The sequence below is a fragment of the Pituophis catenifer genome, unplaced genomic scaffold (assembly GCF_029215685.1).
Source record: "Pituophis catenifer annectens isolate HBS135680 unplaced genomic scaffold, rPitCat1.0.hap2 SCAF_3, whole genome shotgun sequence".
Lineage (NCBI taxonomy): Eukaryota > Metazoa > Chordata > Lepidosauria > Squamata > Colubridae > Pituophis > Pituophis catenifer.
In genome coordinates, this window is record NW_027256883.1 from 67,998,867 (window position 1) to 68,120,762 (window position 121,896).

Below are 121,896 nucleotides of genomic sequence, written 5' to 3' on the forward strand. Positions count from 1 at the left end.
TTCCTCAAGATAGTATTAAACGATAATTCGCCTCCAATATCTTTTCACATATTCATTTATTTTTTTAAAATCCCTGGCTTCACTGTTGCTTGGTTTAGAAACTACTATTTCTACGAGATCTGTTTCTTTTCTTTTTCTTTTGCGGGTTGCATTTCCATCCAGATTTCCTTCCTACAAGTTGTGTATCAGCTGTTCGGTTGTCATTCTGCTTTGTAAATTGATCTTGTTGGTTTTGTTTTATTATCTCATATGTCTTTTCCATCACTTGTATATCAACTGATTGATTTGCGCACTTGTCTGTAAGTTGATAGTTCATCACATTAGAATCAGATGACACTGCTCTCAAATTTATAGACAGTCCAGCTGGGGTATCCAAGGAGTCCAAAGACAGTTTATCTACCACAGCCTCTGTAATTTGATGTTTTCCCTTTATTTCCAACTCCTTTTGCTTGTCCTGTGTTATGCCTAAAGATGTTAAATTTATTTTTAAAATTTTTTGATAAAATTCTTCCGCTTTTTCGACAGTATTCAGTTGGTATCTTACTCCTTGGTATCTCAATATTAAACCAACTGGGACGTCCCACCTAAATAGAATATTCCTTTTTTTTAACTCATTCACTAGAAAACCAAATTTCTTCCTCTCCATTAACATCTTGGGCGGGAGTTCCTTAAAAATCCAAATCTTTCTTCCACGAAATTGCAAAGCAGAATCATAAGAATTCTGGACAATATTATTTCTAATTTCTTTGTCTGTAAAAAAAATCACCACATCTCTAGGCAATTGCCTTTGTTTTGCCAACCAGGAGTTTATTCTATAAATTCTGTCAATCCTGCAAAACACTTCATCAGGTTGAACCTTTAAAATCCCAGCCAGAATTTCAGAAGATATCTTCCTTAAATCATCTCTGTCATCTTCCTGCAAACCTCTCAGTCTAATTGCATATTCTGTAAAATTGTATTGGATCATTAAAACTTCTCTTTCAATCCTCTGTTGTACATTTTCTTCATTAACAGTCTTTTGATCAGCCTCCATTTTAAGTTTGTCTTCTGAACTATTATCCTGAATGTTTGCCAAATCCTTTTTAATTTTTTGGATCTTGTCATCCAAATTCTCCTCAGTTTCTTTCATTTTAGAGTTAGTATTTGCTTCCAACTGAGTCATAAAGTCTGCTAAGCCATTAGCTACTTTTAAAATCTTTCGATCCAAAAAGCCAAACTTAGATTTCACCAATTCACCAATTTCTTTGATTTCCAACTTAAATTTTTCAAGTTGCTGATTCACAATCTCATCCCTTCTTACAATCTCCTCAAGAAGAAATTCTATTATATTAAAGTCAGGTTTCTGAGACTGGAGAGTTAAAACTTGTTGATGTAATTTATTAATGGGGGAATCCCCCCCCACTGCCTGTTTGTCTAGTTTTATAAGTCTCAGTGCCATTTTTCCACGCAGACAAAATTTACTGGAAAAGAGAGAAAAAAAAAACTTTTTTCCAACCAAGATCAATATCAGATCCTCAAAGAGAAGAAAAACAAAAAACAAAAAAAAAACAGAAGTGAGAGTGAGATTTTGCCTCAGTTACAGCCAAAAGTATTCATTCCGCTACTTTGTAATTGAAAACGGAAGGAGTTTCCCTTTCAGCCTCTCTTCAAGCCGCAGCAGCAATCGCCATTTTAAAAAAAACTTTTTTTCCCTTCACTTCACTTCTTAGGCAAAATAGAATAAAAAGAATACTTGCGCTTCAGGGTCAGAGGTCCAGCTCATATCTTCTTTAATTAATTTATTTGACAGATTTACAGGCTTGCTTTTGCCCCCTAGCTCTGCGTGTAGCAGAGATTTCCCAGAGCCCGGAGCATCGGCTGGGGATACGGGGAGTCTCTTCCGCTCCCTCCCAAAAGTAAATAAAAAACTTTTGGGATTAGGGAGAGGACTTTACCCACCCCAGCCGGCTCTATCTCCGTTTCCTAATGGAAACGGAGTTTTTTCGAGCCGCCATTCCGCTGAAAAAGGCGGCTCTTACAGGCAGTGGGTTCGACGATCCCGGAGAAGCGTCCAGCGGGGACAAGCAGCAAACCGGAAGTCCAAGATTGTTTTCTTTATGGCCCATCTGAAAGTGAGTAGAAAATCAGGTTTTCCTAGTGCTATCAGAGATATCTTAATTGGAAAAGATGAAAAATAAAATCAGGGAAATTTATATATAAACTTGTGCTATATGATGAGTGCTCATTGCTTAAAAATTATGGATATTATGCTTCATCTGTGTATGTGTGATCTTTGGGCCTAGCTACTCTTTGCATTCTTCCAATGTAACCAGTATCACAAATATATATAAATAGCACACATATGAATATTAATAATAATAATAATTTTATTGTCATTGTACAGTACATATATACACAGTATACCCATACAACAAAATTCACTTAACACCCAAAGACCAGGTCCAACAGACATAACAATCCCCAAACACACTCCCACCCATCACAATTCCCCACCCCTAAACCACCCAAACATCCACACAACAGATCAAGTAATGCTATCCAACAGCTCACTGATGATGGCCCTTTAGTTCATTGTTGAGTGCAATTATAGCTCTGGGATAAAAACTATTCAGAAAATGTGTGGTCCAAGTTTTAATTGTTCTGTATCTTCTGCCAGAAGGCAACAGTCCAAAAAGATTGTAAGCAGGATGGGAAGAGTCTCTGAGATTGTTATGCATCTTCCTCAAACAGCGAGATTCGAAGATGTCGTCCAGGGCTGGTAGCTGGAGCCCGATGATATTCTGGGCAGTTTTAATGATTCTCTGTAGAGCTTTTTATTAAAGCTCTAGATAAAGAATATCTTCTATCAATGGGACAGGCCGGTATTCAGTTGGCACTACTGTCCACCACACAACCTGCATACCAGATAGGGAATGTAAATCTCCCTGGCTGGTTTCTCTGTTGACCAAACCATCAATGTGTATCTTTTCTTTTAGTTCTTCCTTCCTCACCAGTTCCTGTGATTTTCCTTTGCTGCTTGCAAATATGGAAGCTTTCACACCCCTTTCCAATACTATCTCCTTTGAAACTATTGCAGATCTCCTCCTCACTCTTTTTCCTATTTTATTGAAGCATAGTTGCTCTAATCATGCTATAATAATCAAAGCCACAGAGGACCAGGTTGTTCTTTCATTTCTACTTTCCTCTGAAGGTCCAAGAAAAATTTGTATAAAGAAAAGAAGAACTGGTAGTTCTCTTTCAGAGAATACAGAATTACCAGTGCTTTCTTTCTACAGGGTTTTTAAAAAGGGAATGAAAGATTAGCAGTATTAATCTGCTAATTTAAAAGCAAGCAAGGGGAACTGGGGTAAATTACAAGTGGAAGTTGTGAAGTTTGAGTTTCTGGGGGTGGGGTGAGGATTTTTCACTTTGTCCGCTCTTTGGGCAGCCTTTTTATAAGCAAGCAAGATTATGAAGAATGTAGAGGACACAACAGACCAGGACAAAATGGCTGCCAAGGGCAATGACCTGCTGCCAAATTGGAACAAAGTGCTCAAGAGCTTCTACTCTTAAAGGCTTTATATGGCTCCAGTCAGAAAATAGCAGTTTTGAACTGAAGGTGGAAAACACAGATATGTGGAGCATTTGCAATGGGCTCAGAATGAGAAGAAAACAATGTCATTCATTCCTGCACTCAGGGACAATGACTGGCCCATGCAGGTCATGGGCCAGGCAGAAATTGTAGCTCTCTTTGGAGTATCATCAATGTCGGGTTGCAATGAGTAAGGATTCCTCTGTTCAATTCCATTCTCATATTGCACCATCTAACATTTTTACCAGCCTAGACTTGATGATTGCAAGATTGAAGCACAATAAATAGTGTCCAACAATATTTAATTATGAGTCTTTGATCCCTGTAACCACATTCTTGGGTCCCAGCTCCTTTCCAAAATAATAACAATAAAATTGATCATAGTGACCAGCGGTTTCTGACAACTGCCTGAATGCCTTTGCCTGTACCTAGTTGATTCTGCCGGGGACACCAACAGAATCAAGATTATTGTTACAATCATACAGTATAATCAATACATATAGAAAGGAGATATAGTTCTCCTTTTGATCTGATAGTTGTGACTGCCATCATGACTTTTCTTTTATCCCCTTGCATACTTCCCTGGGATCCTGCCCAAATAAGTAGGTATGTGCATGTTTCTGTGCAGATCCAGCAAACTAAAACCCAGATTGCCTAGCACTCTATTTCTTCTTTCTGGTTATCTGAAACTATAAATCAGAACGGGGAAAGCAAGGTGTGACAAGAGGCAAATAGAGGCATTTATTCAAGCTGTAAGAATCAAAAAGTTAGAGAACAAATCTGTTACTGTCTCGGGCTGCAGATCAGGAAACCCAGTTAAAATGCAGTCACTGTATGAATTAGTGAGCTCACCTAAAGCTCTTTCTTCTTCGACATAGTTCTATCTGCCCCTCCCCCTCAAAAATATGGAGATTAAAGCTATTAATTTAACTGTTCTCTTCTCAAGAACTGCACTTCAGGAGAGAGGCTAGAAATTTCATTCAAATACTGTTAAGTGAGTTGAGCCACATTCAGAAATTTTACAGGGTCATGTAGAAAGTAGATGGATTGATTTGAAAACATCCAACAAAATATCCAATGGTCTCATTGTGTTAAGGTTCAAGATTGTTGCTTGCTCCCTTAAAGTGATGTTGTAGGCATTAAAACAATGACATCTAATTGGGCATCTAAAGAAAGGACTTCAGGAACCCCATATTACAAGGGCCACACAAATTAAGATAGGCAGGAAGAGTAAGGTCTCTACCGGTATGTGCGTGTGTACATGGATGTGTTTGAAAGCATTGGAATCAATGTGTATGTAGTACTGTATATAAAAAGGCATTTGGGCATTTGTGGGATAGGCATGGGGGAGTATGAAAGCATTGAACTTTGACCCAAGTCAAAGTTCCTGCCAAACTACCGGTAGCCCTTGACTTATGACCACAATTGAATCCAAAATTTCCATCACTAAGCAAAGTTCTGGAGTGCGTTTTGCCCCATTTTACAACATTTCTTCCCACAGTTATTAAGTGAATCACTGCAGTTGTTAAGTTGGTCAATACGCTTATAAAGGGAACCTGGCTTCCCCGCTGACTTTGCTCATCAGAAGGTCAGAAGAGATGATCCCATGATCCTGGGGCAGTGCAATCACCATAAGTATGAACCAGTTGCCAAATGTTTGAATTTTTATCACGTGACCATGGGAATGCTGTAATGGCCGTAACTGGGAAAAACAGTTATAAGTCACTTTTTTCAGTGCTGTTGTAACTTTGAACAATCACTAAACAAAGGGTTATAAGTCGAGTACTACCTGTATATAACTCTCCAAATTTTATTTATTTATTTATTTATTTATTTATTTATTTATTTATTTATTTATTTATTTATTTAATTTATATACCGCCCTACTCTCGAAGGACTCAGGGTGGTGAACAGCCAAACAGTAAAAATACATAGATACAAAATTTAAAAACAAAGTAAATTTGAATTAAACAATTTTGCCCAAACAGATTAAAACCCCAATCATTTAAAAAAACGATTAAAATTTGCATAATTAAAAAGAGGGAAAAAATTAGGCCAGGCCCGCCTGGTGGAAAAAAAAGGTCTTAAGAGTGCGGCAGAAGGTGCGCAGATCCGGGATCCTCCGTATCTCCGGGGGGAGCTCGTTCCAGATAGTAGGTGCCCCCACAGAGAAGGCTCTCCCCCTAGGGGCCACCAGTCGACATTGTTTGGCCGACAGCACCCGGAGAACCCCCTCTCTATGAGAGCGTACCGGCCGGTGGGAGGCTATTGGTGGTAGTAGGCAGTCCCGTAGATAACCATGGAGCGCTCTAAAGTTGGTAACCAAAACCTTGAAGCGCATCCGGAAGACCACCGGGAGCCAGTGCAGCTCGCGCAGGAGAGGTGTTACATGGGAACGCCGTGTCGCTCCCATTACCATCCGCACGGCCGCACTCTGCGCCAGTTGGAGCCTCCGGGTGCTCCTCAAGGGGAGCCCCATGTAGAGAACATTACAATAGTCCAGGCGGGAGGTGACGAGGGCATGAGTGACTGTGCGTAGGGAGTCCCAATCCAGAAAAAGACGCAACTGGCGAATCAGGCGAACCTGATGAAAAATTCTCCGGTCACAGCCGTCAAATGCTCTTCTAAAGACAGCCGTGAATCCAGGAGGATGCCCAAGTTGCGAGCCCTCTCCATGGGGGCCAATGATTCGCCCCCAATAGTCAGTGATGGCGCCAACTGACTATATCGGGACGTCGGAAACCACAGCCACTCGGTCTTGGATGGGTTGAGCCTGATCCTATTCCTCCCCATCCAGATCCGCACGGCCTCCAGGCACCGGGACATCACTTCAAGGGCATCGTTGGGGTGGTCCGGGGTGGAGATGTACAGCTGGGTGTCATCAGCGTACTGGTTGTACTTCACCCGGATGATCTTGCCCAGCGGCTTCACATAAATGTTGAACAGGAGGGGCGAGAGGACCGACCCTTGCAGCACCCCACATACGAGGGGCCTTGGGGGCAACCTCTGCCCCCCTGTCAACACAGACTGCGACTGGTCAGAGAGAAAGGAGGAGAACCACCGCAACACAGTGCCTCCCACCCCTAACTCTTCCAACCGGTGCAGCACGATACCATGGCCGATGGTATTAAAAGCCGCTGAGAGATCTAACAGGACCAGGACAGAGGAGCACCCCCTGTCCCAACCCCTCCAGAGATCATCTACCAACGCGACCAATGCCGTTTCCGTGCTATACCCGGGTCTGAAGCCCAACTGGAACGGATCCAGATACGTTGGAGTAGCCCATGACTTTGGGCTACTCCAGCCTAGCATATAGGGTTGGTTGTGGGGAATAAAATTAAAGGGAGAATCTAAATCACTTTAAAGTCTTAGGAAAAAGCAGGATATAAATGCAAATAAATGAATAAATAAAGCAGTTATGCTATGCCTGTCACATGACATGCAGCAATCACCTCTCCAGGGTATGTGCTCTTTTTAGACAGTGCAAATATAGCAACCATATTATACACCACCTCAGGCACCATGATTGGCTCAGCCCAAATTATCCTGCATAAAATGCCACATTCATTCTTAAATTCATTGTGCTGGCAGAACAAATTGCTGGATGGAGGATTTGCATATGCATTTTTTTCCCCTAGAACTGCATTAGGTTAAACAAAATTCAGAGAAAGAATGAGTTGGATGACATTATGATGAAGTTCATTTCTAAAAGTGAGGATTAGCATATTCAGTTAAGAATGGGAAAACAAATCCCACATCACTCTGAAATTGGCTGCTAGACAGTATTTATCTGTCAGCCTAATTACCTTGTTGGATTGTTGCAAAGGTAAAATAAGTTTATTAAAATGACAAAATGTGGGTAAGACACATAAATAAATAAATGTTGCCTTGTTTATTACAGGATATAAATGTAACAAATAAATAATTCACTGTTTTATGAGAATAATAGTCACCTATATTTGGGGGTGTCACACACATTTCTAAATTACGATTTAGCAGCTGTTGGCATAAATCATCCGTACTAGATCAGTTCAGCTGTTTGGAACTCTATTAACGCAATGTTGAGTAAATATTTTAGAAATAAATATTATTAATCAGCAAAATGAAAGAGCAAAATCAAATTAAATTATGATCTTCCCAAAGTATCATTCATTCACATACAAATCCATATATCCCCATACTTATTTTGAGAACAGGATGTTACATATTTGAATTGAAATAAGTCCATGCATAAAGAAACAATAGTCATCCATTCAGTGTCTCTTGGAGCAGTATACTGTATGTAGCGCAAGAAAAAAAACACAGTAGCATATTATACACTCATATATAGTAATTGAAATATAAAGGGGGGGGGAACTATGATGACGTATGTGGATAGAAATATAAATGAAACAGCCCAGTGGCTTTTGCACATGCTCTAAGCTCCTTTGAAGCCATATAATTCTAAAAGTTTCATTGAAATGACAAATGGGAAAATGCCTGAAGATTGTTTTGAGCTCCACCCACTCTCCATTTTGTACTCTAAAAGAAGGTATGATTTATTCTTTGAATGTCAGAACACAATCACTTCTTTTAAGCATCTTGTAACACTGTGGGCCATCCCATTTGTTTCCTTTAAGTGCTACTTCAAGAGGCCAACATGCTGGGAAGACTGAAGTCAAGTAGGATCAAGATGAAACTGCAGGAAAGCTTCATTAGGACTCTGTGAAAATTATGGAGGGTGGGGGGGAATCACAAAAGCAAATTTTTCCTTCCTAAAATGACAAATCTGTAAAATAAAATCATAGAATATTACTTGTGTGGAGCAATGATAAATGTGTTTGGTTCAATTTATACTCTCTTCCCAAGTTGGCCCAACGTTGGGACCGGTTGAACTTTAACCCTAAGTGGAAGATTTCATCTACACAGAAGATTGAAGTAATATAGAAAAGTGGGAAAGATTTAAGTGGAAAGCGACTAACTTGGAGAGAGAAAGATAAAACTGGATAAGCCAACAAACAGAATCTTACACAGGAATTGTCACAAGTAAATGCCTTGCCTCTGACCCAGAGTTGGGAGCAGGGGGGCTGGACAAGCCAGCCCCCAAGGTCCACCCTAGCCCAATAACCCCTCCTTACCTTAGCCACGCCCCGGGGGTACTTAAGGGTCAGCCATGCGGTCCTGCTGCAGTTCCAGACTTGTACCTGTAACGATAAGATGTATGATCAATAAACAATAATTGATTTACTAAGAACTTGTCTATGGAGTTATTGGGCACGATCCTCGAATACAATTAACAATATGGTAGCAGAGGATGGTTTGATAGCCCAATCCTGATACTCCACAGCATGCAAGGGACCACGACAGACAGGGTGAATACCAGAGCATTCACCAAGAAGATGGCAGAACGACCTGCTCAACCCGAAACCACGCAAGGAGAGGCACCCGAGACGAGCGGCCTACTCCACCACCCATCCACCCCGGCCAGGAGCAACGAGGGGTGGACGAAGCACGAAACCTCAAAGGAAGAGATACACGACCTAAAAGGAAAACTCCTCGAGCTGATAGATTCGTCGCAAAGCAACAACGACCTCATCGCGGAACTCCGAAGCCTGATCGAAGGCTGCGAAGCAGCGAGTGAGGAAGATGAGGATGAATCCGATTACAGCGAAGGAGACCCGGTAAGGGAAAATTTCCCCCACCAAAAACCTACCGCAAAGGCCGAAGGAGACTTCGCGCCCTTATCACGGCGGCCATCTTGGAAGACGGCGTCATCAAAAATGGCCGACCACCCACCAATAGACTCCCGAGATTTAAATTCCATGGCGGGAATCGGGGCCTACTCAAAAACTACCGACCAAAAATATCACAAAAAACACAAAAGCCCAAAACCCAAACCTACAGACTCGCCTACCGAGCCCGAGGTCAATAAAGCCATCGAACTAATCGCCGCGGCCCTAGGGGACAAGGTGAAAATACCAACCATACACCCCGGTGCCAGGCCGAAAAGCAAAAGGGACCCCAGCGCGACGTGGGCCGGCGCCGACGCCCACCCCGGGAAGGCAGCCACCATTGCGTGGACCCAGGACCACCCAGAGCCCCTAAGGGACCCACCCGCAAAAACGGGACACCAAGGGCGATGGGGCTACTCACCGGACCGACGACCGACCGGGACCAGATCCGTGGACCGCGAGGCCATCCGCTGGCAGGGGACGTCCATCGGCGGGCAGGGGGCTCGGCCCGACACCCACAGGCGGCATCCGCACGAGACTGGGCCACCCGGGACCATCCGCGGCCCCAACGGGACTCCCAGCGCCCACCGGCGATCCTCACCGCTTCCCGAGACTCCAGGCGACGATCCGCGACGATCCCGAGCAAACAAGGCCGACCGGAGAAGAACTGAAGGCCCATCCGGAAGATTGGGGCCTTCACCCGGGAGCAGCATGGACGAGCTCCTCACTCCACGGCGACTGGGGAGAAATGAACCTCACGCATGCGCAACACGCCCCAGTAGAAGAAACGGAACAGGACATAGAGCTACACCGACGCAGACACATAGAGACAAGTCAGTTCAGACTTGCCACAGTCGTCCCTCTGCCTTATTGCGAGTATTCTTACGTGAGAAACCATGGACAGCGACATAATGTGAGTAATTTAACTTACAATTCAGGGACTTTGCCCAGTGACTTTCCCAAACTGAGGCTAGATGGGGAGAATTTCCTGGACTGGAACCAACAACTCCAGGCCACCCTGCTTAAGGAAGACCTATTATCTATGGTTACAGACCCCCCAGAAAAACCCTGGACTTTTGAGTTAGATTGCATCCATCACAAAGCTTACTGTATTGTAATTGCAAGCATTACCCCCAGCATTTACCCCAGTATTAGGCACCACCTGACTGCGTTAGAAATAATACAAAGAATGCACAAATTGTTTTACTGCCAAAGCGTTGCCAGCACCACCAGGCTCTCCAGGGAATTTTATGCCACCAAACTCAAGGCAGGGACACCCATGAGCGAGCATTTACTATCCCTAAATAATACTAGGGCCCAGTTGACACAAAGGGGGGAGGTCATAAGCGAGAGGACCATGATAAGTATCATAGTGAATTCCCTAGACCCCAGTTGGGACACCTTCATCACGCAGTTAGACAACCTAGGGACAGGGAGGCTCTCACTGGACTTGCTAACCAGCAAACTAATATCAGAGGACTGCATCAGAAAGGACCGCTCCCTAAGCCGCAGGGAGCAAAGACCCAGCAGAAAGGTTGAACCACAGGGCAGGAGCCACAGCAACACAGAGTGTTATATATGTGGGTCAAGAAACCATTACAAAAGGGACTGCCCTAAAAATACAGGAGACAGAATACATAGAAGAGATAGGCCAGAGCAAAGGGCAAGACACACTAGCGGACGCTCACCAGAGGCCAGACACAGGCGTAGGGATTCCCCTAGCCCTAGAGACAGGAGAGACCACAGGGACAGTTCCAGGGAGAGCCACACTGGATCACTGTATGGCATAGGGGACCAAGTGCGACACATAGGCCAAGACAAGGAGGAAGGCACATGGCTACTAGACTCAGGAGCCACAAACCACACCACACATGATCGCAATCTACTAACCTCCTTTACAGGAGAAAGCTTCGTAGTGAAAGTGGCTAACCAGAATAACGTACAAGTAACCGGTAAAGGTAACGCGTACGTGCCAGGAATAGGTGAGGTACAGGGAGTACTCCTAGTGCCAAACATACCATATAATATCCTTGCCACCCTAAAACTGAGCAAGGATAACAATGTAGAGGTGACTTTCAAAGAAGGAAAGGCACAGGTAACCAGAGGGGGTAAAAGGATAGGGAAAGTAGTAGTCAGTGGGGAACTACCATTCTTCCACCCAACCAAGGACAAACAGCCAGAAGTAAACAATCACCGAGGGGTTAGATTCAGTAGCACTGACAACGCAAGTAAGGAAATAGAGGGGGTTAAGCACACACACACCACCGATGAACCCAGTGAACAGGGGGCACCCAGGAAGGAGAAACCAGCAATAGGAAAACCGATGCATGACAACTGTGCCCACCTATTACACAGAAAACTAGGACACATTAGTTTTCCCGTAGTGCAGAAAATGTTGGAATGCTCTGAAGGTGTAAAAATAAAGGATTGTGAGAACTATCTCGAGTGTTCTATTTGTAAGGGCTCCAAATTAAAAACCAAACCAAGACCCAAGAAATCAGTACGCACAACTAATTCGATTTTTCAACTTGTACATATGGACCTAGTGGGGCCACTAAGGCCCTCCATCAAGTATAGGAAAAGGTACTTCCTGACCATAGTGGATGACTTCAGCCGCTATGGCTTCGTGTACACCCTGAAACACAAAAATGAGGTATTCCAAAAATTTAAGGAATTCTATGCGAGGGTGGAGACACAGCACAACACCAAAATCAGGCAAATAATGACAGACCGGGGGTCTGAGTTCTTATCAAGCGACTTCTCGCGATGGCTGAAAGCACGCGGGATGGTCCATTACACAACTTCTCCATTTTCCGCCTTTCAAAATGGCGTGGCAGAACGAAAAAACGGAACGCTACAGACCATGATGAGGTGCGCACTGGATGATGCCGGCCTAGGGCAGCATTTCTGGTCCGAAGCACTCATTTATTCGAATTATACCCTAAATAGACTATGGTCCAGCGTACCGAATAAAACTCCATACGAGTTAATGTACCAAAGGAAACCACAGGTGTCACACTTACACATATTCGGGGTCACAGCAGATGTGCACATCCCCAAGCAACTCAGGCGTAAGGGGGACAGGGTATCCAGGAGGCTGAGGTTCATGGGCTATGAGCCGGGGACGAAGGGATACAGGTTTATAGATAACAGCAACAATTTCGTAATATCACGAACAGCTGTTTTTCACGAAAACGCCAACTGGTCCAAAATACACCTCAACGAGGTGTCCCTTAACAAGGACGGACCAGGGGATGATCAAAGGGAGATAAAACACCAAGTAGGAAGGGACACTGAACAGGTAAAGAACAAACCCAAGGGGCAGGAAATACCAGTGAAGGGATGGAAGGAAAACCACCCGCACATCAAAGTGGACTCACTCACTGAGAAAGAAGCTAGGTACATGCACGACACAGAGACACCTCCTGACAGACCAGTCAGGGCAAACAGGGGCAAAAGGCCAGAAAGGTTAGGGGACTACATACTATCCCTACACACTAACCAACTAACCCCCAACACATATGAGGACGTACTGGGGTTACCGGATGAGGAGAGAGAGAAATGGGAACAAGCCATGGAAAGGGAAATGGACAGCCTGAGGGAACTAAACGTATACACTCCCTCTAAAGTCCCAACAGGAAAGACAACCATAGGCACTAGGTGGGTCTACAAAGTCAAGACACTAGAGGGAAACAAAGCGCTCTACAAAGCGAGACTGGTGGCACAGGGGTTCGCCCAGAAATACCCTGATGACTACACGGAAACGTACTCCCCCACAGTCAGGGCCGAGAGCGTGAAGTGTGCACTCGTAATCGCATCACTGCTAGGGCTAGAAGTGCACCAGTTCGACGTGCAAACCGCTTACCTGCACGCTGAACTCGACAAAGAGATATACGTGAGAGCGCCACCCAGCCAAAGCACCAAAAAAGGAGAAACCTGGATTTTAAACCGAAGCTTGTATGGACTCAAACAATCAGGGAAACGTTGGTATGAGTGCCTATCCAAGACATTAAAATCCATGGGGTTCTCAGCCACTTCAGCCGACAACTGCTTCTTCACCAAGAAGTCAGACAACTCCCTCGAATATGTTTTGATATACGTAGACGATATACTGTATATCGGTGACCAAGCCAGCAAATGTAATAACTTCGCCAATGAGCTAGGAAAACATTTTACACTAAAAGTATTGGGCAAGGTAGACAAATACTTGGGGGTGCAGATCACGAAAACAAGCAAGGGCTTTCAACTGTCACAGAAGGATAAAATTTTGGAACTAGTACATAAATGCAACATGGCAAGCGCCAAGGAGTGTGAAACGCCAATGCAACCAGATTTCTTAAAGGACATGTATAATGAGGCTGAGGCGTTCAAGGACAACACATTATACAGATCCACCATAGGCTCCCTACTATACATTGCAAACTGGACCAGGCCAGACATCGCCCTGCCAGTTAACTTGCTGTCAAGACATGTGGGTAAGCCCACTGTGTACCACTGGGAGGCCATCAAAAGGGTATTAAGGTATCTAAAGCAAACCTCCGAGGCTTGCCTGTCATTAGAGCCCGAGAACACCACAACACCCACACTCACGTGTTACGCTGACGCTGACTGGGCTGGGGACGTAAAGTGCAGAAGGAGCACCTCGGGTTACATATTTTTTCTAAACAACAGCCCAGTTCATTGGTATACAGGCAAGCAAGACTTGGTAGCCACATCCACCACGGAGGCCGAATATATCTGCTTGTCCAAAGCCGCCAACAACCTGGTCTGGTTTGATGACCTGCTCGCTGACATATGGGCCGAGCCAAGCTACCCCATCATCATGCACGAGGACAACAAAGCTGCCATGGAAATATCTAAGGCTGAAGCGGTGGGTCAAAGGTCGAGGCATATCGACATAAAGTACAAGCACGTTAGGCAGTTCGCGAACATAGGATTTGTGAAGGTTATACACTGTGACACGGAAGAGCAAACAGCAGACATTCTAACAAAGCCATTGCAAAATAAACAGCACACGTATCTCACGTCAAAATTAGGCGTCCTACTGAAAAGGACACCTCAGGTACACACCATGCAAAGACATCTCGGCCAGGCATTTAGAGGGGGTTTTGTCACAAGTAAATGCCTTGCCTCTGACCCAGAGTTGGGAGCAGGGGGGCTGGACAAGCCAGCCCCCAAGGTCCACCCTAGCCCAATAACCCCTCCTTACCTTAGCCACGCCCCGGGGGTACTTAAGGGTCAGCCATGCGGTCCTGCTGCAGTTCCAGACTTGTACCTGTAACGATAAGATGTATGATCAATAAACAATAATTGATTTACTAAGAACTTGTCTATGGAGTTATTGGGCACGATCCTCGAATACAATTAACAGGAATATGCCTGGTTGGCTGGCATTTTAAACGGGGACTTTCCATACCAGGTCATCTTATTGTAGAACCATTTGCAGCCCAGAATATGCTCTCCCTCCCTCCCTCCCTCCCTCCCTCCCTCTCTCTCTCTCTCTCTCTCTCTCTCTTTCTCTCTCTCTGTGTGTGTGTGTGTGTGTGTGTGTGTGTTTGTGTTTCCTTAGGAATTCATTTATTTTCAATCCATGTCTTTAATCTGGTCTTCCTGGATTAAGAAAAACTGATTGAAGAAGTAGAAAGACATCTCTCTCTCTCAGTTAAGATGATAGAAATTACATAATTCCCATTGTGAGAAGAACAGTAAAAACTGCAGTTTTAAATCAGGGACTGATTCTGAGACAGACACAGTAAATGCTGAATGGATTTGAGGATGGGCTCTAAAATAACAGGAAAAGAGACATGTGTTTTGTTTTAATGGAGGTCTCTGTAGAGAGTGAATTGGCTGGCTGGCAAAGAGGTCAAGCAGTGCATTTCTGCTCAACATCTGAACATCACAAAATTCTATGCAAACTCCAGTGAGCTTCTGACAAGGAAAACCAAAGGAAGATAACTAGCATCCCTTTAAAACAGTTTACAGCTTGATAAGGGAGGATAGTGTAAGAGTCTTCCTTAGCTTGATGGTTGGAAACTGAACAGAAGCACTTCTGCTTAGTGTTGTGCTGCTGGTTTTAGCTGCCTAAATATTTCCCAGGAAAACATTGGCTGCAGAGTGAATCTTCACATGAGGTATTTTTCCTGACACAAAGATTAATCCTGGTTGTTAGAAAAGCAATATTTCCTACTGTGAAACATTGTGGTGTTTTAATTTTTTTTTTTAAACTGGAGTAGAAAAATATTTTATATCATTTACAGTATGTAAATGGTAAAATATTTTACCACTAGATATAAAGAATAAACAGCCTAACAAGGTTTTAGATGGAACTTCATTCTTATAAAGGAAACAATATGCATATATCTAGGTGTTATGTATGTACTATAATTATTTTAAACATTTTTATCCACAAAAGCAAAAGGATCTCAGGATGGCATGTATGAATTTAAAATAAATTTCAGTAATATGAATAATTTATTAAGTATTGTATATTAAATTCAGAAACAACCAAAAGTGTTAGCCAGGAAAAACAAACAAAAACAATGATTTTTAAAATACCCAGGCAGATTAAAATTGCAAAATCACTTTAGTTGTAGAACTCCCTCAAACTGGGAGACCACTGCAAAAGAGGCTCTGTCTTTTGTAAAAACACAATATACTTCTGTTGAATCCTGGAGAAGATCTTCCTGAATGCATAGGTAGGATGGTAGCGAAGATGATGCTAATTTGGGCAAGAAATGTGTGTTTGCGGTGACAGATGATTAAACCTATGTGCCTCTAGACAAAGGGAGAACATAAGTTTAGCCACCTTATATACTCACTCCCCTATTGCCTGCCCTAGCTTTTTTGAGTAGGCAAAGAGGGACAGATTTAACACATAGCTAAATCTTTGCTCCCCATTTGAAGAGCCATACTTTCTGGGACTTTTTTTTTTTTTCTGAATTGACCAAGACACCAGGTCTGGAATGCAAAACTAGGACCGTTCTAGTCAACTTGGGATATACTCCCCCCCCCAAAAAAAAAGTGGATAAAAAAGTATGTGTCTTATAGAGCGAATGTTGCCTAAGCCCCCACCCTTTAGCCTCTGCCTCCCAGCAATTTGCCTCCTTGCAGCAAACAGCCTGGACAGCTTCAGCACAGCCTGATTTAGCATGAGCAGCTGATTGGCGGTTGGATCTGCCTCCCAGAATAGCGCCTATCAGTTGTTCCAGGCTGTGGGAATCGCCACTGCCCATCAATGCCATCACCGCCAATCGCCTCTGCTGCCCATTGTTGCCTCTGCATGCCCCATTTTCGGCCTCCACACACCCCATTTTCGGCCCGTTCCAGGCAGCGGGGATAGGCGGCGGCAATCCCTGCTGCCTGGAATGGGCCTGAAAACAGGACACATGGAGACCGAAAATGGGGCATGCGGAGGCCGAAAATGGGGCGCACGGAGCAGGGATGGGTTCTACTTACCTTTACTACCGGTTTGCAACGGGATCGCACATGGTTTTTTTTTTTCTTGTTTTCTTCCCCAAAAGCTAGGTGCATTTTATAGTCCAGAGCATCTTATAGTCTGAAAAATACCGTATATGGTATGTCTGGGTTTAGAGATTTCAAGAGAACTCTCCAGATCTTAAACTGAGTTTGGTAGGAGGTCAAGTTCAATGTAATTCCTTTGGAATTATGGCTCCATAAATACAAGTCTAACCAAATTCTGCAGTGGTTAAGGCCTCCAACATCTTTCAAGGGGGGCACACACACTTACATTACACTAATGCAACCTTTTTAGATTCATTTGGCATTTTGCACAGAACAGCTAAATTATAACCTTTCTGGACAGAAACCATTGGAACTAATGGAAGTAAATGTTTGATCATTGCACTACATTAGGAAATAGCTTCCAGGGACGAATTTTCTCTTGGTTCAAGCGATTACCACATCTCTGGTGTAATTATGACAGCAGGGCCCTGCTTGAATGCTTTTGGCAGTGTTTTTAGACCATTAACCAACTACAGCTTTGTACCTGAAAGAAGCAGACATGTCTTACATGTGAAGTATTTTATTTGGCAGACGAGATACAGCTCCCACAATCCACACATATCTATTCTGTGTTAATTCCAAAATGTGAGCTTCTAGCTTGCCTTAAAATAGAATTTACAAGAATGCTTGAAATGGCCTGCATCTGTCAACAAGTGATAAATAACATTGTGGGTGTTAAAGCTCACCCAGAATACTGGCCTAGAAGAAACACATCAGGTTACCATTTGGTCAGCAATTTAGAGAGCATTCACAACTTTCTGAAAAAGAACTTCACCCTATATTTTTAAATATATATTTACTGGTATAATATTCATTATCAATGGAACTACGTTCATATTATTGAACTGGTACATATAAACCTCACGCATTATATGGCACATAATTACTTAAAGGACAAAAAAAATCCCAGCAATTATTTTTATTTTAGGTGAGAATTTTATCTGAAGTATTTTGCAAATTCTAGAATTATTGGGGGGGGGGGGGGAGAAATTAGAGATTCCTTAAGTATAATAAATAAAAATTATTAAAATTTAATTTATTATATTTATAATAAATATTATATTTATAATAAATAAAATGCATTACATTCCATTAGGCCCAGTTTCATGAAGTGGTTAAGGCATCGGGTAGAAAGCTGTAGATCTTAAGTTCTACTCTTGGCTTGACCAGAAAGCCAGCTGGGTGACTTTGGGCCAGTCGCTTTGTCTCAGCCCTAAGAAGGAGGCAATACCAAAGCATTTCTGAAAAATCTTGCCAAGAAAACTGCAAGGGATTGTCCAGTCTCCAAGAATCATGCAGGATTGAACAGATGGGAAAAAAGTACAGTACAGTATATTGACATATCTTTTTTTTTTTTAAAAAAGTTTTATTTTAGATTAAAATATATGTCAGTATATTGACATATCTTGATGCCAATCGTTTTCATCTAGATGTATTAGGATCAGTCTTCAAAATTTCCAGCTGGCCTGGATATTCCAACATAACTTGCAAAATTATAAGTTGGGAAGTTTGAGTTAAGGAAAGAGGAACAGATGTTGTTATATCTCACGATCTGCATCCAATCACCGATAAGCAAAAGTTTCACCTACTGTATGCTATATTCATGAATAAAATAATATATCATTTCTTTTAATTGAGCCAACTTGTACAGACAGACTGACAGAATTGTTCTGGACTTTGCTCCCTGCTTTGCGTGTACAAGTCCATTGGCAGTTATGATATTCCCCTGATATATTGATTCAATATCTAAAATTATAAATACATATCCTTTTTCTTGCCAAATCTATTCCCAATGAAATCATTAGTTTTCTGCATAGTAAGGCACATTATCATTTTAAGGGGATTGTGGTTCAGCATTGTTTAAAACCTCTAGCCTAAAGGTTATTCCAATTTTCCAGAGAATGTTTAATCAGGGGTAGAATATAAACATTGCTACAAAACTTTTTTAAAAATTCAGAACATTCTCTGAATTTCTCCTGTAAAAAAGCTGTTTAGTCTCATGGAATGGAAAATACAATTTACTAAAGAACAAGTCTGGGACAAAAAAAAAATCACTTATGTACTTAGCTAGAAATTCTTTTCTTCAGAAAGGACCTAGTGGGAAAGTTTTGCAATTATGAAACTCGTTTAAGAAAGTGCAATTTGACTCTTTATTGTATTAAGCCATGTTGTTACTTTAAAACTGCTTGTAATGAAGATCAGGTTGTACAAAATAGGTTGAAACACATATCCTTGAACACCAGCATCCAACTCTGAAAAAGGGAAAGGAGAAACTTGTTGTTACAGCATTTTCCATCTGCCATAAGAATCTACCCTCCACCAGACAACAGCAGAATTGTACAATGCTTCTGATAGGAAAAGGATCAAGAGATGAAGCTTTCCTATGCTAGAAGAAGCATAGCATAGTCCATTTCTTGCCATAGTATGCTTGCCCAATGCTGTAATAGGCCAAGAAAAGGAAATGAGAATCTGGGTCACAATGCTGCAATTTAAGTTTGCATACTTGCATCAAACAGACGGACAAAAGGACAGAATTGGTATCATAAATTATCATGGTTTTTTTACATCATCGGTTTGTATCGCACATTTATGTAATCACCTATCTGATCCAGGGAAGTTGTGCCCAACATGTTCTGGCAGGATTCCATTCCTCCAAGAAGAGTCAAGTTTCCAGTCCAGAAGTTTGATAAATACAAATTGGTTACCAGAGTTTTAAGTGGTATCTATAGCCAAAGTTCCCTTCGGTAACTAGAGAGAGGTCTGTTATGTGAATTCTCCTGGACAGACACTATTATCTCTGACTGGGAACATTGTTTGTCATTTCAAAAAGTGCCCTATGTTAGACTTCCTTTGAAAGATTCTTAGAGATTGGCCAATGTTCTTCAACAATGTCAGTTCATTTCTAAATACTTTCCAAAGAGTTGAGGCTAACTTTTACAGTATCTTTTAACTTTGTATATGAAGAGCTATAAATCTGTTCAGGAGGTCACCCCCAAGAAACTGATCTGGTAATGCCTCCATATTCTGACATGAGGAAAGGCTGTACAGCAACCAAAGACAGAATTTAATTATAATTTTCAAACATATTCAACAAACACATTTAGCTCCTGTGCTATTGTAATTGTACTGTCTTCAGATGATTTTCAATTGATTCTCTTAACAACTCTTTGAATTTGGGAATATCGACATTCTAAACACATGCCTCCAATATATTAATATGTCATAAACCTAGTCTAGCCTCTTTAATAATTGCATCGATCAAAAGTAGATCAGTAGAAAATGGCTGGTGAACTCGTGATGGAGTCATTAGAGTTCCACCACTGCTTCATATGCTATTTTAGAAGACTCTCCAACTGTCTGGAAAGAGGTTATGAGACCACAGGGGTCATACAAACATTGCCTCACCCCAAGCAGAGTGTCTCATGAGCAGGGACTGTTTATGAGATCTCTGGATTCAGTCCTGCCACTAACTTGGCATCAATGATATTTTTGAGTGCTCAAAGTACATTACGTACCCTATCATACTCAATAACAATCTTGATAACAAAATATTATTCTGAATAGACTGGTGGGAAGGAGACTGCATCCCACTCCCCATGCAGATCTTACTTATTGAGTCTGCTGATGGAATCTCTGACTATAATTTAATGAGTCTTCTGTTCAGTTTACAGCTGAACTGAGGTTTGAAGTCTAGTCTGTAAAACAACAGCACTGCCATTGCCCTTGTCTTCTACAACAGTGCTCTAGTCTAGAACAATTAATCAGTGGAACGACTTGCCTCCAGAAGTTGTGGGTGCTCCATCACTGGAAGTTTTTAAGAAGAGATTGGACAACCATTTGTCTGAAATGGGTTTTCTGCCTGATCAGGGAGTTGGACTAGAAGACCTCCAAGGTCCCTTCCAGATCTGTTATTCTGTTCTGTTATTCCCATTGTCCATCATTCTAGCCAGTGGTGGGATTCAGCCAGTTCGCACCACTTCGGGAGAACCAGTTGTTAACTTTCTGAGTAGTTTGGCAAACTGGTTGTTGGAAGAAATCATTAGGGCAGAAAACCAGTTGTTAAATTACTTGAATCTCACCACTGATTCTAGCATTCTATTTGAGTTAGAATTCCAATTCATTTTTCCTAATATCAAACGTTAAATTTCCCCCTTGCTTTCTTATTTCAAATTTGTCTTTCAATATATTGGAAATTGCTGCAGGCAGAGTAGTAAATCATAACTTCAATTATCAGTAAAATACAAGTAGTACACTTGAGGGCTAAAGAGAATCCGGTTCCTCCCCCCATTTTTGCATTCACAAAGAACTCATCCATTAGTAAACCCACCTTGTATAGAGTTACCTCTGTTAAGCTTATTCCTGTTCATTTATTCAGGGGGTGTTATCTGATTTCAATACTCAGTTTCACAAATGAAACTGTAGAATAAAAGAATGCAATGCAACAAGACAAGAGATGTGCCTTGCACTCCCAGACAAGTGCACAGAAAGATAGCCAAACAATCCTTTTCTTATCTGGAAATAATTCTGATTAACTTTCATAGATAAGATAGGGCTGTGTGTCTGAAAACCAAAATTCAGGGCACATCCATACCTAGGCTACTCATTAGGGATGCTATATACAAGAATAGATAAAAACTTTATTACAGCCTCAACCAACAAAAGAAACATATACAACACCCCCCCCCCCAATGTTTATATAGTTGGAAATTGATCTTTAAGAAGCACTAGACCACTCGTGCCCCAATGGGTCATTGTTTCAGAGATATTTCCTTACCTAAACAGAAAAACAGAATGACCAAAGGTGGAAAAAAGCTGTGGGAGAGGAATGACTTCTAATTTCCTGCTGGCTTCCCCATTGAGTTTCTTTGTGGGAATCTAGCAAGGAGCATCTTCCTTCCTTCCTTCCTTCCTTCCTTCCTTCCTTCCTTCCTTCCTTCCTTCCTTCCTTCCTTCCTTCCTTCCTTCCCCTTCCCCTTCCCCTTCCCCTTCCCCTTCCCCACAGGAAGGTAAGTGGCTGCTGCTGGGTGGGGAGGGAGGGAGTGATTGTGAGACTGGCTGGGAAATTGTCACAATGAGGACAAATGAGGATCATGTGACTAAATCAGCAGTACAGCAGCAGCCAGTAACAATGAAACAGCCATATCATCTCCAAATTTCTTTCCGTTAGGAGTCCTAGATTTTGGACACATTCTGTACTAAGTTAGCCCATTTGAGCTCCCTTGGTTCAAAAATTGTTACCCACTCAAAAAGTCATAAAAATGAGAGATTTAGTATATCTAGATTTTCTTTCTTGGAACAAAGTAGCAACATCTAGTGGCATTGCAGCTGTCCTGAAAGTTTTTGTTAATTAATAGAAAAACTAGGTGATAATGATTTGATTGCTATAAGATTGTTGGTAGAAAAGGAAAAAAAAAATCAAATTTTGACTAAATCCGAATGAAAAATTCAGGGAAGCAGCACATGTGTGATACTTTCAACTTTCTCCATACCACAAGAGAACAGGCAGCAAGTGAGAGGAATGTTACTTGCCATATATGTGTCTGAGATAACCTCCCAAACGAATTTGCCTTTACATAGATCATCAATTTTAAAACTGCTCACTTATTAACAGGTGCCTGTGAGAGACACCCCTTCCATTTTCTGCCTTGATAGCATATCCTCCTCTGGGGTGACTTTCAAGTTGGGCACTGTCTTTATTTTTGTCATGTAAAATGCCAAGCAGAACATCTGTGCATTATCATGTTACGCTTGCTATCTCAATTGTAGCTGTGCCAGATAGAGAGGATCTGTTTTCCTGAGGCCTAACGGGACCTTTCTTAGAATAAAACCAGAGTCTTGGATGATATTGAAGTATCCTTATAAAGCACGCCATGTATTTTCTGAAGCACTTCACTCCTAGCATAGCCAAGACTAAGAAATCTCACCAAAAAGGGAGACAAGCACATTCCACAATCAGCAAAGTATGATAAGCAATGTGATAAGGGGTGTGTCTAAACCACAACAGTTACCCGCTTCTTGAAAATGTTGTGACATGGAGCAGACAGTTTATTACAACTGGTACAACTCCCAAGGGTTTGCCAATTTCTCAGGGATAACAAATCCTAAGAGGCAGTACTTTCTACAAACAGCAAAACCTATGATTATTTATTTATATGCATCACAAGCTAATGAAATATTTTATTAATGAAATTTATGGAAGAGCTGAGAAGCAAGTGGTAAAATGCAAGGAAGTATTCCTTATGAGGAAGTAGTGAAATGAATGAAATTATATATTGTATATAACTCAAAATACAGCCCACAATATTATGCAATTTTGCATCCTATATAGGAGATCATCATAGCTTTTACTAAATACCTACACATGGTATGTTTCAGTTGATCAGAGTTTATTTTAAAGAAAAAAACCAAGTAATCAATTTAAAAATTAAACAACAGAATTTAAATTATTTCTCACCAAATAAATTATTTTTAGTATAAATAAAAACTGCTCTTTGATTTTATTTATTGATCCTGCCATTTTCTTAGGGCAAATAATTACAATATTATGACACTCATCCGCAAGGAAAACAGAGCTTTTTTCACAAATACTTCACTTTAAAATGGAGAGTTGTTATAGATTCCCTGAGAATATAATGATACAGGCAGACATTTTTTTTTTGATTGATGATGTTATCTAGTCTGGTAACGAAATGTTCAAGAAACTAAATTAAAACAAGCTTGGTGAGCAAACCACTGCCAAAATTTAAAGCGTGAGCTACAAGTATTTTCTATTATTTCAAGACAATTTTTTCTCTCTATCTATTTGCTGACAATATCAGTGATACCTTTTTGCATGTCCCTACATTCAAGAGAAAGTCTATAATATTATTATTAAATTGAGGATGGAGTCCAACAATAGAGAAAACAAAAACCAACCAAGTTATGACTGAGAGGAGAGGTTTGTGTTGGGACCCGCCCCAGGAGAGCCAGCAACTTGGAGGTTTGGGTTATAATCCAATTTTTCGGTAGTGTTGATCAGGCTTCCATAAGCAAAACAGAAACACTGTCAAAACCCACTTTGGGCCTGATTAAAATGTAATGATTAAAGGTAAGGGGAACATATTTCTTGCTCAGACTTAACTGTAAATTTATTGCTAGGCTGTCCATACAAATTTCTGTACCTGCCATATTCATTGTTTTGAATCTATGAACACTTTCACACAAATCGTAAACTGGCATCAAATTTGCAGAAAGATGTGGTGTGCAACTTTACCATGTAGAAGTTGTGTGAGCTTTTTTTACATAAAAATTCATTGAGACATATAGTGTTTACTCTTGTATGTAACTATTTACTGAAAACTTATTTATATATACATATTTTATTGGTGAAGATTTGTTTTAAATTATAAGTTCAAAGCCTTTGTGGAACTATATGAAATTTAACATTCATGAGTTAAAAATATGTCTACAGACCAAATATGTCTACAACCTATTTAATGGATTTGTTTTTATAACCACATCTAAAAGAGTGCATGATTTCTGTTTCAAATATCACATGAAACCTCAGTTTAGGCTGCAATTTTATACATATGTACCTGACAGTAAATCCACTGGAACTCAGTGGAGTTTATTTCTGACTAGATATGTACAGTATTATATTGCATGATTAGGTCATAATGCCCTATTTGAAATGTCTTGTGTCATTATATGGTGCAGTAGACCATTGGTAGGAATAAATAGAGTGCAATATAATCAGAGGCTCTTTGTTGTCTTCACCAGCCTCCTGAATGATTACATAGCATTGTTTTCTCTTCACTATGACAGGCATCTGGTGTGTATAAATAAATAAAAAGCTTGACAATAGACTTAATGTTAATACCTTTGAATTAGTAGCAATTGGTAAACCTGTAAACTGTCTGTTCATAGCTGCTCTGACAGAAGGTTATATAGAAGTATATCAGTTAAAACCATTCATTGTAAGTGATAGCTTCTGGGTGAGGCCATCTTAACATATCCTCCAAAGACACATTAGATAGTTTAATTCTGCATGAGATAAACCATACATGGGAGTATCTGGAGCAAAGGCTGATATCATAATGACAATGGATTAAATTATTCAGGTGATCTACGGCATTACGGTATATGTGCATGGCACTCCAGGAGGACATAATTTAGCTTAACATTTCCCTCTGCAGAATTGGCTCTTTTATTTTAATTCTGACTATGAGTAGCTAATGTTTCTTTTTTACAAGCCTATTCTAACTTCTCCATGTGACCCAGTGGTGTGTGGTGGTTAAAGACAACTGGATAGAAACCAAGAGACAATGAATCCTAGTCCTGCCTTAGGTAGAAAGTCATCCGGCTGACTTTGGGCCAGTCACACACTCTCTTTTCTTCTCACACTTCTTTTCTATGAGGAAGGCAATGGGAAACCATTTCTAAAAATCTTGTTTTCTTAATGTAGTTAAGAAAATGTAGTTTTCTTAACTACAGGCACTAGTCTATCAGTAGTGGATTTCAAACCCCATTACTACTGGTTTGCTTGTGGGCATGCATGCACTCCACATACATAGAGACGTCTGGGCGGGTGGGCAGGGCCTCCCACCGCCGCCACCAGTTCACCTGATCCGCAGCAAACTGGTAGCAACCCACCATTGTAGTCTATGTAGTTACCAAGAGTCAAGACTTACTCAAAGGAACACACATGTACCCCCTTCCTTCTACCCACTCCCCCAAATCTTCACTCAATCTGTGCCCTCCACAATCAGGGATATCCATAGACCAACATCTGCAAGATAGAGAGGATGATATCATGATCAAAGACCACGTAGTCTGAGATTTTCACACATACACACACACACAAACACACACACACTACATCTGCCTCCAGTTGTTGTGGTCCGCTGCGGAGCTGGCAGCAGAGTCGGACAGTGAGGAGGTTGGGGAGGAACATGGGCCAGTCCTGGAGTCTGGGGAAGGCTCAGACGAGGGCTCTGAGTCGGAGGCAGAGAAAGGGCCATCTGGGAGGTACATGCTGCTTCTGGAGCCTCCAGATTCGGACCTCAGTGAGGCAGAGGAACAAGGGGAGCCTGTTCCCAGTGCGCACATGCAGAGCTGCCAGAAGGCAAGAACAGTTAAAACAAAAGGGACGACTCAGGAGTAGGTCTTGGAGATGATTGGCCCCTCCCATAAGACTTAAAAGAGGAGCAAAGGCACGTGGGCCTTTACAGGAAGCAACATTGTTAATTCTTTTCAGTTTGAAGTCTGAAGCTCTGTTTGATTCTGGACTCCATGTGGCTTTGCCAATTAGGTCTTTGGCAGTTTATCAAGGGAGATAAAGGTGGGTGATTATCAGCCTTATCCCGAAGGACTCTTTACAACTATTTAGGATTCATCTGTGAATGAACAGAATTCATAGCTGTTGCAATAAAAGAATTTTTTGGGATTACTCGTGTGTTTTACTGACTCAGGAAGCCTAGGTAAGAACACCAGTTGTGTTTCACTTTAGGTAGTAATGCTGGCTAGGACTAAGAGAAGTTACATCCAAAGGATCCTCAGTTTCAGATCTAAATTGTCTAAATCTACTACAACTTCTGTCAGATAACAAATGTAGTTATTGCTTCATGCTGTATTTTTAAACAACAGTTTATTCTTAGACTTAGAATAAACTTTATTGTCACTTTGAATGTACACTAATCGACATACATTAAAATGAAATTTTGTTGCATACAGCTCTCAAAGGGTCTCCACCTCCAATTCATTTCTCGAGATATAAAAGTTTATTATATCTAAGTATGGCATTTTATATGTCATCTTGCAAACGGTAATAGTGTAATAATAAAAAGAGTTACAAATAGAAACATTTCTTCTTGATAAATATTTTAAACATGGCCTGGCTTTATGCTTGTGACGGTTTCAAAATTGTGAGGCTGAGCATTAATAAATAGATTTTTTAAAGTTTCTGCAAAATATAAAAATAGTACCATTTCTAAAATCTTCCTTTTGAAACATGTGACATTTTGAAACATATGACATTCTGTCTGCTTTCTATTGGATTACTGGCCAACACTTCACATAGAAACATAATCTAGAAAAATCATATTAGTCCTATGGAAATTCTGCTATTGAAACATTCTAATGAGAGACACGAGAAATACCATCACCTAGATATATTTAGAATGGGATTATTTTAAACATAATTCAGATAAATGGGTTTATGTGCGTTTGTACATAGGGGCATTTGCAGAGGGAACAAAAAAAAGTCAAAATGGTAGTCACAAATGCACAATTGAACCCCTGATCTTACCTGAAAAGATGTATGTTGATAATAAAAGTAATTTACCTATTTCATTTTCACTATAGATAGCAGCTTTTATGGAACGAATTCAAGTTAAACACTTTGCATAGAAGTAGTTTTTGTATATCTTTCAACTTACAGTTGCCTTGAAAAAAGGGCATTTTTTGTCATCAGAGAAGTTTGCTTGCCTTGTCATATCTAATTTTAACCGTCTGGTTAATTTTTAACTCTTAGGAAGGACTCCTAAGAGTCCTTTTTTCATACAAGATTCTTGGGAGGTGGACAAGCCAGCAAGTGGCCCCCATATTAAGGAATGTATTATTTTGACTAGGAAGTTCAGAAATAACTTTTCCTTACTGTATTCAATAAGAGGGTGGAAACCTCTCTTTTTAAACAATATTTGGGCTTCAACTGATTGGTGCATTCCTCTAGATCAGGGATGTCAAACTCAATTTCATTGAGGGCCACATCAGGGCTGTGGCTGACCTGGGGGGGCTGGGGGGGCATGGCCAGCTGGGTGGGCGTAGCCAGCTTGACACCATTCCCCAAACTGCTGGCCCACTGTTTCCTCTTCACATTGGGTAGATCAGGCTGAAGCCACATTGGGTAGACCGAGCCGAAGCAATGCAGGCCCGCCCCTTAAATTTTCCAGGTCGGCCCTGCAGGCCAGATCCAACCACATTGCGGTATGACACCCTTGCTCTAGTTGTATATTATTGTTACATTTCTAATAAGTGATTATGTTATTTTTTGTTTCTTTGTTGTTCACCACCCACAGTTGTAAGATTGGAGTGGTTAAACAATAAAATAAACACATAGATATATTATCTATAATTTGGCAATATTATTTGGCAACATATTAATAACACATATGCTATAGCAGCGATCCCTAACCTTTCTGGCTCCATGGACCAGTGGCGGGGAGTGGCTATATGATTTTGTGTACGTGCCTGCCACTTGTGCAAATGGAGTTTCACGTACTCATACACTGCCTGCGCAGACCAGTTCCCAACAGGCCATGAATCAATACCAGTCTGCTGACTGAGCATTGGGGACCCCTGCACTATATATTCAATGTTTATAAAAACTAGCTTTTTGACATTGAAACTTCTAATTTTTAATATTAAATCAATTTGGGTTACAACAGTAATGTAAATGGAGAGCTATTTGTCTTATATATTTATTTTAAATATTTAAATTATGTATCTGTTTGTGTGTACAAACTTCAGTGTACTTGCCATCTTTTCATCTTTGTGTTTTATGCCTTATTGGTTTTGTTGTAATTTCTTTGATTGTTGTAAACCGCCCCAGAGTCACTGACGGAGTCAGTTAGGTGGCATACAAGTTTAATAAATTATTATGATGTACTCTTACTACTTATATATCATGTAAACATAGAATTTTACACGTGAGCACAGTGCCAGTTAATAATTCTGTTTTGTTCTGCCTTGCCCTGCCCTACCCTATTCTGTCATTTCATTTTCCCCTACAAGTAATCAAAGCTACCTTTTATAGTCTGAACCAGTGGTGGAATTCAATTTTTTTTACTACCGGTTCTGTGGGTGTAGCTTGGTGGGCATGGTGTGGCTTGGTGGGCGTGGCAGGGGAAGGATACTCCAAAATCTCCATTTCCACCCCACTCCAGGGGAAGGATACTGCAAAATCCCCATTCCCTCCCCACTCCTGGGGGAAGGATATTGCAAAATCTCCATTCCCACCCTACTCTGAGGCCAGCCAGAGGTGGTATTTGCCAGTTCTCTGAACTACTCAAAATTTCCGCTACTGGTTCTCCAGTACCTGTTAGAACCTGCTGAATTTCACCACTGGTCTGAACACTTCCAGAGAATCCCTGAGTTAAACATTCAAGTAAAGATAATACTTGCCAGTTCTGTAAGTTTTCCAGTTCAGCTCACTTGATTCACTTCTGTAACTCTCTTTTTACTCCTGGCCATCATCTCCACTCAACATAAAAGACAATGATTCCTATGATTCTCTTTTCACAATCATAATAATAGTATCCTTATTTTGGACCCATAAGAAATATTTTAGTATGTCTACTATCCCTAACATAAACAGATGCAGCATAGAAGAAAGGCTTTAGGTGATATTTGGTTTCTCATTCCTAGAAACACAGAAGATCTAAGGAAAAAGAAAAATCTTGCAACATATTTGCAAGATATATCTCCAAGTTTAGAAATAAGATGTTGCAAGTAGGGTGGAGGAAATATCCCTATTCTGAGCACCGGGATGGAACACAATTAAATACAGGTATTTCATGACTTACAACCAAAATTGAGCCCCAAATTTATGTTGCTAAGCAAGACAATTGTTAAGTGAATTTTGCTCCTTTTTAAAAAAAAAATATTTATTTATTTATTTATTTATTTATTTATTTTTCATATTTTATGCCACCCACTCTCCGAGGACTCTGGGCGGCTTACAACAATCGACAGTATACTAAATAGCATATTGCCCCCAACAATCTGGGTCCTCATTTTACCCATCTCGGAAGGATGGAAGGCTGAGTCAACCTTGAACCGGTGAGATTTGATCTGCTGATCTGCTGAACTAGCAGTCAGCTGAAGTAACTGCAGTACAGCACTCTAACCACTGCGCCACCTCAGCTCTTTATACAACCTTTCTTGCCACAGCTGTTAAATGAATCACTGCAATTGCTAAGTTAGTAACATGGATGTTAAGTAAATTTGGCTTTCCCATTGACTTTGCATGTCAGGTCACCAAAGGTGATCACACTGCAGCCATCACAAACACGAACCAGTTGCCAGGCATTCAAATTTTGATCACCTGACCCTGGGGATGCTGCAAAGATCATCACTGTGAAAAGCAGCTGTGTCACTTTTTTCAGTGCCACTGTAAATTTGAACAGTCACTAAACAAATGGTTCTAAGTCAAGGACTGCCTGTATATTCCAACAGAAACTAGATTACAGTTGAACATGAATCTGCAAGATCTGACAGACTGATGAATCCCGAAGGATCATTTTATACTTCATTTACTGTATTGTAAAATAGAAATAATATCACAATTAAAAAAAAAAAACAATGTAGGCAAGAAAAATAAAACAAGACACTTGCTTTATTGAATGTTCTAAACATAACTGAGAAGAGAATTGTCAATAATTTTCAAGTTTTATGTTTGGTTGATATTGCTTGGAGTTTTGCGTCCGTAGATCGCTGGCAGTTCAGGACCTATTTTGGAACAAAAGCTACACTGGACATTTTGAGCTTTCTTATTAAAGTGAGTGGGTTCCTATGGATTTTCAGGCTTGGGGAATTTATCAGCCTCCATAACTGCTGGATCAAGAATTCCCAGCAGCAACTCCCACTTTTGTCCAAGCTAATAGGAGCTACTAAGTTTGATATTAAAACCATCTACAGAAGTCAATACATTTCCAACCATTTATTACTAACTCAACCATGAGTGGTGTCAGGCTGGAGGCTGAATTGCACATTTGTGTGTCTTCTCCTTCCTGGAAGATATTCCCAGAGAAACAATTATTTTGCAACTAGCTCTCATTTTAAACACTGGCTAGGTAAGAAGTGAAAATGGTGATGCATGAAACACTGAGTGAAATGTGGGCACTGTGGATAAATTCATACCTGACCTGGGATGTAATTCTGCTTACACTGAATAGAGCAGCACTTCCCCTAAAGCATCAGGTTCAGCATCAGAGAGGCAGGCAATTCCTTGATAGAGATGCTTTTAGACAATCTGCTGGTTGAAGCTTGCATGCAAATCCCAAAACTTTGGGTGTGGCCTACATGTTATAAAATTGCTGTGGACTGTGATTTTTCTTTGTGACAAAGAAAAAGATATGGGAATAACTGATATTGTGTTTACATATTTTTTAATTAAACTTTAATATTTTGTCCTTGTCCACTTTTTCATTTAGGTCCCTGACATTCCACTTACTTACTTACTTACTTACTTACTTACTTACTTACTTACTTACTTATTTATTTATTTATTTAATTTATTTATTTATTTTTCAGATTTCTATACCGTCCTTCTCCTTTCGGACTCAGGGCGGTGAACAGCCAAAGTAAAACACTTTATACACAAAAGTTAAAATAGATTTAAAATAATTATATAAATTTGGCCCATAATTTAAAACATTTCAATTTAAAACCAATTTCAAATTTTAAAAACCCATCATAAAATCAGGACAGCCCAGCTAACTGAAAGAAGTAGGTTTTAAGGGCCCGACGAAAAGTCCGGAGGTCTGGGATCACTCGTATCTCTGGGGGTAGATTGTTCCAGAGGGTAGGTGCCACCACAGAGAAGGCTCTCCCCCTGGGGGTCGCCAGCCGACATTGTCTGGCTGACGGCACCCTGAGGAGGCCCTCTCTGTGGGAGCGAACTGGCCGGTGGGAGGCAATTGGTGGCAGAAGATGGTCCCGTAAGTACCCCGGCCCTAAGCCATGGAGCGCTTTAAAGGTGATCACCAACACCTTGAAGCGCACCCGGAAGTCCACCGGAAGCCAATGCAGTTCGCGCAGGAGAGGAGTCACGTGGGAGCGCCCTGTTGCTCCCATAATCCCCCGCGCGGCCGCATTCTGCACCAGTTGGAGCCTCCGGGTGCACCCCAAGGGGAGCCCCATGTAGAGAGCGTTACAATAGTCCAGACAAGAAGTGACGAGTGCTTGAGTGACCATTCGTAGGGAGTCCCAATCCAGAAAGGGGCGCAACTGGCGTATCAGGCGAACCTGATAGAAAGCCCCCTTGGCCACTGGCCACTTATATCAAGAGCTTGTTCTGAAAAAAAGTGCACCCATCTAGTTAAAAAGTTCCACTGGTTGTTTGCCCTTCTTGCCCTCTATCTCTTTTTGGAAAACTCTTGCTTACTTTACACATTGTGCTTCCCTACTGAAATGTATCTTACATGGGTTGCACTTGGAAAGCAAGCAGCTTCAAAGGGCTGGTTGGGTCAGGATCATTGGTGGGATTCAAATAATTTAAAAACCAGTTCTCTGCCCTAATGATTTCTTCCAACAATCAGTTCACCAAACTGTTCAGAAAATTAACAACCGGTTCTCCCGAAGTGGTGCGAACTGGCTGAATCCCACCACTGGTCAGGATCATATCATGCCTGGAGCACACTCTGATCTGCAGTTTTCCAGAAAGCTGATCTACAGTTTGGGAGCTACGCTGAGTTCTCTGAACTGCCCAGACCACAGGATGAGTTTGGGCACGTAAGAGGAACAAGTCCCAAAGGTGCTTCTTCAAGAGGCAAAGCATATTGCTTCTCATCCAAAGAAGCCTCTTCAGCCTGAATGGATGAAAAGCAAGATGTCTTCAAAGAAAAGCCAGAAAGTCCAGTTGCCTCTTGAAGAAGCACCTTTGGGACAAGCATGACCTGGATGACTGAGAATCTCCATAGACGTTAAGAGAAACTAGCTTCCCTCTTCCCTCTCTGTCTTTAGCTCATCTAATGGGCTGGGACAAGGGCTGGACAAGGGCTGAAACTGATGTTTCCCATTGGGAAATGCCATTGCAGGTTGCCTCACTTTTTCACTTGGTGGCTGTGTCCATTTCCCTTTCCTCTTTGACAGGCGTGACAGGACAGAGCAAGAAGTGTCTCCTTAGATTAGGACGTGCAAGGGGGGAAACAGCTACGGATTCTGCTTGGTTCTTGCGTCATTCTTGCCATTGCGTCGTTGCGTTGACTGCACAGCCTTCCCTGCTCTCCTTCCCTGTGAGAGAGAGGGCAAGATAGCAGGAAAACAAGACTCTTTAACCCAAACAGCCACCTCTTGCCCACTCAACACTCCAAGGAGCGCCCCGGGGAAGCCAGCTCTCTCTGTCGGTCAAGGCTGAGGACTTCGCAGGCCTTCGGAGGGGCCCCGTTGGAAGAGACTTCCAGGCCAAGGCCGCCCCAGGCAACCAACCAATGGGGAAATTGGGAGCCCAACGCGCCTGGTGGGCACCAGATAGGGGAAGGGTGGCCCTAGGCACGGCACCAGACGGCGCAATCCCCGCCTCCTCCCTCAGGGCTGCCCGAGGTCGAACTTCTGCGCCCCGCCGTGCGCCTCTTCGCGCTCGCTCTTAAGGGAACCGGGGAGGGGGGGGAAGCCTGAGGGCTCCGCAACGGACGCCCAAAGAAGGCTACGTCGTGTGAGCTTTACAGGGAAGGCGGAGAGAAGGCGAGGCAGAGCTCCCGTTTGGCAGCGCCGTCAGCCAAGAAACGGGAACGACCGCTTTTCCCACAGGGCGCCGCTCAGCGCGCAGGTGGCGAGGCCGGCCGGCCGCTTCCTCGCCTCTCTCTCTCTCTCTCTCTCTCTTTTTCCCCGACGCCACGCGCTAAATCCACGCAACCGGGGTTTTATAACCCTGCCGGCTTCTCTCCCAGGAAGAGACCAATAACCGGAGGGGACTCCGCCTTGGCTACCCGCCCCTCCGAGCGGGGCGGGGAAGCGGGAGGGGGGGAGTGTGCGTGTGGAGAGGGGCGGCAGCGGAACGGGGAGCTCGCGCGTGTGTGACATTTGGGGACAAACCTTCGCCGGCGGAAGACTTCCCTGCACTTTCCTCGCCCCCCGCACCGTCTACCTCAAGAGCATCATCCGACGAGGCTTCCTGTTTGCCCTCGGAGCCCAGCTCAGAACCGCTCGGCGCGGGAGAAGGAAGGTTTCCTGTTCGGCGAAGAGAGTTGCTGCTGCTGCTGTTGCTGCTGTTGCGTGGCTGGGGAAAGCGGACTCCGGACGGTGAGAGAGAAGTTGCTTGGAAGCGGGCAGTTGGCGCCTTTAGCAGCCGGAGAGAAGAGGCTTCCCCCTCCCTCCCTCCGTCCCTCCCTCCCCTGACTTTCTTTTCCTTCCTTTTGTTGTTGGTCTTGTAGCAGGGGAGAGATTCTCTCGCTCGCTCGTGGGGGGGAAAGATGCACACGACCCAGAAGGATACCACGTACACCAAGATCTTCGTCGGGGGTCTGCCCTACCACACCACCGACTCCAGCCTCCGGAAGTATTTCGAGGTCTTCGGCGAGATCGAAGAAGCCGTGGTCATCACCGACCGGCAGACGGGCAAATCCCGGGGATACGGATTTGTAAGTCAAAAGGGACCGCCGGGGGTGGGGGTGGGGGCATGGGGTGGTGGTGGTCGCTGAAACAAGGGCGGGAGGGAAGGCAGAGCCGGGAAGGGGGGGACAGTAATCCCGCAACCTCGGTCTCTTCCCCCCCACTCCAAAAAAAGGGGGCTTGAAAAGATTGCGATCATTTGGTTGAAAGGTATAGAAGGCAGACAAAAAGGGTACATTTTCCCCAAACTTAAGCAACGTGTAAAACAAGGCACTGGAAAAGCAGCCTATCAACTGAGGGGGTCCCACAATTAGTATACGACCGACTATAGTGTTGTGGGGATATTTGTGGGGGGTGGCAATACTTTCTTCTTTGAAGACTATGTTGTGGGTGCTCCCTGCTATGGATATTTGCTTCATGCCTGTATAGGAAAACTTGCTAATAAAGTTTTGGCATTGGATAAAGCCAGCTGGCTGCAGACTGATAGGACATGTTCATATTTTTATCTACACTGGCACATGCTACTGTGTCACTGGCTTGGAATCCTGCAAACTTTCTGTGCCTCTGTTTAGGGAAACAGAGAATGCTTCGAATAGAGCTGGATTTTTTAAAGTGTTTATTGTATTAATTTCACACACACACACACAAACACACACACAGTCTCCAAAATTCCGACACTGAAAGATACTGCCTAGTTGTATTTTCATTTGGATGAGAGGAGTTTGTTTATTTGTTTATTTAACAGGCCACCCAAACACCTGTGGGCAGCTTACAACTAAACAATATATAAAAGAGTGCAACCAACTGTAAAGCAAAATACCGAAACAAAACAAGAAAACAAAAAGGGAATTCCCTGATCATTCTAATTTGAAAGAGTCCATCAGAAAGAGTATTGTTTTACGATATCTGGAAGGTTGTTTTGAGGGTCACACTTTTGATACCTTTGCTGTTTATTATCAAGGTGACAATGGCTGATCGAGCTGCTGCTGAAAGGGCCTGCAAAGATCCTAATCCAATCATTGATGGCAGAAAAGCTAATGTGAATCTTGCATATCTGGGAGCAAAACCAAGAATTATGCAGCCAGGTAATAACTGTGATTATTATCTTCTAATTTTAGAATGAGTGGTTTGCAAATGAACAGCCAAAAGTTCCCAAAGAACATAGTTCTGAAGCATTTTATCATCACTCAATTCTGTGATTTTAATAATGGCCAATTCATGTTGAGGATACTTTGTGTCAACGCAATACAAAACTTAGGTATTACTGGTTCAAATGTAAGAATTATGTCTAAGAGCCATAATGTCATGTGATTTGCGGCATGTGGGGCAGAGCTTCCTACAGCTGACATAAGACATTTGGAGCAGAAGATGAAAGGGGAATAAGTTACTTCTTCCCAGGTATATGTACCTGCTCTATGTAGAAAATATGGACAACAAAACAGCCCTTCTTTTTAAAAAAATGACTGTCCCTTTGCCTTGCTATGGAAACCCTCTCTGTGTGCACTAAAAGTGTAGTTCTAGTTGTCTAAAGAAGTTCTTGCACAGTCCTTTTCTAAATACTTGATTGATAGAAGTCCAGGAGACAGAAGGTGGAAATTTAGAAAGCGCTAACTTGAGAATGTAGAAAATAACATCACCGCCTTGTGCAAAACCTAGTGATTTCTGTAGATTATGCCCTTAAATAATGCACATAGGATTATGGTCTCTCTCTATATTTTGTGTGTATATATAGGGAGAGATTGATGTATATAGGAGTTCTTTCAAATATTCAACTTTCTTCTTTTTGATGAGTCAGTTACATGTGATGTCCCCTTTAATTGAAGAGTCTAATTAATTAATTGGACTAATTATTCAATTGATCAGAGAGTCTAATTAAATGGAGAATCATTCTGTTGTATGTGACTCAGAATATAAATTTTCTTTTAATATCAGAGTTAATATTTTTAGTACAATATTTGGTAGCATCGGCAGTCAACTTTTGATTTCTAAGAATCATCAAAACAAAGTGCTTCAAAATGAAACCTGAAATAGCTTCCAGTTTCTTTGTGAAACCAATCTTATTTTGCATTTACAATAATAGTCAGGAACCTGTTCTGGCACCTAGGCATCTCAAAAACAAACCAAATTTTGTAAAATCAATAATTTGCATAATTGAAATAACTTTTGATTAATAAGTTTACATTAATTTGCAGAACAACAGGCATCATTGGTGTGTGTCTTTTCTGTCTTGCCAAACGCTAACTTCCTGAGTTATTTCAGTTGTTTATTTATTTGATATTTCTTTTTTTATCAACGTTGTATTCCTGAAGTACTATGCTCTTTTTTTTTCAGCCAGGCTAGCTTCAACTTATTTATGGAAGTTTTTTTTTCATTACTAAAATCAGCCTCCAAACAAGATCAACATGTTTTCTGTTCATCACTGAGGTAACTAGGAATAACCATGGTCAACCTCTACCCCACATGTATACATTTAAACTCAAGATAAACAATTTGAAATTAAATAGTGGAGTTTAGGGATTTTTCAGGAAAATGAATAAATTATCACTAAAATTTAGTGGGTATAGACTTTTAAATAAAAAGTCACATGTATTTTCTCTTTAACTCATCAAACCTGTTACTGAGGACTTCTCCTACTGAAAGCACAAAGTCATCCCACTTACTTAGAAAATTACATGTTTAACCTTAATTCTTTTGCATCAATTAATCCTTTCGGTCATTCACTATAAATATATTACGGAATTGTTTAGAAATCACTTTGGATGAATGCATTCACAAGATGGCCACCCAGTTGCATTCTGCTTTCTAACTTACCTTATTTCTGCTAATTTTAATATATATAATGTTTTAATACTTTCTATTTTTGCTTTTTTTGTGCTGTAAGTAATTCAGAGTTGCTTGACAGTGAAATGGGCTTCATGTAAATTTAATAAATAAATAAAACAAGAATGCAAAATTAAAGATTTTTATTATGAACACTAAAACTAAATGAAAGCTAAAAATAAATAGTCAGTTATTTTGTCTTTATATTTAAGTTGTCTTTATATTTAAGTTCTAAATTAGGAAGTGCCTTCAACTATTATGGGAATATATAATATTGTATGTGTATCAGCTTTTAGCATTGATTCAATTCAGACTCATACCAATCCTCTGTTCATTTTTTTGCTGTACTGGTATGTTGTTCATTCTATACAACAGTTATCAATTTGGAGTAATTGATTCCATGAATTGCTAAATCAGAATTAGAACCCATTCGTTTGATACACATTTACAAGCCATGGTTTGTGCAAACTATGATTTGGCATGGTGAATTACCAAATAATTTTTATGGAACAAAATTACCTAAATTGAGGGAATACTAAACTGTAGTGTATTATATTTAAATAAATGCAAATGACATTAATTTAAATTTGCTTTTTATCCTGACAACACACAAGTCTGGAGCATTCAAAAACAGCATTAGCTTGAAAAAAAGTTGTTTACTTCTGGTTTAGTTAATAGTTTATTGAAACAAACTAGGATCAAACCAGTTTGGTACTGGTAAAAGTTCCCAATCTTCCAGCCTCAGCTAAGAGATTGGGAACATGAACATCCCTTTTTTTTTTTTTGTTGTCCTTCTGTCATTGGTTTTAACTATGATGTGGCATTGCCTCTTCACAGTCAAGAACTAACCAGATTAACACATAATAATATAATTCAGGTTCAATCAGTTATTTTGCAAAACTTCCTCTAGTTATAAAAAGATGACATAGATCACACCAGTGCAACTCCCAATTACACAGGAGTCATGCACAACAGCCCAAAACAGCATCGATGCACCCATATCAAGAAATTCTGCATTCCGGCAGAAGATTGTGAGATTTCACACATGGCTGCTGCAAGCTAATGAAATTTCAGTAAAAATGGTTTGAAAGAAAAGTTTTGGGGAAGGTAGGCCAATGTACAAGAGTTCCCAGGGCTGCCAGACACCTGACAAAATTGTCAACTTATTCCCTTTACCATATTTAAAGCAATCCCTAAAAGGGCAACAGAAACTTATACAAAAACATCTGTACAAAAAAAATTGTACAAAAACAAAAAAAATATCAAATACAGCGACCAGGTTTAGGAGACTGTGAACATTACGTCTGCCCCAAATTGTAATGATCTATGAGAAATAACAACTCTCTATCTTGAGGTATAATATTATTAATATTGCTGAAAGGAAAGATTACTATTAAGGCTGTGAACGCTTCAAAAATGATTCAGAGGAATTGCAGTACATTTCTGATATTTGGTAAAGCAGCCTGATTTTTTCACAGGTTTTTTATATGTGTGTGTGGGGGAAGTCGGTGTGGTTGCCTCCGTGGTTAAAATGCTGAGCTTGTCAGCTAAAACACTGGCAGCCCAGGTTTGAGACCTGAGCACTACATGATAGGGTGAGCTCCCATCCTTGCCCCAGCTTCTGCCAACCTAGCAGTTAGAAAACATGCAAATGTGAGTAGATAAATAGGTTCCCCTTCAGTGGGAAGGTAACAGCACTCTGTGATGTCATGCTGGCCACATGACCATGGAAATGTCTTCAGACAGCACTGGCTCAATGGCCTTGAAATGAGCACTGCCCCCTATAGTCGGCAACAACTAGCGGAGTAAAATCTGCAGGGACTCCTATTTTTTATATATGTGAGCTTCCAAAAAAATGGTGGTTGTTGTAAGAGTGTATTAACTTTAATGAGCTGACTAGTTAAACTTGCAGCCTTTATTTCACACATGAAAAAAGGTTCGTGTTTCAGTGAATTATTATTAAATTTATTTGCTGCCCATCTTGCGGTTTGAGGCGACTCTAAGCAGCAAATAAAAGTGAGGCTCTACTTACACAAGCTGAGAAGTAGTTCTTCCAAATTATTTTCAAATTGTGCAAAGGCTCAATAAAGGAGAATATTTTTAACTCAGGTTTGAAAGGAGGGGTCCTTGGTGCTTTCTGATGATGATGTCCTGATTAGCACTGATAATGTTGCCTAGTTTGGGTAATGAAACTTCTGCAAGAAAACAACCAAGTTCAGAGAGCACCAAGGAGCCTTTATGCAAAGTCTTATTTTACACTCTGTTGTATATACCAGCCATATTAATAATTTTTGGACCATGTTCAATCATGTATTTTTAATACTGGAAACAGCTAAATAACATAGAATTATTATCTGGCCTCCGTGCCTTGAAAACCAGGATTATTTATTAATTAAATGAAACAAAATGCATTCAAGTATCAAACATTTTCATGAAAGGTAAGTGACATTTTACCTGCTTTTCGTTAAAAATGATCCCAGGATAGCATTTATTAGAGTATAAATCTGCAACGCTTTGGTTATTGATGTGGAAGTCCCATTTAATTTCATAGACTTTAATACTCCATAGAGAGGTAAAAGATTGCCAACACAAAGTAACAATGCAACAGAAGGAGTACCAGTATACAGAATGTGCTTTGTTTTGTTGTTAGGTTTTGCCTTTGGGGTTCAACAGCTCCATCCAGCCTTAATCCAGAGACCCTTTGGGTAAGTCTCCTCTAAACCTGCTTTTTTTTTTGCAGTGGGAAACAGATAGCGTATACATATTAATGTCCTGTAATGTGACTGCTGGCAATAAAATTATTACTTTCTTTTTTCAAATATGCAGATTTAAAATGCCCTTGCTTCCTTAATGGTTTTCCAATAAGCGTTAAAGCTGGGGGGATGATGCCCAGTATCCTTCACTGAAGCAGTCCTGTGCTGATAAAATAATGTGGGGAAACCAGGTCTGCCTGTAATCAGCACTCCAGTGTACCCCCAACAATATATTTTTCTTTCTTAAGCTAAACTCAATGTTATTTATCTCTTTCTAATCTGACAGGGATCGTTTACAGTTAAGATAACTGATGAGAAGGATATGAGGTGGAATAGTTCTGTTTGGAATTAAACTCTGTAACCAGTAGACTCAAAACACACAAACAAGCTAAAATGGTGATTAACGATGCATGTATGTTTTCTTTCTATAGTCCATAGATATCAGTGTGGTTTTTTTATTTATTTATTTATTGATTACAGTAATGAAGTGGTGTTGATAGCTAAACTGTGTGCTTTTGTTTAATTGAAAGAGCTGTAGTGAAAGTTTTTGGTGGCTTTTCCATTTTGGTTTTTGTTGAGGAGTGTTGACTTTGCGAAGGAGCAAAAAACCCTCTCTTTTTTTCCCCTCTTGCTTTCAAGCTGTAGCCTGCGACTTATTTATCTTCTTTTTAACCACATTTTGTAGTGATTGCTAAATTTGTGTGATACCGTTTTATTTTCTTTTTTTAAAAAAAAGAAAGCTCAACATTGCTTGCATGTTACATTTTTTTTGTTTTGTACTTTGGGAAGGATGTGGAGCTTTGTGTTATTAACAATATGCGTCCACTTGCACTTTCCCATTAATGATTTTGTTTTCATCAGCTTTAACTTACAGTATTCTTTAAATATGTGCTACTTTTAATAGAACTTTGGTTGTTTTTTTTTAATTCAACATGAAACTAGAAAAGGAATCTGCTTGAACTCTCTTTGCGCTCTTTTCTCCTTGCTAATCCTTGCTAAGTAAAACTCATGGTGAAACTGGAGAATAGTTTTGAAATACTATAACTTATTACCATGAAACATTAGCAGCAATAATTGTATTTAGCCAGCTGAAGACTGAAAAAGACAATACCCGGATTTACATATTACTGTGTTCGCACAACACGTTGAGCTATAAACTAGCCAACCACTTTTTAGTCAAAGTCATAAAATGTAGTTTACAAACTATAATTACTGAGTTTATTTATAATGAACGACATTATGATTTGGTGTGATGTGTAAATCCAACCTGTGAGTTGATGCCCTATAGTGGAACTCTGATGATAGGGGCCTGGACTATAATGGAGAACGGAGAGAGAGAGAACTAGAGAAGTGCAAAATGTTGTGCCTTTTCAGATAGCAATTTTCACCAATTTGGTGTCCCCAGATAAATTGACATATTTACAGGTTTGGGGGCTGGAACAACAGAGACTGTTGGGAAAGGTAAATTTGCTAGCCTTTCATCCATAGGATCATAATTTCTGGAGTTTCACTTGATGCAACACTGGATCCAGTTCATTGCCTGCGATTATATGTAATTTTCTTGATAATTTTTAAATGCCTTAATTTCCCCAACTATTTGTCAACTTAAGGGAAGTAAAGATGTAGAAATGTTAAATCTGTCTGCCATTAACAGAAAAGCTAACTGCATACATAGGAGAAACAAGGGAGTAGACAAGTAAGATAAAGGCTTCAAGATACAAAGTTAAATAGACTTATAACCATACAAACTCTTATACTAAATCTTCAGCCCATTTTTCTTCTTGAATACCAATAAGCAACCATACAAATCTGTTAAGAATACATAAGGTTTTGCTTCCAAAATTGTGATATTTTAAAAACTTCATACTGTAACCACCATGTCTTAAATTGGCTTTTTCATTTCTCTTAAAAACAAAATTTTTAACATGTTTTAGCTATTCATCAAAATAAACACCTACCTACTTCCTTAAGAGGTGTTACTGTTCTAAATCAAATATTTATACAGTACAATTCACCAAAGCAACTAATTTTATCTAAATAAAGAAGAAAATTATTTTCTATCATTCTGACAAGGGTCACAAGACTCTTTATTTTCTCTTTGCAACTAGAGAAGTGTGCAAAAAAGAGGATTTTTTTTCTCCCACATTGGTTCTCCTGACACTTGCTATTTTGTGAAATTGCAGCTTCAGGAGGACCATTCATGCTGGGATCATAGTATGGGAGGAAAGATTAATTTCTCTTCCCTGCAATGTGGTTTGGCATTTAGCCAGCCTATTGAGAAGGATAACCGTATGCAAAATGCCAGTGTTTTGTAAAAGAGGGAAATTCAACAAGTATAGTTTGGCATACAGCCATGGAGATGAAAAGCCAAAAACTACTTAGTTAAAGAAACTACTTTAAGTAACACAGTTGCATACTTCTGTATCAAAAGTTAAGTCCTCTAAATTTAATAGAAATTGCTCCTTAGTAAATAAGTAAGTAAATAAATACTTTAAATATCTCAAATTGATATTTTAGCTATGTTGCAGTCCATCAACTTATGTACAATAAGGCAAGGTCTTCTGTTTTGTCCATTTGTACACTATTCTACGGTTCATCTATATTATGTAGATATTATAGATGCTTACATTGATTTAGTGGCATAAATAGTGGTGTCATAGTCAGCATTCTTGAATATCTATTGTATGTTCATCAAGTAAAGAGAATAAAAAAGTGCCAGCTATAGAGTATATGATTTCATATTTCCAGAACCATTTCTCCATTGAACTGAATGGCATGGCGATATTTGGCCTCAGAATTTTTTTGCATACCAACTAATGTTGCTGTGCTCCAAAATAACTGTCAGATCAGAAACATTACAGTATAATAATAAAGAAAATTTTTTTAAAAAAATTTGTAGGATAGGGTTAACCTCAATAAAGATTTTATGATATAATGAGTAGTTCAGAGACTATTTTTAAGATAAATTTCAAAACATCTGCTGACTAGGTGATATTATAGTATGCAGAGATAATGATGGATCTTGATACAATACCTTTTTCTGATAAGATGAAGGATCTGGGTTGCAAATATACAGATGTCTATTAGATGACAGCAAAGAAATATCAAAAACGCAAAATCTTTGTTGTCACTCAACAGTCACCAACATCACTGCAGATGGATATCGTAGCCCTATTTTCTCCCATGTTCTCCAATCCATTGTTCTTGACATAATGGTTGGTGCTAGTTATATATTTATAAAATCTTTATTTATCCAGTTTTATCTTACTGTTTCATCACTAAAAAATAATCCTATTTTATTCTAGGAACTTTTAAATATATAAAACTTTATTTGCTCAGAATTTTAATATTTCTTGGAATACATGTGCAAAATTGTAATTGCTCCACATGATGGCCTGTTAGATTTATTTGAATATAGTACGAGTTGTTCAAACAGCCTCCCTCATCCCTTCTGGGTGTGCCCAGAAATGTTAATAATAAAAAACAATAATAAAGTTTAGCTACTATATTTTAGGGTTACTTTATTTTGAAAAACAATATATCCTTTACCTGGGTCTTAAACTGATTTTTTAAAATAACTTTACTAGGAACAGTGAAATATTTTTAAAATTAAAAATGATTTTTTTTTATCCAGTGATTTTTTTTTCTTTCTGATTTCTTCATTTAATGCCTACATTTGTATGTTACAGAAATATGTGGTACCTTGTGACAAAAATAATACTTTAAACTATATGAATCTGTGCTAACATTAACTTCATGGAAGTAAGCCAATATCTTGGGTCACCATTTTCCCCATCCCAAATCGTAACTACATGACGGTTTGGCTATATCTTCATACCATAAAGTTGGCTGCATTACCTCAGTAACCACTAAACGATGTTTACAAGCAATAAGAAAATTATGTACTGTGGTCACCTAAGGTTATATAGCCAATGATGATATAAACAGTTTGCATTTTTTTTCTTCCATCACCAGTAATTCTCCTAGTTACCTTTCCAGAGGTTGCTCAGCTCTGGATATATATTTTTTTTACACTTTTGTAAAAACATAAACCCCAAATGCAGACATCCTGTACCCTGAATGGAATCAGAAGTGCTGAAAGCAGGATGGGAGAAGTGTAATTCTTCCCCCGTGTTCTTTGTTTCCCAAAATAACTTCCTGCCAGCCCTGAAGGGATAGAAAACAAACCAGAGCAACAGAGATAAAACTGAAGCAACAATTTGGGGCTACTCCTGCAGCCTTGCTACTTTTTCAGTGGTTGTTAAATCTAAAGCAGTACAGTGGCATGATTGTGAATAGGTGATTGAGTTCAACAGATTTGATAAGGCTTTCTGCTTTGTTGAGTTTCAAATATTGACACAGGTTTCCTTTCATATATGGACAAAGCAGGGGAGGGGTGTTGACTGGTACGATGGGCTCATATCATGAGTGTTGTCTATAAGAGTGCCAGGGAGATTCCTGCTCTGTTTTTTGTGTCTCACACATTGCTAGAATCGAGATAGGTTCATTTGGAAGAAGACACAGAGATAGAATGACTCAGATTTATTCACTGAATGAGTCAGTTTATGTGTAGACTTTATTTATTTGACATTATTTATATGTTGGGCCCACATTGAAAGATTCTCGGTAGCACACAGCAAATAAAAACATCATGTTAATGGTCCCCAAAATAAAATAATAAAATCAGAGGTAATCATCTCTAATTCTGAAACGCTGCGGACTTCATAATCTCCCAGTGCAACTTACAGAATTGGGCATTCAAGCAGGCTCCAAGCCGATGAAATTCAGTGATTTGATGCTTAATTGGATTAATTAAATTTGACTCATATGAAAACAGGTTGGAACCTACATCTAGTTCTTCTGCAAATAATACATTCAAAAGTAAAAGTAAAGTGCAAACTTATTTTTAGTTAGGTTTATACAGTGTAATGAGTAACAATTAATTAAAAGAATAATAGAAGTAAATGTTTCCAAAATTTTCCTTATGCCCTGTTAAATTCAAAAGGCAAAATCCAAAATTCTGGAAAGAGGCTAGGTCATTCTTATCATAATAAATCTTAGCTTTACTGTGATGTTGGTGCTTTTATACATGACTGTCTATACTCTACCGGAAATCTGTTACCACTTAAATATTCTGATTCCACTGCAGTTATTGTGGAAATGCTAAATGCTTTAAAGGAAGTTCTCAATTTACAACCACAACTGAACCTCGAAACTTTTGTTGCTAAGCGAAATAGTGAGTTTTGCCCCATGTTATGACTTTTCTTGCCACAGTTATTAAATGAATCACTGCAGTTGTTATATTAGTAACACTGTTGTAAAGTGAATCTGGCATCCCTATTAACTTTGCTTGTCAGAAGGTCACAATAGGTGATCACATGATCCCAGGATACGACAACTGTCATAAATATGAACCAATTTCTAAACATCCAGATTTTGAACATGTGACAGGCAGGATGCTAGAACAGTCATAAGTGTGAAAAATTGTCATAAGTAACTTTTTTCAGTGCCATTGTAACTATGAATGATCACTAAACAAGCAGTTGCAAGTTGAAGATTACTTGTATTAGCCTGTTGTAAGTTAGCCCAAAGTATTAACTTTGTGATAGTATTCACACACGCACAAATATTTAGATCAATATTATTAATCATTGAATTCAGTAGGGGTTGAATTCTGAATAAAAATGCAGAAGATATAGTTATATAACAAGTTCAACACTCACATAAAAGTGAGTTCTTTCGAAAGGAATGAATCCAGATTTTACAGTGATATATTGTAATATGCATGTTTTCTCAAAAGTGAAACCCATTTAGATTTTTTCAAATGGCTGACTTAAAAGCACTACTTACCAGTCCTTGAGCCAGAAAAAAAAATACTGGCATAAAATATGATGTCCCCACTGACAGAGCTTGTCCTGACATAGACACAAAACTGGAAAATGATTCTATCCATATTTATGGTACAGAGATTATGTTAAGGGTTGGAAGTCCCTCCAGCTTTGTTTCCCCCACCTCCTAATACACAGTCCACCATGTCACCAATAGGCATGAAAGTGGCCATCAGTTACTCTCCTTACTGTACTTTGGGATAGGAAAGAACCTGGGTAGGCAGCAAGTTTTGACAATGGCTGGATAGATACCTTTCGCAATCCATCAAAACTCAACTCTGTTTTTGCCTTTCTGCTCTACAAGTGAATTCAAAATGAGCCTGAAAATTGTCTGCTAGAGTCCTTCTGTAGTTTAGCATTCTTACAGAATAGTACTATTCCAGAATACTTCTAAACCCATAAAGGGCTCCAGACTCCTAGACATGGTTTCAGAACTGCTCCAAAGAACATGAAACCCATATTTAAAAGCAGCCTGAACTACAGCTAACAGGTGTGGGGAAAAAAACAGAAAGACAGCTCTCTCTGGCCACCACGCAGCTGCTCCACCACTACTGTCGGTCAGCTGTTATTCAGACTAATCCAGGACTCTGATCCGGGGAGACCCCCGTTTGAAAAAAAAATGGGGTAGCCTATTTCCTAGAAAAATTGGCCCTAGAAGACAGAATGGTCTGCCCATACCAGCTTCAATTGCTGATACATGGTGAGTTTACCCTACTCTCTTGGATCACCTTGGATAGTAAAATGCCTGCAGCTGTATCTGTGATAGGTCTTTTTAGGGTATGAGGGAAAATACGGTTTTAATTCCAGTACAGCTAAAGATGAATTAAGGCCTCCTCAGGTATTTGTTGGGGATCAAATACAATGTAATGCCATGAGGACCCAGCACAATATATACAATCTAAATCAAAAATCTTATTTTTGTTATTGCTTGATAGAAGTAAGGAAACACTCTGTTCAGTAGGGTTACTGGCATGTAAGTGTGCATTTATAGTAATCTTGAAGGAAAACCGATGAGTTTCAGTGCCTATTTCTAATGTACCAAAGAAAACTACCTTTGAAAAATCTGGAAAAAGGTGCAGAATCCAGTGTTTCTCCCAAAAGTAAGTTCAGAAGAACATTTTTCAATCTATTGTACAAAGATGCCTGAACAACCTAATGAGAAGCTGCTCTTTAACCTTTTGACCTTGAAGAACATAAAAGGAGCTAGCATTTTAGTATCATGACAATCTCTGCATGCTGGCGTTTCCAACAGATGGACGTTTACTTTGGCCTTATAAAGCCATTTTACTCAGCTGGAAGCTCTTGTCGCATGACAGATGATCAAAAATAGACCCACTGCAGCTTGTGCTGTCAATCATGTGAGATATGCCATAACAGTGGGCGCCTGAACAGAGTGCATGCATATTGTAGGCTACAAAGTTCTAAAGGGGTAAAGTTTCATAATTCTCCCACCTGTTAGTTTCTTGACTTAATTGAAACAAATTACAAGAGCTTGAATACATATATTCATCATGATATTCTAACAAGGAAACAAATTTAAAATCCATGCTGATGATGCTTCTGTCAGAACAGAGCTATGACTTAACTATTATAAAGTGATCTGCATGTGTCTTTTAAAGATCATCTTAAGTATGATAGAAATGATCCTTGGCAATTGATCTGTTTTTAAATTAGCATTATGATCAAATTACTATATGTATGGTTTATATCTATTTAAAACCATATAAAAACAAAGCTATTATTGACTTTAATACCACATATTTCTTTACAGAATACTCAATATAAGAGATGAATAGTTTTTGCTGTATTTTTAAACAATTCTTAAGTGACAGTCATTATTCTGTTCAACAACCTCTTCTTATATGCGTCCCTAATGTGTTGCTTTTTCCCTATCCAGGACAGTAGGAAACTAACGATGCATTTTTGTTACCGTAGTTAAATCTTTAATATTGAGTTGTAGGCATTGAAGGGGGAGTGATTAGTTTCAAAGCAAAGCTGTATGGATTTTAAGTCCAAAAAACTACTTTCCAATGCAGAAGTACTATATAATTAAAAACAATTTTTGCTTGGCAACATCATATGAACATTGGAAATAATTTTTATTTCAACGCAGCTGTATTAATTTGGTTATAATAGGATGATCAAGCGGATGTAATCTGTGCAATAGAGAGAAAGGAAACTTACAACATTGCATGAGAAGCTGAAAGCTTTAATTCTGCATCTGAAGCTTTGTGTGTGTGCGCGCGCGTTCCCTGGATCTTATAAGAATTATGCAGGAGAAAAAGTTTGATTTCCTGATAAAGTTTTAGCTGCAAGTTAAAACTTTGAAGAAGATTCTGTTTATTCCAAAGGTTGGATACATAAGATACAAGAGTAATAGGTTGGATAGATAAGATACAAGGGAGCAATCCATATACATATAGATGGGGAATTAGCAACTTGTCTAGCTGTAGCAACAAGCAGAGCTTATTTTAAGCCATGCAAATTTATTTAGAGATTTTTCGGCAAACCATTATTTTTCAGCTTCACCCTTCTATGCATAATTACCATGGTCTCCATTACCAAGCCATTTGTAAGTAATCCTGAGATAATACATGAAGCTTTTGGGTGTTGAAAGCACCGCAGAAGTATTGTTATCTATACATATGAGAGCTTTATTACAAATATCAACAGTGGCCTGCTTGTGCTTCTAACGGTATTTTTTTTTTAAAAAAAAGGTAATGTTTAATCGTAAGGAGAATATTGAAGTATGTATGTAATAACAGCAAGGTTGTTCCTCAAAATATGTTTCTCCTTTTTTTTTTTTATTAAACACTAGATCTACCTGAACATAATTCTACCCCAGCTCTCCCTATTTCCTTCCAAAGCTATGCCTTATATAGAAATAAGGAAGCTGGCACAGGATTCCGTGGCCTGATATGTCATAACAGGTTTGACTTTCATGGCCTTACAACCTCTTCAGAAGTGTGATGCACATCTACCCACATCTACCCAGAGGTCACTGTCATGTATTTTAATGGCATCTATGTAGCTTCCCCTCAATAGCCTTTTGTGACGGAGTGAATTGCACTATAGTTCGTTTGACAAGTGTGATTCTTGCTGTGTTTACCACACCTGTGAACTTCTATTTAAACTCCTTTTGTCGCCTGTGGTTTTTTTTTATTTATTGTTTTTTAATAAGGATGACTGAAGTTGCAGAGGAATTAATGTGTGCATAGCAATTCAAGTAGGATTGCCACAATACAAAACATTTATTACCCTACATCAAATACATTTGAATAATGTGGGTAATGCAATGAAACAAGAAGTCCTGTCAGTATTGGACCATGGAACTAAACATGTAGGTTACCAAAATATATATTCTAAGGAAAGAGTCATATAAACTCTCAGTATATTACAATTCGTAGGGGGAAAACTAGTCACTTCTCTGTGGCTATGCACCCCATGTCTTACAGCCCTAAACCAGGATCCTTTAATTTTTCTTTCAACAAATGTACATTTTAAGATTATCAGTATTTTAAAATTAGTAGTGTGCTTTTATAGCAATTCTGATCAGTGTTGTTATGTTGGCATTAACACTGTGACGCTATTTTTTTTTAAAAAAATACATTTTCATCAGTGTGTCTCCTTTTTAGCTTGTAAGATGATCGCTGAAATTAGTTATTGTGGCAACCCTATGCATATAACAACAACTAAATTTGAGTTTGGTTTTTAGTTCTGAACCGGGGAGTGAGGTTTCCCAGTGGTCTAACTTTATCTTCTGTTTTTCAACAGGATCCCTGCTCATTACGTATATCCGCAGGCGTTTGTGCAACCTGGAGTGGTTATTCCACATGTCCAACCTACAGCTGCTGCTTCCACCTCACCCTACCTTGACTACACGGGAGCTGCATACGCTCAGTATTCTGCGGCAGCGGCTGCTGCAGCAGCTGCAGCCTATGACCAGTATCCCTATGCAGCTTCACCAGCTGCTGCAGGATATGTCACTGCTGGGGGATATGGCTATGCAGTCCAGCAACCTATCACTGCAGCAGCGCCTGGAACAGCTGCAGCTGCAGCAGCTGCTTTCAGCCAATACCAGCCACAGCAACTGCAAACAGATCGTATGCAATAGCAGATGGACATGGCAAGAAAGCATCCTTTGTTATTATTCCTATCAATTTACCTTCAAGCCTTCCAGTAGAAATAATTAACTTTTAAGTTATCCAGCTTTAAAAAACAACAACGCTACAATGCAATAGAATAGTATAAGAACAAATACCACTGTCTTTTAAAGCATTATGCCTCCCATAGAATGAATAATATTGTGGGATAAGGTATTGTAAGAATTTCTAAGCATCATCTTATCATGAAAGCATAGCTAAAGTAACCAAAAAAAAAAAGAAAGAAAGAAAAGAAAAGCTGATTTTTTAAAAATAAGGTGCATTTTACAGTATCCAGGGTAAAAAGTTCAGGTGAGCAATACATAACTATCAAGTGGAATATTACTTAAATATTGAAAGTGCTGGCTGTCATTACAACTTTTCAGTATGGCCTATTTTGTGTGAATGAGTAGAAAAATATTTTTTTGACGAATCTCATATTGGGCATCGAACAAACTAAGGAAGATAGCCCTTGGGAGGTGGGGGAAGGGTAGATAGCATCAAAGTTATTTTCTCATCTGTCCTCCCTATGAATGGGACTATGGAGCAAGTGGTGTGGAATTAAAGGGTGTAACAGCTGTACAGACAATCAATGACACAGCCCGTTCTGGAAAGAACACATCACTTGTTCTCATTTGATGAGGTTGTCACATTCTAATCCCTCTCCCCATCCTGTTTCACTTTTAGGGAAATTTTGACTGCTAGAGTCAGCTATTCTGATTCTAAAACAGGATCAGCTCTCTCCTACAACAGCTTTCTCCTTTTATTTACTGTATCTATTCATGGCTTGTGAATAAAGGCAGTAAGAAATTTGCTGAATTTAAATATTTAAGAACTGTACTAGGGAATGCTTTTTGAAATGAATTGTATACAAGTTAATTCCTATTTAAATATTTATTTGCAAAACATAGGCCTCTTCCATGCGGCTACTTGTTGAGACTGCAATTCTTCAAAGGTTAATTCTATGTGAGCTATATTGTGCCTTAATTGTAATGCTATTTAAAGATATATTTATTTTGAAAGTTGTACGATGCTGCATTCTAAAGAAACCCACTTTAGATGTGAAACTGTAAAATATTGTATTCATCTCATAGTGTAAGTTATTTAGCAGGTTTAGGAGTAGAATATAAAAAAATAATCTAAGCAATTAAAGATGCTGACATAGGTTTATTGTCTTCAATAAACATACCTTTGTAAGGGTATTTTAAAACTTTTGGAAAGATTTTGATCTTTAAAATGCTAGTTTCATGATTTTCCCACTGTTTCACTGACTGAATACCTGTTTTCTTGGATGAAAACTTTACTGGTTTTCAGTAAAGCTTACTTACTCTGAAAGATGTTAAAATACTACACATACCAATTGAGGAGTAAGACTCAATTTAAAAATTACCGTGGTGTATAATAGGAGCTATATTTATATCATTGGTCACACACATAATAACGTCTGCATAGGGCTGAATTGGCTGAACAATATGGGGAAAGCATGGTATTTGTCCAACCAGTCAATTTCCTGTAAAGACACTTTTGATTGCCCATGTGATGACTGAGTTGCAAATAAATAGCTCCAGTACCATAACAGTAATCCAGAGTTGAATTTTAAATCCCACTGATCTTGATGAGACTTTTTCCTCAACCAGGTATATTAATGATAAAGTCTGAAGCCCCAATCTTAAACACAGTATGTGCAAACACCTTAAAGGAATACCCATCATGTCTTTAGAGTGGGTTATTGGTGTTTTCTGCTATGAAAAGGGGTCATTTTTCAGTTTCATCTCTATATAGATCAACTATTATTCCTTAGCTAGGAAATGCTGCTTTCATTTGTCCTGTGAAACTGCAATAATTTGTAATTTTTATTCTTGACCTAAAAAGAAATTTAATATTTTAGACTGTATTGGAATCTTTTTATACTTGAACAATTTCATAAAAGGGAAGACAGGATAGCATTTTTATGGATTTCTCCAATGTCACTGGATTTATTTTGAATACTAGCCAGTGTTATATAAGATATATAACATGACTACTGTGCATGTTATTTATTATGTATATTGCTTTATAATGTTTCAGATCTTCTAATCTATACACTTGTATTAAAATAATAAAAATGTCATTGAATCCAAACTTTTTACAGTTGTACACAAAATAAGTTTCTTAATGCACCAAGACATCTTAAAATGCATTTCAGAATTCCTCTATTGAATAAACAGCTGGTTTTAAAAAGGTTGATGGAGACAAATGAAATGTTACTTGCTTTGCCTTTATTTATGCAGTGCTGTCAAATTAAATTTTAAACAAGTGCTATTACATGCAATGCATAATTAAGTTATGGAACATCAGCATGCCATTCCTCTAAAAATTGGAATCGGGCCTATAAATCCATAAAAAAACACTGTTCTTGTTCAGAAAGAAAATAGATTTGTTTTATCTTTGCATTTTCAAAAGCACCACCACTGAAATAATATGCACACTATTCTGAGTGTCTTATTGGGGCAGACAGAAATTAAATATTTTCTAAATCAGGGATCCCCAACCACTGGCCCATGCTGGGCTGCAGCCCATTCGGAACCAGCTGCGGAAGTGGTGGGCGAGCCTGTGTGATGCTGCATTTCTCAAAGTGGCATGCCCATGTGAAACCATCCCCTATTCCCTCCCTCCCGCTGCTACCGGTTGGAGATTGGAGATCACTGTTCTAAATAAATGGTCACAGATCTGTGTGTATCCATTTGATCCCACATTCCAAGATTACCTCCGTTGTGCTACAGTACCAAAAGAGGTAAAAAATGCTATGTATATCTAGGTGTAATTTTTTTATTATGCAGAGTTTCATCACATAAAAAATCACCTCAATGTAATTATGCATCATAGTTATTATCTATCCTTCACTGAAACTTGAAGGCTTTTCAGAGTTGAGATGGAACTTAGGAAACTGAGGGGGAAAACACTGGGAGCTGATTTGCTAAAAGTATTCTTAAGAGTTGTTTGAAATATGTTTCATTTTTCTTTAATTATATATTTAGGGATTTAAAATAATGTCTCCGTTCATGATTATTACTGTATAATAAGGTGTGCTGTTATTTTATTTTCATACTGCAAGCACACTGTACTTGCTGCTTCTCCCAGAAAAGCTAAAAGTGATTTTACAACTGAATAATAAAACTCCAAAATTTAAATAAAACTAATAATTCTTAAAATTCCAAAGTTAAAAATGTTCATGGGGGGGGGGAGAAAACCCAGAGAACGTTGAAATTTCAAACCACACCCTCCATGATCTCATAATGTCAATTACCCAATCATTGTGGCTTACAGCAGCCAAAAAAAAAAAAAAGAAGAGAGAGAGAGGACAGGCCCAGAATCCAAAGCCTGACTGACAATTGTTTTTACCTCTTTTGAAACCTTTTCTAATTGTATTTATACTCATTGACTGACCCTTACAAAAATAGAAAGCAATAATTAAATGACATGAATGTAACCTTACCCTTAAAGGATTTGTTGGATCACACCAAGTTTTCCCAAAGTTCCAGAGTGTGTATTACTAACCTTGAATGATCTTAAAGCTAAGCAGGGTCAAACCTTGCTAATACTTGGATGGGAGACTAGCAAAAAAATATCAGAACAGAAGTATAAACTGGGAAGAAAAAAAAAAATCCTGGAGGAAGGAAATAGGATTTCCATATTGCTTCCAAGAAACTATATGGACATGTACTTAAAAGTACCCAAAATGAATTGAATTGAACATTCCCTTCATAATGAACACCAGGTTGACAATTGCTTTTTATGTATAATTGTGTTAATAAAGCAAAACCGCATACCTTCTACATGAACTTGCAGTGTTGTGTAACTATCAAGTGCTACATGCAGGATTCTATTAATAAGAAATGTCATGTGGAAAACTAAGTCAGCCATGTTTAAAGAAACAAAATACTATGACATAGCACCTTATATTTTAAAATGAGATCATCTAGTATATTTGACACAGAAATTATAACACAATTTAGCTATCTGATTGAAGGGCAGATACACTTCAGGAATGTATTTTCCTAGATTGGAGGACTCATAGAAAGCTTGTATTATTTAAATGCTACAAAATGTGTACTCTATCTGTAGGAAATGCAGGAAAACTGCCTAGAAAGAATGCAGGGGAAACAACAATTAGTAGGCTTCCTATTCATTTTGCAGTGTTTCTAGCATGGTAACATGGCACCCTCACACTGAAGTTAGATTTGAAGGCAGACAAGGGGCAGTATTGGGGTTCAGAAGGATTAGCAGAGGTCGCCTTCCATTGGAAAAAATTAGTCCAGTCCCTTTTATCCATAAATAAATGTAGCCTTCAGCCTACTGAAGGAAAACGTGAAATCATAGAAATCACACACAAAAAATCCGTAGAAGGGATGTTGTAGCTAGATAGTGACAATCGAATATAATGCTACAGGTGGTCCTCAATTTATCCTACAACTGGGACTGGAAACTGGCAAAAATGTCACAAATTGTGGTCATGTGTTCATAGGATGCCACAACTGGTCCTACATGTGAGCAGATTACTAAGTACTAAAATGTAGTAATATGACCGCAGAGAGGAGTATGATATTTTACAACGGCTGGAAGTGTTTTATGGGCCAGAAAGTTAAAGGACCATAAAACACACTTTCTGAGGTCATTGTAACTTCTAACAATCATTAAATGATCCGTCGTAAATTGAGGTCTACTGTACCTGTATTAATTTCAAGAGCAATCTAATTTCATCCCCAGAAAACTATTCAGGTAGTTCTCAACTTAAGATCATAATTGAGGCCAAAATTTATGTTGCTAAGTGAGAAATTTGTTAAGTGAGATTTGCCCCATTTTATGACTTTTATTGCCATTATTTGTTAAGTGACTCACTGCAATTCTTAAATTAGTAACACAGTTGTTAAGTGAATCTGGTTTCCCCATTGACTTCACTCGTCAGAAGGTCACCAAAAGGGATAACATGACTCCGGGACACCGCATCCGCCATAAATGTAAATTAGTTGTCAAACATCCAAATCAGTGGTGAGTTGCCCCTGGTTCGGACCGGTTCTATAGAACCTGTAGTAAAACTGGAGGGAGTCTCCGCCGACCAACCCTGACATCATCAGAACGCTTCTGCACATGCGCGGAAGAGCACATGCGTAAGCGAAGTGACCGAACACGCGGCCCCATTGTGAACGAGTAGTAAAGGTAAGTAGAACTCACCTCTGATCCAAATGTAAATCAGATGACCATGGGGATACTGCAACAGTCATAAATGTGAAAATATGGTCGTAAGTAACTTTTTCAGTGCCATTTTAACTTTGAATGTTCATTAAATGAACTGTTGAACATCGAGGACCACCTGTAACTGAGTGATATATCCTCTGAAAAGAGTAACACAAAAGAGCATCCAGTGGATTTCATAAGAAAAGGCAGTCTTAAAATGTATGGCTTGGTGGCAGCGCTTTATCAAGCTTAGCTGATCCTGGAAAATTAAGCAGTACTGGAAGTGGTTAACTCCTGGATAGGAGACCATTAAGAAATACCCAGTATTGCTGAAAAGTAAAAAATAAAACTGTTTCAAATCTGCCCCTCCCCCACATGTCCTAAACCCATGTATGTGTCCATGACATTATTACAAATCAAGCATTATTCAAAAGAGACTTTGCACTGAAATAATATGTTTAATTTTCATTCAACTGATAAAAATTTATAACAAATCATCAATATAATTAGAATAATTTAGCAGGAAACCTAACATATTTTCACTGATTCCAGTGCTTATGGGTATCATTTTTAATGTTGCATCATGAAAATGTTGTATCATTTTCAATACAAATAATTATTAACATTAAAATAACCATCCCTCCTTCCAAAGCAATGCACCCCGTAGAGGCAGTTTGGAAGGCTGCCAATAGTTTTCTCTTTAAAGCTTACACTTGACTATCTGAAAGACTGCCTATGTTAATAGGAACATGTTTGGGATCTAAGGTCAATAGAAAAGACCTTCTTAGTGATCAGCCAATTCCAGAAGCTTATTTGTCAGGCATGAGAGAGAGAGTAACTTCTTACACTGATCCCAAACTTACATATTCTACTCTCTTGAGGACAGGTGTTCTTTAAACATACCCAAACCAGGCACTGAGCTACGGAAACCTTACAGCAATGATAAGGTATCATTAAGAGAGTAGTCCACAACTTCTGGATCATTTGGGGTGGTTCTGGGATACTAAGATGAGCCTTAAGGATGAGAATAGTAGCATTTCACATCCCAGAGGCCTATGATCATCTTTATTTTACAATTTTTATCTGAACTGAAAAACATCCCTGAAAAAAGGCAATGACAAATCATTTCTTCATCATTACCAAGCAATTTGCACGGTTTCAGGAAGCTGTGATTCAGAAGTAGGAAAGGTCTTGAAACTTATTTTGCAGGGCAAGCTTTGTAAGGTCAAAAGACCACTCTTAGTTTTTGTGGTGGTTGTTACAGTGGCTGGAGTGCTGATGCAAATTGCGTGGAGCCAAACATCTCATACACACAGGTAGACATACAGGTAGTCCTCCACTTATAAGCAATTGCTTAGTGACAGTTTGAAGTTACAACGGTACAGAAAAAAAGTTACTTATGACCAGTTTTCACACTTACCACTCTGGTAGCATCCCCATGGTCTCGTGATCATAATGCAGGAACTTGACAACTGGAATGTATTTATGACAGCTGCAATGTCCCAGGATCATATGATCACTATCTGTAACTTTCCCAGCTGGTTTCCAGCATACAAAGTCAATGGAGGAAGCCAGATTTCCTTAATGACTGCATGATTCACTTAATAACTGCATGGATTCGCTTAACAACTGTGGCAAAAAGGTTGTAAAATGGGATGCAACTCACAACAACCACCTGCAGTATTATCTTTTTAAATATATTTTCATGGAGAATATGCAGGGTTATTTATTTTTAAGTCTATTTTAAAATTGGTTCTGTACTTGTATTTCTTGTAACCACATTTTATGGTTTTAATTAATCTGAAGTAAAGAGGGGAATGAATTAGGATTAGGAGAAATTCTAATTACACCCCACACACCCACACCCACACCCCACTTTAGAATTCTTTTGACTGAAAGGAAAAGAACCTACCGTAATATTTTAAAACATAGTTCCACAATTTGGCACCTTCCAGATACAATTGTGGGCACACCCTCGATGTAGGGGATAAGCAGGCTGAGGCTGAGGGAGGTGTCAAACGCATCATTTTAATTTTTGGGGTTTTAAATCGGCCAAATCTATTTAATTATTTTAATTTTTAATTATTGTTGTGTCTTGTGTTTTTAAATTGGCTGTACACCGCCCTGAGTCCTTCGGGAGAAGGGCGGTATAGAAATAAAATTATTATTATTATTATTATTATTATTATTATTATTATTATTATTATTATTATTATTATTATCATCATCATCATCATCATCATCATCATCATCAGTAATGAGTCTCTTTGGGCCCACAAGAGATCTAAATCTAGCTCAGCTTGAATTCTTTCTATTCTTATCTCCTGCTAATTCCCCATGGCCTGTTAGTAGTTCAGATTCTTGTAGAGAGCTTAAACCTGCAATAAATCTTGTGAACTGTCTGGATCCTGGTGCTTGACACTTACCAATGAACACAGTGAGAAACTGCATTTCATTTTGGAGCAATGGAAAGTTTCAGGGAATCCAGTTTTTATTGGATTTCTAGTTCCTTGGAAGGAAGTTATTGAAATTATGCCTCTATAATATAAAATTTATTTACTTGTTATGCAGGGTGAATATACAGATCCCTGCTCTTACCAATATTCTTGGTCAGCATAAGCACCATAGAGTTTCTTCCACAGCCAAAGCCTCCCCTTTCCAGTACCAGCTCAGACTACTTAAAGGAGAGCAGATCATGTTGCTCATATCATCATCTCGGGTGTAATGTTGCAAAAGAATGAGTAGTTCTGTACAGTTGATTCTTTGGAGTTCTTTAGCCAAGATTTTCTCATTTTTTCCTAAATTAAGACTATCAATTAAGACTATCAATTAAATTAAAGACTATCAATTCTCCCTCTGTAAGTTTTTAAAGGGCATTGTTCAGATTGTCTATTCCAGGGGTCAGCAAACTACAAACCTGTGGACCAAATCCAGCCCATCTGTTATTATACAGCCCACAAGGTAAGAATGGACAAATTGCCAGGCTGGAGTCTCAGCTGAAGTCCCAGGACAGGATTGGGCTGGGGCTGAGGATCCTGGGCCATAGCAGCAGTATATCTACAGCCTCCTTGCTGGAGAGTTGGTGCTATCTAATGCCTGCCAGACTGTTTGGCCTGCAGTCCTGCCAGCAGCACAGAAAGAGGCAAGAAAGGGAAGGATCCGGCCCTTTACAAAAAGAATTTGTCAACTTTTGTTCTAGACTAATAGTAGAACCCACAAAAATCTTGAATTCTAAAAACAAATACAGAAATTGAGATGAACTTTCAGATATGGTTCAAACTAGCTCCCAAACCACAGCAACATCTTGGCATTATATAGATATATTAAGGTCAGAAAATTCACACCATGAACCCTCCCTCTCGATGTCCCCTCCCTCACCCCTTTGACTCTCTAAGTCATCCATACAATGGTGAAATGTTAATGCTTCGCTCAGATTCATTGTCAGTTTCCAATTCAGGTAGCTTCAAATTTCAGTCTTCAACTGAGTTGAGTGTTGGTATTAAGATTTCGAGATATTTGTGGTGGGATGAAAGACAGGAATATACTTTTTTCACACTTCAGCAAGTGTGTGGTACCGCAGAAATAACAAGTCAACCTACTTGTAAAGAAATCTTTGATCACACACACATGCAGGAATGTATTTGCTCCACTGTAGGGACATTCCTTAGGCTTTTAACTGTACCGTCTTCATTTGGGGGGATTAAACAGAATAACTGAATTGGAAGGGACCTTGGAGATCTTCTAATGATCCAACCCCCTGCTCAAGTAGGAAACCCTATATCAGTTCAGATAAATAGTTGTACAATCTCTTCTTAAAAATCTCCAGTGTTGGAGCACCCACAACTTCTGGAGGCAAGTCGTTCCACTGATTAATTGTTCTAGTTGTCTATATTACTATTAGTAGATTATCATTCCTCTTTAAGATGAATTAGTACCAGTACAGTGGTGCAATATAGTCACCATCTGTAGCAATCCTGCATTTAGTGCCATTTCATAGTTTGCAGATTTCTGGAACTGAGACATTTTGTGCTCTGGTATTCCAGATTTAGATACATTCCATAACTCTCCCTCCCACAGTGGGAACTACTTTTATAGATGCAGCTTAGCTGTCAAAGGCTCTTTTCTAAGGGAACAGAAATTCCACCTGAGCTATAAACAGTGTTTGAAGCAAGGGAATGCTTTTTTATTTATTGAAAAACACTAACTGCTGTGAGTATCTCTTCTGAGAAAGGAAGTGAAGGATATAATTATCCTAAATAAATAAGTAAGAGTAAAGTAGATGTGACACTGTGTGAACACAATTAACATTCAATGTTTTCTATTTTTAAGTCTCTCTTAGGGCATCCTCACATTGCATGTATTTATAAATATATGTTATGTTTCTTCTAGCAGGCCTGCCCTAGGTTTTATGCTTCTAATCTGAAATTATTTTAAAATTTGCTTTCATTAAAAATAGGAAGTATAATATAGACACATTATTTTCTATCAATGTGCCTACTTTCCAGTTAACATGTGTGTCTAATCTGTCATTATAGTATGTGCTTTTAACCCTTTCCTTTAAATGTTAATATTGACCTGTCATTCGTTAAGAGTGATGGATTCAGAAAAAAGGAACTGATTGATAAAAACCCTGTGCAAGTTTCAAGGAAACTGTGATGCACATCCCTTATGGCCACGGATAACACCACAGCAGCCTTCCCAATGCTGGCGCTCTCCAGATGTGGAGTGCAGTAGTCCCCCATTTCTAACCAGCATAGTTTCCATGAAAGTCGCACCCATCACATTCTTATTTATAAGTTCACTTGGAAAGGCTGCTCCAAGGCCGTCTCCTAAAGAATGACTGAGTATAACAGCTTTAATTGCACAAGGCAGCCCGCCACCTTCCCCTTTGTGGCACTTTTAATCTGGCATTGCCTGGGAATAGGGAGGCGGTCAGCAGGTCCAATGGGACCTCACAGAGCAAGAAGACAGAGACTGGAAGGAAGGGTGGCAAACTTCTTCCCCTCCTTTCATGAAGCCACCATGACTTCCCCAGCACCTGCTCTCCCTTACCAGTTCAGACTCTTCCCTGACGAGGCCTTTCCCTGAGGCCTTGGCCTAAGGGGCTTCCTCCCTCCCACCCAGTTCCTTTTAGTGTCTTAGAAAAGCCGCCGCCGCCGGGAAACCTGTCACGCACACGCCTCCCGCTCGGTGCATTTCCACACACCCCACCTCCTCGTGCTTTTTTCCCCTCCCTCCTCCTCCGCCGCCGCCACCCTCTTCGCGCTCTCCCGCTGGACTTGGCTTTATTTGGCACTGCCGGGAACTCCCCGGGCTGTAACAAACCCCCCCCCCCACGCCCTCCCCCGTTTTGGGCTTCTTTTTTTGTGAGTGGCACCGCTTCATACTGAGGAGGGGGAGGAGGGAAGCGCCTACGGATTTTCGTTGTGTGGAAAGAGGAGAAAGACGCGCCGCGGCTCATCAAAACAGGTAATGCAAGAGCAGCCGGCGGCGGGACGGGCGAAGCAGCTCGAGCCTTTGGGGCAGGGCAAGGCCGGGCATTGGGGTGGTGGGTGGGTGGTTGGAAGGATGCATTATGGCCAGGCGGTAGATGTAAGAGGGGGGCTTGGCAACGGGCGACAACTGTGCTGAGGGGCCTTTCCCGGAGAGGCGAGCGCGGCTCTGTGCGCGCGCGAGTTTGAGTGTGAATGTGTGTGTGTGCGCGCGCGCGCCTCTGCATGAGGTGCTGGAGACCCGGCTGCGCTTGGCTAGGATGGACTGGACTGTAGACTTGCGGCGTCTGTGGTCTAGAAAAGCAATCTGGGTCGCCCTTCCTGCTGCTGCATTCCCTGCCTGCCTGCCTCTCCCCGCCCATTTGAGGCAGGGGCCGCCTGCGCCAAGAGCGGGCAGGTCTGCTGCAGGTGTCTGGGCGGAGGTCCCCTTTCCGGAATGGGATTTGGGGGAGGGGGTGAAAATTCGGTGCGGGCTCTGCCACGGCACCAATGCGGCACAGCGCCCGCTGTGTGACATGCTGAACCGGCAGCCTCTATCTACCTGCAAGGAAGATACTTTTCACCTGCTGGGATGTCATCTCCTTTTGAGTTGGCGGCATCGCGAGAAGCCCCCTGTTTAGAGAACGCAACCATGGGTGAAAACTGATCCCCCCCCCCCCCCGTCATCAGGAGAAAAAGAAAGGAGGCCTAATCATTTTGTTATGATTAGTGCTTTCATGAACAATTCTTTTTGTTTTTTTAAATGCTTGTTTCCAGATGAACTATGTGTGTCTCTATATATATACATTTTGTATGACCAGCACCTGCCTATTCCTGCTTTTGTGATCTCTCTCTTTTTAAGAACAACAACCTAAGACTTTTGGTATGCTATGAATCACTCCAAAAGGATGCATATATAAAAAAAGAGCCCTTGGGATTCAGAGTCATAAAATTGAGAGGGGATGCTTCCATAGAATTTCGCCTGATGTGGGTTAGCGTTAAATGTTTAGAAAGTAGCTCATTCCAGAATGAAAAAGCAGCCCAGTCCTATGAGTATATATTGAGATGTAAAACTAGGTCAGCAATTTGCAATGACAATTAGTTCCAAATAAGGATAAACTAGTTTGCATCTGGACTGTGTGCTGTATTTGAGAGCTAATATAATAAAACAGCTTTCCTGGGGAGGAAAGCTATGGGAAATCTAGACAGTGTACTAAAAAGCAGAGACATCACCCTGCCAACAAAATTGTGTGACATTAATCCTGCCAACAGTTAAGGCTATGGTTTTCCCAGTTGCAATGTATGGCTGTGAAAGTTGGACCATAAGGAATGGCTGAGTGCCAAAGAATTGAGGCCTTTGAACTATGGTGCTGGAGAAGACTCCTGCGAGTCCCTTGGACTGCAAGGCGAACAAACAAGTCAATCCTAGAGGAAATCAATCCTGACTGCTCTTTAGAAGGTCAGATCCTGAAGATGAAACTCAAATACTTTGGCCACCTAATGAGAAGGAAGGACTCACTGGAAAAGAGCCTAATGCTGGGAAAGATTGAGGGCAAAAGAAGAAGGGGACAGCAGAGAATGAGGTGGCTGGATGGAGTCACTGAAGCAGTCGGCATGAGCTTAAATGGATTCCAGGGGATGGTAGAGGACAGGAAGGCCTGGAGGAACGTCATCCATGGGGTCGCGATGGGTCAGACACGACTTCACGACTAACAATAACAAATAATAATAAAACAGTACCATTCTGTGCTTCAATAATTTTAATAGAGTTCAATTTCCAAAGATAAAAAGTAGGATTGTGCCATTATTAAGAAAAGTGCATGAGTGTATCTGTGGAGTTTCACTTGCCTCAAGAACTGCTTTATCTCTCTTACTAGTATGTAGAATAGAATCATTTTTTTTTTCAATGAAATTATCTGTGTAGAGTCCTTGGTGTTCTCTGAGCTTGGCTTTTGCTTGCAGATAACATCATTGTTATCTGCATGATTTTATTAAAAACCTAATTCTTCTTCTCTATATAGGTAATCCTCGATTTAGAACAGTTCAAAGTTACATGTGACTTATGACAGTTTTTCACAGTTACGACCTTTGCAGCATCCCTATAATCATGTGATGAAAATTCAGATGCTTGGCAGCTGGTTCATATTTATGATCGTTGCTGTGTGCCAAGGTCATGTGATCCCCTTTTGTGACCTTCTGACAAGCAAAGTCAATGGGCAAGCCAGGTTCATTTAACACCAGGGTTACTCATTTATCAACTGCAGTGATTCACTTAACAACTGTGGCAAGAAAAATTGTAAAATCGGGCAAAACTCACTTAACAAATGTCTCGCTTAACAACAGCAATTTTGGGCTCAATTGTGATTGTAAGTCTCAATTGCCGTGTTAACCAAACCCTTCTGGTACATTGTGAAACATAGAAAGCTTTTTTTATTTAAAATTCTGGCCATTGACAAGTAGCTTACATAACTTTGTATATATGCTACTAGATTTTTCAGGGCACAGACTGAATCATTCCTCCTTCTCCTTATTTTCCTTTTTATTTACTTCAAGCCAAGCAAGCTTTACCTAAATCAGATTTCCCTGTAAATATTAAGAAATTGTGAAATAGGGAGCATTTAAGCAAAATATTTTAGTCTGCTTGTATGCAGGATGAAAAGGACTATACTATGAATTGCAGAATTATTTGCTGTTCCTTTGAAGCTAATCATTTTAAGATGTTTGAAATATACCCGTAATTTTCATCAGAAAATTTGTCTGGTTGAAACACGGAAATGTGAACAATGCATATTTTTAAACAATAATGTTTATCCTATTTTTTTCTGTTCATGATTTGAAATGAGTTAATTATGACTTGGAATAAGTACTGGTAAGAAGTTTTTCTATTAACTTTCAAAATAGTCTTGCACATACATTTTTACATTTATTTGAATTCTGAATGGAATAGTAGACATTATGGACTTGCCATTCCTTCTTCTTTGATTCATTAAATTCTATAAACTATGATATCAGTCTCCTAGAGTTGTCAAGAGTCAGGTGGCATACAAATTTCATGAATGAATGAATGATACACTGGAATACATGCTGTTATTGGATATTAACAACTTTTGTTTCCTTCCAGTAATTGGATTTGTGGCATTAATTAATTGGATTTCAAGCACTTTAAAATATTTGATTAGGCTTATCTTAGTGCATGGCAAAAGAGATCCTCTGTACTTTACATAACTATTGATAGAGGGAAAACTTAAAATGTTACATTTTATTGGCGGCAAAGAGAAAATAAAACAAAAAAATAAGCATCTGTGCATGATGATTCAAAAAAGCAGCACTAAATGTTATATGGATATTTAGAAGAACACTTGCCTTAGTAACTTTAAATCAGTTATTTTTTCAAAAATACTCTGGTTGTTACGGCATCAAAAGTTATGTGAAAAAATCTTCCTTCCTTCCTTCTTTCCTCATATGAATATATGTACCCAATATTTGGTATTCTGAAGCAGGAATATCCAGATTTTAATCTTAAGACTTTTTAACAGGAAGAAACTCCCATCCCATCCAAATTGTGAGATATATTATGGGCTTTAGACATTTCTTTAAAAATATCCTTGGGTTTCTAGCATTTGATGAAATTATAAGAAAAGGTTATAGGGGAAAATGGATTTGCGTAACAACTGCTGCATTCACTTAATGACCATTGATAATGATTACTTACCTTGACTTATGACTGCAACCATTTATTACCATAATTCCAGTCTCAATTCCTGTTGTTGAGTCTGGATTTACTTATCATTTTAAATAATATCTAAAACATTTTACAGCCAAAAGGAACACTTTTGAGGTGTCTCCAGCTTTCAGTGCATATTTGGGGACACTTCCTTCTATTTTTCTTTGAAAACAAATTGTAAACAGTGAAATCACAAGAAAAGAAAACGCAGAAATTACACGTTGCGATAATTACCTTATTTACAGTAGTTATTAGCTAAATTGTTGGGAGATCACACAGACCTTGTTGCATTCACGAGATGGTTAACACATGTGATTTTAAAAACAGTTTAATCGAGGTGAAAACTTAAGTTGTAGATTTTAGCCAAGGCTGGATATTTTCTCTATATGTTCTACTTCTAAGACTCTAACCGAAGTGAAATGTTAATTTAAAAAGAAAAAAGATACAATTTGGCAACATTTATTCACTTCCATGTGCAGGGCTGTCTGTAGTGATGGTCACTGGTTTCAGAATGGGGGCGTGGCTGGGTGATTTAGCCCCACCCCCTTTTAACGTATACAATGCATGCAGTGCACTTTTAAATTTTAATGCCACTTTAGAAAACCCTAGTAAGACCACACCTGGAATACTGCAACCAATTTTGGTCACCATACTACAAAAAAGATGTTGAGACTTTGGAAAAAGTTCAGAGAAGAGCAACCAAGATGATCCAAGGCCTGGAGACTAAACCATATGAAGAACGGCTGCAGATTTTGGGTCTGGCTAGTCTAAAGAAAAGAAGAATTAGAGGTGACATGATAGCAGTATTTGAGGGGCTGCCACAAAGAAGAGGGGGTCAAATTATTCTCGAAAGCACCAAAGGGCAGGACAAGAAATAATGGTTGGAAACTGATCAAAGAGAGAAGCAACCTGGAATTAAGGAGAAACTTCCTAATAGTGAGGACAATTAACCAGTGGAACAGCTTGACTTCAGAAATCATGGGCGCTCCATCACTGGAGGATTTTAAGAAGAGACTGGACAGTCACTTGTCTGAGATTGTATAGATTCTCCTGCTTGAGCAAGGGACTGGACTAGAAGACCTCAAAGGTCCCTTCCAGGTTCCTATTCTATTCTATTCTATTCTATTCTATTCTATTCTATTCTATTCTATTCTATTCTATTCTATTCTATTCTATTCTATTCTATACAAAGTTCTGATTGCCTCATCATGTATGAAATTTTGAAGCCAGTGATTGGCACTACAGTGTTTGGAAGACGTATTCGCATCCAGAAAATTAACTAAGTTTGGTCTAGTAGCTAAGGCACCAGGCTAGAAAGCAAGAGACTTTGAGTTCAAGTCCTGCCTTAGCCATGAAAGCTGGCATAGTGACCTTGGTCCCATCACTCTCTCAACTTGCCTCACAGCATTGTTATTGTGGGGAAAATAGGAGGTAGGTGTATTGAATGTGTTCACCATCTTGAGTTACCTGTAAAAGTAATGAGTTGTGTATGTGTGTAAAAATATAATTAAATGGTTCTCTAAAATCCCCACGTCATACAACAGCTAGGATTATGTGTATCTCTTTATTTTTTCAGAATGGCAGAGGTGGTTTTGATAGAAAGATTGGAAAAAGCTGTAATTAGGCTTGAATCATTGTTATCAGAATCACATAGAACTTCTGGAACCATCAATGGAGTCAATGAAGGTATGATTTTATTGTTTCAGAAACGTATTTGGTAGGTTGAAAAGTGAACAACTAAATGTCATGTGGTGGTAAAATTTTTCTCGAAGAAAGCTAAAAGATAACCATTTTCATCATATTTTTAAATTACCTATGAGGAATATTAATATTTCATTTTAATCATAATTTTATGTTCCGCAGAAAAGATTTGTAATTCATCTATTATTCACATTATTTATGTTTTAATTTTTTTTCCATATTTCAACGTTAGTGATTCAATTGCTACAAATAATTTACTGTCCAGTAAAACAAAAAATAGCAGAAAAGATTTGCGTTGCAAAAACAAAAATACCTATTTTCTACAAGATTATTTTTCAATTTACTAAGTTTTGATATTGGATTAAAAATGTGCTTGGGTCACTAAAAGTAGTTTAAGGGTTATTTGTATTTCATTTTTTTTGCATACTGTTTTCCATTGGGTTTCTTTCCATTGCATTTCTATAGTGCATCTCAAGAAGCACATCATAGCTATATGATAATTTAGGGGAAAAAGAACACAACTAAACTACTGATCCAGTGATCCTGATCCTGCAAGTGATAGATTACAGTACAATGCAATCAGCTCTTTTAGCTTTACAGTACTGTAATACTTCATAACAAATATTCATGCTTTGGTGCCTCGATTTGTGGGTCGTAGAAATTAAAAATAAAGCTTTTCATAGTGTCAGCAGTAAGGTGCTTTCCTCCCATCTCTGATTTAGGAGAAAAGTATATCAGTGGACAAAGTGCTGCATCAGCTGATTACCTCTGCCTTGCCTTAGCCTCGGGGCAATTACTGTTGTTGCCCGCACACAGTCAGTGTGGCATTGCTTCAGGGTAACAGTTGCTAGTTGACTTGCCATCCCTTCTCCTCCAACCTAGTGTCATCTATAGGCATGAAAACCAACCACCAGTCATGTGCTGGGGCAGTACCGAGTGTCCAGGTATTGTTTTTGTTAGTTATGTTTATTAGACTTTCATTGTGGATACTGTCAGGTTCCGGAATGGCACTGTGAAATAAGACTCCAGGCAACTGGGTTCCTAGTTGTAGAGATCTTTATCGGGCCCTCCAGCATGTTCCAACAGTCACCAATTTTTTAAGTGAATATCATCAGCGCTTTTGCGCAGTGCTCCCCACCACCGTTTTAAAGGCTCCCGCACGCCACCCTTGACTCCACCCCTTGGCCCCGCCCCCATGTCGCAGTGGGGCTGACAGATACTTTCTTGGACTTCATTTTTGCTGAAAATAGGCGCTTCTGCTTCCGGCCTTATAGCTTCTATACCTAAGGCCAATTTGTCACATCTTTTTCTGCTAAGGCTAAGGAAGGTAAAAGCAGGACTGCATATGGAGAATTTCCTCCACCCACTGCAACTGCAAACTGCTGCTTGGATGGCCATTTCTCTTTATCAAGAGCTGCCAATCACATACTTTAAAAAGAATATATATGTAGTTTCAAGCTGCCATCCAAGTCCTCCAGAAATTTCCTATCGTATTATTTCCACATTGGGATTTTCAAAGGTTAGAAGGATAACGGAAGAAGAGACCCTGAAAGACTCAGAAAAGGAATCTCACTACTAGTGATGATCTGCAGGAGATTTCTCCCATGACTAATTCAGGGCAGCCCCAAAGATCCACATTTTGCTTGCATTAGGCATCAGGACAGTCCTTCCAATTCCATTTCTTGCTAATGATCAAAGGTCCTAGCCTGATAATAGGAAACCTTAAGAAGCAATGGTTCATATTCCTGACACTTGCCTCTGGATCAGGGGTGGGTTCTACTTACCTTTACTACTGGTTCACAATGGGGCCATGTGTGTGAGTGAAGCAAGCGCGCACGCACGCTCTTCTGTGCGTGCGCAAAAGCTTCCTGATGATGTCCAGTTAGTGGGCGGAGCCTCCCACCGGTTTTACTACCAATTCGTCCGAACCGGGGGCAACCCACCACTGCTCTGGATCTCCATAATGTCCCAGCTTTGCTTTCTCTTCATCTCTGGGATGGGAACCTTCACACTTTGATGCATATAGAGTTCACTTGAAGGAACTCTTCCTTTGGTCCTTTGCTTCAAGATAGCAGTGCATTTAAGTCACTGACTCTGATGCTGGACAGGATATCAGCTATGACTCAGGGCATGTTACCCCACTCAGATGCTGCTTCTGTGACCAGCCAGGATAGTCAGTTCAGCCAATTCCAAAGAATTCACGGTGTTAGCCACCAGATTTGCTACTGCATACTCTCTCCATGACTTTGAATGTTACAGTTTATACAGTTGGCTCCTCCCTCCTTCAAATGCCAGTCCTTTTAAAGAGCCAATCACTTACTAATTGTCTGCATTTCTTTAAAAAAACCCTGCATATTTGTAGCATGTACAAGAGGTTGAGGGTAGAACTAGAGAACTGCTCATTTCTCATTCCAAACGCAGAAGGACTTCTAGAACAATTTACTTGGATTCCACCTCTAGATATGGTGATTATTAGAACATGGACACTTCTCCCTTAACATTTTATACATTTACTTTATCAAGTGTATCATACATAGATATATTGAAACATGTTGAATTATAGTACAAGAGAATAGTTCTCAAATAACTCTTCTGTTTTACATAAGAAAAAAAATGGTTTTAAATGCAAACAATTTCTATTCTCTTTTTCAGTCAGATTTATAGCTATCAGTAGATATTGTTTACAGGGGAATCTTTGGAACTAGATGTAGGTTAATCAACTAAACCGAATATGTTTTATTACTTGCTTTAATTATTTTATTACTTAAAAAGTAGATAGGGTTTAAATCAGTGGTGGGTTCCTCCTGGTTCGGTCCGGTTCTATAGAACCGGTAGTAAAACCGGCGGGAGGCTCCACCCATCCACCACATCATCATGGGTGATCTGCGCACGCGCAGAAGCGTGCACATGTGAGCAAAGCAAGTGAGCGCATGCGGTCCTGTTGCAAACCGGTAGTAAAGATAAGTAGAACCCACCCCTGGCTTAAATATATGGGTTCCAGAAAAGGAATTGTATTATTCTTATTCTTGTATTAGAAAGAATAAAGATTGGAAGCAGCTCATCTTAAATCTATTTTACAAAATTTCCTAATCGTAGCTTTTCCATACTATGTAGCAAGTATTGTTACTCTGTATGAAAAAAGATGCCACAGGCCAGGGCCAAAAATCCATGTAAGAATAATCTGGACATTCTATAGATTGGCTATGTTTGCTTCTGCAGCAATTGTGTTTGCAAACTGCTTTCCAGTTGTATGAGATTTTCATTTTAGAATGTGAAATAAAGACCATGAATGAAAAATTTTGGCCAGTTCTTTCAGTTCAGCGTTTTTCCCGCAGAGCTAGCACCATATGTTGAAGCTTTCGACAGACTCATGAATGAGAGTGTAGCTGAGTTTATAAAGAATAGCAAGATCCTTGATGGCGATATAAAGACTCACGTAAGTATTTATTTCTATTTTAATTTTTAATTAAGGAGGTTTAATTTTCACAAAAAGTCTTCCACTGACTCCCTCTAGACTCCCAAAGGCCTAGTACTTGCTGAAATTTCAAGAGGTGAAGTAATAGCTATCAAACCAAATTCAAAAAGGAGTTCAATTCAGAACTTCCATATTTTAGCCAAAAACTGAGTTAAATGTATAGAAAGTTAAATCCACCTTTCCCAATAGACTACTATAATTTACTTAATGTAAATATATAACAAAAGCTTCCCAGAGAAAGTGATTCAATTATAAATGTTTTTGAAGGAATATAAATGGAAAGACCATTTACAATATAATACATTCTCAGACTAAAATTCAGTTTACCTAAACTTATATTTATTCCAAATATTCAGTTCTAGATCACTTGAAAATCTTTTAGGAAAGATTTCAACAGTCTCATGAATGAGAGTGTAGCTGAATCAACGCCAACCCCAATCACATCAAAATTATTACCAATAATAATTACTACTATTACTACCAAAATACCAGGTAGTAAGTATCAAGTCTGATTTTGTAACATAATTAGACATGGTATCATATAGTAGTGCAGTGACATTAAGAATCATTCTGCATAGCGTATTTATATCATTATTTTTCTTTAGCTCTGCAACACATTTTCTGAAAGTTTACTGACTTAAGCTGCATTGTAAAATAGAGACCCCGGTGGCTCTCAATGAACTTGATCCAGCATCTGTGCTTTACCTTAGCAAGTCAAAGAAGGAATGCTTTTCTTCTACATATCTTATAGGCCACATGTCCCATGTATTATGTGTACAGCTGCTGCTGCTTTCATATCAGGAGTTGAAAAGAAAGTTGTATTTGGTTTCAGAAAACACCTGTTGTTCAGAAAACTGTCAGATACCTCACTAACTAGAGGAAACATTATATTATGTCATGGAATATGTTTAGAGTATTTTTAAACATAATCTTATGCATAATTACTGGGGGAGAAACCCAGTGAATTGAATGGAACTTTTAAAGTTAAACATATGTAAGGTTTCACTAACATGTTCAACTTTGTGAATTTAATTTACCCAATGTGATCTATTTAATTATACTAGTTGAATTAGGAATTTAATTGATATTGTTATTTAATAGGTACAATATATTTTGGTTGTTTATTTATCTGTAGTTTTAAAAATTCTGTCTAGAAATGTTAACAAGTTAACTTGAAAACTTCAAGCAATAGGAGAGCAAGGCATAAAGTGTTTTAATTAAAATATCTTTAATTTACTAGACCCTATACTGAAGGGAAAACCAACTTTTTTGGATCAAAAAATCATACTAGCTCACATGGAACATTTTTGGGGCCAAAAGAATTGACAGGGCGGGTGGCCACCCACCCACACACATATATGTTCAAAAACACACATTTTAAGCATATGCTGACTTTCTACATACATAGAAAATACATATTAGGTTGGGGGAAGGTTTTTTTATTCTTAAATGGTTCCCTCCACCTTGAATAATAGTTTTTTTAAAAAAATTATTTACTGTATTTTTCGGAGTATTCGACATCTTTTTCTCCCAAAAAAGAGGGTGAAAGTCTTGGTGTGTCTTATTTATTTATTTATTTATTAATGGGATTTATATGCCGCCCTATCTCCAGCGGACTCAGGGTGGCTCACAACAGTTAAGAAACATCTAATAAAAAGTTAAAAAATTAAATCCAAATCTCATAATTTAACAGTTAAAAGTACAATTAAGACTAATAAGTTAAAATTAAAATAGAATTAAAACCCCATCAGTCTTATACTCCGAATGTAGCCCCGCCCAGCTTCTCAAACGGAGGTTTCAGAAGCTAGAAAAAGCATCAGAAATGAAGCTTCAGAAAAGAAGCCCCCAAACAGAGCTTCAGAAAAAAAGCCCCCAAACAGAGCTTCAGAAAAGAAGCCCCCAAATAGAGCTTCAGAGGCTTTTTCTCTGAAGCTCTGTTTCGGAGGCTTTCAGAGGCAGGAATTTTTTTTTTTTTTCTGAAATGGAGTTTCTGAAGTTTCAGAGGCAGAAAAAAAAGCAAAAAAATCAAGGTACAGGGCTCACAACCAAGGAACCCGTTGCTAAAATTCACCTCTGGGAACAGCTGATTGGGGATATTCCGGGAGGCCAATCCACCTGCCAGTCGGCTTTTTTCTTATTTTCCTCCCCAAAAACTAAGGTGCGTCTTATATTCCGGTGCATCTTATACTCCAAAAAATACGATAACTTGTTGAATCCAGCCATTGTGGAAACTTTGAGCTCTGGCTTGGCACAAACTATGAAAAACTACAGCCTATGTTGCATATAGCACACGCCAGCAAGTTTATTTCAGCCACAGATCCCTCAACGAAGTTAGTCCCCCAAAATTGAGCTATAGAGGAATTTGGGATTTTCTTTTAAGAGGTGAAATGGGTGCCAACCATCTCACCTTTTAAAAATTTCCAAAACACCCTTAAAATCAAAGTTACTTGAGGTTCTGTCCATGTCTATTTTTGAAGCACAGTACAGCTTTCATTATGCATGCAAAATCTATTCCAGTTGTTGGATCACCAAAAGTTTGTTTCTTTATTTCCTTGTCAGACAAAACCATAAGGGTGTAATACTTCTTTTATTCAATATCTTGTTTCTAATCTGACCTCAAAGCTGTGATAAATAAATTTGAATTTTGATCTTTTCCCCGCTTATTCGGCCTTCTTAAAGGTTTATGGACCATGCAAAAAGCAGCCAAGGTCTGCATAAGCTTGTACCTCATCTTATATGCTGTATTTGAAAAGAAAAAACCCAGAATGGATGACTATTTTTAATTATATTTGCTGATAGCAAAAGTATCATTCTAAATTACTTGATTAGTAGGTAAGTGTTCTGAAAGATCACAATTCAATTAATGATTTTGGGAATTAGATTTATAATAAGCGTTACAAAGCTTAAAACATAACTCATTATAGCTAGCTAAGGTGAATAAGCTGCAGCCATTAGTTCAATGTATAGCTTCCAAAAGGTCAGGGTTTCATTCTGAACCACTTCTTGAACTGGTGATTTGATAGATGTGTGGGTAATAAGCATCGGTGCCAAGTTTGGCTAAAGGAGGAATGATAGCCACAGTTGTCAAGGGAACATTTGCAATAGTAAGTGCGAGTGGAACAAGTGACAATTTCTCTGTTGGATGTGCTCATGTGTAAAAACAAATAAAAGTTTGGCTATTGTAGTACAGGTGATCCTCAACTTAACAATAGTTCATTTAGTTACAATGGTACTGAAAAAAGTGACTTATGACCATTTTTACATTTATGACAGTTGCAGCATCCCTGTGGTCATGTGATTTACATTTGGATGCTTGACAGCTGATTCATAGTTATGATGGCTGCAGTGTCGCTGGGTCATGTAATCCTCTTTGCTTCTGACAAGCAAAGTCAAAGGAGAAGCCAGATTCATTTAACAACTGTTCGACTAACTTAACAAGTCAGTTGTGTATGGAGATTCTCCATCATCCAAATCATGGTTGTCCCAAAGGTGCTTTTTCAGGAGGCAACTGGACTTCCTTATTTTTTCTTTGAAGACGTTTTGCTTCTCATCCAAGAAGCTTCTTCAGCTCTCAAGTCTTGAAAAAATACCTTTGGGTTAACAAGTTAGTTCACTTAACAAATGTGGCAAGAAAATTCGTAAAATGGAGCAAAACTCACTTAACAAATTTCTCACTTAGCAGCATAAATTTTGGGCTCAGTTGTGGCTGTAAGTTGAGTACTACCTGTATAACAGGTCTGACTTTAGAATTACAGACAATGAGAGGCCACTCTAAGCAGCAGATTCTGAAAAGGAGAGAGCTGCGGGGCTCCATGTGCTGATGACGCAGGACTTGCACCTGATGTTATCATGGATTGTTTAGTGAGGATTAAATAGAATAGACACAGCTCAAACCAATGAACTGGGTTAGGGTTTAGCATGATATATGAAGCAAGTCATATATGAAGCTAGCCATCGTCTTGTACTCTCAAGCCATGAAGCTGCAATGGAGAAGACTGTCCCGTCACTGTTGAGTAATCAAAAATTCAGCCATCTATTCAGCTCAGAAAACCAGGAGGCTGAGCAGGTGTACACATGTGTAGGCATCATATTGCCTCTCCTCTCAGGCAACAACATATCTTGGGGTGATGATTTCTTTTTGTTTTGCTTTATCCCATCCCTCTGATTCTTTTTAGAGAAATGCGAGTCAGTCTAGATTTGGATGAATGGGCACACTCAGTATGCTATCATTCTAATCAAGAACAATTCTGTCTTGTCTGGGTTTAGTTTCAGTTGATTACCCTTCATTCAGGGAATCAGGATATATGATGGTTCAGTCTCCTTTGACATAGATTTGCCCGGTGTTTTTCTAAAGCCACTGCAGAGCCATTTATACAGAGGTTCATTGAAATGATTTACACTTTGAGCTTTTTTCACAATGCTATTGTGATACAATTGTTCATGTTTATTTTGGAATGAAAAGTTTCTATGGCTCCCATTAAATGTGCTTATCAACAGTTTGAATTGATATTGAATGACATGAAGGTTGAAGTGATGATGGCATACAAAAAGATAATAGAGGAAAACAAATTACAAATAAATTACGCAGGATGTGCAAAATGGTTCCCTTTGGTTGTAATTTCTTGGAAGAATCTAAGATCTAATATTGTGAGACAGGAAATACATTTCTCTATCCTTGATATACAATTTATAATGCATGAAATTACAAACAAGTTTTCCCTTTTCTTCTTCTTTTCTCTTAAATTAAAAATTGACAACATTTTTAACTTACGTTTTATTGACTCTCTTAAATGAGATTGAAAAAATAAACTCATCTGTTGGTTTTACCTAGTGATGTCTCTTTTTTCTGTAAGCTATATATATATATTTACATTATTGCAAATAAAACATTAAAAATTGTGCTCGTATATACAGCTAGCCCTCGACTTTCAACAGTTTAGTGACTGTTCAAAGTTACAATAGCAACTGAAAAATGTGAAAAATGTGACGACAATTTTTCACATCTACGACCATTGCAGCATCCCTAGATTCACATGAACAAAATTCAGATGATCGGCAACTGGTTCCTATTTATGACCGTTGCTGTGTCCCAAAGTCATTTTGCGATGTTCTTACAAGCAAATCAATGGGAAAGCCAGATTTGCTTAACAACCAGATTTTTAACTTATCAATTGTAGTGATTCACTTAACAATTGTGGCAAGAAAGGTCATAAAATGGGGCAAAACTCACTTAACAAATGTCTCACTTAACAACATAAATTTTGGGCTGAATTGTGGTCGTACGTCAAGGACTACCTGTATTAAGCTTACCCACAAATTGCAGCACAAGGAAAGAGATCACAGGTGAAAAGAAATGGATGAAAGCAGAAATGGTTTCTGTCAGGAATGTATAAAAAATGGATGAACTTGATGAATGGATGAAAAGTTAAATGTTACCTTTACTTCTATATTACGAAGTGCGCTGCTCTGCTAGCAGGTACCGGTACTAGAAACCATGATGTAGCTTGATGAGAGTACATGGGTTTAGATAAATAGAATTTGCCGATCAAAGAGATTTGGATAGCTTTATTCAAGGGATCATAACAGTCTCAGGTAGAGAAAGGCCTCTTAAAAGTGTTTGTTTTTAATACTTTCAACTCACAGCTTATTCCCTTGCTTATTCCTTTTTCATAGGCAGAAATGATTCAGGCCGCTTTCCAAGCTCAAAGGGCATTTCTTTGGTTGACCTCACGTTATCAAGAACCTCAGGAGGTAAGACATCTTGTGGTCACTTGAACTGTTCAAAGTTTTGTTGGTTGGTTTCTAAAAACGGGAAGTTGGCAAAAACAAAATCAGACTTTGGCTTCATTTTATTTTTAAAAGAAAAGTCTGGGTGCCTATACTTATTTAAAAAATAAAAATGATTGGCTCCTGGAGTGGTTTAGTTGGATGTATGCCCAGAACAAAAGACCATACCCTGGAGAATGGCAGATGAATTTCTGCAGGAGGATGTAGGAGTCCTATAAATAAAGTTAAGACTTTTCCAATCTTGGTTAAATATCGGGAAATATCTCAAAATTTCTTTTAGTTCTCTAGATAATAGTTCTGATAAAGTTGTGAAGTAAGAAATTTTCATCAAATGACAACTTAATTGCATATAAAAATTCTCACACACACACACACACACACACACACACACACACACCTGATTCATACTTTGCAAGATAACCACTATGTGATTTGTTTTGGGTTGACTGGATATTGTGCAAACTTTATTGAGATTTCAGACCATAATTATAATGGTTTGGTTTGGGTTTTAGTATGATCTAGAGATTAAGGCGCCAGTCTAGAAACCAGGAGACTGAGTTCTAGTCCCACCTTAGGCATGAAAGCCAGCTGGGAGATTTGGGGCTAGTCACTCTCACAACAAATTACCTCATAGGTTTGTTGTGGAGAAAATAGGAGGAAGAAGGAGTATGTATGTGTTATTTGTTAAAATAATAAAGGAGGGATATAAATAAATAAGTAAGTAAACACAGCCAGTTATATCATATTAAGATATGACTGACATCTGCTTTGATGAAAACAAACCATGATTTAGTATGATGTTACAAGTTAATCATAAGGGACTGTCTTAAATTACTTAAACAAATTTAGCATTCCTTATACTGAGATATATGGCATCTAATCTGATGTTGGAGAAAATCCTGCTAAATGCAAAGTGAGTGTAATTTTTTTTCTTTCAAAACCCAAGGTAGCGGATTGATTCCAATATGGGGCTTAAATAATTTACCCATCTTTATTACAATTTAATTCCTTTTCATTCAAGTAAGGAAAGGGAAAAAGAAATGTCAATCCTTTAAAATAATACTGTGCTACAGAAATAATAATCCAAGTACAGCAATGGAAGCAATAAAAGTCCAAAAGAAAAAAAAAACAGTTTATACGGGAGCAGCTATGAAACTATTGAAAGATGGTCCTTTCCTCCTAAAAACCCAGTAATCTTTTCTAAGATATTGACAGACTTCAATATCTCAATTTATGAAGATAAATTGAGGTTAATTTTAATTTTCAGTACAAGTAGTCCTCGACTTATGACCACAATTGAGCCCAAAATTTTGGTTGTTAAGTGAGACATTTGCTAAGTGAGTTTTCCCCATTTTAGAACCTTTTTAGCCACAGTTGTTAAGTGAATCATTGCAGTTGTTAAGTTACTAACACGGTTGTTAAATGAATCTGACTTCCCCTTTGATTTTGTTTGTGGGGTCACAGAAGGCGATCACATGACTCCAGGTCACTGCAACTGTCATAAATATGAGTCAGTTGCCAAGCATCCGAATTTTGATCACATCACCAAGGGATCATAAGTGTGAAAAATGATCATAAGTCACTTTTTTCAGTGCCATTGTAACTTTGAAAGGTCACTAAACAAACTGTTGTTGAGTGAGGACTACCTACTGGTATATGTATTTTCTTTCTAAACATACTAGTTGTTTTTTTCTGAATTTTTCCACGGACAAATTGTCCATTGACATAGGCTGTTGTGTTGCTACATTGTGGTGGGCAAATGTTGCTGGAAGACATTACTGAAAAATGCTGAAATGTTTACTAAGACTATATATTCCTAGCAAGGTCATCCAAGCATGAAAGTCATACCAGCTGCCCAGCTAAAGCAAGCCGGCACCAGCGATATAGGAAGATGCTGAGGGTAGATGATCATTTTAATGACAATGGCAAAGGCATCAATTGACATCGCGCAGGAGAAGGCGATGGTAAACCACTCCTATGTTTTATTAACAAAACCGCATGGATAAAAAATATAAAGTGATTGGCAACACAAATACTGAATAATGGATGGATAACACTCAACATGCCACTAGAGGAAGAGCTGAAGACCTTTTAGAGTGCTACTTTTGATATGGCTAGCTTAAAGCCTTTGGGGTGTTCAGTTGCCATGCAGGAAAAGAAAATCCAAAGCTACAAAGGTTTCATTGCAATGGGAAAATGGCATGTAAGAAGCATGAACACGGGAAAACTCAACCCAGAGAAAGATAAAATGAAAGGACTACAAGCTGACATCTTAGGCATCAATGAATTGAGAAGAATTGAATCATTCGGTCAGAAGATAAAGCCGTTTATTACTCACAGTATGAAAAACAAAAATAGGGATTAGTTGCTTTTATAATTAAAAAGGGTATAGCGTGAACAGTGACTATAATCGATTAGACTTTATGGACATCCCTTTAATATCATGACTGTCCATGTATGCTCCAACCACTAATGCAGAAGAGGAGGTGGATGAGTTTTGTTATCAAGTTCAATTTGAAATTGACAGAACATGCAAAAGCAAGGTGTGCTGCTTGTGATTGGAGACTGGAATGCCAAAGTTGGAAATGTTAAGGAGGAAAATGGAGTTGGATTGTAAGATTTAGGAAACCAAAATGAAGTAGGAGAGCAACTTAACAATGACTTTAAATCTTCAAACAACACCGCTATATATGGTCATCACCAGACTAGGGCATAGAAATTAAATTGATTATAGTACTGCTAAAAAGTGGAATGGATATAATGAAGTACTATAACTGTATAGTAGGGATGCATCATCCAAGATACTGTAGAAAATGTTCTATAATTACCGGTACATTCATCTATAGTACTCGAAAATGAAGTTACATTAGCACTCTAGTTATAACCAAGTCAGAAAGCTGTAGGAATTAATAGAACACCCTCACAGAAAATGGCAACAACAGAAGCTGAATCATTAAAGGTTGTAATTAAGTTATATCAGCAAATCTGGAGAAAAACAGATCGGAAGAGGCCAATCTACATTCCAGTATCAAAAAGGAGACTTAACAACATGTATGAGCTGCCAAGCTATCATTACAATATTCATAATTTCACATGCTGGCAAAATAATGTTTAGGATCATCCAACACCAATCTGGAAAAGAGATGCCAGATATTCAAGCTAGCTTTTGAAAAATCCAAAAAACACAAGATGTTATCACTGATACAGGCTGGATAATTGAGAAAGCCAAAGAATGCCCTAAAGAAGTCACTGTCTGCTCCATAGAGTATAGAAACGCCCTCAATTATACAGTCATATCAAGCTATGGAAACTATCTAGAAAAATAAGAATCCTAGAACCTTTCATTGTCCTGTGTAACACCTATATACAGCTCAGAAAGCTACAGTATAGGCAGAACAAGGCAAAAGAGAGTGACTTCAGGTTGGCCACAGAGTGTGAGAAGGCTTTATACTTTCCCCTTATTTATTCAGTTTATATGCTGAATATATTGTATATTAAGGAAAGATGAATTAAAAAAAGATGAGCGTGGTTTTAAAATTGGAAGAAGAAAATTCAGTCACCTACGCTATGCTGATGACACCATGGTGGCGCAGTGGTTAGAATGCAGTACTGCAGGCTAACTCTGATGGGTGCTGACTGTCAGCAGTTCAGCAGTTCGATTGTTACCGGCTCAAGGTTGACTCAGCATTCCATCCTTCCGATGTCACTAAAATGAGGACCCAGATTGTTGGGGCAATATGCTGACTCTAAACCGCTTAGAGAGGGCTGTAAAGCACTGAAGCAATATATACTGTAAGTCTTATTGCTAGTATGATACCTGACAATGCAAAGCATCTGCAAACTCTGGTAATAAAAATAAAAAGTACCCTGAAAAAATGGGACTCAAATTATATATAAAGAAGACAAAACTGATTACAGCAGATACAACAGCCAGCCATAGACTAGCACTTAGTAGAGCAGTTATGAAGGCCCTGGGAAGATATTCAGGTGTTGTGATGTGTCTGTACCTACAAAGATCAGAATAATACAAGCAATGGCATTCTATGTGACACCCTATGGAAGCATAAGTTGGACTTTGAAAAAGCAGGTTAGGAAGATGTTTTTGAACCTTGGTGTTGGAAAAGACTCTTGGGAATACCTTAGCCAGCCAAGAAAACAAAGAAATGACTCATTGAACAAATCAACCTTGAGTTTTTGCTCAAGGCACAAATAACCAGGTTCAAATTATCTATCTGGTAAGGCTTCACACCAACTTGATGGCACATTATCAAACAATTTGGTATCCTCCAGATTTTATTTTTTTTTAATTTGATTTATATGCCGCCCTTCTCCGGAGACTCAGGGCGGCTTACAATGTGCTAAGCAATTTTGTGCCTCCCACAATTCCTTATGGTCCCCAAGTTAGCTATTACTAATTTAGAATTTCTAGCAACATTGATTAATATATAGGATATGGTGAGTCCTCCTAAGTAAAAGAAAAACATTTTTTTTGCTGTCATTATGATAAGCTGAAATATATCATAGTGTAAAATTAACACAGCTGTATGTGTGTAAAACACAGCTGTCATGCAAAATAAATATTCTGTAACAAGCGTTCATCTGTTTCAGTAGCATTTTCTACTGCAAGTGATATAATAGTTTCATCTTGTCGAAAGCAAGAAATATGTGTTGTAGGTTTCCAAATAGTGCATTACAGTATGAACAAAACCTGATATGAACAGACAGAAAATATTTTGTTAATGTGACATCATCTATTTCTGTTTGTACTTTAAGCTAAAATCACAAATTTAAGCAAAACCCAGACAGGTAGAAGAAGCATTAATTTTCATCAGAATTCCCAGGGAATAGAAAAGCATATTAAGATGACAGCAACTCTTGAAAAAGCAAGCAGTTGTGTGTCCTTGAGCTTTTCATACAGTTTGTGAACTGGTAGATGAATAAGCTGTTGCTGATCTTGTCTTCACAGCTTTGCAAATATTCAGAAGCAATGTTTGGGTGGGTGGAGGGAGGAGGAATTGCACAATTTATCCTAAAGTAATAACAGAAAACAAAACCATTAGCATTCTGAAGCATCTAGGATTCCTTAGTTCAAATGTAGCATCGATGCCCAGCAAGTCACAAAGAAATGTTTGTTCATTGTGATTTTTCTGATATATGTTTCTGCTAGAGTGCTTACATTTTGTTCCATCTTGAAGAGCTCCTCATTTCCCTGCATATGCAAAAATAGCAAGAGCCAAGAAGATAATTCCAGCTGGCATGTCAATCCTGTAACAACTACAATAAATTACTTAGCAGAGTGAATGCTTTGTTCCTTTTTATGGTCATGTTCTATATTTGTATGTGAAGTGGAAATGGTCGCATGAGAAAACCATCATCTGATACTACAGTTTACGTATACTAGCTGGCTAATAGCTACTGCCTGAAAATTACTCTTCGGAAAGCTGCGATTTAAACTTTTCTACTTATTTGGAATTTATTTCAAATGCTTCAATTTAAGCAATACGTTAAAAACAACTGTAAATTATTGTTTAAGTAAACAAGAAGTGGGAAGTTATTTTAAAAACACTTTGGACCAGGAATAAACTAAAAGTAATTATGTATTAAGAATTCCCACTAAAATACAATTTCCCTCATTTTATGTGATATCTATTTATGTGATTTTCTATTATGCAATTGATCATTTCCATTCAAGAAATCACTTTATGCAGGGAAAAATAGTGCTATTATGTGATTTATGCCAGTATATTCCATTTGTTATTAAGAGCCAATGTGACGTACTATTTAAGGCATCAGGCTAGAAACAAGGAGACAATGAGTTCTACTCCCATCTTAGGCACAAAGCCAGCTGGGTGATCTTGAGCCAGTCACTATCTCTCAACCTCAAGAAAGAGACAATGGCAAACTACTTTTGAAATCTTGCCAAGAAAATAACTTCAGGGACTAATCCAGGCAGTCAAAACTGACTTGAAAGTACAAAATAAAAAAGTTCATTTGCACCAATGGTCTAGAAACATATCAAGACTTCTTCCCGCCAAAACTGCTTGTATTTTCCTAGCCAAACCCCTTTCTATCCTCCCTTATGCATTCATCATTGGATTGTGCTGTTGTTCTAGTGGTACATGTTTAGTGCAATAGCACTTAGACTTATATACCCCTTCACAGTGCTGTACAACCCTCTCTAAGCGGTTTACAGAATCAGTATACTGCCCCCAACAATCTGGGTCCTCATTTTACCGACATCGGAAGGATGGAAAGCTGAGTCAAACTTGAGCCAGTAAGAATCGAACTGCTGGCAGTCAGCAGAATTAGCCTGCAATAGTGCATCTTAACCACTGCGCCACCACAGCTCTTCCTACCAATTGTACTATGGGATCAAAACAGCTGTTAAATATCTTGCCAAACTTCCTTACCCAAAGGGACCTCTCCAGCACTAGAAACAAAGGTGAAACTATTAATTTGTGCTAAAGCTGGTGGAGAATCCTTGCCCTAGGATAAGCTTTTAAAACCTGAGTGAATCTACTCTGCACAAAAATTTAAGAATGCTAATTAAATTTCACAGTGGTATGATGCGTTCCACCTCTTTAGCTGCCATGAGAACGATGCAAATTAGAAAAAAAAGCTTTAAAAAGGTTGAGAAAATGGTTTCTTTGTACATAAAATATGAGACAAAGGGGGAAAAGTGTTCGTGTAATGTAGTGCTTAAAAATAAGGCTCTAAAAATGGTATCAAGGTAGATAGATACAGAATTAGCCATCCAGAAATGTAAGATCTAACCTATGTAATTTAGGATAATTCCTATTAAACATACTACAGCAAGGTTATTTGGGGGTTTTTTGCTCTGAGCTTTTTTCAATTTCCTATATGGCTCTAGACATTTTTATGGCTTTAGGAATGAGATAACTTTTGAATCATAGACATTTAATATTACTTAAAATGACTGTCTTTCCTTATTAAATATGGATGATTATTTTCCTAAAAAGGATACATTTTTACAAGCACTTATCCTCAACATTTGTTTTTCTGGGTCTTTGATATCTTCTGGACTATTCTTAATACTAGTGCTATCAGGGCAGAACTTTAGAAAAGAAATATTTATGTATCCTCTGGGTAGAATGAACAGGAAGGCTCCCAGATATATAACAACTGAAACACATTTTACTTCACAAGACAATTCATCACGTAAGAACCTTAAAATGCCCAGGAAGTTTATTTTTTAGTTCAGAGTCTATCTACATTTCATCATTTGATATTACCCCCAAATATTTCAAAACACGTCATGTCATCATCACATTAGACAAATAACTTCTCTGATAGCGGAAGTGTTCTTAGAGCTGGGTAACTTTAACACACTGAACAAATTTTGCGATCTCCGTTTCAATAATGACAAGAAAATTAATTTGTATATGCATGTGTGCACATAGGCAGGGCCGGATTTAGATGAAAAGAGGCCCTAGGCTATTCCACTTATGAGGCCCTTTCACCAGTGGTGGGATTCAGTTTTTTTAACAACAGGTTCTGTGGGCGTGGCTTAGTTGGGGGTGTGGCTTGGCAATCATGTGACTGGGTGGGCATGGCTAGCTGGTCACGTGACTGTGTAGGCGTGGGTAGCTCATCATGTGACCGGGTGGGCGTGGCTATGTGCATAGACTTTTTTCAGAGGGCTGAAAAAAGTCATTTCTGACTGGTCCTCACACTTATGACCATCCTCACATTTATGCCCATGCAGCTTTCTTAACAACTATGTCACTCATTTCACAACTGCTTCTCTTCACCATGGTGACAAGATAGGGCAAAAACGTAAAATGTGAGGACAGTCGTAAGTTCGAGGACTGGTCAAAAGTGCGAGGACCAGTCAAAAATAACTTTTTCAGCCCTCTGAGTAGTCCATATGCACAAAAGGACTACCCAGAGGGCTGAAAAAAGTGATTTCTAACTGGGCCTCGCACTTTTGACTGGTCCTCACACTTATGACCATCCTCACATTTATGCCCATGCAGCTTTCTTAACAACCATGTCACTCATTTCACAACTGCTTCTCTTCACCATGGTGACAAGATAGGGCAAAAACGTAAAATGTGAGGACAGTCATAAGTTCGAGGACTGGTCAAAAGTGCGAGGACCAGTCAGAAATAACTTTTTCAGCCCTCTGAGTAGTCCATATGCATAAAAGGATACAGCAATAGAGAGGGATGAAGGAAGGGAAGGGAAATTAGAGTAGGAGGGAGGGTAAGAGAGGGAGGAAGAGAGGAGGAGAAGGAGGAAGGAAGAGGAAGTAGGGAGGAGAAGAAGAGGGGGAGGAAAGTAAAGAGAGAGGTGGTAGGTTTGAGGAGAAAGATTGCTGTACAATAAAAAAGATGAAAGGGAAGAAAGCCAACCCCAAACAAATATAAAGATATTAAGATAAAGAATGAATTGTTAAACTTTAAAGAATAAAAGAGAACAAATATGAATAAATAACAATAATTAGAAACACACATACAAACATACAATGTATTTTCTTTGAACAGAGTATTTGGCCGGTTCACAAATTTAAACAGTGTTTAGTCATTTCAATTAAATGTACAATTTCTATATTTCCTTTTTGCCATATTTATTCCTCATCTATTTTTGTAAAAAACCAATATTACCCTTCATCCTCATCTCTAATCTTAATCAAATTCAATTTTTCCCTTCTATTCTATATTATACCCCTTCCCATTGTCATCTATTTTTATATCCATCCTCACATTGGTTAATTATATAATATTAGTTGTTTAATATAAATTCAACATTTTAATATAAATCAATTAGTTATATAACTACCTTTTTTGTATATTAATCAATATGAACATGAATATTCCAATTATTTCCATGCAATCCAATTTCTTACAAATCAATTATATTTACCAATAATAATAAACCAAATAATTTCCCCCATATATTCCTCCAAACCACAACTTAACCATTTCTGCTTTCAGAAATATACAATTAATAGTATCTCAATTATTACAATTCCCTAGTTAAATAGAGCTTTTTTTCTTTTGTGTTTTAAAATCTTTCCCTAAATTTCCCATTGTTTGCACCTACCTTTTTTGGTGAGGAAAAAGAAAAGAATTCTGCCTGCCTAATTTTCCAACCTTGCAGCAACAGCAAAGCAATTTCACTTTCGTTTCTCAGCATAGCTAGGGGAAAAAAAATCAGCACTCTTTGCAAGGAAGCAGAAGAGCCCTGAGCAAAACAGCTAAGACAAATCAGCTGAGAGCCGGGAGGCCAATTAGCCTATGCTGAAGCTCCGGGGGCCAATAAAATTACAAAAAAAACACCAAACCCTTTGTTAAATTGCTGGCTCCCCCGTCCCTCGCCCACCACTATTGATTGGCAATAAATAGTGGTGCGGAGGGGTGGGGCAAGCCAGCAATTTAACAAAGGGTTCGGCTGCACCACTGGCTCTTGGGCGGCCCTTTGAAGCCCCACGGCAAGAATTTGAAGTTTTTTTTTCCTCTAGCCATTGGAGGCAGCAATAGATGGGGAGTGGGCGGGGTAAGCGAACGGCAGGCGATCCAACAGAGCAGAGAGTGAGGGTGAGTGAAGGCATGGAAGCTGCTTTCTCCATCCTGCTCTCTTGCGTCCGGAGCCGGTGGGGAACCACGTGGCAGCCCACGTGGATCCCAGACAGTGGAACTCAGGCTAGGGAAGGGGTGGGCAATTGTGGCTCTTTTACAACCTGTGGCCTTCAACTCCCAGAATTCCTGAGACAGCCAAGCTGCATCAGGAATTCTGGAAGTTGAAGTCCACAGGTTGTAAAAGAGCCACAATTGCCTACCCCTGGCTACGGTAGGCTGGCGCTGCGCGGGTGGGAGGCGAGGGGCAGGCGGGCCAGCAATTTAACAAAGGGTTCGGCCGAACCCCCTAGAACCCCCAGAATCCCACCACTGTGTAGGCCCCTCTTGATCTTGAGGCCCTAGGCTGAAGCCTAGTTAGCCTATAGGAAAATCCGGCCCTGCACACAGGCATGCACGTACACATAAAAAAAACCCCATTTCTGTTCTACTGATTTCTTCATTTTATTTATATTGCAGAATGAAGTTGCCATTCTTCTAAAACCAATATCAGAAAAGATTCAGGAGATTCAGACGTTCAGAGAGAGAAATCGTGGAAGCAATATGTTTAATCATCTGTCTGCTGTCAGCGAAAGTATTCCAGCTCTTGGATGGGTAACAATTGTAAGTCCTGAATTTTAGAAGTGGACATTTTCGAAACAAAACCAGTTTTTTCACCCTTATCTACCATGCAACCTTGGGTTGGTTTGACTCTGGTTCAGACCTCATTGCTTGCAGATGGTACTATCATACCATCACCTCACTTTTAAAGATTTTCTCTTTAAAAAGCTCACTTTGTTGAATGGGACTTCATCCCTCAATAGTGGGATTGGTGCGTGGAAACATTTAGTTGACTTGACCAATGGAAAAGCTATTGGATCTGTTTAGTACATGGCTAGGAGATCACTACCAGGCCTGTACTAAACTGTGAAGTCATGAAAGCATTCCTGAATAAGGCGGTGGCAAATATTCCAGACTGCTTCCATATTGCTGCCAAGGAAATTGCAAGCATAGTCCTAAATAGTCACTTGGTATCATGAAGTGACTTTACTTTTCTTAGAGAACAAGGTCAGCAAAACAGACTTCCACAAGCTCTGAGACATCATAGGTTTCTTTGAAATAGCTATCAGTTAAAATAGGAAGGAGGGGTTTTTTCCCCCTATGATTATATTTACCTTTTCTCTGTCTCTTAAAAATGGATTCCTGTGATTTTATACAATGCTCCTGTGTTCTCTTTTAGTCTGCTAAGCCAGGGCCTTATGTAAAGGAGATGAACGATGCTGCTACATTTTATACTAATAGGGTGTTAAAAGACTACAAGCATAGGTAAGTTAATATTCTCCAACACCACCTCCATCAACCAATTTAATTACTTTACTTGGCTGGTGTGTCTGAATCATTTTTATTACATTCTAAAGCAGGGGTGTTCAACCTTGGCAACTTTAAGACTTACAGATTTCAACTCCCAAAATTCTGGGAATTAAAGTCTACAAATCTTAAAATTTAACACACATACGCTGTTTCCCTCAAAATAAGACATCCCCCGATAATAAGCCCAATCAGGCTTTTGAGCGCATGGCAATAAGACCAAGCGCTTATTTCAGGGTTCAAAAAAATATAAGACAGGGTCTTATTTTCATGGAAACACGGTAGCATTACACACCCACACTAATCAACACAGCACCTCATTCACCACCTCACACATGCACCCAAACCCTCTGTTGCAGCCTCAGATACCCCATACTGCACATCTCATGTACACCCCCTCACCCCCTCCTGGCAACAGCCACTTACCTGCCTGCAGGCCTGAGAGTTCAAACTTCCTGCTGGATTCTCTACTGCATGGGTGTCAAAATTGCTGTGTCACATGACATTTCGTGATGTTTTCGCGGAGCTGGGATGGGTTTGGCCTGCACGTGATGCATCCGTCCACAGGCCGTCAATTTGACAACCCTGCTGTACTAACTTTCGTTGTGGGAAACCAGCAAGAAATGTCTCATCTAACGACTGTGGATTCAGTTAATGATGACAACTGGGATGCAGGGATTGCCATCATTAATCAGTAGAGACTCACTTTATAACCCAGCACGCAGGTGACATAATTTTCTGTCATAATTGCTGCCATAAGTCAAGGACTACCTGTATTGAATTTCAGTAGGTAGCTTTTTAAATACGATTCAAGAGATTACAAATTACCATCAGTGGCAATTCCCTCCTTGACTTGAAGGTCAGAAGGGATCCTAAAGAACATGTACAAGTAGCTTTTATTGTGTTACAGTGATTTGCGTCACGTTGATTGGGTGAAATCATTCCTGAATATTTGGACAGAGCTTCAAGCATACATAAAAGAATATCACACTACTGGGCTCATTTGGAGTAAAACTGTAAGTGCTCTATTCCTTACCTTCCACTGTGAAAAAAGATAATTAATACATTAGTGTACAGTAGGGTTCCCAGCTTAGTGTTGGAGAGGGTTAAAATTATTCTTGAACTAAGAAGGAAAAAAACCAAAAATATCGTTTTGGTTCCCAGCAATGGTATATTTCCAGGACAAAGAACTTTATGAAATAAATGAGTTAGGAGAAGGTTTTAAATGTTCCATCTCTTAGCATCTTTGATTCCATAATTGACAGTTTCCAAGAAAATTAGGAAAATTATATACAGGTAGTCTTCAGATTGTGATGGGAGTGGGACCAGGAATTCTGATGCTAAGTCACAGTTGTAAAATGGAACTTCATGTGACCACACCACTTAGCGAAGGCAATTACGTCATTTAAACAAAGACCATGCATGTTGTTAAGCGAGGACCTCAGGGACCTTGGAGTCCTAGTGGACAATCAATTAAATATGAGCCAGCAGTGCGTGGCAGCAACCAAAAAAGCCAATGTAATCCTAAATTGCATTAACAGAGGGATTGAATCAAGATCACATGAGGTACCAGTACCACTCTATAAAGCCATAGTAAGGCCACACCTAGAATACTCCATCCAGTTTTGCTCACCATACTATAAAAAAGACGTGGAAAAAGAGTGCAGAGAAGAGCAGCAAAGATGATTAGGAGCCTGGAGGCTAAAATGTATGAAGAATGGTTGCAAGAACTGAGCATGACTAGTGTAGTGAAGAGAAGGACCAGGGGTGATAGCTATGTTCTAATATTGAGGGGCTGCCACAGAGAGGAGGTGGTGAACCTATTTTCCAAAGCATCAAAGGCCAGACCAGGAATAATGGATGGAAACTGAACAAGGAGAGATTCATCCTAGAAATAAGGAGAAACTTTACATCAGTGAGAACAATCAACCAATGGAACAGCTTGCCTTCAGAAGTTGTGGGTGCTTCATCATTGGAGGCTTTCAAGAAGAGACTGGGCAGTCACTTGTCAAAAATGTTATAGGGTTTCCTGCTTGAGGAGGGAGTTGGATTAGATGACCTACAAGGTCCCTTCCAACTCTGTAATTCAGTATTCTGATCACATCTCCTGACTTCCTGCTGGCTTCCCTATTGACTTTGCTCTCCAGCAGGGATCATTAGAAACTGAAGTCATGTCACTGTGACTCACTGTGATGTCATAATTGTGAGCTGGGTGCCAAGCACCCTGATCTCAATCATGTGACTGTGGGGTTGTTGCAATGGCCAGAACTCCAAGGAACCATGGTAAGGCCCCTTGTTGAGAATTGTTGTAACTTTGAACCCATTGCTGAATGAATGGTTGTAACCCAAGGACTATCTGTATACTTGGACCTACATTTTAAACATTTAATCATACAAAGAACAACATGTACCAGCCACGCTAATAACATTGGTTGATATCCATTTTGTTCATGCATTCTTTTGCAGCTTTACCTAACTTGGTTTTTAAAATTACTTAAATCACCTTTTCTGTGTATTTTAATGCACAGAGTTCAGTTTATGGCTTCTGTAAACTCATAATTCCCCAGGCATGTTACAGGTTCTCAAGAGTTGACCTTGCCTTCATGCAGCAGGTGTTTGCTATTGCTAGCAATTCATTAGATTAAATCTGAGCAGATGTTTTAACAATAAATCTTTATAAACAGCTTATAAAAACTATTTAGCACAAATGTTTACAATGTCTGTCTCCTAGGTTTATGTCAGCTGCCTCCTTGGGGGACAGCTGTTCTCCTTTGTTATTGTCCATTATTTCAAATGGTTAGGCAATGTATGACAATATATAATAATACTTCTGCCAAAATATTTATTGGAGGTTGCTACATATTATTTTCACATTAATTTTCAGGGAAACAGTTATGTCAAATGGATGAATATCAGGTTTTAAATGGAAGTTATAGTAATAATACAATCTTAGTGTTTCATGAATGACAGCAGGAACCAAAAAGCTTGTCCCTGGAATTCACTTGGAACTTGTAAATGGAGAAGAGATGAGATTGTTGGCCGCCTTAATTTTGTTCTTCTCTCACTAAAAATCACATTTAAAAACTGAGGATAGAAGTACAATTTGCAAAGATACTGATTAATCACCCTCACACAGTGACTGAGTGGCTATGCTATTAAGCTATAATGAGGCATGTTTGGTTTTGGCTGAGCCATTGCATTTTTAATTACAGCTTCCAGTTTTAGCATGTTTCACAGATGGTTGTTGATATGTAAAGGTAACATTTTTTTCAAGCAGAAGTTGTGAGCAATCAGGTATTTGTCAATTTTCATACATAGCACATAGCATAATACCCAATTTCTTTGGGTCATTAATACTGAACTGGCAAAGGTGCTATATTGCTTAACATATATTCTAGACAACATGGGAGGCACTCAGATCAAACAATCAATCATAAAAGTCACTAGGTAATTTGTTATGCCTTTTGCAGTAAGGCATGACTTCCTTTGATTGTGGTTTTTGAACAAGACAGAGTGGCTCGATATACATATAACACAAAGCCATAAACTATGTTTTAAATTGTCTTGGGCTCAAATATTTAATTTGGTTTTAATTCTGCTCTTAACTTTTGTATCTATGTGTTTTATTTTGTGCCTGTTCACCGCCCTGAGTCCTTCGGGAGTAGGGCGGTATACAAATTTGATCAAATAAATAAATAAATAAATATGCTTAATAAATCTCATGGCTTTGTTCATGTATTGTTTTGTTATTGCTTAGCATAACCCTTGAGGAGCGTGGTGGCACACGTGGTTAGAACGCTGGGTTGATAAACAGCAGGCCCGCGTTCGAGACTCAAGTGCTACTATGTGATGGGATGCGTTCCTGTCATTTGCTCCAGCTCCTGCCCACCTTGCAGTTCGAAAGCGTGCAAACGTGAATACATAAATAGGTACCACTTCAGTGGGCGCATTAATAGGGACATGAAAGGAGCCTGCAACCAGGTGTCCCCAAGGCAACAGTGATGTCACTGGATAATCTTTTCAACCTGGAAGCGCCTTGGTGCTTGAATTTGAAGCACAACACTTTTGTTTCTCTTGGAGCTTCCTCTCCTCAGGCTAGAGGTGGAAACTGACAGCAGTTTCCTGCCTTTTTGAGGTAGGAAACATGAAAATGACAGTATAAGCTCTAAATAGGCACACCAGAGTCCAAAAATAAAAGAAATCCACCAAATGTTTGAGCTTTTGTGAACTATGTGTACCTTGCCTACCTCTCAGTATTTTTACAAACCCTAACTCTCTCTTGGTCAGATATGTATATGTATTTCTTAAGGATATTAATTCTGCCTGCCTTAAATCAGATTAATTTGTAGTAAACAATAACAGGAACAGAGTTGGAAGGAACCTTGAAGGTCATGTTTATTCCAAGTTTTCTAAGTTTGTGTTTAATGTACTTGTTCAGGAATATATATCTTATCAACATCTGAAAAATGTTTATGTTTTAACTGAACATCCACTCAACATCAACTAGTTAGTAAAATCCTGAAAGAATAAAATTGCATTCTGTCGGTGAAAAGGCGCTAACCCTACAAAGTTTTGTATGCTTCATATAATTACAGAGTCCTATATTGTTCTGTTCATACATATACCCAGACATAAAAAAGAGACTCTGAAGCTCAGAAGATCATATAACAACCTAGTAGAACAGGTGGACTGTGGCCCAGAGACATAGATCTTTTGTCAAGGTGTTTCTTCTGTAAATGTATACTAGTATAAAGCACAAATTTTACACCACCTGTTTTCAAGCATCCTTGCTGCAATGAAAGTCTAGTTACCAGGTGAAATAGCTGATGGGCAAAGGCAATCCTCAATTTACGACCACAATTGAGCCCAAAATTTCTGTTTTAAGTGAGGCATTTGTTAAGTGAAATTTGCCCCATTTTACGACCTTTATTGTCACAGTTGTTAAGTGAATCACTGTAATTGTTAAGTTAGTGACATGGCTATGAAGTGAATCTGGCCTCCCCATTGACTTTGCTTGTCAGAAGGTCACAAAAAGGGATCCCATGACTCTGCGACACTGCAACCGTCATAAATATGAGTCAACTTCCGAGCATTTGATCATAGGATCATGGGGATGCTGCAACAGCTGTAAATGTGAAAAATGGTCACAACTCACTTTTTTCAGTGATGATGTAACTTTGAATAGTCACTAAATGAACTGTTGCAAGTCAAGGACTACCTGTATGGCTGTTATAGAGAAATATCTCCTCTTTTTTTGTCTATTAGCTGAATTGTTCATTTGGTTGTTTTACGTTCACAACATTGGAGTAAAATTGCACTTTACAGAAACTCCATCTGTTTACTTTTAAAAAATATAATTAGGGTCCAGTAGCATCAGCAGCATCAAGTTTGCCTGCTCTAGGGAACAAACAAGGTCTCCCTCCACCACCACCGCCACCTCCGCCACCAGGACCTCCTCCTGCCATCGATACAGAAAATGCAAAAGATGATGCAACTGCATCTCGTTCAGCCTTATTTGCGCAATTGAACCAGGGAGAGACAATTACTAAAGGTATGAAGCCTACCATAACTTAGCATCTCTTCAAGCCATTATGCTTTATGTTTTCTCATAAAAGTTAAAAACACTTGCTTTCATGAATGCAAACATCTTTATGCTAAAAATGCTTAACTTGGAAATCTGACACTGCAGACACTTCTGGTGAAGTAATGGTGAGCTGAACATCCCTGAAGCAGTGGGGACTGCATTTATGATGGAGATTGGCAGCCAGATGCTGGATCATGGCTGGCGAAACCTTCCGGAGAAAGTTGAGATTATGAGATTGCCCATATGTACTCCAGACAGCTCCTTCTTGTGAGTAGGCTGCAGGAACCCAAGTTTTAGCGGTTGGCTTAAGTGAGCAGCTGGGAGTCAAGGGATTCCATCTAAGCTCACAGTCTAATGTAGCCTGTGTGGACACAAAGCTCAACCAAACCTCATTTCTTAATCACTGTTTGGGTTTGTTTGTTTTTACTGCATGGCAAATATTAAGAATGTTTGGAACAGCAAGTTTTTATTGCATCCCTTGAGTGAGTCTCCTCCTTATTAAAAGAAGTTTTAAGTTTGAGTTTAAGAAAAAATATTTTTTGGAATAAACAGCAAAAAAGGTGTTTGGAGTATTGATTTTGGAAAGTTACAAACAGACTAAGGGTCCAGATGGATTTGAAATGGACTTTGAAATTGATTATAGGAATCCTTCCCATGGGAAAATACTTTTTGTTTTGAATTCTTTTTAGAAAAAAATGATAGGATGGGATTTGAAGGTTGGACACCAGTAGGAATAGAAGGAACTGATGATTACAGGTAAAAGAGAAGAACCATTAAATTTGACTTAATACAGAATGGAATAATTTTTTAAAAACATTCGACATATTCTTGAACAATGGACCCAGAAGTTAATTTTAATGGTGTCTGCCATTACAGTTAGTCCTCAACTTACAGCCACAATTAAGCCTGGAGTGATGATTGTACATTGCAGTGCTCATTAAGCAAAGCACACATGTGATTGCCTCATTTAACAACCACAATTCCTGCTCTCTGTGTAATGTTCATTAAGCAAATGTGTTGGTTGTTCTGTGGAACACAGGTTGCTAGTGGAGAACTGTGTGCCAAAATCAACATTCTAATTACCCCTTTTGCTGTTTATTTCAAAAGAAAAATAAAATAAAATTCAAACTTGTTGAATCAAATATACCTAATAGTGAAAAGCAGTTAACAAGCAATTTCTGAAAGTGATTAGAAAAGAAAGTATGTGAACCTAGTACCCTTAAAGGCACCGCCACTCCCTTGTCTCCCAGAGTTTAAGCCTGCTGGAGACTGCTGTCTTGCAATCTTCTCATGAGGAGCAAGTGTTTGGAGCACTTGTGGGCAATCTCAAATCCTTTCCTTGTCCAGAGAGGAATTACAATTAGCCAATCTGGTTAAAGAACTCACTGGTTCTTTATTCTACTGGATCTTTATTCTCTACTTTTAGTTGAGCTTAATTCTCTTCTTTTAGTTGAGCCTTCTTCAGTTGACCATTTTTTCCTTAGAAGTCCACATTCATGTTTTATTTTTGGTGCATAATGCAGGCCCATTTTTGAATCTGTTGTCCTATTTTAATTACTAAAACCACATTTATGGTTGTATGGACATGGGTCCAGCTATACATCATCTACAACCTATATTAGGGATTTACTGAAATATAAATACCCACATTTGTACTGGAGAACACTCCGATCAATAAAGGCATTAATTGGCCCAGAGTTGATTAAAATATAGGCAGCTATATAATTTCAACAAACAAATAAATAAATATGGCAATGATCTGGAGGACACTCAGGTTAATAAGAGCACCGAAAATAAATACCTTCAGTTAGGACAAAGAAGCTATGATCCTCCCATTGTTAGTGTTAGCAACTTCCAACAGCTTTTGGCAATAACATGAAAGGTGATGGGAGATGCCAACATCTGGAGAGCTGGTCTCATGATTCTGATTTAGATAACATTTAAAGGCTGAGAGTACCTCTTGGAATATGAATTATCCCAGGAGACTTAAGGTTACTCCTTACTTTCTGAGAAACCTTAAGCTCTACCATATTTTTAAATTTGACAATTAAATTGAATGTTCTACAAATAGATGTATTCCAATATATGTCAATTTACCAAATATAGTACATGAATAATACTTCGAATATCATATATTAACAAAGCAAAGCTTATAAGTTTTTTAAAAAACTTTTTAAAATTTCTACTACTGCTTGTGATTTTTATAGGGCTTAGGCATGTCTCTGATGACCAGAAGACCCATAAAAATCCCAGTCTGCGTGCTCAAGGAGTACCAATGCAATCTCCTACCAAAACCTATGCTGCTGAGTCTCCCAAAATACCTCCTCAAAAGAGTTACTCTCCTGTGTTAGAACTTGAAGGCAAGAAATGGAGAGTGGTAAGTTCAACTCACTTGTAGGTAACCTGGAAATTATCTTACAGTTGATTGTAAGTGACTTTTCCATTGAACTGTTACCTAAGAACTGTGTGCTTGAATTTTTTTGTAATAGGATTAATAGTTTTACTTCCTAAGAATTTTAAATAACCAAATGAAACATATATTGGATCCACCAGGTAGCAACATCTAGCTAGCCTTTCTGGGCTGAGAAGCTAAGCAGGGCTGGGACTGATTAATACCTGGATGAGCAATCACCAAGAAGTAGCAGGGCTGTAATTTAGATTGGAAATCATAGAGTAACTATATCATATAGTAACTCTACTTTACATTTAGTGTGAGACTTTGGTTAAATTGTTACCAGGTAAGAAATAAGACATTTCCATATTTACAGAGATTGCATTCTGGCTGAATGAAGAATGAAAATGATTCCTTATGCATTTGCTAATAAAGGAAAAACAATGAATAGTTACAACTCATTCTATTCTTCCTTATCAATCTTATAATAATAACAACATTATAGTCATGCCTAGAGATCCTAGTCTCTTCCCTGATGAAGGCTGAGACCTTCATCAGCTTCCCTTAGGATAAGCCTACAGAATCAATCTCATCCGGTGGGAGAGACAGCCCTGTAAAATACCGGTACTCAGTCTTTTTGGCTTTTATGGGTTGCCAAAACGCTGGTATGATGCCGTATTTCTCAACTACTATAATTTCCACATTCTTTTGAAGAGCAGGATCCTATTTCTTATCCTAAGAAATTGACAGAAAGGAGAACAAAAAGAATGATGCTGGATTTATAAAGTTCAGCCCAAAATTCAATATTTGCTCATATCATAAGGAAAAAAGTGGTGACATTAACTTATTGTTGACTAAATTTCATTTCCAATATAAGTTGCTTCTTTACCTAAGACCAGATGTTCAAGATTGAACGCTCTCTAAAAAAATGACAAATCATTTTGTGGCTAGACAGTATAATTTAGTTATTTTGCTCTCAAGGACTGCTAAGGGTTAGGGTTGGTTATTGGCCCCGTATTTGAAAGTGAGAACAACCATAGGATGGAAACATGTTACTGAATTGAAATTTTGCTGCCAAATTTTAGCTGTGTGTCCTGGGAGTATATTTTAGGATCTGTAATATGCATGTTACAGGGAGCATATTCAGCAAATAAGTAATTGGTTCCTCCTTCTGTACTTTATTTTACATACAAATATTTAACGTACTGTATTGATTTCCATTTTGAACCATATTTCTTTTTAAATACATGTTATGTATTGCTGTTGATATATTTTTTCATTTCACCTCTTTATATGTACAGTAACTCAAGGCTAATATAAGATCAATTAAACTTTTTGTTTCAAAAAATGCAGGAGTACCAGGAAAACAAGAATGACCTATTAATTTCAGACACTGAGCTCAAGCAAGTAGCTTATATTTTCAAGTGCAATAAATCTACAATACAGATAAAAGGAAAAGTTAATTCCATTACTATTGGTAAGTTCACTTCTAGAACAAGACTAAAGCTGAAATGCACATTTATCTTGAGCAAGTCTTATGGTGCATAGCAGAACTTAATTTCAAATAAACATGTCTAGGAATGCACTGTCTATTACAAGTTTTCTGGGCAAGCATTCGTTTATTCTTCCAAATAAGCATCATGTAACACGACTCAATTCTGCAAGGGTTTATACCTTAGTTGAATATTTTAAGATAGTTTTGTTGACGTCTGTAGAAATAACCATATAACTAAAGTTATTCATAGGTATTTGAAAGAAGTGGCAAAAAAAAATGCCTTCTCATATGAAAAACAATATAACTGTATAAACTATACAATCCTTTTCTTTTTTTCCAGACAACTGTAAAAAGTTTGGCCTTGTATTTGACAATGTTGTTGGTATTGTTGAAGTAATAAATTCCAAGGATATTCAGATACAGGTAAACCCATCTTCATATAACACTAGTATAAAAAAACAAATCCAAAATAGAAAAAAGTACTATTCAGTTGTAAGATGATCCATCTCCCCATCTTTATGAAATTAGTATTTTGAGTGGCAGAGCTAAATTAAGGAAACTGGATAGAGGGAAAGAGTCCCCCATATTACCTGAGCTTGGACTGACACAATCATTGCCTTAAGTGTTAAAAATGTTGCTTTTACTGTAGTTATTTCTATCCCTTAGTTCAAATAATTTTTTTCATGCTGAAGAATGTCCTTTTTTTCTCTTCTGTGGCAGGTTAAGATAATTACACAAAGGCCAGTGTGAGCCTCAGAGGTAGGGAATAGCCTCTTGGGGAGATAAAGATTTATTTAGTTTCGATTTTTTACTTTATTGTCTTAGGTACTTGGGAAAGTGCCAACCATTTCAGTGAACAAAACTGAAGGCTGCCATATATACCTCAGTGAGGAATCATTAGATTGTGAGATTGTAAGTGCTAAGTCATCTGAAATGAACATCCTGATACCATTGAATGGCGACTATGTAAGTACTACATTTTACAAAACACAGAAGCATACACTGAACCCTTTAATGTATCACTGATACTTATTTTGTCTTGAAAAAGCTTTTTGGGACAGCAAGTATAGTCCTCAGAAATTTAGTTTGTATGACCATGATAGAGTTGTTTGTAGAAAATAGAGCCGCTTGTGTCACATAGGACTCTGGCCAGTTTTACCTTCAAAACGTTCTTGTTGTTGTTATTTAGACCTTTTTTTATCCAGTTTTATTATTTTTATAAACAACTCAAAGTGGCAAACATACCTAATACTTCTTCCTCCTCCTATTTCCCCACAACAACCTTGTGTGATGAGTTGGGCCGAGAGAGAGTCATCCAGCCGGCTTTCATGCCTAAGGCAGAACTCAGTCTTCTGGTATCTAGGCTGGTTCCTTCACGACAAGATCAAACTCTAGTCAATTACTAGTCAATTTACTAGTCAAAATTTGCTTGCTAGTTTACTGTATATGTTTTAATGTTTTATATTTATGAGGAATATTTTATTATTTTTATACTGCTATATATACCATGGACATTTTCAGTGCTGTAAGCAGTCATTAGTCAAAATGAAATTGGCAACATGCATATTTGATAAATCAATAAAATGAAGCATTTCCCTAAAAGTCTTTAATATGGGATTTAACTCTTCTATTCCTGTTAAACTTACATGATAGAATGATTTATACAATATGCTTAACTGTTAACATATACATATGAGAAAGCAGTTAACATATACAAACTTGTTGGCTAAATGGTTAGGTCAAGGAGTGTAGAAAAATTATCTCCACATGATCTTGGATTTGTTGGGGGACAAAATAACTGATAAAGTCAGTACTGCTTACTAAACAACTATTGGATGGCAATGGCTAATTCACTGCTCAGCCTTGTGTGGTAGACACTGAGGTCCAGAAAGTCCAATGCCTCTTATTGTACTTATTTTGGTTTTCATCCTTGTATATTCACCAGGGAGGGGTGGGAAAGAGACATAAATTGGGGTGGATGGGTATTGATTATACTATGGTAGAATTATTATTTTTTTGTTATTTTTCACTCTTCTAAAAGTGCAAAACTACTTAGCTTCCCTGATAGTTTTGCAACTGCTGGAAGATCCTAACAGGGCTTCTAAAGAACTGAATAGGAGATGTACAATTATATCTTGATGGTTATTTACCTTTTCCAACATCAATGTGCATTAGTTGCTAGGAAGCAATATTAGAGGTGGGTTGTTGCCCTCTAGTGAACGTCTTGAATCCATCAGGTTGGGTGCTGTGCAGTATAGTTTTTTTCCCCATATGTTCTTGATGTGAAATTAGATGACTTAGACTTAGAATAACTTTATTGTCACTTTGAATGTACACCAATCGGCATATATTAAAATGAAATTTCATTGCATAAAGCTCTCAAAGGGGCACCACCTCCAATATACACTACGTAAACATGATGAAAGAAAGAAAGAAAAAACTACAAAAGTATGCATATATCCACATATATTATGACACAGAGAAACAACACAGTATAGTTCGTATGTATACATGTACATGGCAAGAAAAACGAGATAAAGCATTAGATGCACATGCTGGGTACATATGAGTGACCCACTTCTTTTTTTTTTTTAACTGCTGTGTTGAGCAATATGCATAGAACTTATCTTAGCAACCTTTTTTTAAAAAAAATCAATGTACCCTGTTTTATGCATTTGCACATTCAAACAACAGATGTTGTTTATGATAGCACTGTGCAGAAATGTATATCCACAACAAAGTATACATGCATTTCCCAAATTAGCCTTCATATCTCAGAGAACTGTAGGGGATGAAAACATCTGCAGAAATGTTAGAACTTTGCATAATGTAGATGACAAAAGACAAGGAAATGATAAACTGAGCAGTTCTGGGCCAGGGTGGTCAATCTCATTCATACACAGTAGCATATAGAAGTGAAATTTTTACAAAATCAAGAGGTAACAATTAGAAACACAAAAAGTATAAAGAACTTACACACGTAATGAGCCAGTATCTTTGGAGATAATGTATTTAACAATATATTCTGTATGGTACACCACATGATTGATCATAGCATAGTGAAGTAATCACCTTAATTTTAAATGCATGTTGGGGCAGCTCTCTGTCGGAAGTCCCATCTTGTGGAACAGCTTATTTCTGGAAACAAAACCATCTCTCTCCCCTTTAATATGCTAGAAATTATTAAAAAACCAAAAAGATTGTTCTAAAGAGCTTATGGGAACTGAGGAGTTGGGAAGTCAATAGGGAAGCCAAATTCACTTAACAACCAGGTTACTAACAACTGCAGTGATTCATTTAATAACTGTGGCAAGGAAGGTCGTAAAATGGGGCAAAACTCCCTTAACAACTATCTTGCTTAGCAACAGAGATTTTGGGCTCAATTGTGGTTGTAAGTCGAGGACTACCTGTACTCTGTCTATGGTATTTATACAGTATCTGTAATGATATGGTTGCTTGATAATACAGATATTTCTGAGCTCTGAAAGCTAATCAAAGTGGTATTGTTATCATAACCAACACTTGTTTAGCCAACTGATATAGTCCATCTTGTCTCCCTACAGAAAGAATTTCCTGTCCCTGAACAGTTTAAGACATCGTGGGATGGATCAAAATTGGTTACTGACCCTACAGAAATTATGGGTTAGTTTCCAGAGGCCATACAGAAACTGCTGACCATGATCTCTAAAGAAGTTCTGCCAGAAGAAGATAGCAGCACGAAGAACAAAAAAGTAGCACTAATTTGCACCATGGGGGGCATCTGGGGCAAATGATGATTCATGCATGATGATACTAACATGCAAATACTACAAATTATCTGCTTGTGTCAGAAGGTAGGATGCAAGTATATTATTGAAGCATTTGCATGATGTCACTATGCGTGTGATTTCTTGACATTACTGCAGTTTGGTGTTGACGCCAATAGTTTACATTGCAGTTAATAGATTTTAAAGACACTATTCTATGGCCTAAAATCAGTTGCTTTACATAAAGTATTTTTTCCGCGCTGAAGTAATTATTGGAGGATATATATATATATAATGAAATGCATAATTATATTTCAAGAAAACATGGCATTCTGCTATGATTGCACATGCTTGGAAATCATTCTGTTCAATCTCTGTATACTTTTTGTAAGTAACCACGACATTTTCTAAAATATCTACAATTTGCCTTTATTTGCAGATAATATACTCACAGTATCATATGAATGCATAAAGAAGTTAAAGTTTAGCCAGTGGCTATTTCATACAGTAAGCCTGATATCATTCGTAGTATGTCAGTATATTCCTTTTTTTTTTTAATGATTGGTGGACAAAAAGACCAATAACAATAAATAATAATACGTTAAGATATTTTACTTCATGGAATTGAGATCATGTACTATAGCTGGACCTCAAGAAATCTGTAGTTTTTAATGCTTTTAAAAGTACCAACTCTGTGGAGAATATTTGCTAATGGAAAAGAAAGCCAGATGTTTTAATTATATTTCAATTATATGCTTCCATCTTCTATTTTTAGCACTCAGGAGGCTGACAAGTGGAGCATCTGTAAGGGCTCTATTACCTGCAGAACTATGGAGTAGTTCACACTGATCAATACTTTTTTAAAAAATGCCCAAACTAGTGACACCAAATGTTCCAAGTTCTCTGTTCTTGGTTATTTATTATTATGGCTGGTCACACAGTCAATCAGTTGTTTAGATTAGGTTTGAAATTTTTATACTCCTCGGAGTCCTTCCCAAGGACCCTGGATAAGGAGATGTTGAATGATGTTAGAGGTATCATCACAGGAGATAAGTTGTTCCAAGTAAAGCTGCCTTTTTGCAATTGACTGATGGTGATTTTTGTCAATGCTGTTGGTGTTCAAGTGGTGATCCAGATGTTTTGGGATTGCACCCAAGGCATCTATTACTATTGGTACTATTTTTGCTTTCTTTTGCCAGTAGTTTCACTTATTATTTGTAATTGCTTAAAAAGCTATTGACCTGTTTGCTGAATGTTTTTGATCACTTATATTTCGGCTTACTTTGGAGTCCCTTTTCCAGAAACTGTTAGGCTGTTCTTTCAAAATTTTAAGATTGTTATTCCAAAATGTAATGTTAATCTTTCCTGTATTTCATGTGACTATCTCCTGCCACTAGACTTTTCAATGAATAGTAGCAAATATATAATATAACCTAACTGTGAAAGTGAGGGATTCTGCAATAAATAAATAAATATAAATTCAAATTCAGCAGCTTCTAGGTTTTTTAAAAAAGTATTAAAGATTTAATTTTGTTCAAAGTAGATGGAGTTGTAGATCTGTTTTTATTTCTATTTGTAAAAACTGCATGCAAATTTTTGAACTTCTCCAGAACTTCTCAACTCAAATTGTATTTTTAGGGATATAAGCTTGATTTTTAAAATCCACATTGTTAATTTTTAACACTGATGTGACATGTAGTATCTGTATGATTTCTGTGCACAGTACTTACGGTAACTCTGCTATGTATCATTGGTTACTAAATAGCAAATTTTTGCAAATAGCAAAATAGTAATAGGCTTACAAAACTACAGCAGGACATATATTGTAACTATTGCAACTAACACTTTTTAATTGCAATATCTATTTAGTGTTACAGTAAATAAAATTTTGGTATTTGTTTAATCAGTATGTATAATGTTGTGAGTTTAGTACATGCCACTTTCATCTGGCATGAATAAAGATAAAATTGCAATTTCTTTAACTGTAGAACATAAGTTTATTACACTATGTTAAGCCAATAATTTAGCAACATATAGGCAAACACTGCCTTCCTCACATTAATATGCACGAAAGACCACATACAGCACTCAAGCAGGAATGTACACATTTAATTTTCCCTCCATGTTTAGTTCTGTTATGCTTTCATGTTTTGTAAAAAATATTTCTAGAATATGGGTATCAGAATAAAATGTGAAAAAAATCATTCTGCACTGAACAATATGGATCATAGAAAAGTTTAGTTTACTTTATTGTCATTTACTCTTACAACGAAATTAAATGCCATCTTCAGTGTACATCGTATATAACTATAAAAATAAAACAAAAACACACCTCCTTCACATTCTATACAATTGAATTGAAAACCCCCAATACTACATTAATATTGCACTCTAAGTAGAATTCAATATATTTACTGCTCTGGGATAGAAGCTGTTTTTCAGCCTATTTGTCTGTGTTTTTATTGTCCTGTACTGTCTGCCAGATTGTAATAGTTCAAAAAAAGGGTATCCAGGATGAGATGGATCTCTAAGAATGTTTTGAAGTTTCTTAAGGCAAAAGGAGCTATAAAGCTCTTCCAAGGAGAGAGGGCAACCAATGATCCTTTGGGCAATGATGTTAACCCTCTGGAGCACTGTCCTATCTGCCACTGTGCAATTAGCAAACCATACACAAGTGCGGTAAGTTAAAATACTCTCTATAGTGCAGTGGTAGAAGGTCGCAATTTTTCATTCAGTTGTTGTTTCCTGAGAAGTCTCGGGTAGTATAATCTCTGCTGGGCCCTTTCGACCAGTGGTGCAATGTGAGCGCCCCAGGTCAGGTCCTTTTATGATAACACCCAAAAAACTACCCACTTGCTCCACTTGGTCTCCATTGATAACCAAGGGCTGGATATCTGATCTATTTCTTCTGTAGTCCACTATAAGCTCCTTGGTCTTATTGGTGTTAAGGATCAAGTTATTGTCTCATCACCACACAAAGCTATCTTAAGTGGCAAATAGTTTGATGTGCTATTCTAAAAACATTTTAAAGATTTTTTAGTCCACTATGTTCAGCTTCCCTCTCTAGTACTGCTACATCATGGTCTTTCAGCTGCCCAGCTGAAGCAAGCAAATACTGTATTGGGCATCAGTGATATAAGAAGATTCTAGAGGTGGATGATGACTTTAGTGATAATGGCAAAAGCATTTACTTCATGAAAGAAAGTACAGTAAATCACTCCTGTATTTTACCAGGAAAACCATAAAAGGTAATATACAGCTAGTTCTCAACCTACAACCATTTGTTCAGCAACCATTTGAAGTTATGACAGCACTGAATAAATGGTCACAACCGGTCTTCAGAGTTTTGGCTCTCTCAGCACCCTCTCAGTCATGTGATTACAATCTGGACAATTGGCAACCAGTTTGCACTTATAACCAGTTGCAGTGTCCTGTGATCACCATTTGCAACCTCTCCAGCTGGAAAGGAAGCTTGTAAGTTGCTGGACTAAGTCTCTCCCCCCTCATATGCACACCTTCCCAGCCACTCTGGGCTCATACCATGCTGGCCAATCACATACACATCTCTGCACATCTACAGTGCAGATCACACCACACTACCATTATTGAATGTCTTTGACTCACATCACACCATTGTCGATCATTCTTGCCTATGTCTGTTGTGCTCCCAACCCAACCTGCACTTCTGCAACACCCTCATTTACCCACCCACCCCGCTCCCTCTTCCACTCAGCAGCAGCCACTTACCCCTACCTGCAGGCTGGGTACTTGCAACTTATTGCCAGCTTCCCCACATAATAAATAAATAAATAAATAAATAAATAAATAAATAAATAAATAAATAAATAAATAAATATAAAATTATTAAATCATTTCGGCTCAGATTTAAAACCCCAAAAATTTAAAACACCCAGTTTAAAAATCATTACATTGATAGCCCGGCCTGGCGGAACAGCAGGGTCTTGAGGGCACAGCGAAATACACAGAGGTTGGAGATCTTACGCATTTCCGGGGGCAGTTCATTCCACAGGGCAGGGGCTCCCACAGAGAAGGCCCTTCCCTTGGGTGTCGCCAGCTGACATAACTTGGCTGATGGCACCCTGAAGAGACCCTCTCTGTGGGAGCGAACTGGCCAGTGGGAGGCTATTGGTGGCAGAAGTCGGTCTCGAAGGTACCGGGTCCTATGCCATGGAGCGCTTTAAAGGTGGTAACCAACACCTTGAATCGCACCCGTAAGACCACTGGGAGCCAGTGCAGCTCGTGCAGGAGGGGTGTCACGTGAACACAACCACCCGTGAGGCTGCATTCTGGACCAGCTGGAGCCTCCGAGTGCTCTTCAAGGGCAGCCCCATGTAGAGAGCATTACAATAGTCCAGCCAGGAGGTGACAAGGGCGTGAGTGACCGTGCGCAAGGCATCCCGATCCAGAAAGGGCTGCAACTGGCGAATCAGGCGAACCTGATAAAAAGCCCCCCTGGCCATGGCCGTCATATGCTCTTCTAAAGACAGCCGTGCGTCCAGGAGGACACCCAGATTGCGAGCCCTCTCTGTGGGGGGCAGAGATTCACCCCCAATAGTCAGTGATGGCAGCAGCTGACTATATTGGGATGCCGGAAGCCACAGCCACTCGGTCTTGGAAGGGTTGAGTCTGAGCCTATTTCTCCCCATCCAGACCCGCACAGCCTCCAGGCAGCGAGACATCACATCAAGGGCATCGTTGGGGTGGAGATGTACTTGGTTGTGGGATGCTGGCAGAAAGTTGCATTGCCTAACCACTGTGAAATTCAGTTAATGCTGACAACCATGGTTGTAGGGATTGCCAATGCTAAATGATGCGGTTGCATTTTATGATCTCATTGCTTAGTGATGGAAATTCCATTCTTAATTGCCGTCACAACTCGTGGACTACCTATAAAGTGATGGATGATATAATGCTGATGATCGGCTAAAGTTGGAAGTACTGATGTTGCTATGCAAGAAAAAAAATTGAAAACCAAAAAGGTACACTTTCTATGAGAATATGGGAGAGTGCAACACAATGAAAGATGAAATGAGTCTCCTATATTTTTGACAACTTCGGCAACAGGGAATCGGAAGATACTGGAACTGGCCATTGTTAGCAGATCATACTATGTACTTATTCAGGACACAAGAAACAAGGAATAGCATTTTTATTATCAGGAAGGATACAGCATACAGCAAGACAATACTTAAGTACAACACAATCGGTGACCAATTAATATCAATTAGAGGTCAGGAACAGACAAAGAAAAAACAATATCTACATTTTTGGTTGACTGGAAAATCTTTATAAATGTTTACATAAAATGAGGAAAATGTACTTAGGATTTTTGGTTTCGATGATTAGAAAAAAATCTGAATAATGGAAAAAGGATGAATTTTTAATAATAAACAATAAATTTTTAATTGTACTTGGATTTGCTGCAAAGGAAATCTGAAGCTTCCTTTTTTTTCTTTAGGTACTTTCATCTTTTCATTTTTCTATTTTTTTTCCTTTTATTAGTTTGTATTAGTTTGACTGAAGACATTTGCGAGTAGATTAATAGATACCACTTCGGTGGGAAGATAACAGTGTTCCGTGCACCTTTGGCATATAGCCATGCTGGCCACATGACCACAGAAAATGTCTTTGATCAACGCTGGTTCCCTCAGCCAAGTAGAGGTGAGCACCGGCCTCTAGAGTCAGACATGACTGTACAGGGCACCCTTTACTATTTTAAATATATATGAATATCATCAGATGAAATATACAAAACTGAATTGGACAACAAAGTGGAGATGATGTTGAAACAGCAAAGTTGTGAAAATAGTTCTTGGATAATACACATCCAGGACAATTTAAATTTTTGCACAAAACCAATTTCTGTAAGGGTTTTCCAATTGCTCTTGAAATCAGAAAGTATAGTATAAATTCATCCACATCTTTGAAAGGGATATAAAAAAGCAAATACTCTCTCTTATTCCTCAGTCGGTACTGATTTATGAGCCTGTATATACACCTGCTTATGTCAAAAACTAGATTTGTAATAAAGTGTGAGCAAAGCCACTAGCATTAGGTAGCCAGCAGATGGCAGAAAGATACTGAAATGAAAATAATTTCTAAATCCCCTCTGGTTAAGACAGGATTATTATCCAGAAAACTGTACTAGTCCTGTATTAAAAGATATGCTAAATTATTAAAAGGTTACTTGCTAAACCGTGACATGTCTGTCTACCGAAAATTCATTTGAACTTTACATTTTAATATAGCTAACAAGAAACAAGATAATTCCTTAATTACTAAGTGTATACCTCTCAAAGTCACAGTGAAAGCCATGTGAGATGCACAGCTATATAAATTTATAAACAAACAAACCTACTACGCCTGATCAAATTGGAGCAGAATGAGCGAGAGAACTGTGTGTGCATGTGTGTGTGCGCGCATGCATGTTAAAAAGGATTTTAAATTGTGTGTTTTATTGCTGTCCCACAACAAATTTTTTTCAGTGTTCTCTGAGATGTAAAACCTATGGTAGCCTGAAACCTCACCAGTTAATTAGGTAACCCAGTGCTGTTTCAATTGGACACAATTCCCAAGGGTTAGGGTTAGCTGCCCAGCAACTCCTTCGGGAATTCCTGGTAGAGGCCATGTATGTGCCAGGAATCCTGTTTGGCTTTTGGTTCCCACTTCTCTGCCCGCCGTTGTAGCTGACATGCTTATTTTACAACAGGGGCCTCCAAGCTACAGGTTGACTTATGACCACAGTTGAGCCCAAAATTTATGTTATTGCCACATTTTACAACCCTTTTCGGCACAGTTGTTAAGTGAATCACCGCAGTTAAGTTAGTAGTAACCCAGTGATTAAGTGAATCTGGCTTCTCCATTGACTTTGCTTGTCAGATAATCACAAAAGGAGATCACATGTTTTTGGGACACAGCAATGGTCATAAATATGAACCAGTTGCCAAGCATCTGAATTTGGATCACATGATCATGGGGATGCTGCAAAGGTCGTAACTGAAAAACGGTCATGAGTCACATTTTTCAGAGCTGCTGTAACTTTGAACGTTGCTTGCAGGACAATTTGCCACGGCCAACTTTGCCGCGGGACAACTCATTGCAGGACAATTTATAACAATTTTGTTTAATTATTTAAAATAAATAAAAATTATTTTAATTTTTGCCATTCACATTTCATTCTGTCCCTCCTTTTGCATCCTTTCTTTAATGATTCTATTCCACCAATTTCTTTGATATTAGTGTAACTTTTGTCCCGCAGCAAGTTGTCCTGTGGGGAGATGGCTGTGGCGAGTTGTCCTGCAACAGAGTTGGCCGTGGCGAACTGTCGTAGATCCATCACTAAATGAGCTGTTGTAAGTAGAGGACTACCTGCAGTCAATTTTAAGAGTTGTAGAATTCAACTCCCTGATTTTGGTTTTGGAGACCCTTGTTTTATAAGAACAATTGCTGGCAACGATACCAAGTCTACTCCAGGTTAGGCGCACATACAACAGGAACGCTGAGCTGTTGGAAAAACCGACCGAACGTACGTTAGGTAAAAAGCTCGCTCATCCGAGCAAGGATTTCGTCACGGCGGCGGCCAAGACAGTAATACAATGTCCCTACCCCCCCCCAAAGTCTGGGCCGACAACTTGCACAGCCTTTTTTACACCCAATTGAGAATCTTGAGTAAAATAAACCGCTCGTAACATCCCCCCCCCTCCCCACACACACAGCCCTTTTTCTTTCAGATAGCGGGCGAAGGAGGAGACGGGAAGGGGGGGGGATTGTATGTAAGCGTCGGGGCACGGAAAGACACCGGCCGAGATGATTCAGGCGCCCCGCCTGCCACCGCGGCCAGTGACGTTCGCGATGCGGGAAGAAGGCCGTTCCGGGCGGCGGTCCGTCCTCCGCCTTCGAGCGAGGGCAAAGACAATTTGCTGACGGGCTTGCGCCTGCGCAGTGCACAAGGCAAGGCCTCCACAAGCACGGCGGAGAAGGCTTTTGGGCCGGGCCATGGCAGAAGCCAGGAAGGCCCCGAGAGAGGATGGTGGTGGTGGTGGTGGCGGCGGCGGCGGCACTGGGAGCGTCCCCCGGGCCCAAGAAGGAGAAGGAGAAGGAGAAAAAGAGGCGATCAGCGCGGGGGAATACTCCAGGCGCGTGCACCAATGGCTCTGGGACTCGTACTGCGGTTACCTCAGCTGGCAGAGCGGCCTGTCCGCTCTCATGGCCGGAGCAGCGAACGCGGCGGCTTCGGCCCCGCCCCCCGGCGCTTATTACCACAGCAGCAGCAACCCCTGCTATTACCTCCTGGCCACCTCCGTTGCCCCCGACGCCGGCTCGGCTCCGGCCCGTGCGGCCCCGGCTTGGCCCCCGCCCGCAGTTCGACATGGGCCCCCGGCTCTGCGCCCCGCTCCTCCCACCGTCGCTGCCCCAGCTGGCAGTTCCCAACGGGAGCCTGGCCGACCGGCAGGTGAGTCGCCCTTCCAGATGAAGACGTGATTGGGGGGGAAGGGGAGGGAAACGCTTTGAGAGGGTAGAAAGGATGGCGTGAAGGTGAGCAGTTGGGATGCCTGAGGTAGGCTTGGAGCTAATTTCCGTGTTAACCGTGGCTGGTACAGGTAGTCCTCGCCTTACAACAGTTCATTCAGTGACCGTTCGAAGTTACCAGGGCGCTGAAAAAAGGACTTAGGCCCGTTTTTCACACTTCACAACTGTCATAGCAGCCCCATGGTCACGTGATCGGACTTCAGTTGCTTTGCGCCGGACTCGTATTGCGGTGTCCCCCGAGGGTCACGTGACTCCCTTTTGCGACCTTCTGACAAGCAGAGTCAATGGGGAAGCCGCATTCACTTAACAACCAGCTGACTTGACAACTGCAATGATTCACTGAACAACCGTGACAAGAAAAGTTGTGAAATGGGGCAAACTCACTTAACAGACGTTTCGCTTAGCAACATCAATTTTGGTATCGATTATGGTCATAATTGAAGGACTACCTGTATGGTTGGTGTGTGTTTGAAGTCTTAACCCCATCTGGAAACACCAGTGACTTCCTACCACTAGTCGGGGTTGAAGTAGAAAGAAGTCTGCCGAAGGGAGAGGTGTGTTTACTGCATAATGGAATGACTTTCATAGAAAAAGTTTGTGGTATCATAAAAGACTCATTTAATTTTTCTATAGCAAAAGGTTTTGCAGATTAGGATCCACCTTATCAGATACTGTGTACAGTACTTAAGATGTCCTAATTTTGGAGTGCATAAACCCAGATGGGCACTGAGACAAGATGAACCCACTGGAAAAAAACAGGTACTCCTCGACTTAAACAATTCATTTAGTGACTCTTTGAAGTTACAATGGCACTGAAAATAGTGATTTATAACCATTTTTCACACGACAGTTGCAGCATCCCTATGGTGAGGTGATCAAAATTCAGCTCCTTGGCAACTGTCTCATATTTATGATGGTTGCAGTGTTCAGGAGTCATTTGGTGACCTTTTGACAAGCAGTCAATTCACTTAACAACCTTGTTACTAATTTAATAACTGTGGTGATTCACTTAACAAATGTGACAAGAAAATTTGTAACAAATTCATTTAACAGGTTTCTCACTTAACAATGCACATTTTGGGCTGAATTGTCATAAATTGAGGACTACCTGTAATTAAGACTGTATTAGGACTACAAATGCTATAAATCCCATTATCATAATGCAGCACCATTGCTCTTCCGTGTAACAGATTTATGCATTAACCCTGCAACATAAGGCCAGGTTAAACAGGAAGCAGTCATCCTCCTATCTTAGCCTCTTGCTAAAATGAAATGGCTCTTTGTTTTCTATGGATGTAATGGAAAGGAAGATTAAAAAAAATAATATAGCTGCTCTTAAACTTTTGTCTCTTTTCAAAGGTTGGAAGAGCAGGTTAGTCCCAATTCACTCTCTTTGACCTTTGATTAACAAAAAGAGCACACCTAAATCATTTAAATCAACCTTCGGCATGTTAAAATTATTGGGGCCGCTCTAGAAATATCTGGTAAAAGTGCTTGTGGAAGAATGATAGATGACTCAATAAATGAATTATACTGTATATTGCAGTATGAAATGAGTGCACCCTGAATATAGAAAATGAAATACAATGCTTAGTATATGTATATAATTGCACTGATACACTTACTTCTGCCCTCAGAGCTGCTCTCTTTCCATCTCTCACTGAATTTTCTCAGGGGAAAACTTTTGGTCATATCCTCTTTCATAAAATAGGGAGGATGCTTGTCACAATGAGCTGTTTTTCAGTTGTTGCTCTGTTCTTGTAACTATTCTTTCCTTCAGGTTGAGACTTTCCATTTCTTCCAACCTTCCAGAAATGAATAAAGATAGAACTTTTTCAAAGATCATTTGGTTGAAACGTTTGTTATTGCCAGCTTTAACTCACTGTGTCACTATGATTATTTACAGTGGTTTATTTGCTTTTTTTGGGGGGGATGACTTGTTTTATTTTTTATTTTTATTTATATATTTATCCTTGTAGTAGCTTTTTATTACTTTACATATTTGTGTTTATTGTGGATACCTGAAGTATTGCAGATGTTTTTGTTGTTGATTGTGGAGAGCCTGTATTGATTCCATGGTATACAAATAGAATAAATAAATGAAATAAAATTACTACTTAGAGAGACAAAGGAACTTACATGATAAGAAAGTTACAATGAGAATAACACAATCTTTGAAAATTGAGTTGAGGAATCTTTTGGTCTGGTGCTTGAAGGTACATCTGATGAGTTTTGAAAGATTTCTATCCTACTGCTTCAGCCTCTTGTCCAGCAGTTCAGTCTATCCATGAGTTGTTTTCCCCACCTAATATCATTTTTGGTTATCTTGAAAAGTTGCAATGGGAATACCGTAGTGAAGAAGTCTCCTTCCATCAGTCCAGTTATACGAAACTGGATTCATTCCTCAATTTTGAATTTTTAAAAAATAGCAGCAGAGAAATGAGCAGAGGGTTTTTTCCTGTAGTTACCTCTATCCTGATCTATGACTGTAATAAATAATTTTATATGATACAGCTAACTCATTAGCCTTAGCAATTGAACAGTGGAGAATAGTTCCTGGTTTGCTGCTGAGAATGGTAGCCAGGAACTGGTACTTACTGAAATACTTTAATAGGAGTAGTAGAGTGGCTTTGATTATGGCTTTGCATGCCTGGTGACAGCATTAGTATTGCTTAACAATATTAGGTAACAATTTTTCATTTCTGTATCTTTGGAATGAGAGATTCAACATCAGCTTCTCTTATCAGTCCCTAGTACAATAGCCTCTTAGTGTAAGGTGCCCTGCTCCTCTTTTAAAGAGCATGGCTATGGATCAGATCGTCAATTAACATCAAGAGTTTCCTGGTTCTCTATTTACAGTGATCCAATCCTGACAAATCCTGGCATAAACCCAACCCACAAATTAAATAAAGGAGCAAGATCGGTCCTATAGTTGATAGAGAAAAGGTTTATGGTGTCTTATGAGAGAGTGCTTGGTATTTCAGGTCAGGCACTAAGTCTCAATTGTCTAATAACAACATGGCACAGCAGAATATGGCTAGTGTTCAATCCTTTGTGAAGTCCTTCTGTACATTGCAGCTATCTTTGGAAGGGCAGAATTATATGAAAAAATATCATGATATGTAGTAAAATGTATAACCTAATGCAATTTTCAGTTGTGTCCCTATCTTAAGCATGAGTTTATTATCACTTGAAATGTAAATTAGTGTGCAAAATGAAATGTTTAATTATCTGACCTTACTGATATTACAGAGTTTGTTCTATGATATTTAATGCAAAATAAATTATCTGTTTTTGTTCAGGTCGTGAATACACAATCCCATCTTTGGCTCATCGATTTATAGCAGAGATGGTGGATTTCTTTATTCTTTTCTTTATCAAGGCATCAATAGTTTTGAGTATTATGCACTTAAGTGGAATAAAGTAAGTTGCACAGTACATAATCTATTTAATCAGTTTCATTATATCTGCTGCTTGCTGTGTTATATATTTAGTTCTAAGTACAGTAAACTATTTTATTTCAAAGTGCAGGCATGGATCATACGAAATGAGTATATATTTCCTTCTTAAAGAATTTTAAAAGTAAAGGGTGTTTTCATGGCAGCTTTAGCTATTTGTCTCCTGTGTTCAAACAGGTTAGAATAAAAGTTTTAAAAAAATATTGTTTCCATGTTCCTATCTGTTCTTGTTTTGGCAGTGATGCTGACTAGATGTTTTGTTGGGATGGCAATTGCCATGGCCCCATTGATAAATTTCCCCGCTTCTGTACTTTCTCCAAAGAAAATTCTACAACAAATATGGATTTCCTCCTATTTAAGCTGCAAAGGGAAATTAGCAGAAGTCTTGTTAATTTCACCCAATCTAAAAAAGAAACACAAAGGCCTACCACTATACTAGTTCACCTTAAAAAGAAAGTCAAGTCTTTCTTCATGCCATCAATAAACCTTTTAAAAGAAAAAAGGTGCAGCTAGCATTTCACCAGTTCACCTCAGAGAGGGGAAGAGCCCAACGATTCATTTTTCCGCTGTGGAAAGGTCCCTTCAGAAGGGAGCAGGCAACCCAGCAGCTCAGGCCAAAATGGCCCTGAAAAACAGGAGCTGGTGACCAGAGAAGACATTTCTGCCACAGCACACACCTTAGACATTGGAGCAGAAACATTTGCCAGCAGCCAAATGAAACAAAGCAGCCATGTCTGCCATCTAAAATAAAAAAACACTATCTTTAATGCAGATCAAGAAAATATGGCAAAAGTTAATCACATGTGCTGAGGATGGGTTGAGGATGGTGTCATGTTTCTGTCCTCAAGAAACAGTTGGTGAGCCATTATCGTGCTAGAGCAAGCAAAATGTATAAAAGAGCTCTCAAATGCCATCTTCTTTGACAATATTTTATTATTAGTGCTTCCAAATTTAAAATACATATCTTTTGTACCCTGAATATTCTTCTGAAACAAAAAAAAGTCCACTAAATAAAAATATTTCCATTTACAGTTTATATTACCTCTAAACTATACATAGAATAGTATTGCTTATTCATAGTATTACTTATTGTATTATACTTTTGATGCAGGGATATCTCAAAGTTTGCTATGCACTACATTATAGAAGAAATAGATGATGAAACTTCCATGGAAGACTTGCAAAAGATGATGATAGTGGCCCTTATCTACAGATTGCTGGTCTGCATCTATGAGGTACACAAATTTTACTTGTACAAACAATAGAATATCTATTTTGGAGACTATTATCTAAACCCATATGTTTTATGAATTTAATTTTAATTTTTAGTTAGGTTAATGAGATTATATCAACCTAATAAATATTCAGAATATTTATAAAAGCTATTGACATCCAATACTGCCAACTGTAAATAGCAACTAAAATTTCCATTTCACCAAGAATCAGAAACTGCACAAAACCATGTAGATAAGAGCAAATTTTATTCACGATGACAGAAAATAAGCTATCCCTCCCATTACAAAGGTAGTCCTTAACCACCATTTGTTCAGCGACCATTCAAAGTTATGATGGCACTGATTGAAAGGACTTACAACTGGTACTGAAAGTTTGGACCATTGCAATGCCCCCACAATCACATGAACAAAACTCAGGTCCCATGTACTTGTGACCAGTTGCAGTGTCCCACAGTCATATGACCACCACTTTCAATCTTTCCTGCCATCTTCCTACAAACAAAGTCAATGAGGAAGTGTGCAAGGAAGGTCACAAATTTTCTCCCACCTTTCTATGCTTGCATGCATTATGTACACTTCCCCTTTCGCTTGGAAACATTTGTACCCTCTTTTTCTGCCTCCCTGCACTAACACATATGTATGTACGCATCCCATTACCTCTTTCCCCATCCTCCTTGCAATCATACACTCCACATGCCCTCTTTCCATGGCCTATTACATACACCCCACACCCTCTTTGCCCAACCTCTCTGCACTTGCACATACCTCACCCCATTTCTTTGGCCTCCCTATGAACACATGCACCCTGCGCCCTCTTTCCTCGGCTGCCTTGTGCTTGCTTACATGCGTGCACCCCAGCCTCCCTGCAATTGATTTTGTCTTGCACTTCATTCTCTGTGACTTTTCTGAGCTCATACTGCACCAAGCACCACCTCCCCAAATTTCTGCTTATCCTGGCCAGACCTCCCAGGGCCCTCACATACCCCTCCAGCAGCCCTGCTCTTTACCTGAGTCTCCTACTTCACATTTGATGACTCACACATCTCGAATTATGGTGACAACAGGGACTGCCTGGGTTGCCATTACAAAGCAATGTGATCATGTAATGTTGCACTTTAGAGTCACGTGTCAATCTCAGTCCCGGTTGCAGTTGTAATTTGAGTACAACCTGTAGTCATCTCTGTTATTATTTCAAATGTGTATTACATTTGGTTGATCTTGCCTCAAGACAGCTTCATTACTGATATCACACATGGTAAAACATGTAATTTTATTTATAAGAATTTTTTTTCTTTCAGATTATTTGTATTTGGGGAGCTGGTGGTGCAACTCCTGGGAAATTTCTGCTAGGCCTTCGAGTTGTGACGTGTGATACATCAGTACTTATTGCACCAAGTCGTGTGTTAGTGATACCATCATCTAATGTGAGCATAACAACGTAAGTTTTATTTTTGTCACTGCAATATTATATCTATATGAATCCTTAGATGTTTTCAGTAATGTTGTATAATCTACATAATGTAAATATTATTAGATTTACATAATTTTTATTCCCTACTTCAGCTTTACGTTTAAAGATATTTTACAGCCTGACTAAACTCAATGCAGACTTGGGAGGGTATTTTTTTTTAAGTGAACCAAACTAACAAAGCATTGTTAGCAATAAAATGTATGTAATAAATCTATCTTCAGCCATTTTTGAATTATATTAGCTGAATAAATTGGGAAAATTATTTATAGCATACGTATTACTCTTAATTATTTGCCCATTGCTGGGGACAATATATAATGAAGAATAAGTCATGGTTATCTCCCTCAAAACATTTTTATATTATTTTATTATATCATGTTTCGGCTTCAGCTGTGCTAAATTGATTTCCAATTGTAAGATTTATATTTTCAGTAATTCAATTCTACTTTGAGGTTTGCCTAAACAATCAGACTGTGTGTGATTAAGTAATTAAACAGTATTAACATAATTATGTAGGACTCAAACTGGAATGCTATATCACAAATTAAGCTTTATCACTAACAATCAGTGCAAAAACGTTGCTTGACATCCTGTCTTTGGGATTTGTAAGGTAATGTTTCCTCCCAGAAAATTAATTAAAATCTACAGATATATCATTTTAAAAAATGGTATCTTTTTTCATAATAGCAGGAGAATGGTGTTCATTAAGTAACGCTAGAAATTAAACTGTGCAAAAAGTAAAAATATGATTGCAGAAATGTTGGCTAATTCAAAGTAGAAAGGACTCATTAGAAGAGTAGGAATAGAAAAAAACATGTTTACTGATGTATTTGACAATATTTTGAGCATTTTTGTTTTTAACATGTAACTCTGTCTATAGTCTTCAGTTCAGGCAACAAATTCTAAAGATATGTCTGCTTTTTCCTTATAGGTCTACAATACGAGCTTTGATCAAGAATTTCTCTATTGCTTCCTTCTTTCCAGCATTCATTACTCTCTTATTCTTTCAACATAACAGAACAGCCTACGATATTGTAGCAGGGACTATAGTAGTAAAAAGACATGGTCTCAGATGATACTCAAGGACACCTTTATTCCACTGTTCAAATATACTGGAGCCACTTTGCTGGATTTCTGAATCTCACTCAAGAACAGTGCCAATTACAACACTGAGTCACAACATGAGTGCAATAAGTCTTGGGGACCGGTGCTGAATGAATTTGAGAATATTTGAACAGAGCCAGAACACTCAAAATCTTCAAAAGTCATTGGCAGTTTCAAAGGAATAGTATTTCTCTTATGAGAGGAATACTAATTCTGTATCAAAAGATAATTTATTTTTTATGAAAACTAAACCATTGTCATTATTGGAGCAACCAAAGCAATTACAGTGTTTTTGAGAGAAATTTACAACAGAGAATTGTATGTTTTTGTTTTGGTGGATTTGTAAGTGTTTGCTACTCATATAGAAGCCTTATTAATTGCTGACACAACCATTGTATTTTAAATACTGAAGAAATTTCTGTACATGTGTTAAATGTCTTGCATGATATGAGTATCTTGAACAAAATACAAATTCAACATATCAGATATTATGAAGGCAAGTAAAACTAGTATTAATTAACAGGCAAATACTGAGAGCTTTGACAGTACTGCTGTAGACAACCAAGACAAATTCAATTTAACCCCTGCTTTGGATGGTTTATAAATTGTTTTCCCATAAACTTAAACTTTCAAGTTTTCTATAAAAGCATAGAAAATTTAAATCTGTATTTTATTGCGTAAAAGTTATTTCAGATGTATTTAACAACAGCCAAACTAAACTTTGAATAAACCAGAGAAAATTTATGCATAACCTTTTGCACCATTTTATAAGAAAATGAGGGTTCTTATTTTAAAATAAATCACACAATTGCTAATGGAATACAAAGTGTAAAAATGTAAATTTGTACTCTTATTTTATCTGCCTGTGTGCCTGGATCACTTAAATTATACTTACAAAATAAAGCCTATTTATTTTGCATGATTTATTTTTATATATTTATGTGAAATAGCTGTGTTCTCAATTTTTTACATCTGACACACTAATAGTTATATTCTTCGTTAGTTTTCTGTTCATTTAGGATTGAATAAAGTTAAAGGGAGAAAAGACTACTAGGTAGTCCTTGACTTAGAACCATTTATGATGGTTGCAGTGTCCTGGGGTCATGTGACCATCTTTTGTGACGTTCTGATAAGCAGAGTCAATGGGGAAGCCATATCCACTTAACAGGAAAGTATGTGGCTGAGCCCTCACTCTTATCCCTTTGGTGTTCCTATTTCACTTCCTGAGTTTAGTGGAAATGCTGAGACTTAAATGGCCCTGGGTAGCTTCATCTAAAACAGGGGTGCTAAACTCGCAGGTCACGCCCACCCCTGGTTTAGCGAAGGAGGGAAAAGTCGCGATACATCACGTTAGGACGTGACACCGTGAGTTTGACATCACTGATCTAAAGCATGGGTATCCAATCTTTTGGCCTGCTTGGGCTGTATGAGTGAAATTAGAGTAAGTCAGCTTAAAACAAATTGGATGCAACTGTATCTAAGGAACTTCGTGACTCCCTATGAATCATAATTCAAGGCATGGAATGGTCTAAGCTCCCTATTAACACTAATTGCAGTTGCATCATGTCTTAATGTGTTACTCAGACTATATCCCAGAGAAATAAACAGGTGAAAGAAAATATTAAATCCCTGATCTAGTGAATGGAAGAAAACATCAGGTTAGGAATGGATTTAGCCTGCCTTTATGCTTCCACTGTCTCTGCTATCTGTTGTTATTATTTAAAAAGCGTAGTTTGTGCCTTGCTACCCAGTGCCACATTTCTACAAATTTAGCAAGACCTGTTTAGTAGGTGTTTTATGGCTTACTATGTCTTTCCAAGCATAATCACTGTAGAGAAAAGATTAAACTAACACTTTGATTACTCAGCTTTGTGATAATGATTAACACTAGTAATTTTGTCACTAGCATAGAGGTCAACTAAGATAGCAATTAAAATACAAATTTGACATTTATGATGGACTGGATTTCCAGGAAGGAGGGGCTGCTTTCCAGAGGGCAAAGAAGAAGTGGAGCTTGGAAAATTTGCTGGCAGGAGGAGGGTTAAAATGACTTTTCTCTAGCATTTCACACAGTATATCTATAATTATGCAAAGAATTGCTTTAGCCTGGCAAGATTCTGTTTATAGGTGAAAAACAATAAAGGAAACTCTTCAGAAATAAATTCACAATATAGTTCTTGGGGCCTTACAACATTACAGTATTACTTAATTGCCCTCATTTTTGGCATTATACTGCAATATTTCCTGTATATATTGCCTAGTATGAATACATTCATAAACCTGAATCAAATAGTTGGGAGAACCAAGACAATTTCATTTGAATGTATTAAACGAAACCCATCACAGATTGTTCTACAATTACAGCTTTGTGAAAAGTATATTTCCTTCATAAGTATACAGTTGCAAGTGTTATTTTTAAAGAAAAGCATCTATATTCAAACACCATGTCAATTTGCTCATTTAATACATCAACTGGATATTTCTATTTTCCTTTTTTTGAAGTTGGCTTTTAATTATAGAAAATTGGAAGATTTTGGAAGACTTTACTATAAAATCTCTCTTCTAAAAGATATCTCGTATATTAACAAGTTGGCTTGAATAAAGGTTCACTTTTATATTCATGTGCCTTGTTATATTTCTTGTATACGTCTCTTTAAAAATTTAACTCTAAATTTGTGGTGTAGTAGATGGCAAAAAATGAGAGATAGTTAGGTGTAGTAATTAAGGCATCAGGCTAGAAACTGGGAGACGATGAATTCTAATCTGCCTTAAATACAAAGCCAGGGAGTGAGGGGGCGGGGTGGGGTGGGGTGGCCTTAGGCCAGTCACTGTCTCTCTCAACCTAGGGAACGGACAATGGTTAGCCATTTCTGAAAAATCTTGCCAAGAAAACAGCAGGGACTGGTCCAGGCAGTTGCCAGGAAACAAGACTGACACAAAAGTACCATAAAAAGACAAGCAGAAACTCTGCTTTGCAGAATGCCCATCTGGCAGCAGTACCAATTTGTCGAAAGCAAGTCCCAAGTATTATACTTATTCAAATCACTATAGCAACAGCCACAAAACAACAGCACTATAAAGAGCAAATGGACAAAATGGAATCAAACTAAAATGTCAGATGAATTATCCATTAAGGTCACAATCCTCTGGGGCCTTGAAGAGATAAGAAGTGAAATGTTTCACCAGCAAAAAAAGTACAGCATGGAGTAATTGATTTCCCATTGCACTAGGACCTTAGGGAGAAAGTGGTTGAGGTGAGGATTGTTGGAATGAGAGTGGAATGGATGTGAGCTGTAGTGGTAGGTTCCAGACTTTTCCTCCATAGGGTTGGAATTTATTGAGAGGGCTAATTGCTCTAAGTGGAATATAAAAGGTGGGTCGTGGAGCTTTGAGATCAAATGTGGTGTGGTGTGGTTATATTTCCATGTCCATGAACTGTGGGAGATGCGATGAGAGGTGGTTAGTTAGTCGATCCAGAGAAATGAGGACTTGTAATTTGGTGCTGGTTCTCACTGGTGATTTTCTTAATGACAGGATGGGAAGTTATGTAAGCTTGTCATGATCATGTGGTTTTCCACCTAGCGACCACAGAAATTAATGATAGAGTTGCCTTTTCCAATTGTGATTGATAAATGAGGACAACCTATAGCAGCAAAGTATGCTCACATTTCTGTGTTTAATATATCTGCATGCTTATCCAGTGATTTTGTTAAAGATTACCTGTTCCCTTTAAGAAAGGAAAAAAAAATATGGAGATTATCCTGCAGGCATGTGTAATAACAAGTGACACGTTGGTAAAATTCTTTACAGAAAAAATGGTCAATTTGTTCAGAATTGGATACTACACGGGAAGCGGCTTAGTAAGATGAGTTGGGCAACAGCTATAGACAGAGCCGACTGTGGCATATTTTGTCACCTGTGAGCTGGATTCATGCTTTATCAGCCCAATTTGTGTGCTTGAGAAAACACCTCTGAACGATGGGGGTGATACCAACTGGCTTGTAATAGGCAGTGGTGAACTTCTTTTCTACATGCATTGTCTATCTTAGATAAATGCTGGCCAATTGCCAACTTCTTAGGTTTTGAAAAAGGTGGCAGGGATTTAATTATAGAGGATCCTAGATCCTAGAGGAAATGGGACTTTTTTTAGTTGAGTTTCAGTTCAGGGCATGGACAATTTTTGTTTTATTAATATTTATATGCTGCCTGACTGAGCAGTTCACAAATAAACATTAAAAATGAAACATATATACAAAAATTAACAAAAAAAGATTGGGATAAACAAAGATCTTTACAGGAATGAAAGAATCCACCCAATCCAAAGGAGATATCATTCATCTTCACCAAAGGCCTGGGCAAAAAAATTAGGTCTTCAGCCATATAGATCTTGGGAGGGAATCTCATTCCAGAGGGAAGGCTCTCTTGAAGGGAAGGGACATAGATAACTTAGTTTCATTTAACCAACCCTGTTAAATCTACTCAGATACTACCAGACAGGCAGTTCCTCAAATAACCAGGCCCTATACTATTTTGGGCTTGAACAACCAGCATCTTCAATCACACTCAGGAACAAATTGGCAACCAGTGCAGCTTGTGAAGCAGATGGGTTACATGGACATACTGCTGCTTTCTGTACCAGTTGAAGTTTCTGGGTGGTCTTCAAAGGCAACCCTATATCGAGTGCATTGAAGTAGTCAAGGCATGAGGGACTCAGATATTGAGGAACTGTATAAAGAGCTGCTTGATTTAGACTTTTTTCCAATAGAAAAAGCTGCAACTGATGCATTAGTTTGTTGCGATCTTGAAGGACAGATCAGATCTTGTTTAATCACAGTATTCTCTTGGACTTTCAAGGGTTGGGGATTAGAGGCAGCTTTGTGGTGGTGGTTCCTGTGAAGACAGTTCTACTTGGTGTGCCAGGCAGAGAAAACAGTTGAGCTAGTCTAACCCTCTGGTTATTAACTTTCACATAAAACTGCTGGGAGAGACGATCCATGGTTTGGAGAGGGAACGAGTGAGTTCCCAATGCACTGATTATATTCACTGATAGATTATAATCCAAGACTGGACAGGAGATGGTGCAGAAGTGTTGATGAGATGCTTAGAGGCTGTGTCAGCCAAGATTTGTTAAACAAGCTCAGATTACAATCCCCGTAAAATAGAATTGCTGTTTGCTGGCAATAGATCAGGCTCTATTCCAGCTCCAATTTTAGGTCTGGATAATATCACATTCTCCCTAAAGGATCAAATTCACTATTTTGGAGGGGTTGTTTTGTGTGCCAGCACTACTGGCTGCCAGCCAACAAGATAGCAGTCAGCTACAGTCCAATGAGATGCAAGCTCATGGAGAGTATCTACAGATGCCAACCACTCGCGTAGTAAAAGGTGTGATGCATGTCAAAATCAGAAATCCATTAAACATGACAAATCCAAATGATGCAGTGAGATGGAATCCAGAATTCAAAGCACAACACACACAGAGCTGGGGCTTGAGTAGTTGTTTTTTTCTCAGGGGAAGGCCAGTGAATAAGCCAAGCTGAGTCACCACCCATATTACTCATCAGAATCCACTTTCCTGTTGGCTGCTTTTTGGCCAGTCTATCTACTGTTGCATCTTTAAAGCATGTCTCTGCTTGGGACTGAGTGGCTGGACCTGAGAGGCTGCCAATAGGTGCAGGAGGGAGAGGTTGCAGGATCTGCCTCAGCCAGTCAATATTGCTGGAATCACCCACTGGGACTATTATCCCAAGATGCCCCTGGCTCTACTTCCTCCTCAGACATATTCAGTAAGGTCATAGCAGGTTGGTGTCCTTCTCGATTCAGTTCCTGCTAGAACAGCGAATGGTGGTTATGACAAGCTTGGAGGGTGGTGATGTATTTGGCCCCATTTGGGCAGCTGGGCCTATTTGACTTGCGATATTCTGACAACAGTGGCATGTTCTCACCATTTGCCCTCTAAGCTAGTCTCTTTGAAGAGGACCTGTTTCAGCTGGCCCCTAGTGCAGTGACCAATTGCTAACCCGTGATAGCAAATGTAAATGCTGCCGTCACTACGCTGGTGGCCAATTTGTTTCGGGCTCCATTCAAAGTCCTGAGTATTATCTTTTGAGGCCCATATTACTCCTTACAGGCTTCTCTCTCCTAATTACATTTGGCCAGCCCAAATTCTTGGAAAGAAATTAGGAGAGATTTCCCGAGGATTCCCAACCCAAGGAGGTGAAAGTGGAAAGAGATCAAATGATGCATCTCCTACACTTTCCAACACTTTGCCGACTAAGATATATGGCACCATGAACCTCTTGACCTTCAGAAAAATCTGGATATCCCAGAGGGCATTTGACAACCATCAATGCATAGGTCGCCCTTTAACTGGCTAATTAGTTTGGCTTTGTTCCTTTTGCATTTTGTATATTCATGTATTTTGCTGTTTGTAAGCTGCCTTTAGTCTACAGAAGGAATACAATAAACTGTTAAATAATGAATAAATAACTCTGAGAATGAAATAACCACTTCTTACTTCCAGAATCTTCCATAACTGACTCTGTATAGGTGCACACTTTTATGTAGAAATAAAAAAAATATAATCCTTTTATTAACCAATCATCCACATCGTTTTAAATTTTACTGAGTTCTTGGCATCAACAATTATTGTATGCCACTCAGAATCACTTTTTGTGAGATGGTCAGCAATATAAATTTGATTAATAAACAAAACAAATAAAACTTAATATTTCTATTATTTGTAAGCCTTTAAACAATAAGATTTAGCCACTGATTAGTAATTAATTATGTTCAACTCTCTGGCTCAGAAAATTTGGCACTGCCTTATT

General features: G+C 38.9%; 3 protein-coding genes across 5 annotated transcripts; all 3 read left to right on the plus strand.

The window, feature by feature from the left end:
* The first annotated feature begins 33,152 nt into the window (after nt 1–33,152).
* RBM24 (RNA binding motif protein 24) lies at nt 33,153–51,937 on the plus strand. 2 transcript variants are annotated; one of them, XM_070940688.1, is made up of 5 exons: nt 33,153–33,801; nt 33,936–34,139; nt 35,072–35,195; nt 39,581–39,635; nt 49,346–51,937. In XM_070940688.1, exons 2-5 carry the CDS (start codon nt 33,972–33,974, stop codon nt 49,683–49,685), a joined length of 687 nt encoding a protein of 228 aa, XP_070796789.1. In that variant the 5' UTR covers nt 33,153–33,801; nt 33,936–33,971; the 3' UTR covers nt 49,686–51,937. The 2 variants fall into 2 exon arrangements, with proteins under 2 accessions (XP_070796789.1, XP_070796788.1); XM_070940687.1 differs by having other exon boundaries at nt 33,154–33,801; nt 33,933–34,139.
* An 8,335-nt stretch (nt 51,938–60,272) lies between these two features.
* CAP2 (cyclase associated actin cytoskeleton regulatory protein 2) lies at nt 60,273–101,155 on the plus strand. Its single transcript, XM_070940689.1, has 13 exons — nt 60,273–60,396; nt 65,699–65,808; nt 69,159–69,259; nt 74,972–75,049; nt 85,144–85,287; nt 85,904–85,989; nt 86,942–87,047; nt 91,393–91,582; nt 93,823–93,992; nt 95,361–95,484; nt 95,843–95,925; nt 96,328–96,468; nt 99,066–101,155. Exons 2-13 carry the CDS (start codon nt 65,700–65,702, stop codon nt 99,147–99,149), a joined length of 1,416 nt encoding a protein of 471 aa, XP_070796790.1. The 5' UTR covers nt 60,273–60,396; nt 65,699; the 3' UTR covers nt 99,150–101,155.
* A 6,084-nt stretch (nt 101,156–107,239) lies between these two features.
* FAM8A1 (family with sequence similarity 8 member A1) lies at nt 107,240–115,988 on the plus strand. 2 transcript variants are annotated; one of them, XM_070940690.1, is made up of 5 exons: nt 107,240–107,721; nt 111,101–111,221; nt 112,368–112,491; nt 113,790–113,929; nt 114,894–115,988. In XM_070940690.1, exons 1-5 carry the CDS (start codon nt 107,265–107,267, stop codon nt 115,036–115,038), a joined length of 987 nt encoding a protein of 328 aa, XP_070796791.1. In that variant the 5' UTR covers nt 107,240–107,264; the 3' UTR covers nt 115,039–115,988. The 2 variants fall into 2 exon arrangements, with proteins under 2 accessions (XP_070796791.1, XP_070796792.1); XM_070940691.1 differs by having other exon boundaries at nt 113,790–113,915.
* The last annotated feature ends 5,908 nt before the right edge of the window (nt 115,989–121,896 follow it).

What these genes read in the sequence shown, in the direction of transcription:
- RBM24 (XM_070940688.1), top strand. Translation starts at nt 33,972, where the DNA reads ATGCACACGACCCAGAAGGATACCACGTACACCAAGATCTTCGTCGGG. An exon ending in AATCCCGGGGATACGGATTT is followed by an intron (nt 34,140 to 35,071) that starts GTAAGTCAAAAG and finishes TTTATTATCAAG; the next exon opens with GTGACAATGGCTGATCGAGC. An exon ending in TTAATCCAGAGACCCTTTGG is followed by an intron (nt 39,636 to 49,345) that starts GTAAGTCTCCTC and finishes GTTTTTCAACAG; the next exon opens with GATCCCTGCTCATTACGTAT.
- CAP2 (XM_070940689.1), top strand. Translation starts at nt 65,700, where the DNA reads ATGGCAGAGGTGGTTTTGATAGAAAGATTGGAAAAAGCTGTAATTAGG. An exon ending in ATGGCGATATAAAGACTCAC is followed by an intron (nt 69,260 to 74,971) that starts GTAAGTATTTAT and finishes CCTTTTTCATAG; the next exon opens with GCAGAAATGATTCAGGCCGC. An exon ending in AGTTAATTCCATTACTATTG is followed by an intron (nt 95,485 to 95,842) that starts GTAAGTTCACTT and finishes CTTTTTTTCCAG; the next exon opens with ACAACTGTAAAAAGTTTGGC.
- FAM8A1 (XM_070940690.1), top strand. Translation starts at nt 107,265, where the DNA reads ATGGCAGAAGCCAGGAAGGCCCCGAGAGAGGATGGTGGTGGTGGTGGT. An exon ending in GGAGCCTGGCCGACCGGCAG is followed by an intron (nt 107,722 to 111,100) that starts GTGAGTCGCCCT and finishes GTTTTTGTTCAG; the next exon opens with GTCGTGAATACACAATCCCA. An exon ending in ATGCACTTAAGTGGAATAAA is followed by an intron (nt 111,222 to 112,367) that starts GTAAGTTGCACA and finishes CTTTTGATGCAG; the next exon opens with GGATATCTCAAAGTTTGCTA.